The 144,179-nt window shown below is 40.1% G+C and overlaps 4 protein-coding genes and 1 non-coding gene across 8 annotated transcripts in view; 2 read left to right on the forward strand and 3 right to left on the reverse strand.

Moving 5' to 3' along the window:
• Positions 1-18,287: 18,287 nt before the first annotated feature.
• On the reverse strand, positions 18,288-28,676 carry ptgs2b (prostaglandin-endoperoxide synthase 2b). Its single transcript, XM_088350262.1, has 10 exons — positions 28,537-28,676; positions 27,721-27,837; positions 25,735-25,878; positions 25,510-25,653; positions 25,096-25,277; positions 24,942-25,025; positions 23,572-23,818; positions 21,262-21,548; positions 21,039-21,186; positions 18,288-19,667 (listed from the first exon to the last, which is right to left on the reverse strand). The coding sequence occupies exons 1-10, from the start codon at positions 28,610-28,612 to the stop codon at positions 19,255-19,257; spliced, it is 1,842 nt and encodes a 613-aa protein (XP_088206388.1). The 5' UTR covers positions 28,613-28,676; the 3' UTR covers positions 18,288-19,254.
• Positions 28,677-30,308: 1,632 nt separating this feature from the next.
• pla2g4ab (phospholipase A2, group IVAb (cytosolic, calcium-dependent)) lies at positions 30,309-82,819 on the forward strand. 2 transcript variants are annotated; one of them, XM_088350260.1, is made up of 19 exons: positions 30,309-30,603; positions 36,821-36,922; positions 37,792-37,873; positions 38,655-38,803; positions 39,679-39,792; positions 39,874-39,911; positions 40,032-40,176; positions 51,130-51,266; positions 52,164-52,386; positions 52,474-52,588; positions 55,358-55,495; positions 56,007-56,096; positions 60,308-60,373; positions 60,917-61,047; positions 61,127-61,238; positions 62,028-62,212; positions 63,407-63,596; positions 68,313-68,470; positions 80,207-82,819. In XM_088350260.1, exons 2-19 carry the CDS (start codon positions 36,905-36,907, stop codon positions 80,366-80,368), a joined length of 2,253 nt encoding a protein of 750 aa, XP_088206386.1. In that variant the 5' UTR covers positions 30,309-30,603; positions 36,821-36,904; the 3' UTR covers positions 80,369-82,819. The 2 variants fall into 2 exon arrangements, with proteins under 2 accessions (XP_088206386.1, XP_088206387.1); XM_088350261.1 differs by lacking the exon at positions 30,309-30,603 and adding an exon at positions 33,678-33,696.
• On the reverse strand, positions 77,917-77,989 carry trnam-cau (transfer RNA methionine (anticodon CAU)). Its single transcript has one exon. It is a non-coding gene; the product is annotated as a tRNA-Met (tRNA).
• Positions 82,820-93,074: 10,255 nt separating the features above from the next.
• arpc5b (actin related protein 2/3 complex, subunit 5B) lies at positions 93,075-97,782 on the forward strand. The gene is made up of 4 exons (XM_088350263.1): positions 93,075-93,340; positions 94,901-94,973; positions 95,043-95,219; positions 96,735-97,782. The coding sequence occupies exons 1-4, from the start codon at positions 93,201-93,203 to the stop codon at positions 96,795-96,797; spliced, it is 453 nt and encodes a 150-aa protein (XP_088206389.1). The 5' UTR covers positions 93,075-93,200; the 3' UTR covers positions 96,798-97,782.
• A 4,469-nt stretch (positions 97,783-102,251) lies between these two features.
• Positions 102,252-144,179, reverse strand: part of hmcn1 (hemicentin 1) — a 151,337-nt gene continuing 109,409 nt past the window's right edge. For 2 of the 3 annotated variants that reach the window (XM_088349494.1, XM_088349493.1), the window contains exons 73-107: positions 143,944-144,088; positions 143,729-143,856; positions 143,505-143,661; positions 142,400-142,521; positions 142,138-142,302; positions 141,917-142,024; positions 141,681-141,818; positions 141,472-141,606; positions 141,059-141,328; positions 139,618-139,808; positions 137,631-137,844; positions 136,317-136,451; positions 136,046-136,236; positions 135,873-135,954; positions 135,533-135,802; positions 133,233-133,403; positions 132,986-133,156; positions 130,682-130,852; positions 130,443-130,613; positions 128,789-128,959; positions 128,536-128,706; positions 127,727-127,873; positions 127,514-127,651; positions 126,501-126,622; positions 124,684-124,921; positions 123,549-123,611; positions 122,503-122,622; positions 120,194-120,328; positions 118,131-118,244; positions 117,010-117,135; positions 116,809-116,937; positions 111,319-111,654; positions 109,970-110,089; positions 105,006-105,132; positions 102,252-104,925 (exon numbers count right to left, since the gene is read on the reverse strand). In XM_088349494.1, coding sequence (XP_088205620.1) covers positions 104,559-104,925; positions 105,006-105,132; positions 109,970-110,089; positions 111,319-111,654; positions 116,809-116,937; positions 117,010-117,135; positions 118,131-118,244; positions 120,194-120,328; positions 122,503-122,622; positions 123,549-123,611; positions 124,684-124,921; positions 126,501-126,622; positions 127,514-127,651; positions 127,727-127,873; positions 128,536-128,706; positions 128,789-128,959; positions 130,443-130,613; positions 130,682-130,852; positions 132,986-133,156; positions 133,233-133,403; positions 135,533-135,802; positions 135,873-135,954; positions 136,046-136,236; positions 136,317-136,451; positions 137,631-137,844; positions 139,618-139,808; positions 141,059-141,328; positions 141,472-141,606; positions 141,681-141,818; positions 141,917-142,024; positions 142,138-142,302; positions 142,400-142,521; positions 143,505-143,661; positions 143,729-143,856; positions 143,944-144,088 — 5,759 coding nt within the window. In that variant the 3' untranslated portion in view covers positions 102,252-104,558. The remainder of the gene's footprint in view (positions 104,926-105,005; positions 105,133-109,969; positions 110,090-111,318; positions 111,655-116,808; positions 116,938-117,009; positions 117,136-118,130; positions 118,245-120,193; positions 120,329-122,502; positions 122,623-123,548; positions 123,612-124,683; positions 124,922-126,500; positions 126,623-127,513; positions 127,652-127,726; positions 127,874-128,535; positions 128,707-128,788; positions 128,960-130,442; positions 130,614-130,681; positions 130,853-132,985; positions 133,157-133,232; positions 133,404-135,532; positions 135,803-135,872; positions 135,955-136,045; positions 136,237-136,316; positions 136,452-137,630; positions 137,845-139,617; positions 139,809-141,058; positions 141,329-141,471; positions 141,607-141,680; positions 141,819-141,916; positions 142,025-142,137; positions 142,303-142,399; positions 142,522-143,504; positions 143,662-143,728; positions 143,857-143,943; positions 144,089-144,179) is intronic. The other variant, XM_088349495.1, reaches the window with a different exon arrangement.

Raw genomic sequence — 144,179 nt, forward strand, 5'->3', positions numbered from 1 at the left:
AAAGATGTACACTTCTTTTATTTATTTCTTGTCCCTTGACATGTTGTGGCAACACGAGAGAGAATGTCATGGAAAAATTACTTAGGTAAGCATTGGTAAAGGTCCCGGGTGATGTCACGATCTGACGTTATTAAAAAAAAAAAAAAAGTATATGTGGAATTAGCACCGTAGCTCTATTGGAATCAATGGCAGAGAAACAATTTCACTTAAGAATACATTGATAGTATATGAATAACTCATATAAAAACAGCAGGAAAATATTTTTCAAGTAAAATGAGTTTAAACATACTGATGCACATGCTAATAATAAAGTAATGTCTTACCTATACTGTACTATGCCATACTACAGGGGTGGGCGATACTGGGAATTTCGGTATCGATCCGGTACAAAGAAACACAGGGTAGTATCGAACGATGCGAAACTTTTGCTAGGAAATGTCATGATGATTGAATAATTGAACCGCCTTGAGTTAGTTTTTGTTTAGGATAAACACAGCACAAATATTTTAGGCACTAAATATATCTTTTTAATGAATTAGATATATTCCTATTACAACTGTTTTAGAACAAAAGTCAGGAGAATAAAAAAAAAAAAAAGATGTCTCTCTCTCTCTCTCTCTCTCTCTCTCTCTCTCTCTCTCTCTCTCTCTCTCTCTCTCTCTCTCTCTCTCTCTCTCTCTCTCTCTTTCTATTTCTTTTGTTCTCTTTCTCTTTGTGTCTTTGTTTTCCTTTTCTCTTTCCCTCTTGTTGTCTCACTTTTTCACTTTTTTTTCTCTCTCTCCCTATTTTATCTTTCTCTCTCTGTCTCTCTTTCTCTCCTTGATTCCTGCTGTTTCCTGCTGTTTTCTTTTATTCTCTCTCACTGTTTCACTGTCTCACTTTCTCTCTTTCACTCTCTCTCACTGTCTCCCTCTCCCCCTCTCTCTTATCTTTCTTCATTTGTCACCTTTTTTCTTTTTTCAGTTTAATTCTTTTACTCTTTCTTTCTCTTTCCTCTTTTTCATTCTCTTTGTCTCTCATTCTCATCCTTTCTCTTTCTCTATGCCTCTCATTTTCTTATCTAATTCTTTCTTTTCCTTTCTTTGTCTTTCTTTGTCTCTCTTTGTCTCTCTTTGTCTCTCTTTGTCTTTCTCTCTCTTTTTCTTTGTGTTTCTATTTTTCTTCTCTCTCCCTCTCTCTCTCTTTCTCTCCTCTCTCTCTCTCTCTCTCTCTCTCTCTCTCTCTCTCTCTCTCTCTCTCCGTCTCTGTCTCTCCCTCTCTTTGTCTCTCTTCTCTTCTCTCTTTCTCTCTCTTTTCTAATATCCTCTCTTTCTTGCTTTGTCCCTCTTTCTTTTTATCCTTCCCTTTCTTTGTCTGTCTCTCTATCTGTCTCCGTCTCTGTGCCCCCCCTCTCTCACTCTCTCTCCTTCTATATCCTCATTTCTTCCTTTCCCCCACTTTCTCTTTCTTTTGTACTCTTTAATACACCAGTCTTGCCCCCGTGTGTTTTTTTCCTACCATGAGGCCCTCGAGCTCAAATGAGTTTCATACCCCTGAGTTAAGAATTTCCTGACTGGACGACTGCCGGTTTCAATATCTCGGCTGACTCATAGACTGTCTTATCATTTACAAACATGCTGCTACAACTTTGTTTTGAAGGTTTGCTAAAAATACAGTTGTGAGTTGAGCAATCTCACGATGACATCAGTTACAAAAGAGATTTTGTGTGTTGGAACAGGCATAACGGTAGATATACCGTGAAGCTTGTCACTGTTGTGTCTTTGGTGAGTAAAACAGTTTTGCAAGCAATGTGTGCATACATTCAAAAGGAATGCAAACGGGCAATAATGGCAAAAGTAAGCAAACAGATATGAAAGATATTCAAGGTGTGTCAAGGTGGGAACCCCGAGTCACCGGATATTACAACCACGGGGAAACCAGGGAGACACAGCGTTAAATACAAAACAAAACCAATCTCATGCCATATGTGTCAGTTAGAAATGGGCGAGTTCTGATACCAGGTATCATAATCAGCACTGATACCAGCCTTTTTAAAAGTAATGGTAAATCTGACGTCCAGCCAGTGCAGGGGTCTCCAACCCTTTTCAAGCTACTTTTTGTTACCAGTTAGCCCAAAGGGCACACAGTATGTAATTCATTTCTAAAATAAAATGTCATGTTATTACTATGTTGTGACTATGTAATTACCAAAGGAATTATGGCTTTTCCCCAGTATCAGTATTGCGACATGCTGCTGCATGTCCATGCTTAGGTCCGGCAAAGCTCTGAAGAGTGAGATAATGCTTTACATCGGAAAACAACGGTGACCAGTTGAAAGGGCTGTATCTGAGTCAGATCAGGAGGTTATTCATTCTCCTGTTTACCATGGGAACTAGTACTATCCGTTTCATGTTTTAGAAGTAATAAAGATGCCCAGATGACCCTAATGGTTAAAGGATCTGTGAACCATGAAATTATTGGAAGTAGTGTAAAATAACCTCAATCAATCATTAAAAATAATTTTACTACAAAACACAATGACCCAGTACTGATGAGTTATTTTCAGAACAGTTCCAGGGGACCTCAGCTGTCCTTAGGGGGCACCCTGGTACCTGCGGCCACCACGTCAGAGACCCCTGCTCATGTGACTGCTTCACATTCAGCAAATTCAAATTAAAAAGAATTAAACAGAATAGAATCAGAACTGTCTTTATTATCATTGATAGCATTGTCTGCAACAAGATTACACATGACACTCCATGATAAACATGATAAACATGTAATAAAGACATAAAAAAGAAAACTGTTTACTTCTATGTTTACTATAAATTGTGGCATTGTTTGAGGAAAGCACAAAAAACAACAGTCAAGTCAAGTCAAGTCATTTTTATTTGTATAGTCCTTAATCACAAAGAGTCTCAAAGGGCTTCACAGGTTATTACACATAAGCAGTTTAGGTTATTCATATGCTATAGAGAAGAAGTGTGTTTTAAGCTTAGATTTAAACATTTCCACTGAGGTTGCAGATCGGATATCAGGGGGAAGAGCATTCCTCAACACCGGTGCCTGGATGGAGAACGCTCTCGAACCTGCGGAACACTTCTTGGCTCTTGGGATCACCAGAAGACCGGCGCTCTCAGAACAAAGGCCTCGGGCCGGGACATAGGGGGAAATCAGATCTGAAAGATATGAGGGGGAAAGTCCATGTATGATTTTGTATAATAATAAGAGAACCTTGAAATCACATCTTAGGCTAACAGGGAGCCAATGCAGGTTAGCCAAAATTGGGGTGATGTGATCGGACTTTTTTTTGGTCCTAGTTAAAAGCCTCGCTGCGGCATTTTGTACCAGCTGAAGACTCTTCAGTCTGGTCATCGGAAGACCGGAGAGTAATGCATTACAGTAATCGAGATGGGAGGTAACAAACGCGTGAATTTTAATGTCCGCATCCGACTGAGACAGTATAGGACGAATTTTAGCAATGTTACGAAGATGGAAGAAAGCGGTTCTAGTAATTTTCTTCACATGTGTTTTAAAGGACAGATCGGGATCAAATGTGACACCTAAATTTTTAAGTGAGTCACTGTGTGATTTGACATTTGTCAATGTTCACAGCAGTTTTAGAGAATAAGTCGCGGCATTTAGATGGACCAATAACTAACATTTCGGTCTTTTCAGAGTTAAGACGCAAGAAACCGAGTGACATCCACTCTTTTATCTCAGTAAGGCAAGCCTCCAAATTTGCACAGTTTAGTGTGGCAGATTCCTCCATCGGGAGATATAGTTGAGTGTCATCTGCGTAACAATGGAAACTGATGGTACTTGCGAATAATATCACCTAATGGAAGCATGTAAATGCTGAAAAGAAGGGGGCCAAGCACTGAACCCTGCGGAACACCACAGGTAACACTAAAGGGCTCAGATGTCATTTCGCCATATTTAACACAGTGCGTCCTATCTGAGAGATAGGATCTGAACCATAAGAGGACAGTTCCTGAGAGACCAATCCATTTTTCCAACCGTTCTAGTAAGATATTATGCTCCACTGTGTTAAAAGCAGCACTAAGGTCCAGCAGCAGCAGCAAAAGTGATGAAGCGCCAGAGTCCATTGCCCGTAAGAGATCATTGGTTACCTTAATCAGAGCTGTCTCAGTAGAGTGGTTAGCCCTGAATCCTGATTGCATTGATTCAAAAAGATTGTTCTTGGATATGAAATCATTCAGCTGCTGTGCCACTACTTTTCCAAGTACTTTAGAAAGAACGGTAGGTTTGACACAGGTCTATAATTACATAAGCTTTCTGGATCAAGGTTGGGTCGTTTCAGTGTCATTATTTTTATTATCAAGTATTGATGTACACAATACAATTGACATGATTGAGATTTTTTTTTACACCTGCAGAGAAGGCCTTGCAGGCCCTTGCGGCCCACCACTGCCGTAAGTCACCCTAAATATTATGAGCATATGACAACTCACTGGAAGTGAAATTCAACAAAACTTGGGAGCAAGGTCAACAGAGGTCTTATCCCCAATATATAATTCTTGTATAGAGACATATTATTGCAGAATGTGTAGTTTTTTGCCCTAGCATTTCAGTTTGTGTTTACATTAACGTTTCAAATGATAGATCTTCTCCATCATTCAGTTTTTGCACATTTAAAATCAATGAATTATGAGTGCTTTTTCTCAAACAGATGAAACAATACTAAAAATCGCAATCATATTATATTTTGCCTGAGTCACCATATGACACGTTTGCCCAGAAAATAACCCAACAAGTTACTAGTGTGCACGTGAAGAAGCAAGCTCAAGTGAAACAGCGTTAAATTTTCAAGCAGTTACATCATATATGACATATTCTCTTGGCAGATGATGACTGCAGTCTACCCTCATTTTCTCATACTGTCATATATGTTTGTTATTCTGCTGTTTTTGTAATGTAATGCTTGTCATTTTCCCATGATACAGTCTGTGGAAGTAAAATATCCCTAAAGGGACAAATAAATTAAATCCAAATCTAACCTGCATAGAAACCTTAAAAACCTGCATGTATACACACGCACAGATGGTAGTCACATATGATTTGTCATTTGTTTCTCCAGACTTATGAATTGAGTTAAATTATCACATTTACTAAAGAATACTTGTGAGTAGAGTGAAAGATTAAAGGGTACGGTATGAAGTCATGTTCTCAGAGAAAACATATTTAACTCCATATAGAGCGAAAACATGTAAATTAACAACTTAAACCTAAACTTTAGACCTTTTCTGAACGACTTTATTTTCCAGACACATAACGGAATGACCACTACCAATTATCACTTCCCCCCTTACATAATATAAGACAGATTGTTTTAAATTAAAAATATATTTATCCCTAAATCAATGTCAACTTTGTCTTTCCAATTTGTAATTTCCTCATCTCATCTCATCTCATCTCATCAGCTGCACCGCTTATCCTCAGTTGGGTCGCGGGGGTGCTGGAGCCCATCCCAGGAATCATCGGGCAGTGGGCAGGGGACATCCTGAACGGGTTGCCAGCCAATCGCAGGGCACAGAGGGATGGACAACTCGCTCGCTCATTCACACCTAGGGACAATTTGGACCGGCCAATTCACCTGAAATGCATGTCTTTGGAATGTGGGAGGAAACCGGAGTGCCCGGAGGAAACCCATGCAAGAACGGGGTGAACATACAAACTCCGCACAGGAAGTCCGGTAACTGGATTTGAACCCACACAGGAGGTTCCCAAGACCTTAGAACTATGCCGCACACGCGCTATCCACTGCGCCGCCGTGCTGCCCTTGTAATTTCCTATTTGTGCAATATATAGAAGCCAAGAAGAGGACAGCGAATACTGGTGGTCTCGTAGTACCAACGGCACACAATAAGTGCCTGATCATCCATCCCTAGAAGTAATTTGGAAATGTCAGTTTACACAAATTGGGCACAAAAATGTCTAATTGTGTATATTCTGAAAATTGTAAATTTTAAATAAATAAATAAAAAGACAGTGCACACACAGGTCGGACTACTACATTAGAGTGAAAGAAATAAGACAAAGAGAGGGAGAGAAAAGGAGAGAGGATGGGACAAAGAAAGAGGGAAAGGGGGGAAACACAAAGAGAGAGAGAGAGAATGTGAGAAAAAAAAGAGAAATAATGAGAAAGGGGGGAAAGAAAGAGAAAGAAAAAAATCCGAAGAGAAATAGAAAGAGAAAGCGATAAGGAGAGAAAAGAGAAAGAAAGACAGAGAGAAGGGGGAGAAAGAGAGAAGGGGAAAGGAAGAGAGAGAGAGAAAGAGAAAAAAAGGAAGAGAGAGCAAAATAAGGTAAAAAGACACAGATAGAGAGGAAAACAAAGAAGAACAAAGAAAGAGAAAAAGAGAGACAGAGAGAGTCAAAAAGCGAGAGATAGGGAGAGAGAGAAAAGGAAAGGAGGAGCTAAAGAGAGAGAGAAAAAAATACAAGTATAGCGTTTGTGAGAGGCACCTGGCTTTGGTAACATTAAGTGGACATATTTCAACCTGCAGCTCGTTTTTCTCTTGCGCTTCCCTCAGCGTTGTCTCGCGGGCCGGATTCAATACTTTAGCGGGCCTGATCCGGTCCGTGGATGGGGAGAGAGTGGCTGTGAGGAAGGATGGCAGAGCAGGGAGTGAGTTCAGCATCCTGAGACATCAGCTGTGAAAAAGAAATTGACAACCGGAAGTGAGTGACCAATAGGGGCAAGGTCAAGATAGAGAGAGCGGGAAAGAAAACAAGAAATTTCCGAAAAGCAAAACTCAGAAGTTAGAATTTTGTCAGAAATGTCATCTACTGCACCTGAAAACTAATATGATGACCAAGAACAAATGTACTTTTTCTTGATGAACACAGCTATAGGACAACAGTTGTTCCCGTCAAAAGGAGACATAATCAGGTGATTCAACTTTTTGGAGCCCCCGCTGTTTTAAAATGGCAATTCCTCACTAGAAAACCAATGAGGTGGTTCGCTCCAGTCCCTTGCCTGTGAGACGTGCAGCACAATCTCCAACCAACTCTTCCTCCTGGCTTATGAAAAAGCTTGGTATGCAGAACTGTTGGAGCCCTCCATAGCTAGTTTGTTTTTGCAGCAAAATTTGATGTATAAGTCAAACAATTTGTCAAGAACCCACTCGAGGTGTTGCGGAAGCTCAGTGTAGAAACACTGATAGATGGATAGATAGGTAGATAGATGGATAGATAGATAGATAGATAGATAGATAGATAGATAGATAGATACTTTACTCATCCCCTGTTCAATGTTCATGAAAGGTTATATGGTCGCATTTTCAGTTTACCAAATCTGGCCCGCTTTCTGAAAAGTTTGGACACCCCTGCACTAAGGGGAATTTCCGTTGATGTTTTTCGAAAGTCCAAGGAAGCTATTACCTTTTCGTGACCTTGTTGGTTTGATTTGACATGACTTGTACATGAAACAGTTGGGAGAGAACTTATGGGTTCCTGCAATGACTTCAAAAGTGCACAGCAAATGGCATGAGCTCACTGCTGACTCGAGCCCGTACCTGCAATGTGTCACGTAACTACGTTTTTTTGGGGCTCCTTCCCTCCATGCCTGATCTGAGTTCGCTGTTCCAAAGAAAGAAAACTGAAGTACCCCGATAGCTTCCCACACGGAACTCACGTCCGTCCTATTCCGATTAGACCGACACAAAGCGAATGTGTTTCTCTAGCTCGCTCTTCCGAACCAGAACTTTAGCATGCCACACATTGCTGCGTAATGGAAAGATAACACTCCTTGGGCAAGTGACAGTTTGGAAACTGAACAATGAGAATACACAATTAGGTCATTTTCATGCCGTGATAGAGCAAGTATTTGTGAAAGAGAATCCTACGCAGACAAAGCCCGGAGGAGGCAGGGCAGTTCAAATGACAAGTGATGCACATGACTTGATTAATGCAATTTGTTAGCTTTCTTGTTTTTTCTCCAAGGCAAAAATCCAAAATAAAAGGGAAAATATATCTAAGTGTTGTTTGTGTTAATCAGAGAAATGTAGCGGTTATTATTTATGTTTAATGATAAGGCGATTATTGTCCGTGGCCTGACTCACAATTGCTGACAGTCACGTCATGATTGTTTCAACACACATTATTCTATTATAACTGTGACCGGAGAAAACTTAATTGCCGGCTCATTTTCTGACTAAGCGTTGCTGAATCAGTGTCAAATTTGGATTGATTGCCATTTCCTAATACTGTTCATCAAAAAAAGAATTGATCAGCTTTCTGTCACAAACCAAGACAGGAAACAGGAATGAGAACCCAATCGTGTAACGTACTCACAATTTATTAGGGAGAGGAGGATTGCGCGCACACTCGATCGATAGTCACGGAAGTGGATTGAAATCAAACAGACCGGGACAAAAATAAAACAGGATCAAACACAGGTAAATTCACAGGACCTGGCATATCACACATAGTTTAGCAGGAGTTTCGCAGACGCTCTGACACCAGGCAACTCGCAAGACCGCGTTTAAGTAGTCCGGCAGCAATCTGTCAACGCGTTTCAGCTGGTGTCAGTGGGTGGGGCCAATTGGGCGCCGTGGCAACCGTGACAGAACCTGGCGCCACACGGCGGGGACCAATTGGGCGCCGCGGCAACCGCGACACTTTCCCGGTCAACGGCTCACAGATCCCATGACCGCATGGGTCGTCTGGGCACCACTGAGGACGGAACTCTGGACACCTGTCTCCACTGTTGACGGTCACTGGCCTGTTTTTGGATTATAGTTTATTTGGCACCAGTCGATTTTTTCATGTTTTCGGCCCAATTATTTTTGGGTTTTCCTCTCCTCCCACAACCTTGGACTGTGTCCTGGATAATTATCTTGGTCAGCCCTGATGATCTTGTGAAATGACCATACCACTAAAGTTTCCGTCTGCGCACAGTTGACAACAGTTCTTCGTAGGGTCCAAAGGGCCCTCTGATGGTGTTGCGCACTGTTTTGTTTGTCACATTGGCTATGTATCTGATACCTAGAAGAAGAGATAGAGAGAGAAAGAATGAAATCCAAAGAGAAATAGAAAGAGAGAAGGGGAGAAAAGGAGATGGCGAAAGCAAGAGAAAGAGAGAAAAGAGAGAGAAAAGGAAAAAAGGAAGAGAGAGCAAAAAAAGGTAAAAGACACAGAGAGAAATAGAAAAATAGGAACAAAGAAGAGAAAAAGAGAAACAGAGAGAGTGAAAGTGCGATTGATAACGAAAAGGGCGAGAGATCGAGAGTGGGAGAAAAAGGGAGGAAGAGAGAAAGAAGGAGAGGGAGTGAGCGGGAGAGCGAGCGAGAGATAGAGAGAGAGAAAGAGAGAGAGAGAGAAAGGACAGCATTTGTAAGAGGCACCTGTCTTTGGCAAGATCAAGTGGATATATTTCAACCTGCAGCTCGATTTTCTCTTACACTTCTCTGAGTGTTGTCTCGTGGGCGGGAGTCAATCCCTTAGCGGGCTTGATCCGGCCCGCGGGCTGCCTGTTTTACACCCCTGCTTTACACTCTAACACTTATGAAGTTGCTTCACTTGACACATTTTAAGTAGGCTCCTTAAAAATCCCCATAAGCAAAGCACTGGTCTCTGCAACTTTGTTAATGACAATTGAATCGTCTATAGACATGAGAATTTCCTTTACAGTCTCTATCAGCATAAAAACAGTGATTTAGGCTAGTTTAGGGCTAGTTTTCACTTGTTTGTAAGCAAAGAAGCTCAGCTCACCTGCAACCTGAGTACAGAAAAGGCTAATCAGGAACTTATAAGCCCAATGAAAATAAGTGTCTGTGAGGACCTATGTTTTCTTTTTGCTTTTCTTTTGTTTGTTTTTCCCCTAGCTTTTTCTTCCTTTTTTTTGGCATTTTTTCTTTTTCTTAGGTTTTCCTGCTTCCCTTCCTTTTTCTCATTTTCCTTGTATTCTTTTGATTCTTCTAGCCTTTTACTTCTGATTCCTTCCTTTATTGTTGTTATTCTTTTTTTCTCTCTTTTTGCCCTCATGGTATCTTTTTCTTCTGTTGTTTCCTTTTTCATTGTTGTCTTTTTTTTCTCAAAATAACTGTTTGCTTAATGTTTCTCATGATAACTGATGTGAAGCATCAGCTCGTTTGGCGTCAACTGCCAGGGACTCTGATAGGCTCCCTGTCAATATTTAAATCCACGTTTATTTGTCACTTGTTGTCTGTCCGTCTGCGAACTTCAGTTTACTCTAGGCAGGCTTTTCGACGCTGACTCACTCCTGTTTTGGCTCCCGTCTGTTTCCCAGCTTCGACCCGTTTTTTGCTCTTGACCTGTTTTTTTCCGCTCCCGACACCGCCAGCGCTCGCATCAGAGCGACCTGCTCCCCGCAGCCAGCGGTCACCGGATCGTGTGTGCAATCCTTTTCCTTCTTCCCTATAAAACTGAGAGATACGTACGCAAGTGGGTCCTGTCTCTGTTCTGGTCCTGACAATGTTACATCATATTTTTTAATATATAGATAAAAGCAACAAAAACAACCTGAAGAAGCTTTTTGGAACCGAAAGAGCTGCTCTTTTTCGTGAGCCAAGCCAAAAGAGCTGATCCACGAAAAAGACGGAATTTCCATCGCTTCGAGCTTATTTCAGTTAGAGGAGCTACCAGGTAAGGGCAGTTACATACCTGTCAACCTGTACGTTTTTGCCGTACAAAGTACGTTTATTATGCATTTTAAGACGTGTACGACCTACAAGAAAATCTGTACGGAAAAACGCAAATTTGTCAATTATGGGTACAATCCGGTAAACACCGACTATCACGAAACGGCAAATCAATCAAGTCAAACGAGTTCGCCGCGGAAGACTCTATCTCGGTATAGTTTTTTTCCCGTTACTTACGAAGCGAGCGGTTTGATGCTACTGTGCGCAGGCGTCTGCAGCCTCGGATTGCTTTGGTAGTTATGTAATGAAAGGAAGTCCTTCTCTTTTTAGAGAACCAGCTTTTTCGGCTCATTAAAGAGAGCCGGCTCTCAAACGCTCACTTGCTTTGTTGCATTGTATTACGAATTATTATGTTGTATAAAGAAGTTAAGAAAAAAAGGAAGTATAAAAGGAGAAAATGAAAAAAGACAGGTTTTTGGTTATCCCTTTAATCAGTATATTACCAACAATTTAATGCAGAAAATGAATGAATAATTTGAATAAGAAAATGTATTATTCTACTTAATTTTATTTGCATGTATTTTTTCCTTCCACGGTGAACGTCCAAGCTACTTCATTTTTGAACCTTTTTTTATAATAAACCTCATTCATGTCGAGCAACTCAGTATCTCGCAACAAAATGTTTATTAACAATATATATGATATATCAAAACACGTGTACAATACAACATGTTAAACTACATAAATAAACACGTTTGAAAAAAAATTTGCTGTAAGAATGTTTTGTATTTTGTAAGGGGAAATACGACATTTTGTAAGGGCATGGAGCCGTGAAGGTTGACAGGTAAGGACAGTTAATTGCTAAATTTCGCAAACACGCACAATTGGGGAAAAGCCGGACAGATGACCAGCAAAAAGTGAAAGATGATTGGAATGAATTATAACAGTTCTTCTTTTAACACCTTTATTTTTCTTTTCCTTTTCATTTCTTTTCTGCCCTCTATCGAACCATTTTATGGCTCCAGAAAAGAAGGCGTGTTGGTGGGTTAATCCAATTTAAAATTTAGGAGGGGGGAATTCCCCCAGATGGTAAAACTCACCTTATCGGCTCCGATGTTGGGGCAAGTGTTCCCTGTTCCCTGTAATCTTCACAAAGTCTGTGAGCTTGGCTTAAAACCAAACATCAATCCCAAGTGTGGCAATTAAATCATTAGCAAACATGTTAAATGCTTAATTATTTTTGACTTTTGAATGAATTGACAAATGTACTATTAGAAAGGTGGTACGGCCCACAAACGTCAGGTGTTTTCACAACTTTGACATGAGATTTCCATTTTTTCAAAGTATCTTTTGTTACATAATACCAACATTTTGTGGCTTTCTTTAGCTGGTTGCACAATACAGAAGTGTATTTAATCACACTTTTTAGTGAAAGCACAATGTTGGCCACGAGATTGACTTGATGTATTTGGAAATAATTTGAATGCATCACGAGACCAATTAAAGAGAGACCCCCCCACCCCAAACATCTTCTTTCTCTCCATTTGAAGACCTTTGCCTGCCTTTTCCCCGGCTTTTAAAGAATAAAAAAAAAATAAAATAAAAAAAAAAATATATATATATATATATATATATATATATATATATATATATATATATATATATATATATATATATATATATATATATATATATATATATATATATATATTCTTTTTTCATTTTGCTTATTTTTTTCCCTAGCTTTTGACTTATTTTTCTCACTTTTTACTTCTTGTGTTCTCTATTTTCTTCTTTCCATCTATCAGTCTTTCTGCACTGAGCTTCCGCAACACCTCGAGTGTGTTCTTTTTGTTCTTTTCTTGCTTTTTGTCTTTTTCTGATTTTTTTCCACTGCTTTCTTTTCATTTTCTCTATTTCTTTTTTCCATTTTGAGGGTGTTTTTTGAGGGAGTCTATACCCCCAACCCCTATTCAAATTTAAATCATTTTGTGCATAATCTTACATAATCATTGTTATCATATGCAACAAAAGCAATCTAAAGAGCCGTTAGGGAGCTGAAAGAGCAAGCTCTTATTAGTGTCCCGAGCCGAAAAAGCCCATTCTTGAAAAACTTTACTGACTTTACTCAACTTCGTGCAACTTCGACATTGACTTCAAAGTACCGCATTTAAAACACACCACCAAGTGAACCCGTGTTGTTTTTACCTGCATACTGCAATTTTAGATACATTTGCTGCTGATTAAGCCATTTGAGGCCTGACTTTTATGCCCTGTATAGATTATTTTTTTGTGCGTAGGCATCGGCAGAGGGCAATTGCGCACGCTTGCAGTTTAGAGGGAACATTGGTTGGGGTTGGGCTGAATGTGGCCAAATAGCTGATTAGAGAATGAATGCACGAGTAAAATGTTAGATAATGCAAGTAACAGTCAAGACATTTTTTTATTTGTATAGCCCTTAATCACAAAGACTCTCAAAGGACTGCACAGATTATTGCAAACCACAGACTATTATTACACCATCCCCTGGTCTAAAACCTACACGAGGGCAAGGAAAACCTCAAAAACCTCAATATGAGGAAAATGAAAAAATCTTGAGAAAAGACCGCACATGTGGTAATCCCCCTTCCAGGATGACCAGGCTGCAATGGATGTTGCAATAACAAATAATACACATATATTGTCATAAAAAAATATAGGTTATTCATATGCTATAGAGTAGAAGTGTTTTAAGCCTAGATTTAAACATTTCCACTGAGGTTGCAGATCAGATCTCAGGACTTCCTCCTGAGCATTCTACAGCATGTGGGCCCGGATGGAGAACGCTCTCGAACATGCGGAAATCTTCTTGGCTCTTGGAATCACCACTAGACCAGCGCTTTCAGAAGGAAGGCCCCGGACCGGAACATAGGGGGAAATCAAATCTTAAAGATATGAGGGAGCAAGTCCATGCATGCTTTTGTATAATACCATGAGAACCTTAGAATCGCATCCTAAGCTAACAGGGAGCCAATGTAGGCTAGCTAAAAAGTTTAATGAGGTCAAACTTTCTTGTCTTAATTAAAAGCCTCGCTGCAGCATTTTGTACCATCTGCAGACTCTTGATTTTAGACTTCGGGAGACCGGAGAGTAGTACATTACAGTAATCGAGACGGGAAGTAACAAAAGCGTGAATTATAATCTCCGCATCTGACTGAGACAGCATAGGACGAATTTTGGCAATGTTGCGAAGATGGAAGAAAGCTGTTCTAGTAATATTCTTCACGTGTGTTTGAAAGGACAGATCGGGGTCAAATATGACACCTACATTTTTAACTGAGTCACTCTGGGTTATCTTACATTTGTCAATGTTTGGAGCAGTTTTTGAGAACAAGTCACAGCATTTAGATGGACCAATAACTAACATCTCGGTCTTTTCAGAATTAAGGTGCAAAAAGTTGAGTGACACCCACTCTTTTATCTCAGTGAGTAACAGATACATGTTCAAAACTTGCCCAAACCCGACTTTGACATATGCTGGTGTTGTGCCTAAATTTGACTCCCCTGCAAAGTCTGACTCCCCTTTGCGTGAATTATGTTTTTCACGCTTCGTTTCTGACAGACGTTTGCATACGTGTCAACCTGTACTGTTTTGCCGTCCAAAGTACATTTTTTATGCATTTTAAGACGAGTACGACGTACGAGGAATTCTGTACGGAAAAACGCCAATTTGTCAATTATGGGTACCATCCGGTATACACCGACTATCACAAAACGGCAAATCAATCAAGTCTATCGAGTTTGCCACGGTTGCCTCTATCTCGGTATCGTTTTTTTCGTTGCAAACGAAGCAAGCGGTTTGATGCTAATGTGCGCATGCGTCTGCCGCCTGGGGATTTCCCTTCATGCATCATTCTGAAAAAAAAAATTTGGTGTACGATTATTTTGTATTTTGTACCGGAAAATACGACAGTTTGTACGAGCATGGAGCCGTGGAGGTTGACAGGTATGCATTTTTCACGATCGTAGTCCCTCTAATGTGTTTATTCGGGAACATTAATTGGCGTGATTAAAACAAATAAATCAATCTTAGTCGATAAAATATGTTCGTTAAGATATATGCAAATGTCACCACCACCGAAGGCGACACGTTAGCTAAACACTATAATATTCACGAACACCAATACTTGTAGATAAGTAGGCTTAATTTGGTGTACTCTAGTAGGCTTATTGTAGAATATGTCACCACAGAGACTTAAGTCACATCAAGTCACTTTTATTTGAGGTGTCTCAAAGGACTGCACAGGATTACAATTACGTCTAAATCTATTCGACTCTGGTCATCCTGGAAGGAGGATTACCACTTGTGAGGCCCCTTCTCAGGGTTTCTTTTTTCCTCACGCTGAGGTTTTGAGTTTTTCCTTGCTCGCATGTTGGTTTAAGATCAGGCGATGGTGTAATTGTAAATGCTTTTAACTAAGACAAGAGAGTTTGATCACAGTACCCCGATTTTAGCTAAACTGCATTGGCTCCCTGTTAGCTTAAGATGAGTTTTTAAGGTTCTTCTGGTGTTATAAATAGTCATGCATGGACTTGCTCCCTCATATCTGTCAGATTTAATCCCCCCCCCCTATGCTCCAGTCCGGAGCCTTCGCTCTGAAAATGCTGGTCTACTAGTGATCCCAAGAACCAAGAAGAGATCCGCAGGTTCGAGAGCGATTTCCATTCGGGCCCGGGTGCTGCGGAATGCTCTTCCCCCTGAGATTCGATCTGCAACCTCCTTTGAACTGTTTAAATCTAGGCTTAAAACACATTTCTATTCTATAACATATATATAACCTATATTTTGTGTTGACAATATCTGTGTATTATTTGTTACTGCAACATTCATTGCAGCCTGGTCATCCAGGGAGGGGGATTACCTCATGTGCGGTCCCTTCTCAAGGTTTCTTCATTTTCTTCATGTTGAGGTTTTGAGTTTTTCCTTGCCCTCATGTGATTTTTAGATCAGGGGATGGTATAATAATAGTCTGTATTTTGCAATAGTGTGTGGTCTGTGCAGCCCTTTGAGATTCATTGTAATTAAGGGCTATACAAATAAACATTGGGTTCAAATCCAGCTCCAGACTTCCTGTGCGGAGTTTGTATGTTCTCCCCATGCTTGCGTGGGTTTCCTCCGGGCACTCCGGTTTCCTCCCACGTTCCAAAAACATGCATTTCAGGTGAATTGGCCGGTCCAAATTGTCCCTAGGTGTGAATGAGCGAGTGAGTTGTCTGTCCCCGTGTGCCCTGCAATTGGCTGGCAATCAGTTCAGGGTGTCCCCTGCCCACTGCCTGATGATTGCTGGTTTGGGCTCCAGCACCCCCGGGACCCTACTGAGGATAAGCGGTGCAACTAATGAGATGAGAGATGAGACAAATAAACATGACTTGACTTGCAGCATGTTCCAAAACAGAGAGCACGGCAGCACAGTGATTAGCGGGTGTGCGGCACAGTTCCAAGGTCATGAGATCGAACCTTCCTGTGTGGAGTTTGAATGTTCTCCCTGTGCTTGCGCTAAGCGGTGCAGATAATGAATGAATGAATGAATGAATGTTCCAAAACAACTTGCCTCAGAGTGGCATAACCTTTTCTTTCAACAACTCTCAGTAATTGTTAGTGAAGTAATGACAGAACTTTTTGAATTCTTCTCATTCTTTCTCCATGTACAACTTGAATTACTCAACAGTCTGGGGTTTCCAGATATTTTCAATAAGCCAGAACCGTTGTCACACTAGGCCACTTCCACAAAGCCACGCTGTTGAAACTCTGGCAGAATATGACCTGACTTTGTTTCAAAAAGACGGTCCTGAAAAAGACGTTGCTGTTTGCCGCCACCGACCATTCTTTAGTACCCCCTGGAATATATCTGTTACTGAAAAAAGAGCTTTTTACCCTGAATATCCTTTTGAAATTATATTGGGCCGGGTCGAAAGAATATCGTCAGACATTAAACTGGTCCATGGTACAGCAAATGTTGGGGACCACTGAAATACAGTACTGTATTGTATCACCGAATTGCAATGTATGTACGAAGCGCATGAGATTCTGAACTAAATGAAGAGAGAGGTAATAATTCAGTCATTCTGTACTGAATGAAGGGAAAATCATTGTGGGAAGTATTTTAGTCATTCCAAACTGGATAAAGAGAAAAGCATTATGGGAAATAATTCAGTGGTCCTGAAATATATAAAAAACCTCATGGCCTCATGTATTAAAAACGTTCTTCACTTACAATGCTTAGTTAGAGCTGAGAACAAGTGAAACAACATTTTCACTTGGCTTTGTTTGCTATTTCTCTAATATATCCGGTAAACATAGTGTGATAGTGAGATAAGACGTAATGCCTTTTCATGTATTGTCTGAATCTTTAGTGGTCGAGTGTATAGGATTCCGTGCCTTCCCCAGTGCTATCCTGTTCTCCTTGCCTGTAAAAAAAATATTGATGTCTTCTCTATTTTCAGTGTTGCTATATAGTTAAACACGTTTACAGACCAATCTGCATTGTAAATTGAAGCAATAGAAGAGGATTAACCCCCCTTTAAGATATTTAGTATACCAGACTCACCAACACCACCACTTTACGCGTGAGACTAGTTGTTCCCCCCTTAGTAATGCCTACCGATTAAAAGAAAAAAAGAATACCGCTTTTTAAAATTATTTGTGTGTGAATAAACGATCGCTTTAGATTTCTATTTTGGTTAAGTCTCCCACTTCAAACAAATCTTCGTTTTTTTGATATTCTGGAGATAGATTGTGATAAAATAGATGTCAAAGGGTCAGCATTCATAGTCCACTGTATTCTATCTATCTATCTATCTATCTATCTATCTATCTATCTATCTATCTATCTATCTATCTATCTATCTATCTATCTATCTATCTATCTATCTATCTATCTATCTATCTATCTATCTATCTATCTATCTATCTATCTATCTATCTATCTATCTATCTATCTATCTATCTATCTATCTATCTATCTATCTATCTATCTATCTATCTATCTATCTATCTATCTACCCTGGTCATAACCCTCAAGAGGGGTGACCGACAGCAAGACAAAGACATAAAAAAACAAAGAAACAAACAAAGAATTTTTTTTTAAAAGTAGCAAAAAACACATACAAAAAAAAATGGACCATGGCCAACCCAAATGCCTAAACACGCAAACAAGTTAAGCACCTCTGCATCCAAGATGGTCATGCTTTCGTCCCTCCAGATGAAATGGGACACAAGAAAGCGGCCATGTCACTCGGGTCAGAGTGACAGAACACACTCTTCTGTTCAACAGCAGGGCCCGACAGCTTTCACTGGTTTACCCCTGCCGCATCATACAGGTGCCCTGCCCATCCCTTAGAACGCGTCCAAACATCCCACTATCATTTTACAACACCTCTCCACTCATTCACATCACCAACAAGAGTTCTAGCTTCCACTACATTTAGACCTCTTTGCTGCAGTGCACTCAAAACACCATCCATCCACGTCAATCGCGGCCTTCCTCTTGGTCTCTTTCCATTTACTTCTGCACTGTAGATCCTATTCAACATTCGCCCCTCATCCATCCTCTCCATGTGTCCAAACCAGCCTAAGGCCTACTGCAGTTTTAAGTAATTACTGCCACTGTTGAAAGTGATTTAAAACACCAGACATTAAAATTCAAACCAATTCAAATTTTATTTCACTGCACTTTTTATACATTATAAACAAAAGAAAGTGCTTTCCAGAAGTAAAAACTGCTAACACAAAAAAAAACCCCGACAGAATCCCTCCTGTCTGATTCCCACATGTAAGCTCATACACTCCCATAAAGTACACCAACCCACATGTACATTGACACACACACACAGACAAAAATAAGTGACAGTGTAAAACATATTTTCACGTATATCTCTGAAATATAGTTTGATGATGAGAAATACTTGCCACTTATCACAATCATGTGAGCCCCTATAAATGTTGTCAATAAAATAACCCTCTTTTCCTGTGTACAGTAGTGGTTCAGGTCTTTAGAAGTCATGAGCAACGTGCGTGCACAGAACTAACACAATAATGGAATCGTAAACTAACTTTCAAGTATCAGGTTGCGGTCACTGAGGTCTTTCATTTGTACAAAATATGTTCCATAAATAAATAAACATATGAATATTGAAACTTCCATACAAAAAGTCTGCTTATTTAAAATTTCTATTATAAATAACATAAATAGATACAAAATAAATAAATAAATATTAAAAATGTATTATTCAAACCCTTTAGAGCAGGCATGTCAAACAGACGACGCGCGGGCCCGATCCAAATGCTCTTTCCGTCTCCTCGAGGGAAGTGTTAAGTTTGTTTAGCGTGGTGAGTTTGTTCAGGTGTAAAACTGCATTCACTCTACTGTTAAACCAGTTAAAGGTTTCAATACCAACCATAAATAAACTTCTTCCCATTGTTTGTGAACAACTGTGTTGTGTTGAGGAAAGAAATATAATATGTAGGGTAGGCTACTAAAATAGGCCGAATGATAAACTATAATCCTGAAAAACAAGGCTAAGAATTTGGAGTTGACATCATTTTACTGCCTGAGAACAGAAATTCTGGATCCGGCCCCAGAGGCAAACTGAGTTTGACATTCGTGCTTTAGAGTTCAGTAGTGCTTTTTTTCAATATAACGGTCGGGTTGATATCGGCAGGGCGCGAGGGCGACGTGCTGGAATTGATGACGATGGAGCCCGTGTCCTTGATGTCAGGCACTTGAAATGATGCCACCGGGCAAGGGCCCCGCACATTATTGCACACAAGTTTCTGCAGGGACGCCGTGTTGACAATGTTGAATCCTACGCTACCCCCGAAGGTGCTGGGCTTCCAGTATTCTGGAGAGCAGATGGGGTTCCCCATCAAGCCTTTGAGTGAGAACGGAGCCCCCATCTCCACCATGGTTTCCCCGAAAATCGCGTTCGCTCGCGGTTTTTCCACCAGCAGGCCGGGGTAGAGCTCTACAGCGTCCACGTCACCGTACATCTCCTCTAGCAAAGCTGCCATTTCTTTTTCCCCTGAAGGAGGCGAGAGGAGAAAATTCATTAATTTATCTATTTCATACTACTGTGTTTCCTGCAATACAAGGCGCTTACAAAAAAAGTGTTCTTTTGTCATATACCTTTCATAGATAAGACACACTGGACTGTAAGGCACATGAAATCGGGACTACAGTAACAGCTTCCATGCGTACGAGTACATATTACTTCCTTACAAATTACAATGCATTAGTATGTGCTGCTAAGTCACAAAGCATTGTATGCAATGGAACTCGGACAAAAGTAGTGATAATGAGAGCACTGACACTGTACGGGCCGAACACAAGTAGTATAGTCAACCTAAGAATCAGTGGTCATCCCATTATCACGCTATTTTTACTCACATTTCCAGCAACACTAATTTGCATAGTGCATTCTGATAGGTTAAAAAGTCCCTCCACTTCTTCACCTGTGCGTCAATAACTTCTGGGTTTAATATGTATGGATCCGTAAAAGGGCTTGTATGGTATTTTTTCTTCATTTTCTATTATTTGTTAGTGAAAAAATAGAGAGACTGCTTAATCTATTGGAATGCACTATCCAAATCAGTGAACTGGCGCGATGAGTAAAAATAGTGTGATAATGAGATAAGGTTTAATGCCTTGTTCTATGTCATCATGCCACTTGTAGTCTAGTGGTAACAATGTTGCTACTTGGGCTTGAATCCTGTTACAAGCATTTCTGGCCAAATTAGGGTTTTTAGGTTTCTTCCCAGGGCAATCACCCCCTTAAACAAATGCACAAGACTGTGAAAATTATATATTTAGGATTTTTTTTTTTGCTTCTAAATGTTATTGCACTACTTTCTATTGCACTATTGTCAAGAGGCACTATTTTTCCATTATTGCAACTTAGGCCAGTCTCCAAATACATCCTTGTAATATATTTTTGCCTATTCAACCTAACATTCTTTGGTCTTCATTCTGTTTAACATGTTTATCCAGGAGTGCCATATCTAATCTTGCAGCAGACAGTGTTCATTACGTTGTTATTAATAGCAATAAAAACAGTTCAATTCAATTGTATCTTATTTGTCAACTTGTATTGAAAGGTTCGTGCTGCAAAATGTTACTGTACTATTTTTCATTGCATTATTGTTACGATGCACTTTGGCCAGTCCCAAAGCACTACCATGTAAATCATTTTCCCTATTTATTCTGAAATTCTTTTAACTTTTTAAAGTGTTTATCTTGAAGTGCCATGTTTAATCTCACCGTGAACAATGTTCACTGCGTTGTTATCAATGACAATGGGTTGAACACAACTTGGATTAAAATGTCTATTAAATGGAGCGGACCAGATTGGACCAAAATCGTCCGAAAGATATCTGGAACTGGGTCCAAATCTCACCTGTCAAATCTTCAAAAGACTTATACGGAGCCATCGAGAATCTTTTCCTGTAGGCGTTTAAAGACTGGTAACGCATTTTTCGGCTGTCCTGTATGGATTTAACGGTCACATATAGAATTGGTGCTGGCACATTGCGACCACCCGCAACCTGGAGAAGTCGTGACAGAAAAGAGGTTGAGCATAAAGCATTGTATAGTTTTCACTCCAAATTTCAAAGGCTTACCCGTCCGGCGATCTGGTTGGTGAAGGACTCCACTAACTTGGCAATGCCGTGCTCAGTCACTACAGTAGTGTTGAAAACAAAGTCTTTGTAGTGATAGTTTTTCTCTTCAATATTGAAGGAGTCAGGCATCAGCGGGTGCCAGTGGTACAGCGTGTTAAACTCGGACGCGATGCGGTTCTGGTACTGGAACCGCTGAGTAAAAAGCAGCTCAGGATCAAATTTCAGCTTAAAGTTGTAGCCACTCAGGTGCTGCACGTAGTCCTCAATCACAATCTTGATGGTTTCTCCTGTTGGCAAAACAGACACTCAGTAAAGTATTGCAAAATTATACGAGTGAACACGTGATTACGATGGGACTCTTAACAGTAAAGATTTCCTCTTTGTAGGGTGAATCCGGTTTCATAACATGGAGTAAGTCAAACATCTGAGCAAGATACTAAGCTAAGTGATTGTGGAAATCACATGTAATGTATAACTTCCCCTTTTGGAAATTCACTATACTAACCACACTTGCGTTAACAGTTTACTGTCTTCTCTATCACAGCCAGAGGTGGGTAGAGTAGCCAAAAAATGAACTGATGTAAAAGTACTGTTACTTCAGAATAATATTACTCAAGTAGAAGTAAAAGTAGTCATTCAAAGACTTACTTGAGTAAAAGTAAAAAAGTACTTGGTGAAAAAAGTACTCAAGTACTGAGTAACTGTAGGAACATCATATTTATTGATTCTTTTTAAAACCACCAATCAGATCAAATGATCAAAGTCCATCCAATCAACTGGTAAATGGTAAATGGTCTGCATTTATATAGCGCTTTTCAAGTCAATGAAGACCTCCCAAAGTGCTTTACAATGTGCTTCACATTCACCCATTCACACACTCACTCACACACCAATAGCGGCCATGCAGCCATGCAAGGCGCCGTCCTGCTTATTTGGGGGCATTAGGGATTCAGTGTCTTGCCCAAGGACAATTCGACATATAACATGGAGGAGCCGGGAATCAACAAAAAAAATGATTTGATTTAAAAGTAGATTAAAATAATCGACAGAAATTTAAGTGTTTTAAAAATGAATGAAATAAAAATAGTATAAATCAAATAAATAAATAAAGAATATGTAGCACAGAGTAGCACATTTTAAGCCCAGATACTTATCTTAACAGGCTCTGCAAGCAGTAAAACAAGCTAGCCCATGAACTTGAATAAAGGAGACATTGCATATTGTAGCGGGTGTTTTGCAACCTTTCTAAGGGGAACATGCGTTGATGTGAGGCCAGGGGTGCTCTTCCTTTTCTGTGTTTTCATAGTTGATATTGCTAAGCGACATTTTCGATTTGGTTCATCTGTGAACACCTTTTTCCCCGCCGAAGTCGAATATCGTCACGTGACGAAGCTGCTACATTTGATTGGTTAAACGCGGTAGAGCCTGGCAGAGTTCTGCGTCCGAATAAATGCGCCTTAGCGGAGACAAAGAGACGCGTTCTTACGTGGAGGGGATTTATTAAGTAACGAAATAATGATTTCAATATTGCCTGATGTTGCTGGGTAAAAGTACCGTTTTTTTCTTTACAAATTTACTCAAGTAAAAGTAAAAGTATGGAGATTCAAAAATACTCGTAGAAGTACAAAATTTCCCAAAACGTACTCAAGTAAATGTAACGGAGTAAATGGACTCCATTACTACCCACCTCTAATCACAGCCCTCTATGTTTTCCATTTAGAAGCCAGGGCAACCAAAACATCAGAGTTTTTTGATAGCCCCACTTGTCTAAACAAGGTATTAACAACAATATTGAATTTGTGGAGTTTATATCAAGGTCTAAAATCCAGCTTCTTATCCATTTTGAGCTCGGCAAAAAAAAAAAAAAAGAACATCTTAGTGGAACACATTTCTGTTCATTTTAAGTTCGTTTTAACAAGTTAAAACAAACTAACAAAACAAGTATCATCAGTCGGTTTGTTTCTCAGTGTTCATAGAATGAGCTATCACGGCCCCCCCAAAATGTTTTTTTTAAAGTTTGAATCCATACTTTAAAACAGAATATTGACCCGAGTGTCATGTTTAGACGACTTTGACAAGAGAAAATTGTAAATTATAAATAATACAAGATTTTGAGTTGTAAAACTTTAAATTACTCATACATTGAATTCAACCAACAAGTATTTTAAAAAAGCATGTTTATGTGATAGTTAGTGTTACGGCTTGTTACTTAAATCAACATTGTTATTTTTATGAATGAAGTTTAGTATTGTCGATAATACACAGTGTCCTTTTAAATTGGCACTAAGACATACTTTCTCCTAAACTCACCTATGAGAATGAGCCGCGTGGTCTGAAAGAGCCTTTCGTCATCCCAATAAGGATGGACTTGCTTCAAAACGTTGCACACACGGTTGTGTTCCCGGAGCCAAATGGTGGCATACATCATGAGACCAGGGACGAGGCCGAAAGCCTCGTGGCCAACGGCAAAACGGTGAGAGTCAGGAACGTTAGGAGGGTAGTGCATATCAGCCCCCACATCCTTCACCGTTGGGGGGTACATCTCCCCATCCAGCATCTGCGGTCACACGAAGGAAAATTTGAGACATTTTGTCCAAAATGTTCACAATCCTGCACTCAGGTTCCTGGTTTTTCTGTACGTTCCATCTTTATTTATCTCTCTCTTCTCCCTCTCTCCTTTCTCTCTCGAGCTTGCCTTATTTGGTCCCTTACTACCAGGTTAAACTTTCCTCCTCACTCCGATCACGACGTTCTCTCATCACTTTTTGTGGACTGTGAAGCCCTCTGAGACTCTCTGTGATTAAGGGTTATATAAATAAATGTGACTTGACTATTTAAACACCCAGTCTCATTGGCTCTGTGCTAGTCCATTGTCCTCCATGTCACATCCCAAGCACTACTGTCTGAGCCTCTTGTTATTATAGTGTACTGAAGCCTTGCCTGACCATCCAGATCCCGAGTACCGCCTGACAAATCCACGGATGTTCGCCTTCGCTGATTGGGTTTAGAGTAATCCCTCGCTACTTGTGGATTTTTATCGAGCGATGTGTTTTGCATTCTGATAGGCTAAACAGTAACCCTACCCCTTTTGTCCGTGAGTCAGCCTGTGCGTCAAAGATATTGTTGTCTACGTTTTAAACAAACAGCTTGACAAACCTATTTTACACATTTGCAAATCTTTTTCAGTTTTGAGTTTCGCTAAAAGCCATCATGTCAACAAAATGCTCTGAATCCACAAAAGCACCAAAAGGCAGAGGCATTTTTTAGCACTGCAGCGGCCGCAGCAGAGGGAACCCCATTGTGCTGTCCGCCCAGTGTAGTGTTCAATACAGAAATGGAACCAGCTACGGAGACTGCGCCTTTTCCCACGGCACGCCCTACTGTCATGAAAATATGGTATTATAGATTATTTGATGATCAGATAATTAAATCAGGGGTTTTGACTACCACGGGTTATTTTTGGTACGCAACCGCCGTGAAAAACGAGGGATTACTTTACTGGAATACAGACCCCTTGCTTGCATTCCTGATTATGATTCTTGCCTTGTTATCTATGTACCGACTCTTCCCAAATAAAAGACCAAGGTTTACTGTACTAATTAGTTTTTCTGCATTTGCTACCACCTCGAGTGGGTTCGTGACAGAAATTGAAAGACATAAACAACTGTCTTCACATTTACCTGGTATCTGAGTTTTCCGTCTTTGAAGAGCCTCAGTTTGTGTTGCCTCTCCAAGTTGTCTCCGTAAATGTGACTGAGGTCCACCTGAAAAATCCGCAGTTAGTTTGCTGATACAGAACTTCATCAAGACGACAAAAAGCGTTGTCTTACTTACCCCGTGACCTTTCGCCCGTGTGAAGGCTGGTCCCATCTTCATGTCTGTTTTAAAGAACTGATGTGTGAAGTGCTGAGCAAAGAACGCGAACATGAGGCTAGAGCCCTGCGGGTCCGGGATAAATCGTCTCCTCATCAGGAGAGCCTCTACCAGAAGATTCACATCAGGGAGCTCCTTTTTACCTGAACGCACAATGCAACAATGGACCAAGTCAGTCATTTACTGCCAATAACAGCCATGGGCATCAAATACTTATTTGAAAAGTAGAGACAAGACGAGACAAGAACCCAACAGTTTCTTTCCACCCAACCCTACCATAAGCTAAAAACTCATTTTACAGCACTGCTTCCTTGCCATTGCAGAGTATTCAGGAATCTCAGAAAACTGGTTTCAAGGCAGAGAGACGACACTCACCAACTACTCCCATAGGGGTTGGGCAATCCCGTGGTACAGGTGGGAGGGCTCTGGTATAGTAAGAGAGGTTGGAATAGGATTCCCAGTTTTTGTAATCGTAATCCGCATTGTAGGTCGGGGGGCTGTCGATCATATGAGAGCGAGCTACAAGAAAACATCGGACGTTAGTTTCAGGTTTTTTTGTACGGTGCAGTATTCACCTTGCCAACTCCTACAATAACTTACATGTCAACACATATTTCATGATGGCGTTTCTGAGAAATGAGATGTTGTTGATGATGTTCCAGAAGCCCTTAAAGTGGGTGAGAAGATAGTGGACTGTGTTGGGGGTGGGTTTCAGGAGAACTTTTAATCGAGTGAGGAATTCAGCTGTAAAGACACAATCAACGTTACTCAGTCACTTGGGTTTTAAAATATGGTAATGACTCCGTAAATCACATATGTCAAATTAAAAGCCCGTGGGGCTGATCCGGTCCCTGAGATGATCTTGATTCCTTGGTATGTTATATACCAGGAATCGTTGTCTATTTTGTTAACTGTAGGTTACTCCTTGATTGAAGTGTGGTTTACGGCTGATGATTTCCGCACTTTATTTTATTGTATTTCAATCCAATTATATTCAAAAAAGTATTTCCGCTTCGTCAAGAAATTTTATATAATTTTTTTATTTGTTTTTGTAAATTTAGCCTCTATGCTATAATAGAAACTCATACGTTTTCCCCTTATTTTAAATATATTTTGATCATTACAAATTGTGTACACTGCACAAACATTTTTTACGAAAATTTAAAAACAATTTATTTTTGTTAAAAAAATCTCATCTAGCCTATTTTGGCTCAAAATCAGATCGTCTTGGTAACTGGTAGCAGACGACAACGTCAATGTAGATTATTCATTTATATGCGATATTGTACATAGTCTGTTGCTGTGAGTAAAGAGGTGCCCCGTTGTGTTTGTCAGGTTTTGTCAGTGCGTAAGAAGGGGAACTTCAATCATTAATAAGGAGAGCAATTTGGCAGAGGGTGATAGGCTGAGGTTGGAAACTATACGCTCCTGACGGTTCCTTAATAACAACGGATCCTTGTTAGTTTTATGGATTTTCTTTATATCAAGAACATTTGTCTTTCAAGGTTGCTGACAAAGCTACAAGAAAATATTACTTTATTTATCTGATCAGGCTTTGACAGAAATAACTAAATAAATGGGGCAAACGTGAGTACAGTACAGCAAAAGAGTGCTGAAATTTAAATTTATTTTTGCAATACACCATGCCTGAAAAAAAATTAAATGTCTTGGTCATTTCCTTGAAAGGGAGAAGGACATTTTTGACAGGTTTGAAAACAAAAGACAAATTAGATATGGAGTGTTTCGGCTAAGAACTTGTCTGCAAGCTTTGCTGCTTCCACGGGTTTGTGGACAGTACTTTCTTCTGTTTTTTTTTATCATTTGGTTATTTTGAGCGGTTTTAGGGTGTAAGCTTCAATGTGAGTATATGGTGATTTGTAACTAGATAATGGCATGAAAATGGGTCAGGGCTTAAAAAGGTAAGGAGGGTGTGGAGGAATACCGTATTTATTTGTGTATGTATCGGTATCAAATTTAGTTTGATTTTTTTCTAAGGCTCTAGCCAAGCATTTAAAGTGACAAACGCTGTTGAATACACGTGGCCAAGATAACATTTACAATATATTCATTTAATGTCCCTTAAGGTCCGATTCATCATCAGATGCACCAAAGTCGTCTTTTTAGTTGTGCTTTTTAGCGTTTATTAATTTCTTTAAGAACGACTGTCTGTTTTCTCAATTCTCTAATATTTGTCTCTGGTACCGTGAATAAAAATAGTGGGATAATGAGATCAAATTGAATGCGTGTTACACAAATAAATACAGTACTCCTGTTTGCGCAAATAACACTGACTTTAACTCAAACGCACCACCTTGAAAGCCCAGTTCACTAAGAGAACTCACACAATACCCACCTCCCCACCCCATAACATTTTCTCCTCGGATCTATACAATTCACGTAGACCACCCATATTACCTTCAAAACTGTTAATTTCTCCGAAGGTGAGAGATTTTCATGCCTGTAGATAGTTACTTTCAGAGTGACGCGTGTGTCACTAATCTGAGGGGTGACGTAATCACTTTTCAAATAAAGTAACCGGTCACTATGACCATTTTGGATTTTGTAGTAACTGCCATATATACTCACGCGTTGTGCAGTTTGGACCGTAATAACCGGTACGTGTGCAGTCACATTCATAAGCTTCAAAGCCCAAGGCTGTGCAAACACCTCTGTTCTGGCATGGCTCTGAGCAGCACGGGTTACCTGAGAAACATCACAAGCAACAAAAACTCCTTCAGAGAAATCCACAGCAACACAAAAGACGCATTGGGGTAAGTCAGGCATGTCAAAAACCGTCCCGTCGAACATTTCTGAGTAAGAAAAAAATCAAGTCTCCAGGTAATTTCTATCAAGAGTTATGTTTTTTTTTTAGAACTACATTCCAAATGCTCCATCCCACTGCTACAGGGCAGTAAAGGTGGGAAAGAGCTGACATCCAGTCTGTTTTTTATGTTAAAGACAATATTGTCCATTATTTTCTCAGCATCAGTCGGCCCAGCCTAGTCGTCTGATCAAAAGTTATTGATTGTTCACGCTAAAACTTTTTTTGTCTATCATTCTTATTTATTTCAAAACAGTATGACAATTGAGGCAAACAAATCTTTATTCATAGCTCACTTGAGTTTGTTCATGTTTGTGGTGATTTGGTTCCGATGTAAAACTGGATTTGCTCAGCTGTTAGAATAAAATAATCATTGACACATCCGATACCAAGGATGAAAATCACGTTTTTCATTGTTTGTGAATAAATGTGTTGTGTTTAGAAAACATCCCTTTTCATTCGAGATTATAATGTGTAGGATGAATGATAATGCACAGTCCTGAAAAAAAAAACTATACAGAAAGTCTGGATCCGCACCTTGAGCCAAAGCAAATTTGACGTGAAGTAAATGACTGACTTACCTCCTTCACACACAAGAAAGCCGAGGAACAAGAGGACAAGTGTGAAAGTGGATTTCATACTCCAAAGACTCGGCATGGACTCTCTCTCTCTTGCTCTCTCTCTCCTCTTCTGCGCTGTTCTATCTCTGAGATTTGAACGTCGGAACTTCCCATCCGGCGCACAGGAACACCTTTATATCGCTGGTGAGTGACGTCACCTGCGGAACAACTATTCTTTTTTTTTTCTCACGAGCAGACAAAGCGCTCTCTCTCTCTCTCAGTCTCTCTCTCTCTCTCTTTCTCCCTCTCTCCTACTCTCTCCTACACTCAAACACAGACATAGTTTTTCCTTACACAAACTATTGATTTGTAATTGTTTGGGGTTGAGTCATGAGCGCCTCCATCCCTCCTACTTCCGAAAGGAATTGAACTGTTGAAATACGCGTTTTTCTTGTTCCTAAAATGAGAGGTTTTCTTTATATTTTGCTGGTGTTCTTTATCAATAGATAGATTAATTGTGATTTTAATGAATTTCTGTTTGACACAATGAAACTTCCAGGTGGTTGGCGTGAATGTTTTAACCCACTGGCAGTCGCGCGAGTAGTGATGGGAATTCCGTCTCGTCTTAGAGATGCGGCTTTTTAGGCTTGTCTCAATGAGCCTCCTGTGTCGGCTCACAAAAGACAATGACATAATTCATCAGTTTTATATATATATATATATATATATATATATATATATATATATAAAAATATACATTTAAAACTTTGACATTTTTATAATAAGCAGAAAACGCGTGGATGACATCACTCATTTTGACCAGTCACTAGTGCCTTCAAGAGAGAGAGAAAGAGAAAGAGAGAGAGAGAGAGAGAGAGGACAAGAGTGAAAGAGAGGGAACAAGAATGTGTGAGAGAATTAGAGAGAAACAAAGAGGGGGATTAAGAGAATATTAGAAAAGTGAAAAAAAAGTTAAAAAAAAAAGAGAGAGAGAGAGAGAGAGAGAGAAGGAGAACAATAGGAGAGAAAGAGAGAGAGATAAAGCGAGAAGCAAAAACGAAAAAGAGAAAAAAGATAAAGATAGAGACCGAGGGAAAGAGAATAAACGTGAGAAGTAAAGTGAGAAAGAAAAAGTGAAAGAGCAATAAGGACAGGGAAATATACACATAGAGAAAAACACAGCTAAATAGAGTGAAAGAGAAAGCGAGAACAAGAAAAATACAGATAGAGAGGAAGAAACTGGGAGAGATAAAATTAAAGAATAAGGCAGGAAGAAATACAGAGAGACAAAGAAGGAAAAAAACATGTCCACGACGTCTGTGTTTGTGTTTAGGAGAGAGAGGGGGGGGGGGGGAGAAAGAGATCAAGACAGAAAGACAGAAAACAAGAGACAAAAGAAGGAGGGAAGGTGAAAGTGAGATGGAAAAAAAGAGAAGAGAAAAAAGGAGAGAAAAAGGAGAGGGACAAAGAAAACGAGGGAGAAAGAGAATGTGAGAAAGAGAAACAAAAAGATAAAGGAAGAAAGAGCGAAAGAAAGTTGGAGAAATACAGAGTGAGAATCAGAGAAAGAAAAGGAGGAAAGAGGAGAAAGGAGGACGAAAGAGAGAGTGCGCGGGAGAGAGAGAGACAGAGAGAGAGAGAGAGAGAGAGAGAGAGAGAGAGAGAGAGAGAGAGAGAGAGAGAGAGAGAGAGAGAGAGAGCGCTTCCAAGGGAGCCGTGGCCCTGTGGATAAATCGCCCCTCTCTCCAAAGAGCCTGCTCATAAAACCGTTTCGTTCGCAAACGATCCATCTCCACGGGATGACAAAACTCCGGTGCAATTTGCAACACTTGGAGCTTTTTCTGCTAAACTTTATGTATTTGTCTGAGTTCAAGAATTAATAACTCTTCCAGATTTAAAACTCTCAATGTTGTGCGTGAGATTTTACGCGTCGCCCCATTGAGCTTGCTTCTTTTCTCTCTCTCGAACGAAAAAGTGAAGTGAGACGCCGCCTCCCTCCATGACTGCGCTTTTGGAATCGTCTTTCGAACTGCATGACAATTTCCTTTTTTTCTCTTTTTTTTCAAGATTTCTGACATCTTCTTTGAGGTATGTCTTCTTTCTCTTCTCCCACAAGTTGTTTTCCCCGCACGCTTCTGAAACGTTCTTTTCGTGACTTAAACGACCGCAATTTTGGAAAACGAGCAAAAGGAAAATGTCAATGGTTGTTACCCTTAAAATGAAATCAGTGTGATTGACTTAACTTTCGTTGCGGTTATCTTTTTGAAGAACGCATATAAACGGAAGTATGAACGTCAAAAACGCGCACACTGTTTTTATTTTTCACGATATTAGCTATCCGGGGGGAAACAATCAGGAAATACCTGCTGGAGTAGCCTTAAACAGCGTTTTAATAAGCATATTATGTGTTGCGTTGGTTATTGAGAAAAGTCCAGTGGTTGTGGAATGGAACTTTTACTCTACGGCAGTGTTTTTCAACCAGTGTGCCGTGAGAACTTGTCTAGTGTGCCGCTGGAATTTGCCCAATTTTATCTTTCCCAAAAAATCAGGCCATTATTCAGTATTTTTGCTATCTTCGGACGAGTAACAGAAATAGTCATCCATATCAGTAGGTGGCAGTAGATTTTTACTTATAATAATCTGCTCATGACGTACCACAGTACATTGAATAACTTAATTTGTTTAACAGAGCGGTTTAAGATTGCACTGTAAAAAATTAAAACATAAATAAAACAAATCATTCTTTTTTATTTTAAGTATTATTTTCTTCTTTTTATCTACTAATTACCTACTTATGAGGTAGTACAGTGAAATATTTGACATAACTTAATTTCCAAACATTTTCGACGGACGGTGTGCCTCGGAACTGTTTTATAAATAAAAGTGTAGCTTGGTTCAACAAAAGTTGAAAAACACTGCCTTACGGGGCCGATCCTGCCATAAGTAGGCACAAGTGTATGAATAAATAAATACCTACAAATTGTATTTTGTCGTGAACACATTTATTTGTCGTCTTATTATTTCCTCATTGTATTTTGTGTTAATTGTATTTTGTATGTTGTTGTTGTATTTGTCATTCTTTTATTGTGTTGTCATTGATTTTTGTTTTTGTTGTATTTTGTTGTCGTTTTGTCATCGTTGCATTTTGACCTTGTTGTGTTTTGTTGGGGCGACACGGCCGGCGAGTGGTAAGCGCGTCCAGCTACCAGCCTTTCTGTGCTGAGTTTGCATGTTCTCCCCTTGATTGAGTGGGTTTCCTCCAGGCATTCCGGTTTCCTCCCACATTACCAAAAACAAGGCTAATTGGCCGGTCTAAATTGTCTCTAGGTGTGAATGACATACCTGTCAACCTCCACGGCTCCATGCCCACACAAACTGTCGTATTTTCCCTTACAAAATACAAAATAATCTTACACCAATTTTTTTTTTTCGGATTGATGCATGATGGGAAATCATCAGGCGGCAGACGCATGCGCACAGTAGCATCAAACCGCTCGCTTCATTTGCAACAAAAAAAAACGATACCAAGATAGAGACTACCGCGGCGAACTCGTTGATTGATCTGCCGTTTCGTGATAGTCGGTGTATACCGGATGGTACCCATAATTGATACATTTGCGTTTTTCCGTACAGATTTTCTTGTGCGTCGTACATGTCTTAAAATGCATAATAAACGTACTTTGTACGGCATAAACGTACAAGTTGAGAGGTATGGAATGAGCGAGTGAGTTGTCTGTCCCTGTGTGCCCTGCGACTGGCTGGCAACCAGTTCAGGGTATCCCCTGCCCGGAGACAGCTGGGAGGGGCTCTAACAGCCCCGCAACCCTACTGAGGATAAACGGGGAAGATAATGGATGGATGGATTTTGTCGTTGTCGTAGTTTGTCGTCATTGTATTTTGTTGCTGTATTCTGTCACAGAAAAATATTATTTAAATAAGGGAGCGGATAAAACTGGCAGCGCTTTTCACGTATTGATTGATCGACGAGTGCACAGATCAACTGCATTGCCTTTTCTTGGTTTGTTCATTTGCTTGGCTGCCCTTGGTGGGTGCATACTAGCATACAACGACAACAAAATACATCGACAGACAAAGTACGACAACTAAAAAATACGCAGACGACAGAATTCAGCGGCGACAAAATCCAAAAGCGAGAAAAAAAATTGGCGACAAAATACAACGGTGACAAAATACAACAAAGACAAAATACAGCGATGACAACAAAATACAACAACAAAATACATCCATCTATCCATTTTCCTTGCCGCTTATCTTCTCAGTAGGGTCGCGGGGGTGCTGGAACCCATCCCAGCTATCTTCGGGCAGTTGGCAGGGGACACCCTGAACTGGATGCCAGCCAGTCAAAGGGCACACAGAGACGGACAACTCACTCACGTATTCACACCAAGTGACAATTTGAACCGGCCAATAAACCTGACATGCACGTTTTTGGAATGTGAGAGGAGACTAGAGAGCCCGGAAGACTACAAAATACAACAACGACAACAAAATACGACAAATTACAATGACAAAATACAACAATGGCGGAAATCTCGTTAAGTGCGTACTCAATTTATACTCACACCTACATAATTAAAAACAAGCTACTTTGCTACATTCAGATAATTATACCAACAATAATAAGAACAAAAGCAAAAACACAATATAAATAATAATATAAATAACACTGTCAACGATAACCATGTCAATGGTGATAATTATGACAATTATCATTAATATCTTAATGACTCATTTTTCGTAGCTCACCATTTTCAATATCACTTAATAACAGCCAATACCATTTTCACGGTTCATGGTTCAAGGATCCCTTATCCACCTGTGTTGTCGCTTTTCTCTTTCACACGAAACAGTTAGCATTGATTACCGTGGATACCACTAGCAGGAGAAGCCTTCTGAGCTGACTCCGATACAGCCCTTTCATCATTCGGTCGGCGTTATTGTCGCTTTAAAGCGTTTGTCTGGCCATCTTCATGTGTACTGATACTTTGAAAAAAATAGTGTTGACTTTACCTGTGCCTTGAAACTCCCCACGCTTACTTAGAATAATATTGTACGGGAATATTTTGTGTTTCCCCATGCAGGACGCCATTGGTATGTTGTTGCACATTTCACTAAACCGGCACAATCCTGGCTTTCTATCAAAAATGTGTTCTAAACAAGGTTGTCTGGAGCACCTTTGAAATGTCTTTAACTTGTTTGCTTGTGTAACTGCTGGCACTGTACACACTTATTATGAGGTTAAATGTCACAGATACTTTGTTATGAAATCAATTGGATAGTACTGTAATTATTCATCCTCAGGTACTTGTAAATGGATGATGTGTATTATTTATTGCCTCCTAGTTGTACAAAAACTTTATTCATAAAAACAAACAAAAAAAAATTGATTTAAAAATAAGCAAAATATACACGAACTATCAGATGATCGTGTATTTTTCTACATTTTCAGGGGTTGAGAAATGTGTATTTTTTACCTAACATGAGGCTCACCTTGAGTGCTTGTAAATGCTTGAAATTGTTGCTATGTTTCTCAACAACTCTGTTTAAAAATGATGCAGACACTACTCACTGGTGGCTTCGCTTTGCTATTGCATCTCGCCTTCCCTTGTGTTTAACTGCAGCTGGCATTAGTTTTTATGGCATTGTCCCATGAAGCGCCATCGCCCCCTACAGGTCACGCCCAAGAGGACAGGTGCATGCTACACTTAAAGAGAGGGGACTTTGTATAAATTATGGCCACTTTTTATGGGCCATGCAAAAAAAAGTAGTGTTTTATAGCTGTAAATTGTTGTGAGAAGAACATTCTGCAACTGAAGAGTTAAGCCACATTTTGCCCAACACCTATCCAGGGAGAGATTTATCTCAAAAATATATACAGACGTAATTTTCCGATCCACAAATATATTTACTCAAGATCTAAAAATCATGCATCTTAATAAATGTGCAATCAAAATTAAAGATCACATATTTAAATTGCATATATAATTGTGGATCTACAAAATACATAATTCACACTGTATTTTTTCTTTTAATGGTACTGGAGAAATTTTAAAAATGGCTTTAAACATCCTTAAAAGTGCTTGAATTTTAAGCTTGAAAATCACATCTTAACTAGCTAACAGTAATTTTCTAATTCATGAAAAGTGTCTATTGTGCGGTATCAATGCTAGTTTTCTCTCTCGCATTACGATTCGGACTTATATTGGTGCACACATACACGGATCCCAGCGTGCGCCCATTGTATGCCTCAGAACAAGGTCATTATGAGCTGGCGCTTGTAGAATTTGGACTAGTGAGGCAAACTACGTGACGGGTTGGACGGCCACAGAATTTCCCTACGTGCTCCCAAACTCGTCACCCACGGAAGGCAAACACTCGAAGAGTCCAACGACTTCCCTAACGCTGACACACATCACATTACGTACCTTAAATTAAAGCTAAACATGTGAGACTAAATCGTGAAGTGCAACCAAATTATTTCAACATTCTATATTATATTTACATTAAAAAAAAAGAAAAGTGTGTGTTGCAAAAATACTGGCCCCCTGTTCACTCAGCTCAGCCAACTGACTCAGGAACTTCCCTGATGACATCTGAATGATCCAATGTCGACCTAAACTAACAATGACCGAGTGCACCTGTGTGTCATTAAGTCTTAAATGCACCTGAATAGACAGCATTATGACAGCATTATAAAGACCAAAGTACATACCAGGCAGGTCCAGGATAATGTTGTGGAAAAGTTCAAAGCATAAATCGGATTCAAGAAGATTTCGCAACATTTACACATCTCTCAGAGCACTGTGCCAACAATATCAAAATGGAGAAAGCATAAAACAACTGCAAACCTGCCAAGACCTGGCCCTCCCTCTAAACCTTTGGCCCAAACAAGGAGAAAACTAATCAGAGAATTAACCAAGAGTACAATGTTCACATTGGATGACCTTCAGGCATACACAGCTGAGTTGGAGTACGGTAATCTCTGTTTAAGATGACTTTTTAATTTTTAATTAATTTTTGTGCACAATTAATCCAAAAAGGGGCGGCAGTAGCTCAGGAGTTAGAGCGCTCGTCTTGGAAACAAGAGATCGCAGTTCGAATCCCGGCTCCTCCATGTTACATGTCGAAGTGTCCTTGGGGAAGACACTGAACCCTTAATACCCCCAATAAGCAGGTTAGTGCCTTGCATGGCTGCACGGCCGCTATTGGGAAATCTGAAGCACATTGTAAAGCGCTTTGGGAAGTCTTCATTGACTTGAAAAGCGCTATGTAAATGCAGATCATTTCATTTCATTTCATTTACTCTGCATAAATATGCCCTTTATAGAAGAGTGGCAGGAAGAAAGCCCTTTTTGAAAGAACATCCTAAAAGGGCCCCTTTGATGTTTGCCAGAAGCCCAGTGGGAGGCACAAATAACATGTGGAACAGGGTGCTTTGGGCAGAATAGACCAAATATGATTGTTTTGGATAAATGTAAAGTGTTACGTTTGGCATAAAAGTAACACTCCTCATCAGCCTGAAAACATCTTCTCCACTGTCAAACATGGTGTTGACAACATCATGCTCTGGGGTTTCTTTTCTTTAGCAGGGACTGGGAAGATAGTAAGAATTATTGTGAAGATGGATGGGGCCAAATAAAGGATGATTCTTTCCAAGAGACCAGAGAATGGGGACAGGTTCGACTTCCAACAGGACAATGACCCTTAACATAAAAACAAAATCTACTAGCAAATGGTTTAAAGCTCACAATATAGGTTTTTAGAATCACTACACCAAAGTCCAGACCTTTGTCCTATAGGGCATATTTAGAAAGATATGAAAAATGCTGTGCTCAAACAATTACAGTACCATCAAACCTTGGAAATTGAGTTGTTTTGTAAGGAAGAATGTGCAAATATTTCAGTTTCAAGATGAGCAAAACTTATAGAGACATACCCAAGAAGACTTGTGGCTGTCATATCAGCAAATGGAGGTTGTACAAAGTTTCAACTCAAATTTTTACAATGCCTCCTTTTCATTTTGTATTTGATAGCACAATATAAAATTGAATACATTTGTATTTGTTTCAGGATTGCGTCTAACATGTTGATTCTTAGAGAATATTTTGAGTTTTTTAGGTTTGAAGCCTGACATACGACAATATGTGAAAAGGTATAGGGGGAGTGAATACTTTTCCAAGGCATTGTATAAGTCACAGTGTGCAGACCAATATATCTGATTTTCACTTACATTATCTGTTCTAAAACGCCCTGAAAAATTGCATCTATGTGTTGTAATTTACAGGCTCTGACCCTGTGAACTGAGGACTAAGATGTTCTTCTCCTGAACCGCCCTCTTGATAAAGGCCTCCACCACTGTTACAAAACCATGGCATCTAATATTATTGTGCGTAATCATGTTTTTTTTGTGCCTCAGACAATGCATTCCTAGCATTTAGACCTGATGTTCGTGCCAAGATGAAAGGCAATTGTGCACAATTAATCCAAATTCTTGTCCCTAGCGTACATTCAAATAGCTGACTATTATTTTATCTAGTGAGACATTTAATAAATATAATGAAAAAAGATCCACTTCTGAGCTCGCCATATTATTTTTCGAGTTTTTCAGTTTATTAGATGTAGTGCTTAAAGAGTAATTATGTGTTACCTTGTTTTAATTCAGAGACTTTCAAAAACCAATTTGATTATATTGTTTTTTTAATAGATTTAAAAAAAAAAACATTTAATATGTACATATATTCATGTTTATCACTGCTATTTTAAAGAGACATGTCTCCATTTATTTTTTACAAAAAAAAAGCCAAAAAAGAAATTCGTCTTTTTGAAATAGCAGCGACAATTTGAGAAAATTGGATACGCTTTTTTTCCCTCATGATTTGCAGAGGTATTGGATAGCTGACTGTTTTGGAAGATCCCCAAAAATTAAATCATTATATATTTCTTTCCTCCTTCTGAAATTTTTTTAGCCCAAATCAAACCCAAATTCCCCTACCTAGAGACTCTAAATATGCTTGCTTTTAAGTTGTTGTTTTTTAATAGTTGTTTTTTTATAGCCTGTGTAGTTATTTATTTATATTTGACATTCCCCATTTAAGTTATGAGCTAAATTTAAACCTTTTTGGGTGTTAAGTGTGATATTTTTATCTGAATGCTCCATGGAACTATGATAATTTATTTTTTTGTAAATACTTTTTTCCTCTTATCTGATTTGGAAGAAGCCGGCGGCATTAAACTGACATCGATGCTGATTTTTAGGTGGAACAACAATTTTCCCACAAGTTCACAGTGACAGTCATTCAAGCTGAGAGCGTCACTAAGGGACCACTTGGTGACTTGCGTGAGTCTTGCACTTTATGTGAAATAACACTTATTATGAATGTGGACACTCTAGTATACTTTCAAGATTTTTTTATAACCCAGAAATGTAATTGAATAATTATTATTTAACATGTAAACCAAGAAATCATGTTGCGCATCACTATGGTATTTGACAAGTATAAAATTTAGTAGACAGTGGTCAGCAGGTTCGCCTAAAACGCTGGCGGAAACATTTGTTGTTTTGGAAATGGATGGGCGCCACTGTCTTTGCACAGGACACATCACAAAAAATGGTGACCCTATGACCCTAGTGGTTAAGGGAGCCATCCACCGACCCACCCAGACACTCAAAATAAGAAGAGACGACATGAATGTAATTTGAACTTACAAGGAGGACACGGAGGGAGCCCAAAGCTTTAGATAAGATATTCTAACCTGTTCTAAATGCCCTCATCTGAGGCCTTTATTAAATGTCCTAGGTTACAAAAGCAGCTTCGCCTTAAAGGGTGTGGATACTGTTTCATTTTTGCAGTTTTGCACACTGGTTTAGGGTGGTGATGCCCCTAGGGAAAAACTGTCCCTGAGCATGTACGGTTTTAGATCAGGGGATGGTGTAATAATAGTCTGTAGTTTGCAATAGCCTGTGGTCTGTGCAGCCCTTTGACACTACTTGTGATTAAGTGCTATACAAATAAACACGACTTGTTTTGAGGGACCTGTAGCACCAAGTCAAAGATGTGGTGGCTGAGATGAGAGAGTCCTTTAAAATGTTGATGTAAAGTGTGTGTTTGTATGTGCAGTGGACACACCAGATCCATATGTTGAACTGTTCATCAAGACCGCCCCAGAAAGCAGAAAGAAGACCAAACACATAGACAATGACATCAATCCAAAATGGGACGAGACATTTCATTTCATTTTAGACCCCAACCTGCAGAACGTCCTTGAGGTTTGTCTCATCTTGCTTAATCTTGCTTTTGATTCAATTGTCTGATGTCACAGGTACTTTTACCTATTTAGATTTCTTTGTTCAATTCTTGCTAACTTATACTTGATAATCTATACTAAAAATTAGCAAAACTTACTTCCCTCTACCATAACTGATAATTCTGCTGATTGTGAGAATGATTTGCTTTTAGTAGTCAGAAATCAAGTCTAGAAAAATATTGTAAAGTCAAAGTAATAAAATCAAATCCCCCATTGGCATTTAATTAGGTCCATTTTAAGTACATTTCGAAGTGAAAGGAAACAATTAAAACAAATGTTTTATCCACATTGTACAACATCAAAGAGCATCACTGTAACACCTGTTTTGGTAGATATTCATCTTAATGTCATAAATCCACTCAAGATGGTGAGAAAGTTCAATGCATAGTATCAAATGTATAATAAAATAGTAGTCCTTTATTAGGGCAAGTTTCGGTACACGGAATGGCAGGAAGTGAGGCAACAGTATCCAGTACACCAGATGCCCCAAACAGAATCCAATAAACAGGCGAAAGATTTGGTAATCTAATAAGTCCAAGCAGCTAAGTTGACAGCTCATAAGGCAGCTCACTAAATAAACAAGAGCGCTGTGGCTGGGGTGCTTGGAACGTGACGAGAAAGACAACAAACTAGCAAGGAACCAAGGGGACAGAATACCAAAAAAGGAAAGTGGAAGAGTCATGATAAGAAAAAAAAATTAAGGGCAATTGAGAGAGAAGCGATAGAGTGAACAAACAGGAACGAGTAGTGGATTGTGACACAGGAAACTAAGTTAACGGGGTTACATCAATAAAAAAAGAGTGAGGAAAACTGAGGCAGACTGTTGATTTTACTCAGATTACATTAATGGATGCCAATTATGTGATGGACGAGACCCTTGGGACAACTTCCTTTAATATCTCCAACCTCAAAGTGGGCCGCAAACAGAAGGAGACCTTCCTCATCGGCAAAGTGAGAACATCGTAATTTTCCGCAAGCAGATCCTGAAACAAAAAGCCATATCTTAAATGTCTTTTGTCATTATTCTGATAGGCAACCAAAGTTTACTTGGAGATGTTCCTGGAGATATGGTAAGTTATGTAGCCAAATATAATTTATATTCATTCATTAATCCGCCAAACTGTGCAGTTTTACTTTTCGCTACACAACCCTCTCTTGTTTGAGTAAAATGCTCATCTTTGTGCCCTCAGCACAAAATTGGATTTACGGTTCAGCTTGGCATTGTGCGACAACGAGAAGCAGTTCCGACACACTCGCAGAGAAAGGGTGATGCTGGGCATCAAGAAGCTTCTTAACATGGAAAAACCCCGATTCCTTCCAAGTTCACCAGAAGAGGTGAGCGTTAGAGATATTTAGTGTTTCTCATAGAATTTTTCGAGAGTCTAGGGTAGGAGTCAGAACCTATGGCTTTCGAGCCGTACATGGCTCTTTTCATAAGTACATATGGCTCTGAGATAAAATAGAGCTTGATTTACTTTTTTCAACATACAATTACTTGAAGGGCTGATTGTCGCACGTGCAAAGCCGAGGAACTACTGAATAGCTGGAAGGTTCAGTCCAGTTTATATAGGACACAATTTCGACTATAATTTACAGTCAATTTATCATACCAACAGACCCCATTTTGGCTCTACATCACAAAATAGTCCTGTATATGGAAGCTCACTAAGCATTCTATGTTCATTGTTTAGACATTTTATAATGAAAAGCCACACAACAAACTTTGAATACCCAGATGCTCTAACAAAGCACCTACAGCTATTGATAGATCCGAAAGTGCTTGTTTTCAGCGGAATGCGAGGCAGACGGCTTTTCTAGGACAAATGAGCCTCGACACTCCTTATTGTGGGAGGGAGACGGATTTTAAGTGGTATATTTATATTGATATTGGACACAGGCTCTGGCATTATTATTACTTCTTAGATTTTATCAAATCATCACACAGTAAAATGAAATTTGGGTTTGGCAATTTTGTTGAATTTTCATCTTAAAATATTTAGTGTGGCTCTCTCCAAAATAAAGTCTAATTATTATTGCTTTTATGGCTCTCTGGGTCAAAAAGGTCTCGGACCCCTGGTGTAGGGGTCAATGGGATTTTCCCTCTTGTATGATTTTTTTTTACATTTTAAATTCATGTGCATTTTTTGAGCAAATTCATAAAGCTGGATCTATGATAAATGTGTTTCTTGGTAAACTATTGAATCATAGATACTGTAGGTATAAAAGGCTATGACAGAGCAAAGTGTCACAGACTAATCATGGTAAACAAGACAGGAGATTAATGCAAAAAATAGGTGCCCTTTTTACTCACAGCAAGATGGACAAGGAAGAATAAAAAATCATCTGTGTAAACAATAAATGCTTGATCGAGGATAACATTTGCTAGTATATCTCGGCAATTTTTATCAATCGACTACCAGTGATCGAGACATTGGCATTTTTGTTCTTTTATATAACGGAATACCTTAAATTTATTTTGATTAACTTTGCATTAAAGTTAAAAAATAGTAAGTTAATGAGAATCTGGCAGCAACAATTAAATGCATGCGGCCCGCTAGAGACAGTATGTCATGATTTGCCCATTGCTCTCACCTGTGCCCACTCCAGCTGCTGCTCGTTTCCTAAATGGTTCCCCTCCTATTTCTCATTCACTCCTGATAAGTCTGTCAGCGAACGTCCGCACATGCAAGGCAAGCACCTTTTGACTCTGGCTCCTGTCCGTCCCGTCCTAACCTGTATCATACTCGTCTACCACTGGCTTCCCGTCTCCGTCTGTCCGTCTTGTTTCCGCCCCCTGACCACGCTCCGATCTCCTGTCCGGCTGCCCGACTTGTTTCTGTCTTCCGACGACGCTCCGATCTCGAGGGATTCCTGCTTTTCCTGCCCAGTGAGCACGAGATTGCTGGTGTTTGTTTTCCCACGCCTGACTTCTCCGCTTCCTCAATAAAGCTTGGTGTGAAACATTCAGCGTTTGGGACTACTGTCTGTTCTGGCTCTGACACAGTATGGGAAACGCTGAACTAGCTTGCTTTTGGCCCCCTAACGAGCAGCGCTTATACTTGCGTCCATGATACTAGCGTCTAATGCTAGCATCCAAGATGCTAACCGTTAATGCTAGTGGCTATGCAGGCAACACTAGTCCCTTTTTTCAGCGGCCGTGCCTGAAATCAGGCCTTGTTAGAAGTGCAAATTTAAATAGATCAGGCACAAAGTATTAGGCAAGGCCTTGTACTTTACTCCACGTGTTTTTTTAATTTCTAACAATATGCTACTTGAAAATGTGCTGTATAAAGATTAACTACTGCTTTGAGGTTATTCGGATAAATATCAGGACATTTATTTTCTAGTGTGTATGTCACCTTGGCTGTTGTGTATGGATGGAGTGTTGCGTTAGGTGCGTTTAAGAGTATACGGTTTAAGCTATAGTGTGTGAGGATGGGTTGCATGTTATTTGCAGATGACACTGCTTTGGTGGCTGATTCTGCAGCAGGACTGAGTGCTTTGATAGTTGAGTTTGTGTGTGTAAGAGAAGGAATGTTGAAGTGAATGCAGAGAAGAATAATGTAATGAGGTGTTCGAGAGGTGGAGAGGTAGGTGGATCACAGATTTTAATAAATGGCATAAAGTTGCAGGAGGTAGATGGTTTTAAGTACTTGCGTTCATATGTGACAGAAGTTGGTGGCTTGGAGGAGGATTTGAAGAAGAGGGTGGGTCATTGTTGCAAGGCAATGGGTGTGCTGAACAGATTGTTCAAATGTAGACATCTGCGAATGGATGCAAAGCAAGAATTATATGAAGGTGTGGTATTACCAACAGTGATGTATAGCTCAGAGGTGTAAGGTTTAAGATTAAATGAGCGCAATAGGTTGAATGTTATTAAAATTATATGTTTGCGTAGTATCTGTGTAGTGACAGGACTGGTAGGTCAAGGAATGATCAAGTAAGGAGAAGAACTGGTTGGGTAAGAGAGCTTGCTAACATTGTTGATAAAAATGTTCTGACATGGTTTGGACATTTAGAAAGAATGTATGCAGGTCGTTTGACTAAGAGAGTATTTAGTGCAGAAGTTGTGGATAATAGAATGAGAGGAAGGCCTAAATATGGTTGGATGGATGGGGTGAAACGAGCTCTGGATGTGAGGTTGGTTTATTTGATGGAATCAAAAGTCAAGTCAAGTCAAGTCATTTTTATTTGTATAGCCCTTAATCACAATTAGTCTCTAAGGGCTTCACAAGTTATTACATATAAGATTAGGTTACTCGTATGCTATAGAGTAGAAGTGAGTTTTAAGCCTAGATTTAAACATTTCCACCGAGGTTGCAGATCGGATCTCAGGGGGAAGAGCATTCCACAACACCGGTGCCCGGATGGAGAACGCTCTCGAACCAGCGGAACACTTCTTGGCTCTTGGGATCACCAGGAGACCGGCGCTCTCGGAACGAAGGCTTCGGGCCGGGACATAGGGGGAGATCAGATCTGAAAGATATGAGGGGGAAAGTCCATGTATGATTTTGTATAGTAGTAGGAGAACCTTAAAATCGCATCTTAGGCTAACAGGGAGCCAATGCAGGTTAGCCAAAATTGGGGTGATGTGATCGTACTTTTTTGTCCTTGTTAAAAGCCTCGCTGCAGCATTTTGTACCAGCTGAAGACTCTTGAGACCGGAAAGTAGTGCATTACAGTAGTCGAGACGGGAGGTAACAAACGCATGAATTATGATTTCCGCATCCGACTGAGAAAGTATAGGACGAATTTTAGCAATGTTACGGAGATGGAAGAAAGCGGTTCTAGTAATTTTCTTCACATGTGTTTGAAAGGACAGATCAGGGTCGAAAATGACACCTAAATTTTTAAGTGAGTCACTCTGTGTGATGTGGCAATTGTCCAAGTTCACTGCGGTTTTAGAGAATAAGTCACGGGACTTAGAAGGACCAATAACTAACATTTCAGTCTTTTCAGGGTTAAGACGCAGGAAATTGAGTGACATCCACTCTTTTATCTCAGTGAGGCAGGCCTCCAAAGTTCCACAGTTTAGTGTGGCAGATTCCTCCATCGGGAGATAGAGTTGAGTGTCATCTGCGTAGCAATGGAAACTGATATTATACTTACGAATAATATCACCTAGTGGAAGCATATAAATGCTGAAGAGAAGGGGGCCAAGCACTGAACCCTGCGGAACACCACAAGTAACACTAAATGGCTCAGATGTCAATTCGCCATATTTAACGCAGTGTGTCCTATGTGAGAGGTAGGATATGAACCATAATAGGACGCTTCCTGAGAGACCAATCCATTTTTCCAACCGTTCTAGCAAGATAATATGGTCCACTGTGTCAAATGCAGCACTAAGGTCCAGCAGCAGCAAAAGTGATGATGTGCCCGAGTCCATTGCCCGTAGGAGATCATTGGTTACCTTAATCAGAGCTGTCTCAGTAGAGTGGTTAGCCCTGAATCCTGATTGCATTGATTCAAAGAGATTGTTCTCGGACAAGAAATCATTCAGCTGCTGTGCCACTACTTTTTCAAGTATTTTAGAAAGAAACGGTAGGTTTGACACAGGTCTATAATTACATAGGTTTTCTGGATCTAGGTTGGGTCGTTTCAGTGTGGGTTTAATGACAGCGGACTTAAAAGCAGCTGGAACTACACCTGAGGCGAGTGATATGTTTAAAATATTTAGAACTGAAGGTGCAAGAACGCCAAAGAGACCTTTGATAAGTGAACCTGGAAGTGGGTCGAACTGGCAAGTCGTCGGTTTGGCCGTATTCACCATCTGTTTAAGATTTTCGAGTGACAGTTCACTAAAACGGGACAAAATACCTAGACAGCCACCATGTCGTGCATCTAGAGATTTGAGTGCTTTAGTATGTGTTGAATTAATACTGTCTTTAGCAATTTCTTCCTGTATGCTTTGGATCTTCTTAGTAAAGAAGACCATTATGTCGTGGGCAGAATGGGTGGAGCTATCTGGGATAGTCTGTTGCCTTTTTAGCGATGCTACAGTGTCGAAAAGGACCTTGGGATTGTTCTTTTGTGACGCAATCACTTTCGAAAGGTAGGCTGATTTTGCAGAGGCCAGGGCCGCTTTATACCTTAACAAACTATCACACCAGATCTGATGGAAAACTTCAAGCTTGGTAGCGCGCCATTTTCTTTCAGATTTCCTGCATTCTCGTTTAAGGGATCTAGTTTCATCATTAAACCAAGGTGTGCGTCTTTTAGGTCGTGATTTATGCCGGATGGGCGCAACTGAATCCAGGGCATTGGCCAGGGTAGCGTTAAATTCATTTAGGAGTGGTTCGATGGAGCCTATGTAGGAAGGAAAGGACGCAACTGCTCCTGGAAGAATATCGGAGAGCTCAGAAACTGTGCCAGTGCTTATATTGCGTCCGCTAAATCCTTCAGCTTTTTTAACACTACTTTTAGCTAGCACCTCAAATGTAACTAAATAATGATCCGAGATAACTGTAGTACACGATAGCACCGCCATGTTTGAGGTTGAAACTCCTCGAGTCAGAACCAAGTCGAGCGTGTCAAAAGTGTGTGCTAGGAATAGATTTGAATGGCAAAGAATAGTTAAGAACGGCTGATATGCATTGTGCATTGTGCAGCTCGAACTGGCTAAACTGGGGTCCCGGGTGGCCTGCTCGGGCCAGCTGGTGGGGTGAGCAGGGATCGAACCATATGGCGGCGGAGAGGATAAACCAGTGTAGGCTATTGGGCCTCTCTGCTGATGAAAAGTTGCATGAAACAGCAACTCACCCCTTGTGCTGTGGGCTTAATGTTCGGTGTCAGTTTGGGAAGAGCAAAGTGGAATGAATGTTTGGTGAATGTGAGTGTCTTTGTATATGTATATGTATATGTATGTATATGTATATGTATATGTATATATATATATATATATATATATACATATATATATATATATATATATATATGTATATATATATATATATATATATATGTATATATATATATATATATATGTATATATACTTATGTATATGTATATATATATATATATATATATGTATAAGTATATATATATATATATATATATATATATATATATATATATATATCTCCTCTCATTAGCTGTACCGCGTATCCTTATTAGGGTCGCGGGGGGGCTGGAGCCCATCCCAGCCATATCCGGGCAGTGGGCAGGGGACACCCTGAACTGGTTGCCAGCCAATCGCAGGGCACACGGGGAGAGACAACTCGCTCGCCCATTCACACCTAGGGACAATTTGGACCGGCCAATTCACCTGAAATGCATGTCTTTGGAATGTGGGAGGAAACCGGAGTGCCCGGAGGAAACCCACGCGGGGAGAACATACAAACTCCGCACAGGAAGTCCGGTTGCTAGATTTGAACCCACGCAGGAGGTTCCCACGACCTCAGAACTGTGCCGCACACGTGCTAACCACTGCGCCGCCGTGCTGCCCATATATATATATATTTATGTAACGGGTGTAATATCAACGAGCTGCCAAAGAGATCAAAGCCAGCAGAGAAGCTTACCACATGTTGTGTTGTGACTCATTCATTTGGAGCAACTATAATAAAAACCTCATCAACTAGTCCAGCGTGAATGTAGATCTTTGGTGGGACGGGTACACCGCGGTTACATATATATATATATATATATATATATATATATATATATATATATATATATATATATATATATATATATATATATATATATATATAAAATAGCTCAGACTGGTAAGTATAATTGTATTGATTGTCTGTAGCTTTTTGGAAAGACACACCCAGATGAAGTATCAAACACCTGGGCGGAAAAAAAGATATATAAAACAGCTCAGACTGGTCATGAGAAGCAATTTTATCAAAGTACTATTGTGCCAAAAGCTGACTCCAGTAATTCAAGCAAGGCGTTTATAGCTAAGAATGCTGAAGGAGGCTGGAATACGTCAATTCACTTCCTGGTGCAGCCTTTCTCTCATTGAATCTCACTTTTTACATATCATGGAAACAACATGGAAACATGGAAAGGTGTTGTGTGGAGATCTCAAGCATGGTTATGATTCAGATTCAGATTCAGATCTACTTTATTGTCATTCTAGTACACGTGTATACAGAACGAAATGTCGATGCATCTGACCCCCACAGTTTCCTTGAATGTACAGATATAAATAAAGTTGTATTGTAATTGGCTACAGATATAAATAAAGTTGTATTGTAATTGGCTACGTATAGTATTTTACCATAGTGCCGATAGTGCAAGAAGAGTAGCTAACCAGATGTGCAAAATGGGCAGTCAGGTTAACAAGTCAGGTACACAGTAACATTAACAATAACGCTGTAATTACCATAGTGCAGAGAGCAATGTGCAATGAGTGGCAAGCTATAAAAAACTGCCAGTAGTGCAAAAAGTCAGATTAGCAGCCGTTTAGATTTAAGTTAACTATATGTTAGATTGACCATTTAACAGTCTAATGGCCAGGGGGACTAGACTATTGCGGAGCCTGGTGGTCCTGCACCGCACACTGCAGAACCTCTTCCCAGAGGCTAGCAGAGTGAACAGTCCATGATAGGGGTGAGAGGGGTCCCCGGTAATGTTCTTAGCATGGGATAGGCAGCGCTTCTGGCCAATGTCCTGAATGGAGGGAAGTGTAGTCCCGATTATTTTCTCTGCTGTCCTCGTTACCCTCCTCACACTACCCCAGTCGGTAGCGCTGCAGCCTCCACACCACACAGAGATACAGCTGGTCAGGATACTCTCTATGGTGCCCCTGTAGAATGTGATGAGGGAGGGTGGGGGCAGGTGGGCTCTCCTCATCCTCCGCAGGAAGTACAGGCGCTGCTGTGCCCTCTTAACCAGTGATGCAGTGTTCACGGACCAGGTGAGTTTGTTTGTAATGTGCACCCCTAGGAACTTGATACTGCTGACAACCTCCACAGCCTTGTTGTTGATGCAAAGTGGGGCATGGTTGGGCTGGTTTTTCCTAAAGTCGACAATGATCTCTTTAGTTTTGTCAACATTCAGGACCAGGCTGTTGTCCCTGCACCAGCCCACCAACTGCTCCACCTCCTCTCTGTAGGCTAGGTCGTTGTCATCCCTGATGAGGCCCACCACTGTTGTGTCGTCAGCATACTTCACGATGTGGTTTGTGGCGGACCTAGGGACGCAGTCGTGTGTCATCAAGGTGAACAGCAAGGGGCTTAGGACGCAGCCTTGGGGGGAGCCCGTGCTGAGGTAGATGAAATTTACCTGACGCGGTTGAAGACAGTGATGTCCGTACAGTAAACTGGGTGATACAGGCAGGTGAAGAGCAAGTTCATCCAGAGGTGGAGGATAACTCACTAGACAGCAGATCTGATGCCCAGTCTGACTCTCTCACAGTCGATACATCCAGTCGAGGAAGTCAGCACATCCCTGAACAGGATGTTGACCATACTTCAAGTGACAATACGGAAAGCCCATCACAATGCTCTGAAAACATGATCCCTTTGGGTATGGGCCCACCACACACTGTCCTCCCAGACGAGACCCCATTGAACACTGATCATTCGGACACAGACTCCCCTGATACTGACTGTTTAGACTTGACTGTCCCAGACCCTCAAGCTCAGGTTATTTGTGCTCAACCCAACCGTTATGGTCTTAGGGTCCGCCAGTCCATCAGGCCTCCTAGTCGTCTTATTTGTCAGATGAATGACCAGTTGGTAGGTGACAATTCTCTGTCTGCAATATCTGCTAGTTCCTAGTTTAAGTTCATTAGAGATGCACTTTCAGTTTGAGTAACAAAGCTTGAGTAAGAAACAAGAATTGTGCCTATGTGAGCACTTACAACTACAGGAACAATGTTTGATATTTCAGAGATGTAACAGGCATCTTTGAGTCTGTGCTTAGTTAGGAGTTTGATCGCCTCCTTTCTTTTCACACTCCTTTTTGGGAGAGTTTTAGAACTGACATGCACTTCAGTTTGTTCCTTGTAATACTGTACCAGTTTTCGTGTCCTCTTTTTCATTGCAGCGCTAGTTCTCAACTGGTCTGACTTCAGGACGCACCATTTGACCCTAATGACAAGCTGCGACACAAACAAGAAATCATTTCCATTTCTCAAATGTATCCAATTAAAGGATTGTGGTGCAGAGATAGTACAATATATTGACCTAGGCCTGGGCTATAAAATCGATAACGATAATCATTACCATATATTATTTTCCACAATAGATAATAAAAACATTTGATATTAGTCCATAATTTAAACTGTAATTACCACCCGCGAAAGAAAATGTGGATGCTAACGCAATGAAAACACAACTTCCAGACCAAAATTCAGGAAACAAAGAAGGTGACGAGTTCCAGCCAATTATTTCGCAGAAAAAGCAACTCACACAGTAGAAGCGAGAGGATTACTATACAGTCAAAATGAGCGATAAGGAAAAAGTATAACATCCAGCATACCCACTCAAAGAATGCTAAGTCATAGGCAGGAAATGCCCCCATTGTCAGGTGCTTGGAGGTATTTTGGCTACTTGAAGATTTTTTCCCTCTAAAAAGATATCAAAGTCCCTTTGTCATTTTCACGGCAGAGAGGGATGACATTTCGTGTACGTCCGCAGGAACGCAATTGTCATGGTGACTGAATTCATGTGATCACATCATGGCAAAGTACATGCGTCGATCACTTATAAGTTCGGTGTTCATGCAATAAAATATTATTATGCAAGCAAATTACCCTTGTGTTTATGGAAAGAATTGTTAAGATATTGAAGGTATGACAAACGCACAAAAAAAGCACCAAAGGGAAAGTTCTGCTGTAAATGCATCATTTTACGAAAAGCTGTTTTCCTCAACTTTTCTTGGAAACGAGTATTTTCATGAAACTGTAATTTACTAAACAATGGTAAAAGCCAGAAACATTTTTTTTAATGAAAGATGAGGGTTGAAGCTTTCTTTTGATACACTATGTCTTATTCCTATATAGTTACAGAGCTGTAGCCCTTCAAAAATTTGTCAAAATGGCAAAAATTCCCTGGCCGGTGTCTGGCATTTCCCATTTGAGGAAAACGTTTGGCATTGAATGTGTGTGAATCTGAACAAAATTATTATTATGGTAAATGGTTTAGATTTATATAGCGCTTTTAAAGTCACTGAAGACCTCACGAAGCGCTTTACAATGTGCTTCACACTAGTGAAGAAATAAAAACAGCCAAGACCAGAGAATAGTAAAGCTCAAGAATAACCAATAAACTATAGATTACATAAATCCTTAAAGCTACAAGTCCAAAACCTAGGAGTGGGCGAGACTGGGAATTTCGATATGGTAAATGCTCTGCATTTAGATAGCGGTTTTCAAGACACTGAAGACTCGGAATATATTTGAAATTTGCCGCCTACTATAATCACACAACAACGTACACAATGGGGATCGCTTCCGAATAGTTGCGGTGAGAATGCCCATACTTCACCTCTAGATCACTAGTGGTACAAATGACATCCAACCAGACTTTAGAACTTATCTCATTATCATCTCAACTCAATTTGTCATTCTGACAAACAGTTTCTCCGCTTCTTCACCAACGAATGTTAGTGAATGGAGAAAACACAAAGTCTTACAACAAAATACTATACAAGGTCTTTTACGCACACACACTGGATCCCACTACTGTCGGGGCACAGATACAGAACAATAACATTTAGGAGGGGCCCGCCACGGGAAAAGCCTGATTCCCTCTGCCATTACCTTTTGATGGGGTGCGTCTTATTGTGCCGAAAATATGGTACATTCAATTATATTTTGGGCGATAATCACTTAGTATTTGTTCTACTTTAAAGTTATGATGGAAGTGTGTCACTGTTTTGTAAATCAAATCAACTCTACTATTCCTCAAACATTAATGCTCAGCACGCCTTTTCTCGTAATAAAATTAGACCAACTCAAAATGGAGTACTAAGTTCCTATTCTCTACACTAAATTCCATCTTCTTCGCTCATGTGGATTTTGTGTGACGCCCTTGAGGCTGCTTGTAATCTGCAACCAGGCCTTGTCATGTTCATATTGCACAGGAAGTTCTTATGGAATGAGATAATCGGTTGCTGTCGTCTTTTCTAACATATCACAATGTCACATATTTCTTCTGTTCATTTCCCAGAACAAGGTCTGACTCTCTAATGTCATTTTAAGCATCTGTTAATGACTTCAACACACGACGCACCAAAGGAATTCATCAGAAGGAAATTCACTTGGTTATCAAGGAAATAATGGAAATCTGAATGCACTGATGACACTTCTTTTGTGTTTGAGACAGGTACCGGTTATCGCTATCTCAGGTTCAGGAGGTGGCTTTCGTGCTATGGTTGGCTATTCGGGTGTGATGAAGGCCTTGTTTGAGTCTGGAGTTCTAGACTGTACAACCTATGTTGCCGGTCTCTCAGGATCCACTTGGTATGTTGCTCCAAAAATAAAAATTCACAGATAGCTTCTTCTTGAGATTGTGATTTTTTTTAATTTGGAGTGGCTTGAAAGTAAGTGCCACATGTTTTTATTAACCTCTTTCGTGTTAAAAATGATTGTGTACATTGTTTGTAGTTTAGTAGACACTTAAAAGAAGTAGAGAAGCCATGAATTGGTATTGAAATTGCAAGGAGAAAAGGAAAAAGCCAAAAGCTCATAATCAATTCCTAACTATTCTAAGAGCCCTTTTTATGGAATCTTACAAAAACAGATCTGCCCGAAAGGGTGTGGAAATCTGAGAACAGCAACATGATTGGCCGATGGTGACAATGATGTAAATAGGACAAAATATTTAAACAGACGAACAACAGTAACGTATAATAGTCAAAATAACAAACTGGCATCTTATGCAATCTCCTTTATTGGAGTTCAATAGTAAAAACTAAACAAACTTATTAGATAAATAAATCTTTCTTTTCCTGTGATTTTTGGCTGTGGTTAGCCTGAAGTGAGTCCATATTTAGCTTTAGCGCTTAGCCGTTATCTTAAGTATTGTTGTAGGCTACCAGCATTAGCATCTTCTTTCATTTGCGTGTCCTCAAATTTTTTATATCGTCCTCCGTCCATTTGACATTGACACCCCTGGTTTAGACTAATGGGGCGGATACAGCATTTTTTTGGGACAAAAATCTTTGTTTACTTAGCATTTGAAATCCAGAACTACCAAATAAAGGACAATGTTTGGACTATAAAAGAGCAATTCAATTTTTTAAAATTCAGAGTTGTGCAATTTTGGAAACCTTTTAATGATTTGTCAACTTGTGTCATATGATTTCTTACATTTGAAATAACAGCCCCTTACTCATCCTCCTTTGTTTGGGTCTTTAGGTACATGTCCACACTCTATTCGCACCCTGAGTTTCCAAACAAGGGCCCAAAAGAAATAAACAAAGAACTCATGGACAGAGTTAGCAGTAATCCGTTGCGGCTTTTGTTGCCTCAACATGTAACCAATTACATCCAAGCTCTGTGGACCAAGAAGGCCTCTGGACAGCCTGTTACCTTCACCGATATCTTTGGTATGCTCATAGGAGAAACCCTCATACCTGCGGTAAGAATTGCATGAAAGTTTTTTTATTTTATTTCATTATGTGTTACTGTACAATACACGCGAGTTAACGTTTTCATTCTTCACTAGAGGATGGACATCAAGTTAAGTGACATTCAGGATAAAATAAACCAGGCACAATGTCCTCTTCCTCTCTTCACCTGCCTGCATGTCAAGCCAGATGTTTCGGAGCTCATGTTTGCAGGTAGTTATGAGTTTGATCAGAACATTTACACTTGGCATTTAAGTCCATAAAGGAAACATGGAAATGTATTTGTCTGTCGGTCTATCTGTCTGTCTGTCTAATGATCTTTGCTATTTAGTTGATGGGGGCCCATTGTCAGTGAGCCACATCCACACGGGGAAGCATTTGACTTCTCAGGCTCACAATGGGAGCCTCTTAGCCGCTATTGTGACAGTCCTCATTCATTTTTAAGATAAGCAAGAGCCATCTATCCATCTATCTATCCATCTATCTATCTATCTATCTATCTATCTATCTATCTATCTATCTATCTATCTATCTATCTATCTATCTATCTATCTATCTATCTATCTATCTATCTATCTATCTATCTATCTATCTATCTATCTATCTATCTATCTATCTATCTATCTATCTATCTATCTATCTATCTATCTATCTATCTATCTATGTATCTATCTATCTATCTATTGATAGATATATACTGTCAAAACACTAAGGTCAAAGATATAAGAAAAAAAATGTCAATACAGCAAGAATTTTTCTTTGCACTCACACTATCTGCAAAAGTTGAAAGGTGGAATCTGCTGTTATTTTTCATTCTTAATTTTTGTTGGCAGAGGTGATAGCATTTGTTTTCTTGTGAATGTACCCTCCAAATTTTGTGTGCTTACACATCCTAATTATGATCTTCAGACATTTTTGTTTGAAGCGTGACAAGCACGCATTGAAGAGTTTGTCTCGATTCTTCTTCCAAAGCAAAATCTCGACCTGGGAAAATACCTCACTGCAATTTTAGGTAGCAATAATTAGTACAATAGTGGTGTCGGCGTATGTTTGCGTGCAGTTAGGTGTCTATTTTTAGTCTAATGCCTTGGAGTGCTTGTTGCTGTTCCCATTAAGTTTAAGTCATGCAAGTCTGAACAAATATGTCATAATAATAAGCAGCCTCAGTTGACTTTCATGTTACCTGAATGGTATAATCCTCTTCTTAGCCCTGAGGTGCAAATGGACCTCCTGTTTGCTTTACATCAGACATCCCTGTAATAATCACCATTATGGGGAATACTTAAGACAGGGGTCTTATACCCAATTTTCTTGGGGACCACTGGAGCTATGGTCTGGTTTAGCTGTGGCATATCGGTTTTTCCAAAACAAAACCTTTAATAAAAACATTCCGCTGTTCTCAAGTACATAGTAAATAAACGCAACAATAATCCAGCAAATAAGTAATGATGTTAATTTTCGATACAAAATAAGATCTTAATTTGAAAAACGATAAGGATTAATATAAGAGCAAAAAAAATAGTAAAATGGGTAGCACTTACTTTAAAAAGGCGGAGGCCTCAAACTATTATCCTAGGGGGTGCACGTTTGAGAACCCTAACTTACAAGCTAATAAAGGGTCTCAAACACAAACAGATGGAAGGGCCCAATACAAAATTAATTTTCAAGCTGAAGTCCGAACGATCGAATGGTGAAACATTATTAAAATGAGAAAATACTGTCTGGGGAAGTTAATTGAACCTACTTAAAAACTAACAAATATATTCCAAAATGATCAGATAAATAAAGCAATATTTTCTTTTTGTCATGATGACTGATTCGGGGCACCTGTGGCTGCCCCGTTGGCGCCAACAGCCCTGGTCGCTGATTGGCTCCCTGCCACTTTTGAAACCCCCCGGCTCCCTGTAACCGGCGTCGGACTGTTTCGCGAACCTATGCTTTTAGCTAGGCAAGCTCTGCACTATCCGACATTCTCCTGCCCTGTTTTCTCCTGCCTGATACCTGTTGCCGACCTGTTTTTGGACCCGTTTCTGCCTTGCTCCTCCGTCCCGGCCATCGACCTGTTTTGCCCAGTTTCTTGCCTGATACCTGTTGCCGACCTTTTTTCTGGACTAGTTACTACCCTTGCTCCTCTGTCCCGGCCATCGACCTGTTTTCCCGCTGCCTACGATTACCCTCGTTCGACACGGAAGTGCCACTTCCGCGTTCCGGCCTTCAGCTACCCGTGTCTGACGATCATCGGATCGTGGAAGCAAGCACTGCTCTCTCTTTATCAATAAAACTGAGTACAAATGAACGCTATTGGATCCTGTCTCCGTTTCTGGCTTGTGACACTTATGGCTCTGTCAGTTATTTATTTTTAACAGGCACACAGCAAACATTTCCTTGACATAAAAATCGTTCGTCTCGGTCAATAAATGTAAGAAGGTATTATTCAGGGAACATCAGTAGCCTGTATTTTATATTTTAGCAAAACTAGGGTTAAAATCACTTCAAAGAAAAAAAATATACGGGCAAATTTCCATCATTTACTAAACTACAATCATGTAAAGTTCAAGGAGAAGAAATGTACAGTGAATAAACTACCCAACAATTCCTGGTGTATGATACTATATTGAAAAAAGATCCTCTCTGGGGTTGAAGAAACTGTTCCGGGAGCCAGATGAGGCCCGATCGCCTTGACTTTGACATATGTGATTTAAGAAGATTGGACAAAACGCAAGCTCAACTTTGACCAGTCACTTCTTTAATTCAAACCTTTGTACAATTCAAATTCTTCAGAAGGACATGGTTTTGGAATGCAGGAGGAACAAGACCTTTCTTATACTGATACTTCTTTAGCTTCCTCCCATTCCTTACATTCCAGAACCATGCACAATATGTTAATTGAAACTATTTCGTTATGTACTCCCTGCTCTTTGACTACCCGATACACTGTACAAAACTAGAGCCCGTGGTCTTACACAGTGATCTCCCTCGCAGATTGGGTGGAGTTCAGCCCTTATGAAATTGGAATGGCGAAATACGGAACCTTCATGACGCCTGACCTGTTCGGAAGCAAATTCTTCATGGGAACTGTTGTGAAGAAATGTGAAGAAAACCCTCTCCACTTTCTCATGGGTGAGAAATTTTTTTTTGTTTTTGGTCCACTCAAAATGGTGCGGAAACACAGTGCGGAAACAACGATTTGTGTAATTAGGGAGGTATTTTATATAGACAGGGTTTGGTGCATAGGTAGTCAGTTTGAGGATGGAGGCAAAGGGTAGTGTTCTAGGAGGGTAGGCAAGGTGAAATAAAAAAACAAGGTTTAGATTAGATTGCTTGGGACATGACAAGGAAGGCAACGAACTAGCTCAGAGCTAAGGGGACAGAGAGTTCAAATAGTGATGAGGGAGAGTTTTATAACAGGAGGCAAATCAGGACAAACGACCGCAGTCATAAGGAGGAAAATTGAACCCAGACGTGAGTGAACAGTTAAGGTAAGGTTGAGAGCGATAGGGGAGCTACAGAAGGAACCTACAGAGAAACAGAACCTCAGTGCAGGAACAGGACATTTTTACATTCTTATGCCTGCGTCAATAGCATATACAAAGAAATGTGAAATAAAAGTCTGTCTTTTGGTCTTTGGCAGGTGTGTGGGGCAGCGCCTTTTCCATTCTTTTTAACAGAGTGCTAGGAGTCAAAGACACAGTCGGAGGCTCCACCATGGAGGAGGAGTTAGGTAAGCGCCAAGACAACAGTGCCATCAAGACATTTTAGATTAGCTGAGAAAGCAATCCTTCACTATGTCAAGAACGCTCAGCAGTAAATGTATGAATTCAAACATAGTGAATCGGAGTTGAGTGCTGATTAATTGTGTGCTGGTAAATATGTCTTGGCCATTAAATACCATGTACAGTTTGGTGTTAATGTGGATGTAAAAGGTTTTTCAGGAGTTGTAACTAATCCAGTCAACTGGTAGAGGAGCCAGGTAACCACCACTCTATGCGGCTCTTGGACTATGTTGCACTATGATGCATTTATCCAAATGTGTATTTTTCACATTGGTCAATTATTTTTTTAAGGAAGTGTTTCATAGTGTCTGAGAAGGTGGGGTGCACTGTTTGAGGTGCCTGTTAAAAATGTAAGGTACATTTTTTTCCTTCATTCAATGCCATGACGTATGGATAAGATGGCAAAAGCATTGTCATTTAATGCCAAAACCTATAAATTAGGTTTTATTGTTTTATTTTTAAAAAGTTATACAGGGTTTGATGCTGCTCATCGGTAAGTATTAGGCCTCTGGGAATAGTTTCAGTATGATAAATAACCATTTGAAGGCAGGAGTAGCTTTGATCAGATCTTTGTCCACACATTGTGGAAGCCACTTCCTATATTTGTCAATTGAGTGTGTGTAAGCGGCCCCATATGGCGAAAAGGCATAGTGAAGCAATGTGGTGAGAGTCACAAGACATGCAGACCATGTACAAATACTGGCAGTTAACTATTCAACAGAGCTTTTTGCTTTAAAACAAAGATGACAAAAGTCCCATCATTATCGTCTGGTCACAGATGGATGACGCTCTGTGCTCGTCCGCAGGAATGTGGTCCCCCGAGGGAACGCAATCGCCCGAGGGAGCGTGATTGCCATGGTGACCGAAATCGAGTGATAAATTCACCGGAAATGTTCAGCGCAGAAAAGCTCTTGCAAAGTTCATGCATCGTTCATACATAGTTCATGCATAGTTTATGCAACAGTTCAGTGTTTTTGCAATAAATTGTTAATTGCAGGAAAAGTAGCCATGTGTTTATGGAGAGCATAGTTTAGATATTAGCGTTACAACAAATGGGAAAACTAAGCACTCTTTCACAAAAGCCGTTTTCCCCAGAAGTTATTTTGGGAGAAATGAGCATTTTTAAGAAACGTAGCAATGTTAGAGTGTTGTTTACTAAACAATGTTAAAAACTAGACATTTTCTTTTTACATGAAAGATGAGGATTCAAGATTTCTTTTGGTATATCCTCTGCCTAAATAACTACTGAACTATGTTTTCTGTAGGCCTTCAAAAATAAGTTAAAATGGCAAACATTAGCTGGCACCAGCTCTCCCAATTTGAGAAAAACCTTGGGCATTGAATGAGTTAAGCAAGTGGTAACAATGCCAAACTGGATTCAAGGAAGCCATTGTTCTTGTTAGCCAACTGCGACTATCTGCTTCTATCTTACTATTAGCAAACATGTTTAGTGCAGAACACATTAGGTAGGAGAGAATGGGGGAAAGGAGCAACAAGGGGTTAGTAGAGTGATGTCATTCTTGTCCTCAACCTTTTGTTGTTCTGATTTGTTAGTGTTGCATAAAAATGGTGAAAGTAAGAATAGGCCTGCTTCAAGTACAGTCCATACACCAAACCAAACCCCAGGAAAGATAAAAAAGCTGAATTTATTCATGCATGTTTGAGAATTGCACGTAATTGCACGTGCATCATAAACGAGCTTGACAGAGGCTGCAATCATGAAACAAGCCAGAGAGGGCGGGAACGGATAAAAAAGTTGCAAATTCTGTACAGCAGCTTGATGTTTTCCTCTTGCCGCCACAAAAAAAATAAAATAATTGCACTATATTTAAAGTGAAGTGTTCAAAATGTAGCAAAAAAGTAGCAGCTAGTCTTCCGGAATTTTTGGAATAATTATTTTTTACCAATACCTACTCTCTTAAGGACGGCTCAACCAAACATTTTGCACGACACAATATATGATGAAAATCAGTTTAGCAGCGACACCGTGAAGGGTGAATTGCGTTGTAGCGAGGGATTACAGTACACAAGTAAAATTTATTAATGTTCCTTTAAAGAATTTTTTTTTTTTATGAGAATCCTTTGTAAAATTATCAACATTATCTGCCATATCATATAATTTCTGTCATTTTAAGTATTCATTTATTACTTAAAATACATATAAAATATACAGGTTTCGTATAATTGCTTGAAATCTTAGAAAATGCTTAAAATTTAATGTTGTGTTTTCAAGGATTGAAAAGTCCTTGAATTTTGGGTAGAGTGGCTGTAAATGCTAGTTATTGTTCTCGTGTTTCTCAACAAGTTTGCTTAAAAATGTTGCTGACATTGCTCTATAGTGGCTTCGCTTTGCCATTGCATTTCTTCTTCCGTCTTGATGAACTGCAGCTGGCATTAGTTTGTATGGAATTGTCCTATAAAGCATCTCTTACGGGTTAGCCCAAAAAGACAGGTGCATGCTTCACCCAAACAGGACACTATTAAATGTGTGTTAGTGCCAGGTAATTGTATTGATTATGGACATTTATTATATTATGGACCATGGAACAGATATCTGTAGTGTTTCCAAGTGGTATATTTTAATGGAAAGAACTTCCTATAACTGAAAATGTAAGCTAAATCCGTCACTTTTATCCAATACATATACGGGGAGAGATTTGTCTCAATAACAAATATATTTGGGATTCATTCAAGATCTAAAAATCATATATCTTGATAAATGCACACTCAAGTGTGTGGTACTGGAGAAATTGGAAAGTAGGCTCTGAAAAATGCTTGAATTTGGCCATGAAAAAGGTATACAAGTATGGTATGAAAAAGAGAAAAATAATAGTCTACTAACAGAGCAAAAACATTTCTTTCCGTAGTGCACCAGTCCATTGACTATTTCTGAGGGCATTTCAGGGAAATATTTAGATGTTCTTATTTGTCAGTGGTGGGATTTGCCTTGAAACTCTTCCATGTTTGTCCATTTCCCATGTCCTTGAGTCACCGCTGACCTCAACTTAAACTGGTGAGGTCTGTGGTTCTTCAGTGACCGCTGTGTTACTTTTACCCCTGGATTGTCTTCTGATCATGGTTTGCTGTCACCCAAAAGCCTTGGAAATGGTACACTAAAAATCCTTGGCCATTCTTGCTTATTTGTTTTTGTCTTTTAAATAACTTTCGGATACATTGCAGCCCGCTTCCAGTTTTCCTACATGTGCTGTGTGGCATCCGTGGTGAGGGTGTTTTGTCTGTTGTTCCAACAACAGTTAGAAGGTGTCATCTTCCGGGGAATTTGCTAATGTTTGTCACGGTCAAATGCATTTGTTTCAGATAACCTTTACATGAACGGATACAAAACATTGATTGTGTCAATCCTGGGAAAACTCCTTTGTCGCTTGTATCACATTTTGGCCTTTGTCTGTTTTGGGCTTGATGAAGAATTGTTATGGCAATGCTAAATCCTTAAAGCACATCGTTTTGTACTCAACATTTTAGCAATATTGTTGTTCTAAATAAATGATCTAAGGTAGCGGTTCTCAAATGAGGACACTTCAAAACGATTGGAAGGGGATTCAATATATCATCTTAAAAATTAGCATTAGTCGAAGATCACAGCACTTGTATAACTTCTGTTCTCTTTTCCCTGCAGATGATTTAGCTCATTCTTAGTAAATATACGTTGTAACTTGTTTTTTCTCTCTAAATTATTTATTAGGTTTTTATCCTGGAATGCCATGTCTAATCTTGTTGCATACAATGGTTCACGACGTTGATATAAATGACAATAAGGACAATTCAAATTCAAAAACACAGATCTAAAGTCTTATTCAGAGGCAATCATATAGAGGCCCCATAACTTCTCATGACTGCATTTCTGTCTCGTTGACTTTCACACAAGTCGAAATTTGGTTCTGACCTCTCCCAGTTGAGTTTTTCAGGTTTGCTGACACAAGTGTGAAAGGTTATGTTACTCAGGATGGGCAGACACTGTACAGTGGATTGCCAAACTAAACATTGTTTTTATGAGGTAATTCCTTTCCCAACATTATCACATTAGTTTATTGATTTTACTGAAAACCAAAAACGTTTCAACCCTTTTTCCAATGACACTTTCATTTCTTTGCATTTGTATCATTTTAATCTTCTAAATGTTTTGTATCTCATTTTACAGAGCAGATTAAACCACAGCACATTGTTGGAGAAGACAGCATGGATAACGAAGACGAGCCCCGCAAAGGTTAGCTGCAACTCGTTACTTGTTGCGGGCATTAAAATTTCTCACCGTTAGGAGAAATTCACAGTTTTGAAGTCAAAAAGGGTGATCTACGTGAATTTTATTTGAGGAGAAAATTTTTTGAAGTGGGGAGGGGGGTATTGTGAGACATGCCAGAACCGTTGTTTAAGGAAGTGCATTTGAAAATCAGTGTTGGAAAGGAGTAGTGTATGTATTTGTGTCTAACACGCATTCGATTCTAGCTCATCATCACAGTTCAGGGTGTCCCCTACCCACTGCCCGAAGATGGGTGGGATGGGCCCCAGCACCTGCGACCCTACTGAGGATAAGTGGTGCAGATAATGAACGGATGGATTACACAACAGATTACATCACTTGTGGCTTTCATATTTTTGTTGAAAAACAAACTTTGTGGCGTTATGTCAAATGCTTTTGTGACAAATCAAAGGTTCAAAGGATTTACCGGATAAATACATGAAATGATGAATGCAAGACCCCTCGGATCTGCTTGCTTAATCTACTTTTTTCTAACATAACAATGTCAAGGTGGCACAGATAACCAGGAGTCAGAGGAGGAGTATCACCGCACTGCTCAGGCTAGCTGGGTTCAAAGGATGTTCACGTCGCTCTTTAGTGACTCCGCCTTGTTCAACACCAGAGAGGGCCGCGCCGGAAAGGTGACTTGGATGAAAACACGAACGTCATTTGGCCCACATGTGAATAGAAATGTCACCTTGTCGCTCCTCCCCTGACCAGGTGCATAATTTCATGCTCGGTCTGAACTTGAACACCAGCATCCCTTTCTCTCCTGTGAGTGGGCTCATCACCTCGGCACGCACACCGGAGGAGGAGGTGGATGCGGTCACAGGTAAAAACAACAAGCAATGATTGTTCTGTTAGAGTTTATGTGCATACGACTGGCATTTCTATCTACATGAATTCTAGGTAGCAGTGGTGTTCCGTGCATTTAACACCCGGGCCTTCATCTCCGGTATGAATTAGTGATTATTGGTAGTGAAATTTTGTATTTTATTTGTAAGAAGTCGCATGGAGGAGAAGTGATTTGGGCAGACCCCGGTCCTGCCTTGCACCCGGTTGTCTGGCTCCAACAGAACCGGACGCTGCCCAGCACAGTCTGCTCGAGGAGCCGGCAACGCAGACTGCGTGAGAATGGGAGGGTGGGTCACAAAGAGTGGGGCGCAAATGGTCCCGGAATGCTAAGGGCCTCGGGATGCAAAGGGTGCCTCGCTGCAGCGACGCGCGACAAACATATATACACGGTTGGAAAGTGCGACGTAACGCCTGGCTTTTTTAATCAAATTCCTAATTAATCAAGACTGCATAATCAGAGGCCAAGAAGAACAAGGACAGATGGATCTCATTATCACACTATTTTTATATACGATACCAGAGACAAATGTTAGACAATGGAGATAAAAGAAAGTAGTCCAGAAAGATTTACATACAGTGGCCCCCTCGCTACTTTACGCTTTATTTAACTGGTTCAGTCCTTCGTGTGGAAAAAATAAAAGTAAAAAGTTTAGGGTGAATAAATAATTTAAAAAAAAAGGTCAGACAAAAAAACAAAAGATGCTTCCTGCACCGTTGAGGCACTTATCCTCGTATATAACCGTTCACTTGAACATTACCTTTATAGATCCAGATGAGTTTGACCGAATCTACGAGCCTCTTGATGTGAAGAGTAAGAAGATCCACGTGGTGGACAGCGGTTTGACCTACAACCTTCCCTACCCTCTCCTCTTGCGACCCCAACGCGGTGTCGACCTCATCATCTCCTTTGATTTTTCTGCACGACCAAGTGACTCCAGCCCCCCGTTTAAGGTCTGAAATTTAAACGGGACATAATCACTCTAGGGAATTCACAGTACCTTCAGACATCTGAGTTGCAATGCGGAACTGAGAAAGATAAGGGGACATCCAGACACCAAATACAGTACAAGAAAGCTCAACGGGTAGTGAGCAGACATTGTAGCTACTGCTATGCCTTTGGTAATCCATTACTCTACTTTTTCCGTAAATATGTGGTTGGTAGTGCAACAGTGTATGCTGAACAGTTAATTAATAGCCACATGCTGTATTACCTTCAGAAATACACTTCCAGCGACATGTATATTATTTATAGTTGTAATGTTACCAGCTTGTTATGTTTACAGAGTAGTATGAGACTGTTATCCATTAATGTTGCGTTATCAGACAGGGAAGCTGAAAAAAAATCTATAATTATACTTTAATATATATTGAGTGATTGCTATTGCTTGTTTACTCTTTTGACAGAACATTTTCTTCTTTTATTAGATTATTTCCTGAAATTTAGTGTTGGTCTCTGATTGTTTATTGTCAGGAGTTCTATAGGGATGATGCGGAAACACAAGGCAGAAGCACAGATTAGTACAATCACTTTACAAGGGCAGAGTCCATAACAATGAAAGGAAGGCAGCAGGCAACCGTGTCTAGAACACCAGAGGCAAACAAGCGTTACCAAATAGGCGAATAGGTGAAAGGTTCAGGGTTCCGGTGAGTCCAAGCAGCAAAGTCAACAGTCCAAAGGTTCATCAGCCAGTATTCAAAGTGTGGGAGGTCAAGCAAAGGTTTGATACACTAGGTACACAAGAGTGCTGTGACAAGTGTGCTTGGAAAGTGACAAGAAAGACAACAAGCTAGCAAGAAACCAAAGGGGTGGAGTACTAGGAAAGGAAAGAGGATGAGTTGTGATAGGAGGAAAAACAGGGCGATGAAGACAAGTGACAGCAGCTGTAAACAGGAAAACAGAACCCGAAAATATTGACCAAATAAAGTATAGTCGAGTAAGGGAGAAGAAAGGTAGAGAGGAATAGAATAGAACAGTACTTATTGTCATTAATAACAACATAGTGAAGATTGTTTGCAACAAGAATATACATGGCTCTCCAGAATAATATAATGTAGGTGAACCTGTGATTTAAACTGATTTTAACAGATATTTTTTTTCAGCATAGCATTGCACCCCTTACTGAGTTTTTAAAATGTTTACACCAGGAACTTCTCCTGGCCGAAAAGTGGGCTCGGATGAACAAGCTCCCGTTCCCGAAAATCGATCCAAAAGTATTTGACCGAGAGGGCCTTAAGGAGTGCTATGTCTTCAAGCCCAAAAAAGGCGAAAAGAACTGCCCGACTGTCATCCACTTTGTCCTGGTCAACATCAACTTCAGGACTTTCAAAGTGCCCGGTAAGACCCGACAAATGGCTTGCTTTCCACCCGAAAACATTTCCAATGCTCTCCATTGATGCTATTTAACCGCAACGGCGCATGAGGCACAGCTTCCTTGAAGTGACGCCATAATTTGAGAAGACAGATAATTATTTTTCTCCACTTGTGCTCGTATTTAGGTGTGCGCTCAGGGTCGCTGCGGTTATCTGTGGAAACCATGTGTCGTTATGCGCGCATGCATTTGGTTGTCCGGAATTGCCTGCTCGCAGACAGGAACAAATGCGTTCTTTATGAGCTGTTTGTGAGCATGATGGTTCCTCGAGGAGCCAGGTGCCGCTAGGGGATCCGTCATTGGAGTGGGAGAGTTATGTGTAAACACGCCGTTTGTCTTTGCACATCCTCACTATGACATCCCAACACCTCATCTCCCCTCGAGTGCCTCTTTATGTTCGGTCAGCCATGTGCCCACATACTCCCGCAGTCTGTTTATGGAAGTTATGCAATTATTTTTTTTCTTTAGCCAACATCATATTCCATAAAAGGACTTCCAGTTTGCAGGACGCAATCCAGACCGAGCGCTGATTCAGTTTCCGATTGGTTACTTCAATTTTCCTGACTGCCTCACTTTTTTTTCATGCATATTTGCTTTTTGTCTGAGAATTTTCTCGAAAAAGTAGTGGATGCGTCATGCGTACATTTGTTTTACACATGGATGCATTTTAGGCATTTTGCTGTGCCATGGCTACATCAGTTATATACTGGGCCATTGTTGAAGTTGACATTGTTAACTTTTGCTAAGTGGTCTAGGGTCAATTCCCAATTACCGGTGTCCTAAATAGACTCTTAATTCAGGGGTCAACAACCTTTTTGAGCTGATGGCTGTTTAATGTGAAGGCTTAAAATTTGAAATGCAATTCTGAAAAAAACAAAAAAAACAACTATTAACATGTTATTACTATGCTACTACTATGCCTTATGATGTTATTAATACGTTTTAATTACAGTATGACCACGGTTATTGCTGTTAATGGGAGCAGAACCTCCAGTGATGCGTGAAAATCTGGCGAAGTGGCAAGGCCACTTCATAAAAGGGTCAAGCTTGACTCGTGATGACATCCTTACCGACTGAGAGTATACAACTGTAACAAAATAACAAATGAAAACCCAGAACACAGAATTGCAGTTTAATGAATGAACAAAATGTAACGAGCCATTGAAATACTAGCTGTAGCTGTAGCCGTGCTTCGCAGTTTGTTTTGGGTGGACACATTGACTTGTCAAATCATGTTTATTTGCATAACCCATAATCACGAGAAGTCTCAAAGGGCTATACAGACTATTATTACACCATCTTGTGATCTAAAACCTACACGAGGGCAATGAAAAACACAAAAACCTCAGCATAAGGAAATAGATGGTAGTGTGTCCGCTTTGAGACTGGGAGGTCGCTGGTTCGCGCCTCGGCCGAGACATACCTAATTGGTATAATGGCGGCGCCCTCTGTTGGCTGCGGCTGCATCGACTCGCTACAACGGGTCAGGTGTATCGACATTTCGTTCTGTGTACATTGTTACAAAGATTGACAATACAAAGGAAATTATTATTATTATTATTATTATTATTATTATCAAGAAACCTGCACGGTCACCAATGGTGCATGAACTAGCTGTAATGGATGTTGGAAGAGCATCAACAAACAATCCACATTCATCATCAACATGAAAAATAGGTCTTTCATAATCTTTAGAATATAAGTGTGTTTTAAGCCAAGATTTAAACAGTTCCACTGAGGTTGCAGATCGAATCTCAAACGGCAGAATATTCCACTACATCATGGCCCGAATGCATAACTCTCTCAAACGTTCGGGTTTCTTCTTGGCTCTTGTGATCACTAATAGACCAGCAATTGCTGAGCAAAGACTGTCTGACTGAAAGCATAAGCCAGACTATCATAATTGCCCACAGAGTCGGGCACACAGTCACACCCACCCAACACACACACACGCACGCACGCACACACACACACACGCACAATTGCAACCTTGCCCAGATGATAGCATTTGTTGTGTGCTGTCTGCTGCGGAATACAATGCATAATTCGTTGATATCAATGACAATAAATACAATTCAATTAAACTCAAAAACTCTAAAGTATCGAAACAGCAAGAAGTAGACCGCGACACAGTGAGGGATTACTGTATTAGTACTGAGTTTAGAATAGGATCACTCAACCACAAAATAATCTTCATTAATGCAGTATAGTTTACATATATACTGTCATCCCCTCATTTATTGTGGCGGTTACATTCGAAAAAGAACCTGTGATAGGCAAGTAGAAAGGTTTTTTACATTTATTATGAAATTAAAATTTTACTATACATTGAAATAAAAAACTAACCCTTTTTACATGCCCAAGGATTTGGAACATTCATTTAGTTATTTTTTTACCGATAGGGACCCTTAGGGACCCAAACTGAATAACTCAATGCGTGATGAAAAACACTGAAGAAGAGAGACCGTGAAAGGTGAACTGTGTTAAAGTGAGGGATTACTGTTATTGACAAGCGAAATCAATAAGATGTATCCAAAGTTATTAAGAATTGATAATGTATGTAAAGAGGCTAATTGTCGCAGACCAGAATGGACACAGGACTCAATTGCATATGTTTCTCAATTTCTATTGAAAAGAGAGTGAGAGTAAGGCTTGCTTGCTTGATCCGAGGACTGACGGAAAACGGGAGCGAGTGAGGCGGGAGTAACACTTCAGTGTCGGACGAAGACAGGCGGGAATAGTAAGTCGTTTGGCCGGGGCTGGAGATCAGAGGCGATGTCAAGTTCGTAATCGGGGTCGTAGGCAGGAGGGAGGCAGGTACCGAAGCAAAACGGGTCAGGTAACAGGGGCAGGCAGAACAGGCGTAGTCAGGTCCAGAAACGGGTCAAAAACGGAGATCAGGCAGGAGAAAGGTTTTAACGGGAACAGAGTCGGACGGGAAAGCTCACTGAGTGGAACACAACAGTTCGCAACGATCTGACAAAGTCTGAACTGAAGCCGGGGGTTTGAGAAGGGTGTGGCCACCAATCAGCTTGTCCGGGCTGTTGGCGCCAATCAAGCCACCGCAAGTGTTCCAAATTGGCAATTATGACTCTAATCATGTTAATGATTTCTTATACCATTTAGAAAACACACTATGATAAGTTTATAGTTCAGTAGACATTCAAAATAAGAGGAAAAGACATCATTGGAGAGGATCCTACCTTTTAGATAAGAACTTTTAACCTGTCTAAAAGCCCTCCCCTCAGCCTTCTTCTTTTTATTAAATCCCCTAGGTTGCAAAAAGCAGATACACCTTAAAGAGTGTGGAAATCAGAGAACAGCTACATTATGGGCCAATAGTGTGAATAATGTAAACAATTCAGAAGAGTTAAATTAACAAACTGGCACTATATGCAAGCTCTTTTGCAGGTTTCCAATATTAAAAACAAATAAACTTATGACACTATCTATATGAAATATCTAGCCGTCCATTTTCTGCGCCGCGTATCCTCAATATAGGGTCACGGGGTGCTGGAGTCTATCACAGCGATCTTCAGGCAGAGGGCAGAGGACACCCTAAACTGGTAGCCAGCCAGTCGCGGGGCACACAGGGACAGACAACTCACTAGCACATTTGATCCAATTAAACATTTTGGATTGTTGGAGGAAGCAAGAGTGCCCAGAGGAAACCCATGCAGGCACGGGGAGAACATGCAAACAACACACGGGGAAATGACAATGAGCCGTCATTGGTAAGCTATTTTAAGAACTGGTGCGGAGCTACTCAGTTGTTGTCTTGGGACGCCCACGGAAACCAATTTGGTGACTCCTTCTCCAACTCATCCACATCTTAAAAATGTATTAAAATACATATTGTGATATGTTATTTCATTAAGTACACATACAACATAGATACAGTATAGTTTACAGAATAACTCTGCATCTTTACCTTAAGCCAATGCTTCTCAATTAAGATGGATAGATCTTTTTCTAAGTGATGGTTGGGACAAAACAAAGATTGCTCGATTTTGATGGTAACGCATCACCTCTGTCCATGCCAAATCTATGCCTTTTGGCACATTTTCGCTGAAGAAAAACTCAAGGGTCTTATCAGCGTGATTGGGTTGTAATGTCTTTAAGTGACGGCTTAATTTATTTATCTTCGCTGCAAACATTTTTTGAATAGCAAGCACACCGGTCTCAGATCCTATCCTTCAAAGGTCACAGTAAAGTGCTATGGGAAGAGACATTTGTTTGTCTCTTTACCTCGTCTTTATTTGCCTGTCTCCGCATCTGGATTAATATTTTTTTTTCGTGGGAACACTTGAGGGCCTGTCTACGCTTCATAATCAATGCTTATACTGTGTGCTTAATGCACTGTGTGGAGGCCAAATGTAAACAGAACACTCTGCCACTGAGAACACCACTGCCCCCTTGTGTAGTGGAGGTGCAGTTGCACTTTCTTCTAGGAAAGTTAAAATAAAAGTTCCCTCAAGTCAAACGCACCTGTGCCCTCCTTGACAGAGCCTCGTGACCCACCGACCCCCTCCCCCGCCCCACTATTTGAGGACCACTGCCTTAACCTGATTATGCTTAATTGCAAACAACAACAAAACCAAGCTCACTTTCAGTTCTAATGTAAAGTATTATTGTGATTCATTATATAATATTGATTTTATTTGTGTTTGCATGTACGGCAGGTGTACCGAGAGAAACGGAGAAAGAGAAGGAGTTTGCCGACTTTGACATTTTCGACGACCCCGAGTCGCCCTTCTCAACGTTCAACTTCCAGTACTCCAACGAGGCTTACACTCGACTGCACGACCTCATGGAGTTTAACACCCTAAACAACTTGGAGGTCAGTTGGCCTTGGTATATATGTACCTATATTAGAGGTGGGCCGTTATTGGTTTTATCATGCCGCATTATCGCAAGACTTGTTGCAAAGCAAAGAAAATATCAATTCTGGTCTATAATTGATTGTGGAAGGCAAGCAGAATTCATTAGATGTAGCACGCTTGTTTAGCGGGATGTCAATTTCTAGGATGTATTGGGCATCAGACGTGAGACACACCTTGAATGTTAGATAGATAGATAGCGATAGATATTGAGGGAGCAGGAGAGTGAGCCGGGGGTTTCATTTTACTTTACCCGCTAAATTCGGACTATAGGGCGCACCGATTTTAAGCTGCACCTAGTACATTTTTAAGGGGGAAAAAACATTTGTTCACACATAAGTCGCACCTGACTATAAGCCGCATGTGCCCACATTGAAACATGAGATATTTACAAAGAAAGTCGGTACACAGAAAGACTTTCAATAGTACACGGTACCTTAACCCATTAACGTTCCGAAGGCCCGCCGGTGGGCCACCGGACTTAAGGTAAACAAATACCGGTCTGTACGATGTCACCAGTCCATTAAATTCGTCGTGACACGTATCATTGGAAAGCTTAAACTCTTGGGATTTGAGATATGAGCATTTCAAAATATACTCATCAGAGAAACATCACGATCAATTTGAAACAAGATACCCGAAAACTATAAAGCCGGCGTAACTCACCTCTATGTGCCCTGGCCGTCTTTAACTTCTTTAAAGGTCTGCAAAAATGGCTTTGTTACATCATGGACAATCCATAGTATTCGAACGTGTAAAATATTCACTCCAAAACCGACAATAATGCTGACACATAAACATTTCTGCTTCTTTGGATGTTGCTTCTTGTAATCCGTTTGTTTTGCAACATTATTTCTGTTTACAAATGAACAGATTCGATAAATTATTCATTCCAAATATGGTAGTTAGTCCTTCCCTTTTAAATGACAGCTTTTCCATGATGAGGGTCTGTTCATGCTAGTTTTATTCATGCAAAAAGTGCAAAGTTACATTAAACTTGCGACTCAAAGTATATTCTACTTACCTATACTGCCCCTAGAGGCTGTTAGAAAAAATGCATGAATTGGCCGCATCATTGAATAAGCCGGGGCAACACGGCAGCGCAGTGTTTAGCGTGTGTGCGGCACAATTCTGAGGTCATGGGATCGAACCTTCCTGTGTAGAGTTTGCATGTTCTCCCCATGCTTGCGTAGGTTTCCTCCGGGAACTTCGGTTTCCTCCCACATTCCCAAAAACATGCATGTCAGGTGAATTGGCCAGTCCAAATTTTCTCTAGGTTTGAATGAGCGAGTGAGTTGTCTATTTCTGTGTGCCCTGCGAATGGCTGGCAACCGAAAGATGGCTGGGATGGGCACCACCACCTCTGTGAGCTTACTGAGAATAAGCGGTGCAGATAATGGGTGAATGGATTGCATAAGCCGCAAGGTTGAAAGCTTGCGGAAAAAAGCTTATACTCCAAATTTTACGGTAATTTCATAGTTGCTGGAAAGGCGTGGGCCGAGGGGAGCTGGATAATATGCAAATATACCAGGATTAATATAACAGGATTGGCGGCCGTTTGGGTGCGTTGGGAGTGGCCCCAACAAAATTATGCAAAAACCATTGTCTGTATTTCATGCGCTTTGTAAGGGTGTGCATAATCAACTAATGTGTAGGCTCAAAGGTTATTTCTATAAAGCGTGCAAAAACTCTTTGCCTTACTGTTCTATTACATTCCCCCAAAATTAGATACAAAGCCGTTTTAATGACGTCTGTGTGTGCGCTCAAGCTTGGGAAAACATTTTATTTTTGTTCACTAAAAGATAGCCGTCCCTGTGCATTTGTGCGCCCGGCCCGCTGTTTGACTGACAGCATACTCCAGCACATCACAGTCCCGCACACAGACAAACACGCCCACCCAACACACACACATACAACCTGCCCCTTGTGATACTATTTTCTGTGTGCTGTCTGCTCAGAACACAACGCACAAAATGTTGATATCAATGACAATAAATACAATGCAATTCACTATCCGCAAAACAGTGAACCAGCAATAACTGAAGCGTGAAGTAGCGAGGGGTTACTTTAAGCATCCTTTAGTGGTGAAAGAAAAATAAGAAGCTTTGGGAAAAATAAACTGCTTTGGTGTCATTTTTTAATGTATTCATAAGCATTTACTGAGGAAATTATTTCTTTAAATGGCGTACATATCAAGTATTCATGTATCACCTTTTTCTGACTGGATCCTCAATCAAACGCGGTCATTGTGAAATGTTTGTCAAATCTGCACGGTCACCAATGGTGCAACTTTAAAACTTTCTCCGGTGACTGCACGTTTATTAAGCGCAAGTGTATCACTCTGATTGGGCAGCCTGACTTTCACTGAGACTAATTGAGTCATTTCCGTGCCAAGTGACGAGTCAAATGTGATGCAACGGCCAGTGTTTCCAAATCCCCCTACGCCTCTACATTGAAAAAAAAAACATTTGACTTTCATTGTTTTATATTCCCGCAATCCCCTGACAGTCGGATGTGAGCTTGACGTTGATGCCCCTGTGAGAAGCACACATTTTGATAACATTCTCTTATGCAGTGATAAAACTTCCTTTTGTCAACAAAAATTTTAGATGGCGACTTGGAAGTTGACTGGACTTTTGCTGCCAGACGGATGTGTGGTCAAGATAAGGCCATCTATGACCAGCAAATTAAATTTTAACAAATGGGAAGGCACTTAATACCCCTGTACTAATCTACTGAGGTGAAATAGTATAAAGTGGAATTATGCAACTCGCGGAGGAGCATCACAAAGGTTTTAACGGTTCTGTTTAGGGTTTGGGAACCTATGGCTCACGAGCCAAATGTGGCTCTTTTCATGAGTACATCTGTATCAGAGATAAAATGGACCTTTGATATTTTCCCGAACCTTCCAATGGAACTGTGCAAAACCATAAAAACCTTACTATTGCAAAGGGTTCGGTCCAGTATATATAGGGCACTGTTTCAACTACAGTTTACAATCACGCGTCACACCAACATACTCCGTTTTTACTGTACATTGCTAAGGAATCCTTTTCATGGAAGCTCATTAAACGTTATGTGTTTACTGTTGAGACATTTTGATGAAAACCCACAGAACAAACTGTTGACACACATACCAAAAGACACTAGCAAAGCATTCAGAGCAATTTGATTGGGTGAGTGGTAAAGATGGGCAGAGTTATGCATCACACTCACTTCTTTCTAAATATGTCGATATCTTTCTTGTTTATAGTATTTTGTGACATTTTTACCAAACTTTACTCCCACCTTGTTTTGAAGCCATTATTTAGGTCAGAAATGGTGGTCAAAATGCGCCTTACACTCTTAAGTTACTGCAGTTAGACACATTTTTTGTGGTGTTTTTATAATGATATGGGACAAAGGCTCTGGCATTATTGTCATTTCATAGATTCGTGCATAAATTCGCACAGTGAAATAAAATGCGTTTTAGAATTAGCTTCTGTCTGGAGAGCAGGCTTGGCAGTTTTGTTGAATTTTGTCTGAAAATATATGATGTGGCTCTCAAAAATGGATTCGCGTGTAAGGAAAACTATAAGAACTTTAGATTTCATAGACATATTCCGTCTTTGAGTGTAATGTCGGTTATTTCACCATCGTCTATGGTGACTTTATCAACTGCCTTTTACATTAAATTATTAGGCAGGAATGCTTTTGGTTTCCTTTTTTTCACTTTGTGAAAGTGTTTGATACAGACAGTTATTCTGACTCATTTTTTAACAATATTAGGTTACTGTATGGGCTCCTACCAGTCTATGAACACTACATTTTATATTTAGATCTAAATTAACTCTTTGAATGCAACTGATTTACTCAGAAGACGATTTAATAGTTCCAAACGATTTTGAAGACCTTGACTGATCTTTCAAGGTCTAAAGCAGGGGTAGGTAAACTACGGTCTGTGGGCCACATTCGGCCCTTTACACTTATTATTCCGGAACAAAAATGGGGAAAAAATATGATGACAACGTATGAATAAAGTACTATTAATAACCACTTTTGTTCCCTATATCCTATCGTTTTTTTATAATGTGTTGATGACGTATCAGATCGTATTGGTAAATCTTTCATTTAGTTATTTTTTCCCTCTTGGCCCAGCCCATCTGTCAATTACTTCAACATATTGTGAAGTCTAACCATGTTTATTTGTATAACCCTTATTCCCATAAAGTCTCAAGGGGGGCCCAAGCCCTGATCTTATATAAACACAGAGACGACAACATAAAAAATGAAATATGCATTTTTCTCAAAAAAAAAAAAGTGTTTCTAATGGTTCTGTTTTTCAGAAATCTGCTTTAGAAAATCCAAAGTTAAAATTAGGAAAAATAATCTTTTTGGGTAAAAACTGTACTTTTAGCAAGCAAGGACTTACCTTCATCAATATCTAAGGGGTTTCATGATGTCAGAATGCAAGCCAAATCCCAGCATTCGAGATCAGATTGAGTCAACACGATTAAGAAGGACTTCTCCTCATCAGGAGTCAATAATAGGGGGCTATGGAAAATGTTCTGTCACCTGAACGATTGTTTGGCAATTAGTCTCACAAATGTCCATGTGGGTCTGATTGCAAGTTAATTCTGACTCGACCCAATATGTACAAGTCTTCGAGACTTTTTAGGTGTATGCTGTTTTGTTGTTGCAGACTACCGTATTTTCCGCACTATAAGGCGCACCTAAAAGTCTTAATTTTTTTCAAAAGTTGACCATGCGCCTTATAACACAGTGCGCCTTATATATGGCTCAATATTAAATTCGCAAGGTCTCGCAACTTACTCAACAGCCGCCGACTCGATTTTACCCCGAACGTGGAGTAGTCCGCGGTGTATGCTGGGATTTATATACCGGCGTTTCATTGGCTAACCAATGTGTCAATCATCATTTGAATCGATCACTATTGGCTGAAGTCATTCGGAGCCTCGGATTGGCTAGATGGCCAAAACAAACCCTGCAATCGGCCGAGTTTAGCAATGGCGTAGCAAGTCCGCGGTGCATGCTGGGATTTATATACCGGCGTTTCATTGGCTAACCAATGTGTCAATCATCCGTTAAATCGATCGCTATTGGCTGAAGTTATTCGGAGCCTCGGATTGGCTAGAGGGCCAAAACAAACCCTGCAATTGGCCGAAAAAGATGTGTCAATCATCCGTTAAATCGATCGCTATTGGCTGAAGTTATTCGGAGCCTCGGATTGGCTAGATGGCCAAAACAAACCCTGCAATCGGCCGAGTTTAGCAATGGCGTAGCAAGCTTGCTAAAGTACGCCATAAAGAAACATGTTTCATTAGTCTGTATTTGTAAATATTCTACTCTCCTGGATTGACTTCACTCACGGCTGTAAGAAGACCATGATTGCGTATCATTATTGAACGTGAGAACTTAGGTGAGTTATGCGGCTTTATATTTTCCCGGTATCTTGTTTTAGAACGATCTTGATGTTGCTGTGATGAGTTGAGTGAATTAAACTCAATTCCAAGTGTTTATTGTCATATGCACAGTAAAGTTGCGAGCGAAAAAGAAAATAGAAACATAGAAATGTTTGGCATTTCTTGAATCCCAAGACTTCAACCTTCCGAATGATATTTGAAATGACGCATTTAAGTGACATCGTACAGACACCGCATCCGCACGTGTCTACGACACGTATTTGCTTCTTTGCAAGCTTTGGGAATGTTAAGGGGGTAATCAGTTTGACTGAATTATCTGACTGTTTTGTCGACGTTCCCATTGTAGCGCCTTATAATCCGGTGCGCCTTATCTATGGAAGATATAGGACCAAAAACTATTTTTTGGGGGTGCACCCTATAACCCGGTGCGCCCTATAGTGCGGAAAATACGGTACTTACAAATGTTCTGGACGATCGTTGGTAAGTTGAATTTGTTCGTAAATTGCTGCAGTGCTATATTTTGTATGTTTAAGGTTTATATAAGTATGTTTAAGGGTTGTATAAGTAACCTGTATTGTTTTGTACTAAAAAATAAACAGTTCATAAAATAATATGCTCTATAAAAATAAATAAAGTTGAGTTCAACTTATTTTTGGAAGATGCGGTTCAAGAGTCAGGCGACTTCCTCCTTAGTGGTAAAAAGTGGCCGAAAAAAAGCGATCCAACCATTTTCTCAACCGCATGAAGCTTTCTTATTTCACTTTCATTTCAAAAGAAATGGGTCGCCTTTTCTTCACACCTTACTCCAACCATATTGAACGGATGCACAACATATTAAACAGTAAAAATGTCTTAGCGTGCTGGAGATACAGTATACAGTAGTATGTTTACACACAAACTAGGAAGAGGAAGCGGATTTCTTCTTCGGGGTTGATGCTGGGTGTAAGAAACATTACAGTAATGTCCTGTACTCTGAAAAACGGTGCACACAATACAAAATCTAACTTACAGCAATGTCCAGATATTTTTCGACATCCTGAAAAAAATGTTCGGATCTATCGTTTATCATAAGTCGAATGGTCGTAAGCAGGGGAGCGTCTGTACTTTATCTTTTGCAACAACAGCTCCCACTTCTGAATACTCTAGTACCAGGGTCGGCAACCCATGGCTCAGGAGCCGCATGTGGTTCTTTAGCGCTGCAAAGTGGGAGTTAAAAAAAAGGAGGAGGGAAATATATTATCCTTTTAATATGGTTTCTGTAAGACAAACATGACATGAACTCACATTCTCCAATGCTGTAATAACGTTTAGAATAAATATTACACTTCCACTCCAGGTGCTAATACGCAAATATGAGACGAGAGGGAAATCAGCTCCTTACCGAGTGGGAGTGCAAGCTCTGCCCTCTGTAAAGCAACAAGGTCGCAATTTAACACTGCACTCCTAATTCCGACACAGAAGTCACATTAAACGGGTAATAGCACAATGCTGTCTTAAGTACTTTTTAGTAACAAAGTTGCTGTTTTTATCAAGTGAATTTGGAATTTTGTCAGTATACATTTTTGAATGACACTCGGGGATATTATTTATGATTTGTTGCCCAAGCCCAAGGATGACTAATTTTAGTATCTAAAGAGAGAGAAGAGGATCCTGTTGCGTTTTACCCATGCACTGACTTGTTTTACATTTTCACAAAAATGAAATGAAATGAAGTGGCTCAGGAGGTAGAGCGCTTGTCTGGGATCAAGAGATCGCAGTTCGAATCCCGGCTCCTACGTGTTACATGTCGAAGTGTCCTTGGGTAAGACACTGAACCCCTAATACCCCCAATAAGCAGGTTATCGCCTTACATGGCTGCATGTCCGCTATTGGGAAATTTGAAGCACACTGTAAAAGCGCTTTGGGAAGTCTTGACTTGAAAAGTGCTATATAAATGCAGATCATTTCATTTCATTTCACATAAATCAAACTTAAACTGAATTAATGCGATTTTTTTTCCCCATTTAGCTTATCAAAAGACTGGCATTTTATTTTTATAAATGCATGTTACATTTTATTGCACTCTTCTTGTTGCCCAGATAAGGGTAACGTTAGGCATGTTCCATTTTGTCGTTTATTTTTATTCTTCAAAATGAAAATGACATCAAATATTGGATTTCATTATTGCATGAGTTTAATTTAATTAAAGAAACGAAACATACTGTAATTCATGAATATTGTAGTGACGTTAAACTTGAGGAGGTTTCCGACAATAGAGTAGTCACGTCGTGCATCATTCTCCACAGGATGCACTGCATTAAACTTAGTTGTTTTGATAGTAGTCTAATATAGATTTTAATGTATTGATATAGATATTGCCTTCATTAAAAGGCTTGTATAAACCTCTTAATTCTTTGCTCCTCTGGACAAATTTGTTTTTTGTTGTTTTTGTCCTGTATGGCTCTTTCAACATTTTGGGTTGCTGACCCCTGCTCGAGTAGATTTAGTCCTGTTACAGTCATTTTCAAGTTTGCTGTCTCTGCTAACTTGTGGTCAGAGTCAGTAATGTAATGGACCAGCTTTATTTTCACAGCAGAGAAATACAAATATTGTCTTTTTTTTTATTTTTTTACCCCAAACTCTCATAGTGCTTATGTATGTCAAGTCCTGTTAATTTGTATAGCCCTTAATCACAAGGAGTCTCAAAGGGCTGCACAATTATTGCAAACCACAGACTATTATTGCACAATCATCTGATCTAAAGCCTACATGAGGGCAAGGAAAAACTCAAAAACCTCAACAGGAAAATGAAGAAACCTTGAGAAGGGACGGCACATGAGGTCATCCCCCTTCCAGGATGACCAGGCCGCAATAACAAATAATACACAGATATTTTCAACGTGAAATATAGGTCATTTATAAGCTATAGAATAGAAGTGTATTTTAAGGCTAGATTTAAACACTTCCACTGAGGATGCAAAACGAATGGAGAAAACTCTCAAACCTTTGGTTCTCTTATTGGCTCTTGGGATCACTAGTACACCAGCATTTTCAGAGCGAAGGCTTGGGACCGGAACATAGGGGAAATTAAATCTGAAAGATATGAGGGAGCAAGTCCATGCATGATTTTGTATACTACCAACAGAACCTTAAAATCACATCTTAAGCTAACAGGGAGCCATTGCAGGTTAGCTAAAATCAGGGTAATGTGGTCAAACTTTCTTGTCTTAGTTAAAAGCCTCGCTGCAGCATTTCGTACCATTTGCTGGCTCTTGATTTTGGACTTCGGGAGACCATAGAGTAGTCCGACAGCATAGGGCGAATTTAAGCAATGTTGCGAGGATGGAAAAAAGCTGTTCTAGTAATATTCTTCACTTGTGTTTGAAAGAACAGATTGGGGTCAAATGTGACACCCAAATTTCTGACTGGGTCACTCTGGGTGATATTACATTTTTCAATGTTCAGAGCAGTTTTTGAGAACAACTCTTTGCATTTAGATGGACCAATAACTAACATTTCGGTCTTTTCAGAGTTAAGGCGTAAGAAGCTGAGTAAGATCCATTCTTCTATCTCAGTAAGGCAAGCCTCCAAATTTCCAGTTTAGTGTGGCAGATTCCTCCATCGGAAGATGTAGTTGAGTTTCATCTGCATAGCAATGGAAACTGATATATGTATGTAGGGTTCATGGTTTATATGTATATGAACATGTACATGTATATGTAGACGCCATCTGTCTGGCTAGCAACCCAATAGTGTTCTCTAGCTTTACACAGCTGTGGTAAGGTTCCTCAGAGGAGGAAGAGAAGCCCTCCTTAAATGTTATGTATTAATACTACATCGACCAGATGTTATAGCTTAAACAGAACAGTTCCTGTTTTAAACATGTCCCATGGGAGCTCACCGACCCTAATATGTCAAGTCAAGTCAAATTTATTTATACAGCCCTTAATCACAAAAATGTCTCAAAGGACTGCACTAGATTACAATGACACAATTAAAACACTTGCCCCGAGTGAGGATCGAACTCACGACCTTCAGATTATGAGACTGACGCGCTGCCTACTGCGCTATCGAGGCGTTAATATACAGGTGCAAATGTATGCGGTTTCCTAATTTGTCGTTTGGGGGTTTCAATATGATTGGATTCAGAAGCTAATACAATTTACATTTGACATACTGTGCAGATTCCCTTGCTCTTGAACATGCTGTGCCTTTAAGAAACAAATTGATTTTGTCACTGCTGTCCGCTTAGACATGCGACACGAGAACCTCTGCAGTCTCAGATTCTCTTCTTTACTCTTTTGTTGTGCATAAGTGACTCTGTAAGTCCACTTTTTTTCTCATAGTTCTGTTTATATATGTATTTTTTTAATAAAAAGTAATTTAGCCTTTACTAAGTTACTACGTTACCTTGAATTTTTTAGTATTTAGCTAGCGTTTGTGGACATCTGTGTAAAAAGGCCTTGCCAATATTATTGGGCCTATTTTATTAAAACATTTTCTATTTAAAAAAAGGACGCCCTTGATAAAAATCTTATCTCGGCAAATATTTAATTTAGCTTGTGCATTTTAGTCACTCAGGGTTGTAAGGTATGTTTTTTAATGTTTTTCTTTGGTTTGTTTGTTTTTTAGTCTGACCAGCAAGCCAATTGACTGGACCATGTGTCCATCACACAATTTACAAAGTGATTCGACCTATTAAAGTGGCATAGAACTGGGTAGTCATTTTGGATTGTGAAAATGGGAAATGTGCAATGACACTTGATTGGAACGTCTTAGTGTAGAAAAACAAAGTTTCTTTCTTTTTAATTGATTGATGTATAGACATTTTGTTTTCATTTCTGTTCATATTAAAAATCAACAACTTTGAGAAACAATTGAGAAAAAAAAAGAGGGGGGGGGGCTGACAGGAAAAAGCTGGAGATTATCTTGGTCCCATTTCCTTTATTTGCCACTTAAAACACAACCTCAAATTCTGACAACTGGATACATTTTTGCAACAATGTAATCAAGTAACTCTATCATGTTTTAATTAGCAGTGGCTCTTACTTGAGTCAGTCGACACACATCATTGCAGCTAACCCTCGTAATGTGCTCCTTGGTTTAAATCCCTGAAGCGTGTGCTGAGCATTTTAAATCAGTGGTTCACGAACGCGACTCGAAGTGTGCGTTGATGACGTAAGCAGTAATGGTTGAAGCCCCACGGAGCAGGTGTACAACGTGCCTGATTCATAAAATGACTCGCTATGTTTAACTGTAAACATTGTTGCAGCTAACCCTATTTATGTCCTCCTCGGTTTAAATCCCTAAAGAGTATGCCGAGTATTTTAAATCAGTGGTCTATGAACGCGACTCGAAGTGTGTGTTGATGACGTAAGCAGTAATGTTTGAAGCCCCACGGAGCAGGTGTACATTGTGACTGATTCAGAAAATGATTCGCTAGTTTTGACTGTAAACATCGTTCCAGATAACCCTAGTGATGTGCTCCTTGGTTCGAGTCCCTGAAGCGTGTGCTAAGTATTTTAGATCAGTGGTTTTTGAACCGTAAGTCGTGGTGTGCGATGATGACGTAAGCAGTAACGTTTGAAGCCCCACAGAGCAGGTGTACAACGTGACTGATTCAGAAAATGATTCGCTAGGTTTGACTGTAAACATCATTGCAGCTAACCCTTAATGTGCTCCTCGGTTTAAATCCCTGAAGCATGTGCCGAGTATTTTAGGGATGTGGTTCATAAACCGCGAGTCAATGTGTGTGTTGATGACATAATTAGGAACATTTGAAGCCCCACAGAGAAGGTGTACAACGTGACTGATTCAGAAAATGATTCGCTAGGTTTGACTGTAAACAACGTTGCAGCTAACCTTAGTGATGTGCTCCCCGGTTTAAAACCCTGAAGCGTGCCCCGAGTATTTTAAATCCATGGTTCATGAACCGCGAGTTGAGGTGGGCGTTAATGACGTAAGCAGTAACGTTTGAAGTAGGTGTACAACGTGACCGATTCAGAGAATGCTAGCTTTGACTGAAATTCTAAATAAAAGGGGGTAAAATAACACCGTGGATATACTGTGTATATATATATATATATATATATATATATATATATATATATATATGGTATTCAAAAAATGATTTACACCCCATTATCTTATTACACACATCAGCATTATTCTGTCCTCCTGATGCTGTAATTGAGGAAATGATTCACCTGAATGTGTGTGAAGCATTTCCCTGCAGAGCCTTAAAGGGGCTTCATTTTCCCATCACTATCTAACCCCTCCACTTCTTTCCTGTAGGTGATCAAAGACGCCATCAAAGACCGCATCTTGTCAAGGAAGGAAAGTCCTTCCAACCTGGCGTTGCCTTTCTCTCTCAGTGAAATCCCCAAGAAGAGGCTCCTGAAAAGAAACCTTCAGGCCAACCCCTGGAATCACCTCGGCAACAACAATGACCACTAGCTGACCCCTGCAAAAAGCTTCGGGTAGACTTTGTGAGCCATTTTGGGTGACGATGAGGATGCCTTTGTGTGATATGAGACATAAACTGGTCATAAAGACGTTGACATTCATCACACAGCTTCATTTGCACATTTTAGGACACTCGTTCGTAGATCAGAACCGGCTGCTGTTTGGTTCCCACGTGACCTGGCTGAGACTGGATTGCAACCTTCGGGTTAGTCTTGTGTGCTAAGAAACAACTTTCAGTAGTCAAATACTGATGCTTTTTTCCACTACAAACATTTATTTTTGGAAACAACTTATTTTATGTTATATTCTTCTTAGGTATGTATGATATCACTTTTTTCAGATCAATATCGATGTGCGACTCTTATGTCGTCATTGATACTGATACTATATATACGAATACCAGTGACACATACAATTTCCTTCCTCCACTTAAAAAAAAAAAGCAGCATATACAAAAGTTTGGGGTTTCCCGGACAAATTTAGGTTTTCATGAGGAGTCACACATTTTTTAAATAATCAAGCAAGTTGCAAAATAAATAGAAATACAATTCAATACGGGCAGCACGGCGGCACAGTGGTTAGCGCGTGTGCGGCACAGTTCTAATGTCTCGGGAACCTCCTGTGTGGGTTCAAATCCGGCTACCGGAATAACTGTGCGGAGTTTGTATGTTCTCCCCGTGCTTGCGTGGGTTTCCTCCGGGCACTCCGGTTTCCTCCCACATCCCAAAGACATGCATTTCAGGTGGATTGGCCGGTCCAAAATTGTCCCTAGGTGTGAATGAGCGAGCGAGTTGTCTGTCCCTGTGTGCCCTGCGATTGGCTGGCAACCAGTTCAGGGTGTCCCCTGCCCACTGCCCGATAAAAAATGAAATGAAATGATCTGCATTTATATAGCGCTTTTCAAGTCAATGACTTCCCAAAGCGCTTTACAATGTGCTCCACATTTCCCAATAGCGGCCTTGCAGCCATGTAAGGCGCTAACCTGCTTATTGGGGGTATTAGGGGTTCAGTGTCTTACCCAAGGACACTTCGACATGTAACACAGACGAGCCGGGATTCGAACTGGGATCCCTTGATCCCAAGACGAGCGCTCTACCACCTGAGCTACTGCCGCCCCGATGATTGCTGGGATGGGCTCCAGCACCCCCGCAACCCTACTGAGGATAAGCGTTGCAGCTGATGAGATGAGACAATACAATACACTTTTAAAGCAAAAAACATTTCGTACATACATAAGCCGCACCTGACCACAAGCTGCATGTGCCCATGTTGAAACATGAGATATCTAGAAAGAAAATAACTAGTTTTCAAGGTTTTAATAACAAACACACGCTGGGAAAGGGGGCAATAAGACACAGCAACATAAGCACACAGGGAAAAACACAGCTTTTACACAAGTAACACAGCGCAAACAAGGCTAGTTGATAAAAACACATACTGGCAAAAAAATATTCCGACACAGCAGCACAAGTACAGCAGCACAGCAAAAAAACAGCAGTAACTCAAGTAACAGAGTTTTAAAAAAATGCATACTGTATTTATTCGTGTGTAGCGCTCAATTATTTTTACCAAGAAAAAAAAAAATCAAAGTTTGGGTGCGTGTTACACACAAGGTTCTACAAGATATTTGTGCAATAATTGATCAGTTGAAAAATATCGCTGACAACAATCGCAAAACATTAGATGCGACAGGAATCAAACCCTAATTGTGGTTGTGAGAGCGCCAAATCCTAACTCCTGGACCACCAGTGATATAGATGATACAAGCATAAGGCCCAGCATTGGCGGGTTTTCTACTTGAGTAAAGTTGTTGGGGCTGTGGTTTGTCGAAAAAAAAAACCCGCCAGGGAGCCACTAGGCAGAGCCAAAGAGTCGCATAGCCGGATGAAGCTCTAGAGCAACTTTTACACAAAAACAGATGATTTTCGATTTTGTTGGTATTTGTGTGGGGGTAAACATTGGTAAAAACACTCCTAGAAGTCTAAAGTACAACTGTGTCGATTTTCACAAAAATCATTTTAGCCGATTCGGAGCCTATAATCCACATACAAACAGGATTTATAGACAACTTTAGATTAGAAATGAGAAGACTAGGTTAGATTTTATCTCATTATCAGACTATTTTTACTCACGGTATCTGTGGCATATGTTAGAGAATGGATAAACCTCAAAGTACGACAAGGGGAACAATGCTTTGGTGTATCTGATGATGAATCGGACTTTGAAGGACTTTGAATTACTACATTGTAGATGTTATGTTGGTATTGTGTTCATAGTTTACATTGTCAATATCGGATTTTAATCATAGCCGCACATTTTGTCACTTAGAATAGAAAAGAAGAATACAATATAATTGATTGTCATTGTAACATGTGTAACACACAACAAAATGACCATTCCTCTCTTATACCGTGAATAAAAATAATGTGAGGATTAGATGAATCAATGCCTTTTCATACGTCATTTATATCGCGGGTGATCAAGTGGTTAGGATTTGACGCCCTCACTGCCGTGGCCCGGGTTCCATTCTTGTTGCATCTCACCACCAAGGTTGACCTGAGAAAAAGACACTAAAGCCTTAATGTCCCGGATAAGCAGGCATGGCTAACTCCGCTCTCGATGTAAGTGTGAAGTAAATTGTAAAGTGCTTTGGAAGGCCTCAGTGACTGGTTAAAGTGCTATGGAAATGCAGTCCGTTTACAATCTTAAGCAAAAATTAGGGGTATGCGTTATACACTAACAAATACGGTACATTAGCTGCATAAAACCGTCGAGTTGAAATTGTGTGAACAAAAGTTGCGGCTTATAGTACGGAAATTACGGTACTCTACGTGTTTCTTGGCCGAAGTTCCTAACAGTATACAAGGCTGACTTGTCCAAACATGTCATCCTGACTGAAATCCTGCAAACGAAGCCTGTTACCGTTTGTTTGATGTTAACTCCTAAACACGCGAGCGCTGCCCCTCAAACATTTAATACTGTTTACTCACCCGTGGAGAGAGAGGAGCGGGGAGCGCCTCATATTAAAGGACCAGCGTGTAGCAACCACACCTGTTACTATAGAAACGCCCTCACCGCTTCCCCCCGCATGCCGACTAAAGGTGTGTTTATGATCTGCGTTGTTTCAGACTACCGTTTCAGATAAAACGTCCGTTTGTCTTCCGGCGGCCTTCGAGTAGAGCAGGGGTCAGATGAAGGCGAGGCGAGACGTTGTAAATCCAGAGTGGAATTTTACACACTACGCTTCCAGCAGTGGAAGACCGGAATATGACACTACACACTTCCACGTGCACATGCAGGAGCTCCAACGCTGCACATGCACGCCAGTGGAATTTTACACTGAAAGGCTTCTGACCGGTTAATCCCTCTGCTTTGGCGAGGGTCCAGAATGCAAAACAACGACAAACATTCTCCCGTGATGGAAATTCTTTCACTTTTTATCGATGCCTCAGTTGCATATAAGTCTACGGGGGATGGAAACTAGTGTGTAAGAAGCCACTTCTTTACCTTTAGGATGAAGTCTTACCATGTACACATTTGCATTTTGAAGTATGTCAACTTGTTCAACAAAAAATATACTTCCATGATATTGAAACATCTTGGCTGGGATTTTATTTCAACACATAGGCATACCTGTCAACCTCCACGGCTCCGTGCCCTTACAAACTGTCGTATTTTCCCTTACAAAATAATCTTACACCATATTTTTTTTCAAACGTGTTTATTTATGTAGTTTAACATGTTATATCGTACATGTGTTTCGTAATATCATTCTGTACATATTCTTAATAATAAAATAAAGAATACATTTAAAAAATCAGGAACAATTGTTATCAGCATAACTAAAATATCCATTAAATAACACTTTAAATTTAAATTTGTAATTAAAGATATTTTGGGGAGGAAAAAATGAGTTGGCATTTCTATTTTGTAAACCAAACCACAATATCAACCATTGATGCTTGTATTTTAAATTTCAAACAGACTATTTAACGGCGACAGAAAATACAAACCTTTGCAGCCTTGTGACTGTGAAACTACGCCAAAAGGAGTCTTTTGTCATAGTGCCTAATTTCGACTCCCCTGCAAAATCCTCCCCCCCTCGTGTGAACGCGCATTCTGCTGCGCTTCCGACAATAGCTTTATTGATTTAATAAGCTTATTATATAGAATACGATTGCGATTGTCGGAAGCGCAGCAGAATGCGCGATGATGCGAGGGGGGGAGGATTTTGCAGGGGAGTCGATATTAGGCACTACAGCGGCACACGCATGCGCACAGTAGCATCAAACGCTCGCCTCGTTTGCAATGAAAAAAATGATACAGATAGAGGCTACCACGGCGAACTCGTTTGACTTGATTGATTTGCTGTTTCGTGATAGTCGGTGTATACCGGATGGTACCCATAATTAACAAATTTGCCTTTTTGCGTACAGATTTTCTACACATCTTAAAATGCATAATAAACATACTTTGTATGGCAAAAACGTACAGGTTGACAGGTATGCATAGGTATAAAACACTGACAGATAAATGCTCGTTTCAAGTAATTATTTTTCTTAATTTAAGATATTTATTACTTCGAACTAGCCATTAAAGTATTTTTATCAATTTACTATGTTTCTAGCTTGTTTTACAAGTGGAATAATCACGTTAAAATAGTGAGTTTTGGCCTCTGTTGTTTCTATTCTTCAGATTACTTTCTAGCATTCACTTTTGGTTGGACTACACCAGGGGGTGGAAACCGTTTTGACCCAAAGATCCATGATAGCGAAGTTGTTTTTTTTTTTAGAGAGAGAGCAACACCATGAATTTTAGGACGAAAGTCAGCAAAACTGCCAAACCTGCTCTCCAGTTAAAAACTAATTATTTAGCGCACTGTGTGATGCTTGATGATATGTTCAAATGTAAGAAATGGTCATAATGCCAGAGCCTTTGTCTCATATCAATATAAATATACCTCCAAAAATATGTTTCCCTCCCACAGTAACTAAGAGTGTTGCTGCTTTTTTTAATCCAAAATAATGGTTTCAAAACACGTGCGGTCAAAGTTTTTTGGGGGGTAAAAATGTAGTAAAATACTGCTAACGAAAAGGATATCGACATATTTAGAGAGAAGCGAATATTTGGGTGCTCATATCACCGCCCATCTCTACCTCACACCCAATCAAATTGCTTTGGGTGCTTTACTGGCATTTATGGACATGGGTGTTTACAGTTTGTTCTGTGGGTTTTCATTATAAAATTTCTCAACAGTGAACATATATTATTTAATGAGCTTCCATATAAAGGACTCCAGAGCGATGTTCAACCAAAACGGAGTATATTGGTGTAACACCGTGATGTAGTTGAGACTGTGCCTTTTATATACTGGACCGAACACCTGGAACTTTTATTTTTACCTTGGCTTTGCACGGTTTGGAACGATTCAGGAATAAAGCAAAGGTCTCATTTTATCCCCCTACTCTTGAAAAGAGCCATATCTAGGCTTGCAACCCTGGACTACACCATACCGCGACATTTAGTGGTCAAAAAATACACACTGTCCCTTTGTAAATCCGAAATTCTCATCATGGAGGATAACTAATGATGTTCTAAAACACTTTTCAAGTGCATCAAAGCGAAGAGCTTTCATCTGCCGTCCAACCTGGTATGCACTTTACACGGTAAGAAACGATGGGAAGGCTGCATTCCTTTCGGCCTTTCACATGAAGGTCATGTATGTACCTGTTTCTTCACCTTTTTAATTTGTTGACTCACTCGTCAACTATTTATGGGTTAGGGCGCTCCTAGGACACTCACTTCCCATGCACGCAAGCCTGTGTGTCTATGAATACATCAGTTACCGTGTCGAAAGTTATTTGAAGTTAAATACATAGAAACAAATTCCTACACAAGGCTAGGAGTCTAGACAGAGCAGATAAGGAAATGAATAACTCCTTCCTGAACGAGACATAAGTGAAAAGAAAATCGAGCCGTCTTCCGTGCTTGTTGCCATGGACACATAACAACAACCTTGGTAAATATGTAAGTTTTTGGGTATCATGTTTGTAGATTTTGAGTTGGGTCCATCAAAGTTCGCCGGGTGGAGATTCAGGATGGAAAGTTTTCCTCCGCTGACAAACATAACACGGCTTCACTCAGAGCAGGAAAACCCTCAAATTGGCTGTGACGCGCAGTTTTCAGGAATCACCAGTGACCACCCACCCACCTGCTGCCAGAAAAACAAATATTCCTGCGCCATGAATCAGCACATATGCAAACACACAGACACACACAGGCACTCCGTTTTTAACGTTGACATTTACCCTCACTAAGAGGATGTATAGACCAGTAGTGGGCCGCCAGGGCCTGTAGGGGATCCGCTGCTGGCTCCAAAATATCTGAATCGTGTAATGTTAAATATAGTTTGTCTGTTATACATTATAACTCATTCAGTGCCAGACATTCCTCTAAAATCGAAAGTGTTCGTGCCAGCTAATTTTGCCATTTTGACTCATTTTGAACTCCTACGGATAATTTAGTTCTAGCTATAGAGGCATAGGACATTTCAAAAGAAAGATGAAAACCCTTATCTTTCATTTAAAAAGTATGTTTTAAGCTTTCACCATTGTTTAGTAAACAACAGTGAGTTTTCAAGTTTCTTGAAAATACTCGTTTTCCGAGAAAACCTTTTTATAAAAGGATGCCACAGTAGGAAATCTACCCTGAGGCCTTCACAATCACTTTTGCAGGCCTTATAGACTAAATAAGTGTTGATAAAGCTGTTGTTTTAGCCAATCAGAGTTTGTGTTGGTATTGTCCGGGTCCTCTAGAAGACATCAGCGTTTTCACAAACTATGATTGGCTAGGGAGCGGTAATGCACCAAAGTGATTGCCCCATTCACGGTTAAACTTGAAGAAGACGCGTTTGCACAAGCAAAATATATTGTTGTGTTGATTTGATAGCATTTTTGTCAACCCACAATGGCTGAAAATCGAAAATAAATGGGTTTGGTCACAGACTTACTTTCAAAGCCATTTTCAAGACTGTTTTTTGGAGAAAAGCTGGACATCAATAACAAAGGTCTCACAACTCTTGAGCTAGCAAATCTTTCCCAACAGGGAGAAGGCTTTGTCAGCTATATACAGCCCCTGATGCTTTTTATATGTGTCGCAGCTTTGACTGCAGTAAAGGTTTTATAGCCATAAAATTGTTATATAGGTTTGGATTGATTTAGACGTAGCAACACTGAAGGCCTAGGTGTGAAATACACGGCCTGGCACTAGTTTAGAGTTTAGATCAGGGGTGTCAACGTCAAATTGACAGAATGCCAAATGTACAACTTGGCTTCAGACTAAGGGCCGAACTGATCGTAACATTGAATTTTTTTAAAGACGCATATGGAATAGTAAACTGCATGAAAAACAAATATATTCCAAAATGATCAAAGTTTATTATGTTTCTAATATTGGACACCTGCAAATGAGATTGCATTATATGCAAGTTTCTTATTTGAACTATTATTCCTCACCAGTGTTCTTATTTTGACTATTACGCACTGTTTACATAAGTCACTATCAGACAATCATGTTGCCTTTCTTTGAATTCCACACCCATTAGGGCTGATCAGGTTTTGTAACCGAGAAGTTTCAATAAAAAGAAAGGGCTCAGGGGGAGAGGCTTTAGAACAGGTTGGAATTTCTTGTCTGAAGTTTGAGCTCTCTCCGGTTCTCCTTGCAAGTTCAAAATCAATCGATGTCTTCTATTAAACTCAGTCATAAGATAAATAAAGCAATTTATTTCGGCTCTGTACTCTTTAATTTTCAACAGGCACAAAAGACATATTTCCGTTACATGAAAATCCCTATAACATGAACATAAATGAAAGATGCCGATATTATTCCTACACTATCAGAGACTCGTTTTAGCATACGTGGGCTAAATATTTTTCAAAGAAAAAGATAATAACAATGTTAATTCCCTTCATCCATTATCTGCACCACTTATCCTCAGTAGGGTCGCGGGGGTGCTGGAGCCCAGCTCAGTCTTCTTCTGGCAGTGGGCAGGGGACACCCTGAACTGGTTGCCAGCCAGTCGCAGGGCAAACAAAGACAGACAACTCACTCGCTCTCTCACACCTAGGGACGATTTGGACCGTCCGATTAACCTGACATGCATGTTTTTGGAATGTGGTAGGAAACCGGACTGCCCGGAGGGAACCCAAGCAGGCACAGGGAGAACATGCAAACTCCACCAGTAGGTCTGATCTCATGACTTCAGAACTGTACCGCGGACGCGCTAACCACTCACCCGCCATGCTGCCCCGAACTACACCAGTTTTACTATATTTACATCTTGTTCTTTTTCTTGAAAGATAACAAAGATAATATTTAAAACAAAAATAACCTTTTTACATCCAATTTTATTATTTTTTTCAAGTAAAATAAGAATTTGTGTAGTGCAGTGGTGAGCAAGTTCGCCTAACAACCGCAATGTTGCTGGTTTGAGACCAGGTTGAAACATTTGTTGGTCTGGAGAGGGATGGGCCCCGACCAGGCTGTACTTGCCCAAGACACACCACAAGAAGTGGTGGCCCTACCACCCTAGTGGTCAAGGGCTCAAAAAGACAAAAAAACAAGATAATAATAATCACAATTAGAAAAATGATATGCAACATGTTAACTCAATTAGATTTTTTTGATAATTTCTTTTGCAGTGCAATCCTTAACAGCTTCATCAGAAGACACAATGAGGTATTAAATATATTTCTGTGTACTACTTCATGGGATGATAATTAGTATATAAAAAGTAAAAATATAGTTATCTCCTCCCACTGACTGGTTAGTGAGTTACTTGACTGACGACTGGAAGTAAATATAAGCAAATATACCGAACAGCGGCGTGCTTTTCTGCAAAAGATAAAATCGGAAATTCCGTACTGGACAAGGTCTCATGGCAAAATAGTGTCTCCGGTACACAGGTTGCGTAACGTTGGCAAGGCGCATAGAAACCATGTAAGGAAAAAGAACCCAAGCGAGGCAGATACACACAGAGGTGACAGGAAGAAGATCCAGAGGCCCCCTAGCGCAGATCGGCCACGCTAAGTTGTTGTTCCGGCAATTTGCAACTTTCCCTTCCACATTTTTCCACCAATAAAAAAATAATTCCGACTCATAGAGCAGGTGTTTTCCAATTCCCGGTGTTTCCCAGAAATTTACGTTTCTCCTCACACTCAAAAGCAACTATTCCGATAAATGAGACAACAGAGAAAAACCTCATTCCATTGGTTTGAAACGCTCAAGCAAATTCCTCAACATCTGCAGTCAAAATACCAAAGTTTCACAATAAACCTTCCAAAGCTCAAAAACATTTAAGCGTTCATGGACATTCACATTTTTTGACCATTTTGAAATGAATTCTCTTGTTTGTTAATGCAACATCCGTTGCAGCCTGGTCATCCTGGAAGGGGGATTACCTCATGTGCTGTCCTTTTTTTTATGTCACGACCAGAACAGAAGTAGGACCCAGATGCGTAACATTAATCACAAGTTCATTGAAATATAGAGGAAAGGCAGTGCCCGCGATCTGGTGCTTGCTGGATGCGGGAAGAAAGCCACTCACAGGATCAGAATGTGTTGCGGAAGTGGATCGTAGCGTAGTTGGACGGAAAAACAGGTCGTTAGCCGGGACGGGAGATCAGAACGTGGTCGGGGTCAAAAAACGGGTCATTAGCCAGGACGGGAGATCAGAACGTGGTCGGGGTCAAAAAAACGGGTCATAGCAGGAGACATACGCGGAAATCAGGAACGGATGAGTGGAAAACGGGTGACAAAACGGGACCGACGGGAGTCAAAAATGCTTGCCATGTGAAAACAGAAGTTCGCTGCCGGACTGACAACAGGTGAGTGAAAGGACTGAGCTTAAAAAGGATGGGGAACCAATCACGCAACCAGTAGCAGCTGGCGCCAAACGAGCGGGGACAGGTGAATGTAATGAGTCATCATGACACTTTAAGGTTTCTTCATTTTCCTTAAGATGAGGTTTTGAGTTTTTCCTTGCCCTTATGTAGGTTTTAGATCAGGGTATGGTGTCATAATAGTCAGCAGTTTGCAATAGTCTGAGGTCTGTGCAGCCCCTTCAGACTCCTTGTGGTTAAGGGCATCAAAAATAAACATGACTTGCCTTAAATCAGGCAGCTCACTCAAAAATTCTTGTGAACTACTTTTAATTGTCCCGATATTAACAGACAAAAATTCTCAGGGTTTGTACGAGTGCTTGCAATCCTTGAAAATGCTTGATTTTTTCAAGAATTTCAAAACTACTTGCATTTTGAGTAAAATGACCGTAAATGCTCGAACAATTATGTTTATAAATGATGCCGACAGTGCTCTCTGGTGGCTTCATTTTGCTATTGCAATTCTTCCCTTAAAACTGCAGCTGCCATTAGTTTCTACGGCTTTGTTATTTCTACCCAAAACCTATTGACCCTTTGCACGTGACGTCACGTTGCATTCTCTGGTAGAATGTGAGCCAAGACGGACGGGGAGAGGCCCTTGAATGCATGGCAGTTGAATTGGGAGTTGAGTTGAAACAATATACCAATAACCATGACAGAATAAATGGTAAATGTTCTGCATTTATATAAGTCTTTTCAAGTCACCTAAGACCTCCCAAAGCGCTTTACAATGTGCTTCACACTATTACCAATAACAGTGTCAGCCAAACAAGGAAACTACCTGCTTATTGGGGGCATCAAGGATGCAGTGTCTTGCCCAAGGACACTTTGGCAAATAACACGAAGGAGCCGAGAATCGAACCTGCGAACTCTTGATCCCAAGAAAAATATATATAACCACCGTTTTTTATGAAGGTGGTTAATTCCTGTGTGGTAGGCAAGGTTCTACGCCCGATTTGGAATTGTATCCTTTCTGATGAAGACAGAACACAGCAATTTTTATCTACAGTCAAACGAAGGGACAGGTGTTGTGCCGAGGCATTTTTACAAGGTACGTGTGATCTATTTCCGGGCAATTTTATGTTAGTAGGAATAATGTAATAAGTTAGCTATAGCTAGGGCAGCATGGCAGCGCAATGGTTAGCGCGTGTGCGGCACAGTTCTGAGGTCATGAGATCGAACCTCCTGTGTGGAGTTTGCATGTTCTCTCCTTGTGGCTTACTCCGGGTATCCGGTTTCCTCCCACATTCTAAAAACATGCATGTCAGGTTAACTGGCCGGTCCAATATGTCCCTAGGTGTGAATAAGGGAGCGAATTGTCTGTCCCTATGTGTGCCCTGCGACGGGCTGGCAACCAGTTCAGGGTGTCCCCTGCCCATTTCCCGAAGATAGCTGGGATTGGCTCCAGCACCCCCGCGACCCTACTGAGGATAAGCGGTGCAGATAATTGATGGATAGCTATAGCTAACTAACAACGTTAGTGTCTTCCCGTTGCCATTTCTTTCTATGTAAACGAGTTGCTTTTATTGTAATGAACCACCGATTCAAAACCGCAATCTTCAGAATATCAAACGTATTAAAACTGTTATGTGCTCGACTATAAGGCTTATTACGCCAAAACGAACTGTCAAATTATCAACGGGAAATCAACATTCAGAAGATAAAACGTCATTTCGCCAAAGTAAATATTTTCAACGTGCTCAAAAGTGATTTCTTTACAAGGTATCAATACCCCGTGCTATACTGTTCTATTAATCAAATGGAAGTACAATGTTGGCAACAAGATTCACTTGATATAATTGGAAATTATTTGAATGCAATTTTCTTCTCTTTCCTTTTTTCTACTTTTTTTAATTCCTTTAAAAAAATCTCATTGTGTTACCTTTTTCTTTTTGTTTTCTATTTACTTTTTTCCTACATTTCTTTTTTTCCTTTTTCTGGCTTTTTTTCTCTTTTTCCTTCTTTTTTTCTCTTCCTTTTGTTTCTTTTTTTCTCAGCTTTACACTACTTTTTCATTTTGGTATTTTTTTCTTTTTTGTTCTATTCCCCCTTCCTTCAAGTCATTTTGTGCACAATTTTACATCATATTTGGTCATTTTGGGATTAAAGAAGCAAAAACAACCTGAAGAGCCGCTTAGGACCCGAAAGAGCCGGTTCCTTTTAGTGACCCGAGCCGAAGAAGCCGGTTCTCGACAAACTCTACTAACTTTACTCAACTTCGTTCTACTTCGACTCGACTTCAAAATACCGCATTTAGGACACAACGTCAGGGGAACCCGTGTATTTTTACCTTCATGAACTGTAACTTTGACTTAAATCGCTCCTTAATTAGTAATTTTGAGCCCTCATTTTTGTGCGCTGGCTAGATTTTCTTGTGCGCTGAGAATGTGCGAGCAGTGCGCAATTGCGCACGCGCGCAGTTGAGAGGAAACACTGGTCTCTCGGCACTACTTTGTAAATATGTTTGCCTATTTATCCTATGTCATATATTAAGTTTCTCTTTTGAGTCTTTCTTACATGTTTACCCTGGAGTGCCATGTCTATTCTTGTTGCATACAATGTTTCTCAACAATGATATAAATGACAATAAAATGTAGTTCGATTTAAAAAATAGACCTCACGAAGGAAACAGGATAGTTGACGTTGTCTGGCTCTTTTTTTAATATGAGTTTGCCCTCTAGCGGCTTTAGGCCAAACTGCTTGCAGTTACACACTTTGGTCGCAAGGTGGCAAAAGCGTTACAACACGGAACGAAAAAAATCACACAAGGAAGGCGAGGACATCAAAAGGCTTCCTGCTCGTCGGTTGACTGCGAAAAGGCCGGAAATTCAGCTTCATCGTTAGCACTTTCTTTTAGTTTCCTCGTTTGAACATTTTATTCCAAAATGTCGAAGAACGTCATGTCCGCCCGCTTCAGGCGAGTGGACGTGGATGAGTACGACGAGAATAAATTTGTAGACGAAGAGGACGGAGCCGAAAACCAGCTGGGTCCCGACGAGGCAGAGGTGGACTCCCTTATCAGACAATATCCTTCACGTTATAATGCGTCTTTATTTGTAGTCGTTGTGTAAAATGATATTATCTAAAGACATCGCGAATGTTCTATTTTAACGTGCGGGCGGTTGTTTTCATCTTTTATCTAATTGGGCGTCTTCAAATGGAGCCAGTCACTGCCCAGACTTGCCTGACAGTCACATTCCTCGGATTTCTTTACGTTTGACAAGGTTGCTATGGCTAGCAGGATGGAGGTGGGTCCTCCCTTTTTTCGGAAATTTCTTGCGTTTTACACTCATTCTTCTTATACTGTGAAATACTTTTCGTATTTAGCAAGTAGGAACTGTGTGCTTTTGTCCTAGTAAGCCGGCGTCCATAAATGTTGAGATGGAAGGCCTTATAAGGTAGAAGAGCAGCACTTCCTCATTTTGATAGTCTTGCCCCGCCCAGTTTCCCTTTCCAACCTATCAGAAGGGAAAACGTTTGTATGAAGTTTCCCCAGCTTTTATACAATATTACACTAACCAAGTCAAGTCATTTTTATTTGTATAGCCCTAAATCACGAAGATTCTCAAAGGGCTTCACAGATTATTACACTATATTACATAGATTATTTTTCAGAATATTATTATACATTCCCCTACTCTGGAGCCGACGAGAAGAGTAGGTTATTCATATGCTATAGAGTAGAAGTGAGTTTTAAGCTTAGATTTAAACATTTCCACTGAGGTTGCAGATCGGATCTCAGGGGGAAGAGCATTCCACAGCACGGGTGCCCGGATACCAGCCTTTTAACATATACTGGAGATCAAAATTGGAGAACAATTTATAGAGAATTGAATTATTTTGAAATAAAACTATGTTTACTGTTCCACAGTTAAATGACAGTTTATTGTGTCTATATCAGTGATTTTCAACCACTGTGCCACGACACACTAATACGCCGTGAGAGATCGTCAGGTGTGCCATGAGGAATCATCCAATGTCACTTTTTAGAATTTAAAATTCTATAAAACATTAATGAATCATTTTCTGCAAATGTCATGTTATTGTCAAATGTCTGCTGTAAAAACTGGGGGTATTATTAATTTATATTGTTATTCAACATACTGTTCAGTGTCATTTTATAACATTTTTGGTTAGTGGTGTGCTGCAAAATTTTTCCAATGTAAAAAAACATGCCCTGGCTCACTAAATGACCTAAGGCAAAAAAATTTTATCAGAAAACGCACCGATCAAAATAAGAGGATAACTTTGGCAAGAAAAACAAATCTAAATGTTACAACAGTCAGCAATTAGTAAGACGTGAACAAGCCTCTGATGTGAATGACTTAAGCACATCTGCGGCCACAGGATAGAACATTCTCTCACACTGCTCTAGTGTGATTTTGGTCCATTCTTCTTCCAGCCTCCTCCACAATTTGGCGATCTTAGTGGGACCATAATTTTGTCACCAAAGTTTTTCAATAGGTTCTCTATTGGGTTGAGATCAGTACTCTGGGCAGGCCATCAGTTCAATGTTTTCACCTTCAAGAAAATTACCTGCCCGTCTTTCTTGTGCGTGTATTAAATCCTTAACCAGACCAATCACAGGAGACAATATGGCAGCACTACAGGCAGTTCTCAAGAATCCACCAATCAACACCAAGAACCAGAACGTCAAGGTGCGGTTTGCCTCACTTTACAATTTCAACCTTCCAGTTCTAGTGTTGATGTATTCCTAATGTACCCAGGACCGTGCAGAGGGTCTGGTGCTGAAGGTGCTTAGTGCCTTTAAAAGCAGCGACATCGAAAAAGGAGTCCAGTCCCTGGACAAGAATGGGGTGGACTTGCTGATGAAATACATCTACAAAGGCTTTGAGAGGCCGTCGGAAAACAGCAGCGCCGTCCTGCTGCTTTGGCATGAAAAGGTATACTCGCACCGTATATTTTAAGACAAAATTCAATAAAATCGCCAAACCCGCTCTGCAGACAAAAGCTTACAATTAACAATTTGATATTTATCTGTTTGTGTACCTTATCAATACAAATATACCACTTACAATGGCCTCCCTCCTGCAGTTACTTAAGAGTGTCACAGCTCATTTGGACCGTCATTTGTGTCATCAATAATGGTTTCAAAACAAGGTGCGGGCAAAGTTATGTTAAAATGTCACTAAGTACTGCAAATAAGTATACCAACGTATTTACCTTCAGTGCAGATGGAGCTGGGGGAGGGGTAGTAGGAGTGTGTTTGCTGTGTATATATCTCTGCTAATTCCTACTGCTCACCCAATCAAATTGCTCTTGCTGCTTTAAGTTTTTGGGTTTTTACAGTTTTTTTTTGTGGGTTTTCATCATAAAAGTCTCCCAACAGTGAACATTGTTTAATGAGCTTCCATATAAAGGATGTGCCCTGCGACTGGCTGGCAGCCAGTTGAGGGTGTCCCCTGCTCACTGCCCGAGGATAGCTGGGATGGGCTCCAGCATCCCTGGGACTGTACTGAGGATAAGAAGTGCAGATAATTGATGGATGGATAAAGGTTCTCTGTATATACTGGACCCAACCCTATTAGTAGTGATGTGTTGTCCCCGTTGTCGCGGTTCTGTTTTTTTTTAAAAAAAAATGAATTCATAAGAAGCTTAAATACCTCCAAACAACTGGAAATGGGGGCCTCCCCTGTCCATGACTCTTTAAGCATTCTTTAAGTGGGTATGCTCAACTTTCTCTTTATCACTCATTTTGACCATCTAATTAGTTCTTTTGCTTCCACTGTGTGAGTGGCTATATCTGCGAAATGATTGGCTGGATTTTGTCACTTTCTTAGTCTCCTTAATGTTAGTCTGGCACTTGTGTTTTTATTGCATTGGTGCCAACATTTTCTCGGTCGGGTGGTGATTACAGTTTAAATAATTTTATCATAAGGTTTTATTATTTATTGAGGCAAAAGTTATATGACGGTAATTATCGTCATCATTTTATTGCCCAGGCCTACCCTTTTTATGTCATCTATATCCCTAGTGGTCTAGTGATTACATAGTGGATTTGGGCTTATTATGACTAACAGGGTTTGTACAGGTGTTTGAAATATTTGAAAGTGCTTGGATTTTAATTTTGTGTTTTCAAAGTGCTTAAAAATGCTTGAAATTGTTGCAGAGATTTCTTCCATTGAAGGTACTGGAAAAATTGAAAAGTTGTGCTTGAATTTTGCCATGAAAAAGGTGCATGAACCCTGAACTAATGTTATTAATGGGTTGGGCCGCGAGAATATAGTCAGATATTTAAACCGGTCCATGGTACAGAAGTGGTTGGGGACCAATGATTTATATTTAATTGTACAGAAAGTCATCTTTGGGTACTCCACCACGAGATGTAGAACTCCGAACTGTCGCGATAACATCGTTCGAAATTTCTAATTCCGACCAATTGATTTTTGCCTTTGCAGGCGCTGGCCGCCGGTGGCGTAGGCAGCATCGTGCGGGTGCTGACGGCGAGGAAGACGGTCTGAATCCTCAGCACTTGCCTGACACACACACGGTAACAGATAACAAATGGACTTCAAGGAAAATTCAGACGAGTGAAGAGCAGAAGGGTTTTTTTGTCCGATGACATTGAAATTTTATGCGGGTCATATTAGGTTGTAAAAAAAACTCTGTGCGCAAAGTTCTTTATGCACACATGCACCGTTACCCATTTCTTCACATAGGACAAGAAGCGCTCGGATTATTTTTGTTCCCGGTTTTTAAACTGGAATTTATTGTTTTGTTTGTGGGTTTTCAATCGAGCGACCAAATCCCGACATCATTATCTTTTTTTCAAATGATTTTGAGCAAATGAGCGAGACCAATAAATGATGATGCATATTTGCTAGACTGTCAGCTTAAAAAATAATTTGGGGTTTTGCTGCCAGGATTTCTTTTTATATATTTTGTGTGTTCTGATTGCACATGGATTTGTCATTCTCATCCCAAACATTTTGTACGATTAAGGGAAAGCTGTTAATGGTTTTCTTCTGCCTTATGAGGTAGAGCTCATCTGTTGCCAAATAAAACTATTAGATATAACTTTGGATGCCCTTGTGTTGTAAAGACTAATATACTGTACCAGAAAAAAACCCTCTTAGACAATAACTCATTTCCTTAAACAAATTTTTCATTTCATGGCTTTTTTTAAATCTCTGTCGGAAGTTTCCTCATTGCTCCACCAAAACTTCACTACAGTTGACTTTTGTTCTCAGAAAAAAAGTCGGAATGGATCTTAATATCAGTAGTTATGCATCCCAAGTTGCTAGATGCATTTTGTAATGCAGTAACAAGCCGTTTTCGCATGAGCAGAAGAACGATCCTGTTCTCTTCAGCTCCGTGATTTCTAGTTGCAGGGTGAAGAATTAAGGAGACATACCAAACTGATGTACAAAAAAACTGCCTTATGGGAAATTCCTTTTTTATGTTTGTGCTTTTTTCTGACAAAATAAAGAAACGGTATGAATGCTGGTTGAAGTAGCCTCTTTTTTTGCAAAAACAAGCTACAAAACCTGTGTTGTCTACTTGCAAAGTGGAGCTATAGTGGCCTATGAAGACGGGTTGGGAGTGTGTTGCCCATAAAGCAATTGTTTTTTTTAAACAAACAATTTCATGTGTTTAGGCTAAAAGTGATTGGACTTTAATTAAGAAGTATTTTACATAAACATTTCATGTTTTATTGTGCTTCAAGTTTAAATAATCGCGAAAGATTGCTACTCTGTGCTACCCGTGCCACCTCCCGCTCTGGGACCATCATTGTAAACAAACAGAACTCGTGCCTTTAAAATATTTATATTTTTCATCCACCCATTATCTGCATGGCTTATCTCCAGTACAGACGCTCCCCTACTTACAACCATTCGACTTACGCAAAACGGTAAATACTAACATTTCTTTCGGGATGTCGAAAAATATCTGGACATTGCTGCGAGTTAGATTTTGTAAAGTAGAGGACACAACTTTGACGTTTTTATTGGTAAATATCTCGTGCATCCATTCAATATGGTTGGTGTAAGGTGGATAGAAGAAGCAAGCTGTTTCTTTTGAAACAATAATTGATGAGGTTGAGGAAATGGTCAGAACGCTTTTTTCAGCCACTTTTTACCACGGAGGAGGACCTCTTGAAGCGCATCTTCCATAAGTAAGTTAAATTCAACTTTATTTATCGCTCTAAAGCATATTATTTTATGAAATGTTTATTGTTTAGTACAAACAATCCAGGTTACTTATAAAGCCTTAAACATACAAAATATAGCACTGAAGCAACTTACGGACAAATTCAACTTACAAACGATCGTCTGAAACCTAACTCCTTTGTAGGTCGGGCAGCGTTAATATTGTCGCGGGGGTGCTGGATCTTTGGGCAGTGGACAAGGGAAATCTTGAACTGGTTGCCAGCCATGGAATAGCTGGTATCCAGAAGATCGTTTTAACTGTTGTTGTTTTAGGGTGAAGAAAAGACAAGTGTGGTGTCTTACTTGTGTGATGGGATCTTGTAATTGTCTCAAGAAATCATTACAGAGCATCACCTTTACGCACAAAAACAATAGACAAAAAAAGTGTCAAGTATTCTTGTTTAATCTTCAGGAAATGGCATAAACATAGACCAAAAACACATCAGCAGAACTTATATTAAACTTTAAGCTAAATTCGCTTATTCAAAAAAAATCAAAATAAATGCCCAGGACGCATACAAAATGTCACGAAATGGTCGCCAGACCGCCATTTTTTTTTTTTTTAAACATAAATACCATTGTTTTGCTCCATAAACGGTTCGCCTCGCCATTTTCCAAACAAAAACCTAATTTCACATTCCAAAAATGCCCCATAGTCGTTGTGACTAAATTGTAATGTGTAAAACGTTTTACGGACCTGTTTTTATTTTAGGGTTGAAGGATTTTATACATTTGACTATAAAGGATTTTGTATGATCAAATACAAATTACATTTAATGCAAAAGATATTCACTGGCTGGGCTGTGGTGTGAGGTCAGTGCAACCTAGTGGAGAATATTGTTTACAGGAATGGCGGGAACGGGACGCTGATAAGAAAATCAGCGCATCCAGACGCAGAGGGGCCCTGATGACGAAGGACGGCAGGCAATTTTTTGAGAAACGCTCTGCTGTTTTGAGTTTTCCAGACATCGAGGCGAGGTGGTGGAGCCCACGTGGGGCTTCCCTGGCCCGCCCATGGGAGGAGCCGGGACACCATCTTGCAGAAAGACGTGGGCCGAGAGAAGAAGCGAGAGGACTTGAAGAGAGGATTCCCCAGGGACTCCAACGACACTAATTCGGCCATATTCGATGGAGTTCACTTAGTTAAATCGCTAATAAAATTAAATCTGCCCCCGTTTGAAAATGTCGGCTTTTCTTGTTCATCTTTTCCATCAAGAAACGAGCGCGCATTGTTGGGTGAATGTAGGTTGTGTTTGGTTAATGGAGTCAGATAACTCATTCGAACAATTTGGCAAACGATACGTTTTGATATTTAATTCCTAACAGGGTGAATAAAAGACAATAGTCGTGTCTTGCTTTTGTGATGGCAACTTATAAATGTCTGAAGAAGTCGTTACACAGCATACTATTTAGAGGCGAAACGCTCAATCGAGTGGTCAGGTGTGCAACCTACGCTTTTCAAAATAAATATGGCTTCTCCCCCATATCATAAAAACAATATAGTACCTTCAAACATGTGACCATAAACATAATAATTTTAGGTGTCACACAGAGACAGTGAACTCACTTGCTCATTCATATTCAGGGACAATTTAGAACCGCCAATTAATCTTAAATCCATGACTTTGGGACGTGGGAGGAAACCAGAGTGCATGCATAGGGGGGAACATGCAAACTCCACACGGGAGACTACAGTAGCTGGATTTGAACTCTGGTCCTCTGATCCATTGGGATGCATGCTCATCACCCTGCTGCGGCCACTTTTTATACTCTCATGATTTATTTGTACAGTGGGACCTTGCTACTTCGCGCTTCGACATACGCGGATTCAGAGCTTCGCGGACCTAAAAAGTAATAAGAATAAAATAAAATAATTAAAAAAAAAAAAATTTTTTCTTTTTTAAGCATTTTTGAACGGGCGTCGCTACTTCGTGGTTCCATGTTCGCGGGTTCAGAGCTTCACAGGTCTAAAAAATAATAATTAAAAAAAAAAAAAAATCTGTATATATATATATATATATATATATATATTTTATTTTTTTTCAAGCATTTTTAAAGGGGCGTCACTACTTCGTGGTTACACGTTCGCGGGTTCAGAGCTTCGCAGGTTTAAAAAAATAAGAATAATAAAATAAAATAATTAAAAAAAAAGATATATATATATATATATATATATATTATTTTTTTTTTTTATAAGCATTTTTGAAGGGGCGTCGCTACTTTGCAGATTTTCTCTTTTCGCGGGTGGTTTTGGTCCCTATTAACCGGGTCTGAAAAATAATAATACTTTAAAAAAAAATTTTTTTCTTTTTTAAAGGTGCACCGCTACTTCGCGGATTTTTACTTATCGCGGGTGGTTTTAGTCCCCATTAACCGCGATAATCGAGGTCCCACTGTATTCCCTTGCAGTCATGGTTGCCAGCAAGCGGTAGTGGCGTTGTTGGTAAGTACATACAACCGTATTAAAACGATTGGTGTCATGTTACTGTAACAGGACCCAGGTGGATGGACTATCTCCAGCTAGTATTACACATTTGTTCTATATGTTTTTGTTTACCTCAACTGCAAAATAGAAGAAATATGTCAGTTTCACACGACACAATTAAATTGCTTGCACTAAGGTTCATTGAGTCTCACTAAATCGCGTGAGGTCTCGTGAGACTTAGCCCAAGCACCCTTCTCTGACCTGTGAGACTTTGCCATCTAGCGGTGATATACTGGTACTTCTATTACCCTTTAAGCTGCACAAAACTCATTACCCCGAAAAATAATAAACTTTCCCCAACAGTCAAATACAGATTACACAACATGACATTTGAACTAGTCAGCAACCATTGTTGTGCCACATTATTATCGTACTCTGATATTTCGATGAAACACGCAGCCTGCTAACCGAGCTCACGTTGACAAATTTGTGTGATGGTGGGACGTCATTGGTGTAGACAAGTGTCACTCAAATGTGTCTGACCAATGGGGAAGTACCCGCCCACTACTGAACATTGGCGTCAAAAGGATTTAATCGGGGGAAAAAAAACATTTCAATTTCTTTTCACTTCATTAAAAAAAGATCATTTGAAAAAGAAAACACTTTGAATGACTTTTTAAAAACTTATTGTATATCACTTGTATTTTCGTTGATTGAATATATTTTGATTGAAACAACCTTTTTTCGGATTAAATAATAAAGACAAACATGTCCAACCCAAAACATGATCCAAACACATAAAATATTCCGTCAATCAAAGAAAACAATTTCAATCCAAAAAAACGTGTTAGTATGCAGTTTTTTGAGTGTCAAATATTATTTTGCATTAAAACACTTTTTTTCTTTTAATTGAATAATAAATACACAAATCTAACTCCATAAAACTGGCCCATTGATTTCAATGAAACAAATCTTGTCCCTGCAAAAGGGGGGATTTGTAGATCCGCTCGCCCCGGTGCTGTGGAATGCTTTGCCTTCTGAGATCCGATTTGCAACCTCCGTGGAACTGTTTTAACTAGGATTAAAACACACTTATTCTCCATAGTTTATGAGTGACCAATGTTTTATGTTGATGATGTCTGTGTATTTCAACATCGATTGCAACCTGGTCATCCGGGGAGGGGGATTACCTCATGTGCTGTCCCTTCTCAAGGTTTCTTCATTTTCCTCATGTTGAGGTTTTTGGGTTTTTCCTTGCCCTCATGTAGGTTTTAGATCAGGGCATGCTGTCATAATAGTCTGTAGTTTGCAATAATCTGTGGTCTGTGCATCCCTTTGAGACTCCTTGTGATTAAGGGTGTCACAAATAAACATGACTTGAGTTGCTGCGGCTTAAAAGATTGGATAGATGAATCATTTACGATATATTACCTTAACCAAAGTGCAGTAGTTAAAGATATGTATCAGAGCTTTTAACATATCACAAAAGGACATAGTTTATTTTTCACAAAAAATATGAAAAACATAAATGAATAGTAATTGTACAACGTGATACTCAACATTTCGAAAAACATTCCCCCCCAGTGATTTAAGGATCGAGTATTGTCCTACAAATGCCACAGACCTTAATTGCTGAGGTCCAGCTCATCTCTGAAGAACGGGATGACTGTGTGCACCATTAACAAAAACGGCAACCAGATGATGAAGGTGCTATATCCGAGTCAGATTAGGAAGTTCTTTTGCTTCTGGTAATCATGGAAAGCAGTACCATCTATTTCATGTCAACCCCTAAAGAAAAGAAAAAACGCCTGGAGAGGGATAGTCGCTGCCAGGCTGTACTTGCCCAAGACACGCCACAGGAAATGGTCCCTCGTGAGCTGTGAGTGTGATGCAGTTTAGTTTTTATCTAGAAAAGATTGTGAACATGTTTGAATATACACATCATAATAAAACGTATTTACAGGTAAAAACAAAAGGTACATCTTGGCGTGACTGGGTTGCTCATCCTCTATGAGCTCATTTCTAGAGCGTCTTTGAGTTATGCAGTCCCATTTCTTCAGAAAAACAAGTTACCATTATGTCGTTGAAGGTTTTAGTTGAAATACAAATGTTAAAATTGGATTTGTATTTTCTCATTTCAACTTTTGACTGTTTTTTTCCTTCCCGTTCCTACGTGACTTGTCCCAGACTTGGACCACACTGAATATTTTGCCCAAGCTAGTAGATGGATCCAAATATCAATATTATCGATACTGAGCGGATATGTGCAATGGATTGATACCATGGTCTTAAGAGCGATACTGGCTTCTTATTTTAACCATCAGTATAATAGTGTTTTTAGCGTGTTGTATAATTGTACATAATGTACATTACACCTTCAAATTTCATTCTATTGTCATTACACTTAATTGCACTACTGATTTTATTTCCAAAATTTTGCACAATGAAAGGTACCGTATTTTCTGGAATGGGGTAACCGGATTATAACACGCACTTTTAAGAATACCCCCTTGTAAAATGTGTATTTTTTCATATACAAGGCGCATCGTACTATAAGGCACATGGGATTAAAACAAAGGATGAAAAACTTATTTCATAGAACATGAATATTGGAGAATCTGGTTTCTCAACTAAAATGAATCGGTTCATTCATAAATGGTTACCGTATTTAGAAACATTTTATCAAAATGATTTATTACTAAATACATTTACCCTATTTCCGGGTTTAGAAGGGCACACCAGATTCTAACGCCAATTTTCATAACTCTGGCAAATTTGGAGGGTTTCAGTGCGCCTTACAATCCAGAAAATACGGTATTTTAGCTGTCTTATTGACATTGTTATCTAGTATTTATTCAAGTTTTATATTTTTTGTAACATTACTGCTTTTCTGGTTTGACTCTCTTGACTTTTGGTCTAAAACAGTTGTTAAGGTATTTACAATTTTTCACTGTTAAAGAGTTTTACATTGTATTGTTTACACTAACTGGGGTTTGGGTTGGCGTTAAGGTTTTCTTTGAAACAGACCGTTTCTTACTTTTACTAATTTCATGCTTCACTAAAAAAACTGCAATGCTGAGCATGCAATCACTCGCTACCTGGAACAGCTTTGATAAAAGATAAAAGCAGAAAAGCGCTGTTGAAAAAAAAATATAAAGGCTCTTTAAACTCAGTTGGACATTGTTAACACATACTTAATTGAGAACATCCCCATTGAAGATTGCATTGTAGGTATTGAATAAAAAATAGAAACCTTTTGGCTGTTTTTATTGAAATGATAAACCAACTCAGGGGGTTAGGGCTTCTATCATTCAACGATCATGAGATTTACAAGCAAAATGGATCCGTATCGGATGGGTATCGATCGATACTCCCCTGTATTTACTTGGATCGGATTAATACCAAAAAATCCAAGTATTGCCCACCTCTATGAGCGAGAGCAGGTTTGGTTAGCCAGCAACTCATTCAGTGTCATAGCTGGGGATCCCAATACTTTTGCACATGGCCCAAATGTACCTTTCCAAATAATCCGAGAAGCATCATATGTGTTAAAAAGGGAAAACCAATAAATAACCAGGACTTTGTTATGTATTTCAAATGTCTTTCTCACAATCTCCTCACACAACCCGGTGACCTTTAAAGTGCTTTTAGTAAGGGTAGGCCGAAACAGCGATGTAGACGATGAAGGTGGTCTGGTACTCGATGCCTCCAATCTCGCTGTAGGATAGTGCCCGCACCTTCATGCTGTACGTGTGGGGCTCCCGTAAGGCCCGGGTGGTAAACAAAACCCCTTTGAGGTTTTCGTCCCGGATGGCGAAGGGTAATGTGACGTCCTGGTCCACCACCAGGAAGGAGGTGCGAGGGTGCATCACTCCGTCCTGCGTGTAGGCCACCAGCCGGATGAGGTCTTGGTTGGCCGCGATACCGAACGGGAGTGACAAGAGCTTGTACTCCAGAGCGTACGGGCTCAGGGCACATTCCAGGTCATTTGGAGGACAGTTTTTCAGACAGAACCTAGGACACAAGTTACAAATGCAATCTTGGTCTTCATTTATCAGAATCCTGTGGTATGTTTATAGTGTTGTTTTGTCTACCCGGTAGCAGGCTCTCTCTGGTAGTTTGGTGGGCAAGGTGTGTCAATGCATTGGTAGCTTCCCCTCATGTTGAAGCACATGCGGTTGGCTCCGCATTGAATGTTCTGCTCAAGGCACTCGTCTATATCTGCAAATAGGCAACAAGTGACAGGAACATGACGCTTCTTGATTTACTTTAGGGTTTACCGTATTTTCAGGACTATAAGACGCTACTTTTTTTCCTATTTTTAAAACACTACAGCTTTAAATACAGTGGAGCTTTTTTGTGGTAGCACTGAGGAAAACAGCTAGCTGCTCTTTTCCACAATGCATGCACTCTCAATACAAAACACCCCGGTGACGTCTGAAAATATTAGTCACCCCCTATTTAGATAGAAATTAGTCAAGGTTTATGCCAACATTGTTCATATAAAACATGTCAGGAGCAGAACAGGAGGTTTTAACACTACCGTTCTTTGTTCAATATTTAAGACGCACTCACGATATTTCAAAGATTTTACACACAAAAATCAAGTCCTCAATTTATATCTGATTTAGTCAGCAGTGGAAGTTACACATCTCTTTCCATATCAACGGCATCAATGTCAGATTGCTAAAGTTTCCTTGAATCCTCGAGGAGCGATAACAAGTAAATGTGATGTGGTGCAGTACAGCAAAGCCACTAACAACAATACAAAGACGGCATCCACATCTGTGTTGCAATTTGGCACTGTTCTTTACAATATGGTTGCCTGGGCGCTGTTATCTAGAAATATAGGGCTCACATTTTACGCAACGCAGAACTCATTCATGTTTTCTTACAGTGCAGTAGGAAATACGTGCTTGTCATGTGATCACATGATCCGAAAACATGCAACGTAAAAAACTCCCAGCAGAACTGAAAACGACACAGTCAGTCTTCAAGTGTGTGGGGGCACGGCACCGTTGGCGTTCTGCGGCCAGGGACGTCAATGCCAAATTCCTCAGGCGATTAGCGCCAAGTGTGCTGGCTAAAAATGTAAGAAATTGACGTGAATGAGTTGATCTTTATATTTGTTTAAGCCTGCGGCTTTAAATCCTGTGCGGCTCGTACAAAGACAAAGTTGAGTTTCATTCTTGAATTTAAGCATGCGGACTTTAATCAGGTGCGCTTCGTAGTCCTGAATTTACAGGTTGTACATTTTTTTACTTCTTTTGTTTAGTTCGTAGCAAAATTTTCAATTATGTATAATGACCCTGGTATTCTGTTTTCAGCCAATTCACCCCTTAAGCCTCACACATCTGTGGTACCATCAGCGCGAGGAGTTTGGCATTAATGTGATTGGCTGCAGAATGCCAACGGTGCTGTGTCCTGCACACTTGAAACCATTTTCACGTGCGCTGTTTATAGCTCTACTCTAAGATGTTTATGTCACATGTTTTTGGATCATGTGACCATTCAAATTTACCACTGCGCCGGAATAAAACATGAACGACGGCTGCATTTGGATGAAATGAGAGCCCTATATTTTTAGAGGACAGCGTCTGGGCAACCATACTGTGGTTAATGGAGCCAGATTGCAACACAGACAAGTCAGTGTTTTGTAGTTGTGTCATAGGTGGTTTCCGTGGTAATGGACCAAATGGCATTCACTTGTCAACGTTCCCCGAGCATTAAAGGAAACCTGACAATGACTCCCATGATATACGTAGAGAACTGTCGCATTTTTGTTAGATAACTTGCTCAGCTGTTCAATTTGGATGTATAAGTAGAATACATTGCTTGATTTGTAGGTGAAATAGTTGATTTGAATATTTTTACCTGAAAGAAAAGTCAAAGTTTGCCTGTGCGTTAATGCACAAAAGTAGGGGTGATATATCACCATAATTTCACAATGATTTATCAGTCAACTATACCGGCCACAATCCCAAAACATTGAATGCAACCACATCTCTCGACCCATAAGACACCTACAGTCTATTTTTAGTAACAGTATCCAAATCACTTTGACAGGCTGGCAGGAACGAGGGGAAGGAAAGTGTATTTCAATGAGGAAAAAATATATATAAAATGATGAAAAGTATTTATGGATGGGACAAGATTTATTGAATAACAGGCTGGTAGAAACAAGTCCAACCCTGTAAGACGAGCCCCGAGTTCTTATGGTCTAAACGCACCTACTGCTAAAATATCTTTTAAACCATAAATCTTTGAGTATGTCAAAAAAGAAGCGGGTTTCTAGCCCATTTCTATCAAAAGTTCTGATTTTTAAAATAAATCCAAACCAAATGCTCTGTTTGGCTGCTAGAGGGCTGTAAAGGATATACTCACAGCTTTAGTAGGACCAGCCTAGTAGTTTGATCTAATGTCTAATCTTATTTCCGATGCACTGCTAAAACTTTTATTCTGTATTTCTTTTTATTCATTTCAAACCAGTACGACAATTAAACAATAATCCCTTTTTTTGGCTCTCACTTTAGTTTGTATAGCATGGTGAGTTGGTGAAGGTCTAGAACTAGCTAAGCGAACGCACAGTCAAAAAATCCAGAAACGTTTCCTCAGTACAACCAACACCAGGGATATGTGGAAAGGCATTCAGGCCATCACCAAATACAAGCCAACCACCGCCCCAGTGCAGGACACTAGCATGGACTTTCTGAATGACCTCAACAAATTCTTTGGAAGGTTCGAGGCACAAAACGGCACCCCTGCAGCGGTTCCAAATCAGGACGAAAGAGCACTCCACCTGGACTCAACTGACGTGAGAAAGACCCTGAGAGGGGTCAACACAAGGAAGGCTCCAGGCCCGGACAACATTCCGGGGCGGATACTTAGGGAGTGCGCCGATCAGCTGGCTTGTGTACTAACAGACATTTTCAACACCTCGCTAGACCAAGCCAAAGTACCATCATGCTTCAAATTTGCCAACATCATCCCAGTGCCAAAGAAACCCCAGATCTTATCATTCAACGATTACCGGCCCGTTGCACTGACTCCTATCATAATGAAGTGCTTTGAGAGACTGGTTAAAGAGCACATCACCTCCAGTCTCCCCTCCTCATTCGACCCCTTTCAGTTTGCCTACCGGACAAACCGCTCCACCAGGGAGGCCATCTCCTCTGCGCTTCACCTGAGCCTGACACACCTAGATGAGAAGAACACCCATGTGCGGATGCTGTTCCTGGACTTCAGTTCAGCATTCAACACCATCATCCCACAACATCTGGTAGACAAAATGAGTCTCCTGGGTTTCAACACCCCCCTGCGGAACTGGCTGCTGGACTTCCTCAGTGACAGACCCCAATCAGTGCGGATAGGTCAGAACATCTCAGATGTCATCTACCTCAGCACGGGCTCCCCCCAAGGCTGTGTCCTGAGCCCCTTGCTGTTCACCTTGATGACACACGACTGCGTCCCTAGGTCCGCCACAAACCACATCGTGAAGTATGCTGACGACACAACAGTGGTGGGCCTCATCAGGGACGACAACGACCTGGCCTACAGAGAGGAGGTGTAGCAGTTGGTGGGCTGGTGCAGGGACAACAGCCTGGTCCTGAATGTTGACAAAACTAAAGAGATCATTGTCGACTTCAGGAAAAACCAGCCCAACCATGCCCCACTTTGCATCAACAACAAGGCTGTGGAGGTTGTCAGCAGTATCAAGTTCCTAGGGGTGCACATTACAAACAAACTCACCTGGTCCGTGAACACTGCATCACTGGTTAAGAGGGCACAGCAGCGCCTGTACTTCCTGCGGAGGATGAGGAGAGCCCACCTGCCCCGACCTTCCCTCATCGCATTCTACAGGGGCACCATAGAGAGTATCCTGACCAGCTGTATCTCTGTGTGGTGTGGAGGCTGCAGCGCTACCGACTGGGGTAGTGTGAGGAGGGTAACGAGGACAGCAGAGAAAATAATCGGGACTACACTTCCCTCCATTCAGGACATTGGCCAGAAGCGCTGCCTATCCCATGCTAAGAACATTATCGGGGACCCCTCTCACCCCCATCATGGACTGTTCACTCTGCTAGCCTCTGGGAAGAGGTACTGCAGTGTGCGGTGCAGGACCACCAGGTTCCGCAGTAGTCTAGTCCCCCTGGCCATTAGACTGTTAAATGGTCAATCTAACATATAGTTAACCTAAATCTAAACGGCTGCTAATCTGACTTTTTGCACTACTGGCAGTTCTTTATAGCTTGCCACTCCTTGCACATTTGCTCCCTGCACTATTGTACTTACAGCGTTATTGTTACAGTGTTAGTGTTACTGTTTACCTGACTTGTTAACCTGACTGCCCATTTTGCACATCTGGTTAGCTACTCCTCTTGCACTATCGGCACTATGGTAAAATACTATACGTAGCCATAATACAATACAACTTTTACTTATATCTGTACATTCAAGGAAACTGTGCGGGTCAGATGTATCGACATTTCGTTCTGTATACACGTGTACTAGAATGACAATAAAGTAGATCTGAATGATCTGAATGAAAACTCCATTCAATATAATCTGAAATAATTCAGTTAATGCATTCAATGCCAAACATAAAAATCATTTTTCCCCATTGTACGCATTCGAAAATATCCCCTGTCATTTATTGTACGGTAGGCCACTAAAGTAAATGATAAAGTATTATAGTGAAAAACTATTGTAAGCTAAACACTAACATTATTTACTGTTCCGGCCAACCAGAGAACAAAATGTGGCCCCATAGCCAAACTGGGTTTGTCATCCCTGTTTTAAACTGTCAACTATTGGAGTGCATTGAAGTACACCAAACCATTGTGTACTAGTACCCCAATTTGGGAACCAATGCTCTATATTTAAAGATCCTTGCAATATAATTCATAACATTTGCCACTATCTTTAAACTAAAAGTGTTATCTATTCTGAAGATCAGGAAATATCGGCATTGCTTAATGAATCCAATTTAAAGGCAACAATAAGTTGGTTCCAAAACAGATTATTAAAAGTCATGAGCGTCTAGATGTGAAGAACTAACCTTGACATGTCTTGCCGTTGGTCATGAGGTGGTAACCAGTTGGGCAAAGGCATCTGTGGCTACCTGGGGTGTTCATACACTCGTGCTGACAGGAATCTCTCACCTCACACTCGTTGATATCTGTCGCAAATCACAGAGTACAAGCGCTAAATCCTTAAACTCTGTGAGAATCAGGGAAGGATTACATAAAGAAAAAAACACAATATTATGGCAAAAAAGACCACACACTGCCTATATGACAAACATGTGACAAATATGTTCTTGTTGGGTCCTGTTCAGATTTTTCTTTAACATTTTTATCCATCCATCCAATGTCTTGCGTTTACTAGGGGTCAATTCGCGGGGGAAGCAACCTAAGAAGACAAGTCCAGACCTCCCTATCACCAGGCACTTCATCCAGCTCATCTGATGAGACCCCGACACATTTCCAGGCCAGCCTAGAGACATAGTCTCTGCAGCGGGGTTTTTGGTCGTCCTGGGGCCTCCTGCCGGTGGTACATTCCTAGAAATCCTACCTTATCATGGAGGAGGAGTTAGTGGGTCCTAATGATCCTAGGAGCTATATTCTCTGAGGGCTTAAAGCCCCTGGTAGGGTCATTCATGACAAACAAGTTCTAGGTGAGGGGTCAGATGAAGTGCACCTTGTAGACCCCTTATGATAAAAAAGAACATTGGTAAATGATTTCCTTTGACCGGACGCAGGTACCCGGGGCCCCCCCTCTGGAGCCTGACCTGGTGGTGGGGAGCGCCTGGTGGCCGAGTGGACACTCACGCGTCCAGCCGGGCACAGCCCGATGGGACGACGTGGCTCCGCTTCCCATGCGCTCACCACCTGTGGGAGGGGCCAAAGGGGTCTGGTGCGTAGAGAGCCGGTTAGCAGCCAAAGGAAGGCTCCTTAGTGCACGATCCCTAGCTACAGATATTTGGTCCAAAACGGCTCTTTCAATATTTAGTGTTGCCAACACTTGGTCTAGTCGTTACTCACGATTCAAGAAATATATTTAAGTGTTATTCAATGCAATTTTTTACCATTACAACAGACTGGTGTGCACAACTTAGATAGTGCAGGAAAATGTTTTGTCAACCATCTATGTGGTTCTATCTATGAAGCCAATAATAATCATACAGTTACATCTGTCCACTGGCAGTCTTACAACCATACCCGGTACTGGGTACGGTTGTAACACTGTATCTCTGTTTGAGAGACTGTCACATACTTTTGGAGCTTCTTAGAACTCTACCATGTATGTCTACCTGTAAATGACAAAATAAGGTCCCATGTATAAAATGAGAGGACTAAGCACCAACAATCATAAAAATGTGTAACAACTATACCCGGTCTCCCCTACCTAAACAGCGTCCACTCTTGAACACGAACCCCTCCTGACAACCTTTGGGGTCCCCACGATTTACAGGGGCTTCTCTCTTTTTCCGTTCTCGCATGTTGGGAGGGTAGGAGTGATAGATGCGTGATGCCAGGTTGTGGTAGACACGGTCCGGCGAGGATTGCCACGTTCGGAAGCCGTAAGAAAAACTCTCATACGTCGGTAGGCGCTCCAGGCCGGCGCATGACTTGCCGTCCCCCAAAAGGTGGCGCCCCGGCGGGCAGGTGCACCGAAAGCTGCCCGGGGTGTTGATACACCGGTGGGCGCAGGGCTGCAGATGCCGCTCGCATTCATTTACGTCTGCTCTCCGCCAAACAAATGAAAGGCCAGCACCAGGGACAAAGAGCAGGACAGAAGGAAAAAGTTGTGAATGGAAAAGAGAGATAAAGGTGGGGGGAGAAAGAGAATATATCCGTCATCTAAAGTGAAAATATTTATTTTAAAGCTAACAATTCCTTACAAAACAGGTCTTGATCAAATTCAACATAATTTAAGTAAAGTAAAATAAAAGAAATAAACGAGGATGCTGTATGAAGAAACAAGATGCAGGGCTGGACTGTTTATCTCACTGGTTTTAACAACTGTGCGCAGTAATTAATTGTTATACTGTGCCATGGCAAATTGTCCAATTCGTATGCCTGTGCTGTCTAGCGAAAACTATTTTTCATTTGGATTTACTTTTACCATGGATGCAACGGCACCATCTGGTGGTGTCCTCCGAGATTTTTTTTCAATGAAACAAATGAACCAGTTTATCTGGTCAGGACAGGCAGATTGATCCAAATATCAAAGTTATCGACACTGAGCGAGTACTAGGATCGATACTGTCTTCCCATTTTTACCTTCACTAAAATAATATTGATAGTGTACATACATCATAACTTTAACAACTTTAACGATAACAAATTCGATACAATTGTGTTTTCACTATGTACCTTTTTTCAATATATTTTGCTATGGAAGGTATTTTGATTTACATGTTGAAATTGTTAAAAAGCAGGGGTTTCCAATTTGGTGCCTGCAGGCATCAGGTCCCCCTAGGAGCACCTGAGTCGCCGCGGACTGATTCTGAAAAAAGCTCACCAGCTCATTATGATTTTCTAGGAAATTTGATTTCTGATTGGCAGGAGAAATCACTGGCATGACCAGTCTCTTGATAACTTGGTTTAAGTGGTTGACTGTGCTTATTTTAACTCTACACAAAAGAATTACAACCTAGTAATGACATAATAATAACATAAGTTGTTATTTTAGAAATGCACTTTAAACTAATCAGTAACAAAAAATTAGCTCTCACATTAAAAATAAAGGCTGGTATTTTATTTACATTGCTGCTTTTCTGATTTGTCACTCTTGAGTTTTGTCCTGAAATAGTTGTAGTATTTATATATTTACTGTTAAAATTTGCTTTGTAGTTATTTAATGAAAATAGAATCTTTTGAGTGCATGAAATCTTTGGTCTGTGTGTATCGTAGATAAGTTAACTCAAGAGAGTTTGGTTCAATTATTCAATGATCATCACATTTCCGAGCAAGGAGGGATCCGTATCAATCGATATTGCCATGTGTTTACTTGGAACAGATCAATACCAAAATTGACAGTATCACCCACTACCATTAATCTGACTAATTGGTACATATAAGGGTCAAATTAATGCCATTTATCCATGAGATCACCCCATTGTATCGCTCTCATTGACAGATAAAGCCAAACAAATCAAAATCAGTGGTAAAGCTACATGGCCGCAAACCAGTAGTGGCCGGAAATCAAAATGAGAGAAAAATTGTTGAGATGCTTGTCCAGCCCCGATAATAAGTATTAATGATATCACATGCAGGAAAGTGCTATGAGTGTCAACAGAAAGAGAGTGACAGCAAAGTGAAAAGAAAAGGTGCTGGTCTTTGATGTGTTTAAGCGTGAGCCGGACCATGAAGCATTTGAGATTTGAAACCTTTCTAGGTCAGTTCTCCCACAGAAGGGCTCAGGAACCTTTGTAACCCAAAGAGCCATAAAAGCAAAAAATATTTTGATTTTTTGGGGGGAGAGAGCGAGCCCCACCATATATTTTAAGAACAATTTCAACAAAACCACCTAACCTGCTCTCCAGACCAAAACTAATTCTTCAAAAAATTATATTTCACTGTGGGACGTTTCATGATTTGAAAAAAAAAATGAAATCATAACAATGCCAGAGCCTGTGTCCCATATCAATATAATATACCACTTAAAAGTTCTCTCCTTTCAGCAGTAACTTAAGAGTGTGAATGCTCATTCTGACTGTAATTTTTGTCCTTAATCAGGGTTTCGAAGTTCAGTTCTTTAGTAAAAATGTCAAAAAATACTGCAAACTAGTATACCAGCATATTTACCTTCGGTGCAGATGGCACTGGACTGGAGGGGAAGAAGCAATACGCTGTGTATAGCTCCGCCCATTTCTACCACTTACCAAAACTAATTGCCCTGAGTGGTTTGCTGGCGTTTCTTTGGGTGTTTACAGTTTGTTTAGTGGGATTTCACCATAATGTCTCAACATTGAACATAGATTGTTTAATTTACAACCAAAACGGGGTCTGTTTGTGTGACACCTTGACTGTAAACTGTAGCTGAGTCTACTCCTTACATATATACTGGACACACTCTTACATTTTTTTCAGTGTTATCCCGGCTTTGCACGTAATACAATCAACTTTATATGTAACAATGCAATCAATTATTGCACACATTTCATCTCCGAGTCAAGACAATTATAACAATAATAATATTAATAATAATAACAACACTAATAATAATAATTCGGTTAAATCCACTGTGTAATCATGCGGAACATTTTGGTGTCCTTCAACATTTCACCAAAATCGCATTCATTCATTATCCGAACCGCTTATCCTCATCTAGGGCCGTGGGGGGGCTGTAGCCCATTTAAGCCATGTTTTTGGAATTTCGTGAGGAATGGAATAGCCGGGGGCACGGGGAAACCATGCAAACTCCACACAGGAAGGCCGGGAGCTGGAATTTAACCCGGGACTGCTAAACTGTGAGGCGGACATGCTAACAAGAAAAGACTCTGGTCCCTATCGTAACGTTTAGACAAAAGGTCTCTTCGATTCGTGTGCCGAGTAATTAAAAATACAAACTCACCAAATGAACCGACCTCGGCTTTCGACTTTTTCGTGTCTTCGACCACGTCTACTCTCCTTTCCTGGCTTACGACTCGCTTACGACCCTGACCACGTTTTGCTCTCCTGTCCCGGCAACTGATCCGTTTTTCTGTTCACGACACCGCCATCGCTCGCCACGGAAGTCCCACTTCCGCGTTCAGAGCGACCTGCTTCCCGCGCCTAGCGTACTCCGGATCGTGGGCGCAGCCCTTCCTCTTTCCTTTAATAAAACTTGTGAGAAACGTTACGCAAGTGGGTTCTGTCTCCATTCAGGTCCTGACAGTTCAGTGTCATTTTATAACATTTTTGGTTAGTGGTGTGCCGCAAAATATTTCCAATGTAAAAAAACGTGCCCTGGCTCCAAAAAGGTTGAAAAACACTGCTCTAAATCATGTGGTGCCTGATTTACAAGTTTGCTGCGCTTGAGTTGTTTAAGCAAGAAGTAAGGTTTGAACAAAATGGCAGATAGCAAAAGAAATGTGCTTTGGCAGGATACAGGACTTTTTGCAGGCAAACATGAAAAGCGCAAAGGAAGCACATTTAAACGAAGAAAATCTTGTATAAGTCTACACACATTCATTGTAATGAAACCAGTGAGCACAGTGTTAAACATTTCTATTGATGAAAAAAAACGTTATAAGCAGAAAAAAGCCCTTAAATATGGGTTTTTATAGGATTTCATTCTTAACTCATGGAGAGGGCATTTTTGAAAGTTTTGGCATTGAGGTTACACTTTTTGCAAAACACCTCCAAACTAAAAACGTGTACTTTCCCCCCACAAATTTCAGAATTTACTTACATAGATACATAAACATAGGGGATCTGTGTGGATCCTATAACCACTAGAGTCATAGAGGCACTGATTCCTGGGCAAGTACAGCCTGGTGGCACCCATTCCTCCCAAGACCATCAAGTATTTCCACCCAGTCTATAACTGAGGACCTTTCGCATGTGAGGCGATTGTGCTAACCACTGGACTACCGAAGCACTTATCAAAATACAGTGAAAATTGTTCGTCTCAATACGAGCACTGAGTGTTATTCAGAAGGCTGGATATCTCGATCAAACGCATAAGCTGTTTTTGCAGTCTAAGTTTTTGAAATCTCCGGACTATGTCAAGTAGAGGAGAGCTATAATATTATTTCAAGCTTTTAACAAAATGTTGCCCATAAATTTACAGAAAATGTATCAAATTCAAGAAAGCGCTCATAATTTTGGTGTAATTACTTGACTTTCTCATATATCCATTTATTCCACTGTTATTCAGTCCCAACATTGTTTCAGGTGTTGGTTTTAGTTTGCTGTTAGGAGAGGGGCTTGCTTTTTTATCTGTATTTGCCGGATTAGGTCTAGACCACAGGTGTCAAACAGGCAGCCCGCGGGCCAGATCAGGCCCGCTAAGGGATTGAATCCGGCCAGCGAGACAACACTCAGAGAAGCGCAAGACAAAAACAAGTTGCAGGTTGAAATATATCAACCTTATGTTGCCAAAGCCAGGTGCCTCGAACAAAGACACTGTACTTGTATTTCTTTCTCTCTCTCTCACTCTCTCTCTCTTTTCCACCCTTTTTCTCCCACTCTCTGTCTCTTGCTCTTTCACTCTCTATGTCTCTCTTTTTCTCTTCCTTTGTTGCCCTTTGTCTCTTTCTCTCTCTGTGTCTTCTTAACTTCTTTTGCTCTAACTTCCTTTTCTCTCTTTTTCTTTCTCTCTTCCTACCCTTAGCACTTTCTTTTCTCTTTTCTCTCCTTCTGTCTTTCTATTTCTCTTTGGATTTCTTTCTTCCTCTCCCTTTCTTTCCCCCTCTCACGACTTCTCTTTTTATCTCTTTTGTTTCCCACCCTCTCTCCCTTTTTTTCTTTCTTTGCCCCACCCTCTCTCCTTTTCCCTCCCTCTTTCTCTTATTTCTTTATCTCTCTTTTTCTTTCTCTTTAATCTACAAGTACGGCCCCCGACAGAATGTTTTTTCTATCGTGTGGCCCCCGAGTTAAAATCAGTTTGACACCCCTGGTCTAGATAAAGGCCCACTACCCGTCAAATTTTGTTTTTGTCATAGCCAACCCTCCTGGTATAAAAGTACTTGTCAGACATTTTGTTTTGCATTTTTTGAAACCATCAAACTTTGTTCTGCATGTCATATTCCCCAGGAATAGTCTGCAGAACTGCTCAATTCCCGCCCTTGTTTTACCCGTCCCACAACCCTGATGTGAAACACAGAAAAATAAGTAATTCCTTTCACATTTAGGAACCACTGCTAAAGCAACCCAAAATGTGTAAATAATGATTTGAGGTACGCACCGACACAGGGCCTGCCCACCCCCTCAGATCGGTACCCGCGTGGGCATGTGCAGTGGTATCTCCCTCTGGTGTTTTCACAGATCTGGTTGTATCGGCACTGATGGGTGCCTTCCAGGCACTCGTCAATATCTGTGATGTAATAAGTAACGAATCAGAGAACTGGGATGTCTTACATGCGTGATGACAACAAACAATACTAACCCACGCATGTCCCGTTGGCACCTTTGGTCATACCACTGGGGCAGAGGTCAATGCAGCTGTAGCCACCCCGGGTATTTTTGCACTGCTGGTCTGATCTACAAACACGCTGTCTGCACTCATTTATATCTGGATATGTGGGAAAAAACTCAACTCAGCTTTATTTACAGTATATAACACTTCAAACAACTGTTAAAAGAGAAGTTACCAGTAACGAAAATCAGGTCAAACACATACATTTTTTTTTCTATGCAGCAGTATATACGTTGCTTTTAAGAATTAAGAACATGAAATCAAGGATTGGAAAACTTCCATTGAAAAGAGGCAATATTAGAGAAAATATTTTGTTGGGATTTAAAGATATATTTTGTTGAACGTCAGCCTTTTTTTGCAAAGGTAAGGGATTGGGAATTTTATCATTATGTGGTGGTAGTGTCAATGATTACTTAAGATTTGAGTATCAGTCTGGTAAAAATCTAGTCTCCAAATCGTGTTTATAAGCAGTCAAATGATTTATCAGCAATTTATTTTAAAGGGACAGTGTGTATCATTTAGTGCATTGTAGTGGTTAAAAAAAACGTACGGTAAATTAAAAAAACATTTTCTGTAGCAAAAATACTTGAAATATCATACATTTATGCATTCTTTTAATGCTTGTAGGTTGAGAAATTAGCATTTATATGACATAACATGGGCATCTTCTGAAGGGAACGAACATAATTGTCTACCATTTTGCTGCAACGGGTGCAAAAAAAAACTCATAAAGCCTGAGTAAAATAATAAGAAGTAAAATGGTGCGTTTTTGTCACTTGGAGTTTCCTTAGTTTGTAATCTTCCTTCTGCTTTAAGCACTCCTTTTCAGTTGCAGAACACCTTACAGCAACATATAGTGCTCAAATAATTCACCCTGTCCCTTTAAGGCCATCATAAGATGTAATGTTAAAAACGTCGTCATTTTGTCTCAATCAAGGATTTTTTTCGACCGATGTTTTGATTTTGATTCGCTCTTTCAAGTTTGCTTTTTACTGAATCTTAACTAAATAACTAATAAGTGGATAAACGAACAATACAGTAAAAGATGTTACCCCTGATACAACAACCTCACAATGTAAGAGCAAACTTACCAAGACAGCGCCGGTTCCTGAGCTGGAATCCAGGCTCACAGATGCAGCGATAACTGCCAATGGTGTTCACGCAGTGTTGATTACATGGATTGGACTCCAGGCACTCGTTTATATCTTAGCAAAGAAGATGAAGGATTTATAAAGACACACTTCAACATAGGGATTGACGGATATAGGAGTTTCTTTACCGATTATAAGGATTGAAAGTAGGCCGACAGCTGATATTTGGTGTAAGGAATATTTATTATGCAAAAAGAAAAAGGAATATTTGCTATAAACTCAAAGAAAAATTGAATTGCTCTATGAAACTTTTTACAGTGCATACATTTTAATTTCAAGACAACTAACATGTGTAATCTTTCACTTACCCCAAAAACTAATAGTGGACAAAATGATATAGGTTTAGCAACGACTCGTCTAAAAAGGTACACAAAAACTTAACTCTATGAAACTTTTTACAGTAAACAAATTAGAATTTCAACACAACCTAACACGAGTAATCTTTCAATTTGTCATGATTTGGCCATTGCCCTCACCTGTGCCCGGTTGTTTGGCCCCAGCTGCTGCTTGTTTCCTGATTGGTTCCCCCCCTATTCAAACTCAACACTCTCATTCACTCCTGGTCAGTCTGTCAGCGAACCTCCGCACATGCAAGGCAAGCACTTTTTTGACTCTGGCTCCCGTCTGTCCCGTCCAGTATCCTGCTCATCTACCCGTGTCTTCCGATTGTCTCCGGCTACATGACTTGAACTATTCCTCTGACCACGCTCCTATCTCCCGTTCCGGCTGCCCGACTTGTTTCCGTCCACGGACCTCGGTCCGATCTCCCACCCCGGCTGCCCGACTTGTCTCCGCCCTCTCACCACGCTCTGATCTCCCGTCCCGGCTGCTCGACTCATTTCCGTCCTTTGACTACGCTCCGATCTCGAGGGCTTCCTGCTTCACCGGACCGCTGTCGTTTGTTTCCCCGCACCTGGCTTCCCCGATACCTCAATAAAGGTTGGGATGAAATGTTACGCGTTTGGGTCTACTGCCTGTTTCGGTTCTGACACAATTACACCAAAAACTAGGAAAAGCATGGCAGGAACTCGTACAAAGGTACATAACTTAAACAGCACCCTGATTTTTATTTTACAATAAATTAATAATTAATGTCAATACAATCAACATGCCTTAAATTAAAACACACTTCTACTCTATAGCATATGAATAACCTATATATTTTTTTGACAATATCCGTGTATTATTTGTTATTACAACATCCATTGCAGCCTGGTCATCCTGGAAGGGGGATTACCTCATGTGCGGTCCCTTCTCAAAGTTTCTTCATTTTCCTCATGTTGAGGTTTTTGAGTTTTTCCTTGCCCTCATGTAGGTTTTAGATCAGGGGATGGTGTAATAATAGTCTGTAATAGTAGTCTGTGATTTGCAATAATCTGTGCATCCCTTTGAGACTCTTTGTGATTAAGGGCTATACAAATAAACATGACTTGACTTAAATAAACCTAAAACACAAGTTCAAAAACCAATGGACATTTCAACAGAGTTCGTGAATTGAAAAGTGTTGGCTTTTGGTAACAGCTAATTACCTCTGTTCATCCTTGTTTTCTCTCAATACACACACCCTTGATTGACGAACTAATGGCATGATAAGACCTAATATATCAGTCTCGTTCCCTGAAATAGGTTAACTACAGTTTTTACCCTATTTCCTAATCACACACACGCTTTTCTACCATGGCACGGACTTTTTAAAACCTCAATTTTATCAGCGGCTTGATTCCAGTCTGGTGTATTTGAGCCGGGAAAGCTTTTGCCTCAGTGGCTCCGCTCCGGTTGCTTATCCATTCAGAAGGCAATGCGAGGGGGGAGAGGCTGAACCTAGGGAGAGAGAGGCTTGGCTGCATCTCAGCTTAAATAATCGACGCGTCAAATACATAAAAATGCCAATAACGATAACTGTCAAATTCCCAAATATCGCTCGGCCCGCCTAATAATCGGTCGACCTGTACTTCAACAGTACTCCACTAGAAGGTGCAAGGTAAAATGATACAATATCAAACCTGAGCAGGTGTGGTCATCAGCTGTTCTCCGGAACCCCCGGCCGCAGCGCATCACACAGCGATAGGACCCGACAGTGTTTTCACAGTCCTGTCCGTCGTGACACACGTCGGCACCCATGAAGCATTCGTCGATGTCTGTCAGAGGCAAAGTTTCAGGTTGTGACTGACTCGGTCATAACGACAAGGTAGAAGTAAGATCGGGTCTAAACAATGCAGCCCGACCAGGGTATTAAAGTGCGACATAGCCCAAGGCCGACCGCTTAACTTGATTTGCAGGACTGAGCCGGAAGCAAAATTTCATATTTTATTTGTGAGGACTCGAGAGGTGGAGAGGTCATTTATGATTATCAAAGAAAGCCTGTCTTTAGTAACAAAATCTAAGTTCAACAAGTCTGTACAAATGTTTACATATTTTATATTTCTGTGTCTGCAGAGGTTACATCACCTGACAATTATCCATTATTGATGAAAAATTCTAAGGCTGTCCGTTATTTTCACAGGTTGAAAATTGAACCACAGCAGCAGTACTGTTGTGTTTTTTGATGGACCCAAACACAGGGAGCAGGAAACTCACAGTACTCAAAAATGATTGTATTTAATCATCAAAATGCTCAAAAAAATAACAAACAAATATTTCAAAACTATTGAAAATAGTGATATTTGCAGACGACACTAACAATTTCTATTCAAATGATCACTATATTGACTTGGTAACCTGTATTAATCGTGAACTAATGAACCTAAAAGTATGGATGGATTTAAATAAGTTATCTCATCTCATCTCATTAGCCGTACCGCTTATCCTCAGTAGGGTCGCGGGGGGCTGGAGCCCATCCAAGCAATCATCGGGCAGTGGGCAGGGGACACCCTGAACTGGTTGCCAGCCAATCGCAGGGCACACAGGGACAGACAACTCATTCGCTCGATCACACCTAGGGACAATTTGGACCGGCCAATTCACCTGAAATGCATGTCTTTGGAATGTGGGAGGAAACCGGAGTGCCCGGAGGAAACCCACGCAAGCACGGGGAGAACATACAAACTCCGCACAGAAAGTCTGGAGCTGGATTTGAACCCACGACAGGTTCCCATGACATGAACTGTGCCGCACAAGCGCTAACCACTGCGCCGCCGTGCTGCCTAAATAAGTTATCTTTACATTTAAATAAACCCAAAGTAATATTCTTTGGTAATCAAAAGGCAAATCAAGATTTAGAAGTAAAAATGGATGGTGCTGCAATAGACATTGTATCAGAAATTAAGTTTTTAGGGGTCATAATAGACAATAAATTAAGCTGGAAAACACACATCAGACACATACAAACTAAGGTATCTAAAAGCATTTCAATAATTAATAAAGCCAAATTCCTTTTAAACTATAATGCCTTGTATTTATTATATTGTTCTCTAGTTCTTCCATACTTAACACATTGTGCAGAAATCTGGGGCAATAATTACAAAAGTTCACTACAGCACCTTTTTATCCTCTAAAAACGTGGAATTAGAACCATACGCAGGGTAGGATATCGACATCATACTAATATTTTATTCCTGCAGTCCAAATTATTAAAATTAGATGATTTAGTAAAATTTTGACTGCACAACTGCTATTTAAGGACAGCAAAAACATAGTGTCAGAAAAAATCTGTAAATTATTCATTCGGAAAGAGGGGCGATATAACTTAAGGGGCGATAGTGAATTCAAAAATGTAGTGCGGCACTTTAAGAAATAGAAGCTGAGAGACAAAAAGTTCAGTATCTGCACATCGTTTAAGCATACATTTTCAAAAAATATATATCTATTCTAGGCTTGACAGAGAAGCCTGGCAGTTTTAAATTGATTTTTGTCTTTGAAAGCAGTGAATTCTTACAATTTTCATTTGTTATTTAGTCGTATTTGACTCTTTCAATGCTTCAAAACAATGTTTTTCTGGGGTAGCTTTCTCTCATGGTGTTTGTTGACTTAAGTAACCCTGCAGTGTATGTATACACCAAACCTCCGTTTTATCCATCCATCCATTATCTGCACCGCTTATCCACAGTAGGGTCGCAGGGCCTTCGATTTATATCATCTTTAATTTTTTTTTTTTGCAATAATCCTGAGTTTCAGTGGTGCTGCTTTTACTTGTTTATAAAGAAAGCAAAATTGCTGCTGTAAGCTCAGCCCAACGTAGGACATCTCAACAGGGTAGGACATGTTTTAGTAATGATTGACATTTTAGGCCCGACTTAAGTTGAAATTTGGGTCGGACTTGGGCTTATGTTTTAAACTCTTAGACAATGTAATGTTCAGTGTGAGCAATGCCTACCTTGACAGGTCCTGCCGTCGGCTGAGATGGTGAGGCCACGGGGGCAAGAGCAGTAGTAAGTGCCCATGGTGTTGTGACAAGCATGGGAACATGGGTTTCCCACTTCACACTCGTTCTCATCTGCGTAAATGATCAGATCATCTGATTTCTCGATGCAGCATGAAGCAAAAGTGCGCTTTTGTTGGAATGTGGTGGCCTCACATCAGTCAAAAGTGGTAGTGGCTTTAGCCGAAAGAGTCATCATTTTCCACGATACTCGGCATATCTAACCATCTAAAATCTCTGAGTCAATACTTGGGTAGAAATACAGTACATATATATTTTCTGTGGCTGTGTACAGTATGACTAGCAATGAGGTAATGAAAAGTTTTTTTTTAAATATAATAGAATATCCATCCATCCATCCGCTTTCTGCACTGCTGATCTTCAGTAAGGTTGTGAGCTGGAGCCCATTCCAGCTTTCTTCGGGCAAACCCACAGAGCCACAGGGAGAACTCAGCATAGTTCGATTTCAACCCGGGACTTCTGAACGAACCACTAAGCTGCTGTGCCGCCATGATAGAACTTAATAAATATTATAATAGAAGTAATAGATATTATAGAATAGCAAAGTATTAATAACACCTTATTGCAAAGTAATCACCACTAAATTAAAGGTATTACTGTTAATACTCAACAAAATAAATACAAAATACGGTTTTGTTTATTTAGAAATTTGAAAATAATTAGTTGTTTTGGATGTTACATTTGGTAGATCATTTTGACTTATCATTTAGTGAGTAGATGGCATACTGTAATAAGAGTCCAACCAAAAATTGCAAGAATCTAATCTAAGTTCCCTTCCTCTTTAGGTATAATTCTTTCATCGGTACTGTACTGTAATTATTCGTACTTCAGACAACTTTCGCTGTTTCTACCATTCACTTCAAGTTAAATTGTATACTTTTTGCCTATTATAAAAAAAGCACTTTAATTAGATGTCAAGAAGTTATTTTAACTGATTCTTCAAGTGAAATGTTAAAATGTTAACAGTCAAGAACACTCACCTGCACAATATGGCCCCGCAAAAAACAAAGTAAACCCGTGAGGACACTGGTTACTACGATCACCTGCGGGAAAAAAAAAACAATTTTTATGATAGAGAAAAACTCGAGAAAAAAGTGTGAGGTTCAAAACCATGTCATGATGAAATAGAAGACTTTTGAACACAACGGACAAGGTAAAAGCACACTTAGATTGGCATGCAGTGAATTCCACTGCTAAATACCATTTCATGAATTCTGATTGGAGGATAGAGCAAACCACGTGCACATAAAAGTATTCTGATTGGACGATTTATTTGGTTACATGGTATGATATACACTGCTGGCCACTAAATGGCACTCTAACCTAACAACAAACATGGAAATAAGTGAGTATGCTCTTCCACTAGGAGGCAAGCTAAAATAGCAAGACTGTATACTTGAAGGCCGTATCTTTTTCCTCTGAATGATTCATGTGATACATCACAGCAGATCATTGATTGAAAATAGATAAGAGTCTTGAGAAAATTGCTAGTGGCCTCCAAGTTGCATACCTGTCAACCTGTACGGTTTTGCTGTACAAAGTAGTTAACGACGTACAAGAAAATCCGTACGGAAAAACGCAAATTTGTCAATGATGGGTACCATCCGGTATACACGAAACGGCAAATCAATCAAGTCAAAGGAGTTCGCCGTGGAAGCCTCTATCTCGGTATCGTTTTTTTCGTTGCAAACGAAGCGAGCGGTTTGATGCTACTGTGCGCATGTGTCTGCTGCCTGGGGATTTCCCATCATGCAGCATTCCGAAAAAAAAATATGGTGTACGATTATTTTGTATTTTGTACGGGAAAATACGACAATTTGTCTGGGCATGGAGCCGTAGAGGTTGACAGGTATGAAATTGTAGCTTTTAATTAGAGACAAATTCTTTTGGAGACTAACTATTTTGGCTTGGGAAACATATTCTCTTGACCTTAAAAGGCACTCGCTCCTGAAAACAACTCGAAAACGTAACTGCACACTTATTGAGTATGGACATACTTAACGTATAAAGATATAAGAAGAGTGTAAAAGTATATTTTGGATGTAAGAGTATAATATAAAAGGCACATTTAGACCATAATTTCCCTGACAAAAAACAACACTGCATTTCTCGTACCCTTGCTGATATGAGCTCGAATACTGTATTCAAGCTCCTCCTCCGCGGCGTGATACTGAGCATTGATGTCACTGGCATGGAGCGTCTGCACTAAGTAGGGCATCATGCCCCTAGAAACGTCATAGGAGATGGTATGGTTCCAAGAGTAGGGCACGCTCTCCCTGTCGATGGTGAACATGCGTGTGGACAGAGCATAGAGCTGGCCTGCTCCCGTCTGGATGTAATCCTCTGTGTAGTCCTGATAGGAACACAAGATAATAATTAATGGTGAGTGTAGAGTAGTCAACCTTGCTACTCGGACATAAGCTGGCGAAGACGATCTTCTTCTTTCCGAGTTGGCCTCTGACATCAGAGGACGCTGCTTTAAAAGAGAAAACAAGCCCACCTTCATTCTCTTTCCTGTGCAAACATTAACATTGCTGCAACAAAAGGGCACAACGGACTTCGTCAAACCAAAACACCATGGGTAACCTACAAGTTACAAGACGCACTCCCTCCCTGGGAACCAGCTTAGCCAAGACAAACTTTCCACCTCTGAAAAAGGAAAGTACCTTGAACTCTGGAACCAAAAAATCTCGATAGAGTAAGCGACGTGCAGACCATGGAACAAAACCGAACAATCTTAAAAAATGCAATGGCCAGCAGACTGCTCAATGAATAGGTATTGAGCAAGAAAGGGGAATCATGAAATCATGAAATCATCAAATCATGTTGCTTCACTCGGGCTAGTTTAGTTGGGAACGACTGTAAGAATACATCCCAAATTGATTAATATCATTTTCTCTGTTTTGTTTTTCGTTTTTTCATTCCTCCCAATCACACCCACCACATTCCTATACCTCCATATAACTTTAGGAGAGTGTCATGGTTGTTAATATTACTTTGAATAAACTCAATTAATGTGTTACACCAATCGATGTGTCAATTCTTGACCGAATTGGTAATTCCATCATCAAAATTAACAAAGCATGAATTAACATTTCAGCAAATGGAGAAGCCTTTTAGAACAATGAGAGCTGATTGAATTTTATTGTGTGTCAATCAAGGAGAACTAAAGCAAAACCGATATTTTGGAAGCTGATGGATTTACAGTTATCCTATTATGAGGTGAAATAAATCACATACGCTACATGAGTAATAGTATTTTTCAACAAAGTGAAATTCTAACAGACAAAAGCTTGAAAAACGTTTTTTAAGTTAAAGGTGGTGTCTGTAACTTCAAAATGTTCTTCTTGCTGATGCCATCTTCTGGCTAAAATGATCATTGCAGATCCTTTTGCTGCGTGTGCAAGTATGTGAAATTCCTAGATGCTCAAATACACAATTCCGTCTTCATCTTTTTGGGGGTTTGGGTTGGTATTCAGAACTGTGCTTGAAACAGTCCTTTTCTTACTTTCATCATTTCAATCAAGGAATAGAAAAAAAAACACAACCAAGTGTGTGATATCACTCCGACCCCCCCAACCCCCTTGGCTCTTTCCTTCTGTATAAAGCACTTAGTGGCCGGAACACCAATGATAAAAGTAAGATAAAAGAAGATAGGCACGGTGAATAAAAAAATAAATAAAGGCTCTTTAAACTCAGATGGGCATTGTTAAACACCTCAAACTCCTCACCGCACCTTCGATGTCAAAACATCAAAAGCATGAAGTATATTTTAATAATGAGATTAAACATTTATATTCAGGCTTCCTAAAGTGTATTAATGGTTACTGTCCTAAAATAGTTCAAAAATATGAACACCTCAAAGCACTTTATTTCAACATAGACTCTTATCTTATAACTATGGTATATAGAATGAAAAAATGTACGAGTACCTTGATGCTGATATCAACATGTGAAGGCATCTGAAGGATTTGTCCGTTCACGACGATGTCCAGTAACAATGCTCCATCGGCGTCTAAGCCCCGGGCAATGTGAGTCATCCTTAGAATCTCACCTGAGTGGAAAAAATAGATTGGGAAGAAAAACTCAAGCAGAAAGATTAAATAAACATACCAAACAGCATCCATCCATTTTCTACTGTAAACAGAGGTACCTCTTTATACCAGCTTAATTCGTTACAGGGTCATGAAATGCTCAAATAACAAGCACGTTTTTCGTTACGAAATAATCCAAAACTGATTGGCCCCTTCCCGGTCTCCGCAAAGGATCAAATTGAAACCTAAATACTTATAAAACACATCTTTGTGACCACTGAAAATACATTCAAATACTAATTAAACATTACAAAACAGTAATAGGTTGAAAATCATATTAACTAAATAAAATGAGTCACCGCAACGAAGTGTGCTTGTGCTGCGGATGTTCGGGTCTAGGAGGGGGAGTTGATTATGTAAATTATGTTTTTGATGATGTGTAAACACTTCATGTACACATAAAATTAAAGTTACTGTAATATTAAATGAACATGGACACATAAAATATTTCCGCAGCAATTTTAAAATATGATTTCTTTGCCTGTTTCTTAGTCTAGTTAGAAATTCTCATTGACACATGCATCAAATAGAATCAACAGGCATCTGCTTCCGTTATTCTGCCTTAGATCCAATCGTCTGTACGATTCTAAAAAGATCATTTTCTGATAGATATTTTGTTCGTACTTCATTGAAATTACTAATTGCTTTGTGGCTTTTGTCAATCATTAAGTGGTGTGGTGTCAGACTCACTGCATTTTAATTGTATGTTTCAGTTATACTCGGTTTTGGATTACAGTGGAGCTTGGACGATAATCTGGACTCACTCAGTGATTTATTCTAAGAAGAGTTAAACTACTCCTAGATTGTGTACCATGCACACACAAAGAGAACAGAACATGATGCGTATTTACCAGTGGCAAATTCCACTTGTGTTTCTCGCTTAAAGTTCGCTCCCGTTAATGTATATCCGTTGACAGCCTCTCCTACTTCCTGTGCAGCAGTCCAGTAGATGGGATTTAGTATGGAAATGAGATTCCTCATTGCAGGACCTTAGATTGAAATTCGATGTTAAAATTGGCGTTCGCTAAGTGATAACAGTATAGATGAGCTCTTACACAACTGACCTAATGATCTTGGTACATTTGAAATAGATGCTTTTATGATTCTACCACCAGACGTGGTGTCGCTGACGGTGGCGTTCAGTATGGCTACGCCAAACTCGATATCATTGATATTCCCTATAATGCTCCCACGTGCTGTCTGTGGCCCACCTGAAAAAAAAAATCCAGGATTTACACTCCTTTTCCACAGTAAATTCAAGCACTTTTTAATGACTTACTCCAGTACCATTGAAAGAATAAATCCTGTGTGGATCATGTATTTTGCAGATCCACAAATTGATCTGGGATTCACATATTCCATTTTTAATCATGTGTGTGCATTTATCAAGACATATGATTTTCATATTAGTGAAATTAAACAATACGTGTGTAAATCTTTTTGAGACAAATTTTTCCCCATATAGATAAAAAGACAGGGATATGTAGCTTAACTTTTCAGTTGCAGGGAATGCTTTTTCGCACGACCCATAGTAAATGCCCATAACCGATATGTAATGCTTGCACTAATACACATTTCGTAGTGCCCTGTTTAGGTGTAGCATGCACCTGTCCAAACCAATGCCAGGAGCCTTTAAATCATAGGGAAGAAAAAATGCAATGGCAAAGGGGAAACCAACAGAGAGCAGTTTCAGAGTAATATATAAGAAACTTGTTGTGAAACATGGCAACAATTTTAAGCATTTTCTGGCGCTTCACCCAAAATTCAAGCAATTTCCAATCCTTGAAAACACAACATTAAAATTCAAGTGTTTTCAAGCACCCATACAAACCCTGAAAGAAGCAAGAAGATGTCGTTTGACTACATGCCCTACCTGGACAGGCTTCAACGTTACACCTGGACAATTGGGAAGAGTCTCCCGGGCACGGTCTGCCACCGTCACTGGGTGACGGGGTATTACAGACACGAACCCGTGTTCTTTCTCCACCACCACAGGAAGTAGAGCATTCAACCCAAGACTGCCAATGCCCCCAGTTACCATCAACTGCCATAACACAAAAAAATCACATGAGCTTACTTACAAAATGCTTTTTAGTACACATTCAACTGGGGAAGGAAGCACACACCAGGACACGAGGCCGTGTTGCATCTTTGCATTTGTGCATCGGCCCCTGTGCACGCTCTACCGCTATTGGCCGGCCTGGGATTGTCGCATGTCCTGTAACGTCTCATTTGCCCTCCGTTGCATGTCTTGCTGCAACTGCCCCAGGTGCCCCACGGACCCCAGTTGCCATTGACTGAAACAGAATATCAAACAGATGCAATGCACTGCAAAAACATATTTAGCAGAAAATGTTTAGTAAGATCATTTTTATTTTGAGATATTTGCAAAGCGTGCAGAGTCTCAGAGCCAGAACCAGCAGGCTCAAGGATAACTTCTATCAGACTGTCAGGTATCTTAACTCTCTTCCTGACCTACCCCCTCCAACCCCTCCAACCCCTCTGCCTTCTGCCGAATCAATAAAAAACTGCTCGATTTAGATTTTGGTTACACTTTGTACATCATTTCTTCTAATCCTAACATATTTTCTACATTTCATATGCATACTTTTTTCTTTTTTTGACCTTGCTGCTGATTTTTGTTTGTGTTGTGTCTTAGGTATTGGATTTTTGCATGCGGGGAAGAGGAAGTAATTTTCATCTGTGCTGTGCATTGTGCTTATAGCATATTTGACAATAAAGTGGAAGTGGATATTCTATCATTTCACAAATGAAATAATAAAAATCATCCTGAAAATGAGATAAAATTAGCTTATCGACTAGATGGTGGATCCTTTTGCTCATTGTAAGAATGTTTTTTACAACAAAAAGGAAAAATATGTCTAAATTGAGCAAGCTATAAATCTTTTTATGTAAGAAATACTTTGGTACTCAACCATAATCTATTCAGGATAGGAGTTTGACCACTGTTTGAGTACATAAACATTTGTATGCATTTGATGGGATGATATTTATTTTTATGCGTTCCTACGCATTCCATACACAGATTGTCTTACAGTATACACAGAATATTAATAGAATGCGTACCTAAAGGAGCATAAAAAAACTAAATATTAATAAACAACCATAAATATCAAAAGGTGCGGTCCGTAATTTGACAATTTTCTACATGCTGACGCCATCTTTGGGCTTAAGTCATCATTACAGCCTCCGTCAAGTCCCCAGTGTGGCACGTGCAAGTACGAGCATTTCTTAGAAGTGCTTAATCAATTCTTCTTTTTTTCATCTTTTTGGGGGGTTTGGGTTGGTGTTTGGACTGTGTGTGAACAGGCATTTTCTTACTTTCACCATTTTCATGCTACACGAACAAAAGCATGAAATCACTCTACACCCCCCTTCCATGGTTTGTAATGTGTAGCGTGTCCCAAGCAAGATAAAGGAAGATAAAAGCAGATAGGCGCGGTGGGAAAAAAGGAAAGGCTCATTGAATTCAGCTGGGTATTGTTAACACATATTTCATAGAGAAAATATTCGACTTTCAACTTTTTAAGGACGCCTCGAACGATGTACCTTATTTGTCCATAATAAAGAGAAAAATATGAAAACAACTTTAAACCATTTACGGTACCTCTGAGCAGCGGTTCCATGGCTTCTTTGCATATGTTCTTCATACAGCATATTTGCCAATGGTGTAAAATACGTACTATGTATGTCTTTGCAGTGTTATTGAGTACATACTCACAAAAGCATGCAGTTAAAGATGAGCTAATCCAAACTAACCTGGGCAGGGTTCACTATTACAAAAGTCAACATGTATGTCATTGCCTTCACACTGCCTGCCGCCATATTGTGGGCTAGGGCTGGCGCAGAGGCGTGTTCTTTGTCTGGTGCCGCCGCCGCAGGAAACGCTGCAGGCTCCCCAGCTCACCCACGATGACCACTTCCCATCCACTAATGAATAATATCCTTTGTTAAGTTTGGTAAATATGGCAGTTCTCAGTAAACTGGACAACGCTTACCAGGACACGGCCTCTCGTTGCACACTTGAGTTTGTGTATCTGTGCCCTCACAAGGTAGGCCATCGAAAGCAGGCGGCGGATTGTTGCACAGGCGGATTCTTGACTGTATCCCCTTTCCACAGGTCTCGCTGCACAGGCTCCAAGGAAGCCAAGGCCCCCAGTCACCTGCCACTGCGTCAGTACACAGAATCGGCACTTCACTTGCAGGCCTCTGGTGTTGAATGTTACTTCATAATTAGCCTTATATCAAAATGAATAGCAGGAGCAGTGTTTACAGGGTTTGTATGGCCAAATTCAAGAACTTTTCAAGCACTTTCAAGGCCATTTTTTCCAGTACCTTCAAAGAAGGAATTCTAACGGTGATTAAAACAACTTTTTTTTTTTTTGGTTGACTTTGATAACTGAAGTAATAAAAGTCTAGCACATAATTTCTGCTATTTTGAGAGGTTTCTATTAATGACCTATGATCTTTTTGTGTCAATGGAATGCAATAAACTTACATGAATTCTGCTTCAACAATGCACACGAAACTTGGTTATGTCACACTTAAGACACGGAAAAGGCTTTATAGGTGTTGGGTAAGGATTGACTTCAATACGGAAGACCTAAAAAACTAAAAAAGTACTGTATGTATAAACAGAGTAGTGAGCCAAATTTAGCCTCAATTTAAATGATACTGACTTTTTTTGTACATCTGTGAACATTTCAAGTTATATTTAATGTGTTTTTCAGGGATCTCCTGCAAGATATATTATTAATCACTAAATAATTTGGTATTTGGAAGCCGAAAGAGTCAGCTCTTCTTAGTGAGCCAAAAAAGCCGGTTTCCTTAACAGAGCTGTCCTTTTGGGTTCAACCAGTAGGGGTGGTAATGCTTAACAAGACAAGGCCATAATGACAAGCCCCTAGAGCAGGCAAGTCGGCATCATTTTCACCCACTTTTTGGTACATTTTTCTTCATTTATTGTGTGGTCTATAGAGTCGGACTGCAAAGAAAAATGGCAATGACACCAGTTTCAAGTATTCTTAAGCACTTTACCCAAAATTTAAACATTTTTTTTACCTTGATAACACATGAAATTCTAATTCAAATTCAAGCATTTTCAAGGATTTCAAGCACCCCTACGAACCCTGTACTTAATATTTGTATTACTAATAAAAAAGAAGGCCTGACTGGTAAAAAAATGTGAAAACTAGGCATTATTAAGTTTGCATAGGCAACAATTGTATCTTTAAGGAGACAATAATTTAATTCTATTAGGAGTATCAGTCCTACATGATTCAGATTGAATCGTTTCTTGTACATGATTCAATTGTTTGTTTGTTTGTACATGATTCAAATTGAATCGTTTCTCCGGCGCCGTCACGAATGGCAGCCACTCCAGCAGCTCCCGTGTTATTTTCGATTGTTCTCAGTTATTTTCGATTGTTCTCAGCTTAGGGATGCTGCTGGAAAAGTGAATTTCCCTTCGGGGATGAATAAAGTATCTATCTATCTATCTATCTATTAAATGTGCAACCAACTCTGGAGTGTTTTTCAAACTTTTATTTAAGCAAATTTTTAATTAAATACATTTCAAAGTACACAAGTCATAGAAAATGTTAAGAAAAATAGTCGAAAGTATTTAAATAAATGAAGCTATTAAATAAAGATTTATTTATTCAGTCTTTCATTTTCCAACTGCTATGTATTCGTCAGCCTGGAGTGGGGTGGGCGCCGCCAGGCTGTACTTGCCTAAAACACACCATAGGAAAGGGCACCATTTTCCTACGACCCTTGTTGTTAAGGGATACCACACCCATCCACCATACATATGTTTAAAAAAAGATAATTTCGGTTTGCATAGGGGAGAATTAAGAAGTGCTTATTTTTATTGATGATGAGTTTGCATTCATTCATCCTTTCATTGTCCATCCATCCATCCATCCATCCATCCATCCATCCATCCATCCATCCATCCATCCATCCATCCATCCATCCATACATACATACAGTATATGTGTATGTTTACATGGGGGCTGAATAAGAAGTGTATATTTTCATCGTTGATTAGTTTATTCTATTTTTAATATTGGACACAAGCAAAGGATATTGTCTCTTTGGGAATGCAAAATTTATTGATGTCTCTTCTCCTTATTTTGAGTGTTTAGTTAACTATAAACTTATTAATTTGGTATTCACTTTTAATTTGCTGTTGACACAATACTTAAATAGTGTGGCCCGGCAACATTGCTTGATTTTGGTATACCTACATTTGTAATGAGGTATCATGGAGTAAAAACACAGCACGCGTTTTATCGTACCTGGGCAAGGACGCGCACTGCACATGATGACCTCGACAGGCCTACCCTCACACGGCCTGCCTTCATGTTGAGCTGGGGGGTCACTGCATGTCCGCACCCTCGTTTTATTCCCATGACCACAAGTACGAGAGCACTCCTCCCACGCAGACCACTTTGACCAGCTACCATCAACTACGGATTGAAATGTTCAAATATTCAAGCTTCGCACAGAACATCGCCCATCACCTGCTGTTAAGAGCACCTGTACCTGGACAAGGCTTCCCATGGCAAGTGCGTGTCTCGGTGTCTGTTCCTGCACAGTGTTGTCCACCGTTTGCAGGAAGAGGATTGTTGCATTGTCTCTCCCTCTTTTGAGAACCAATCCCACATGTCAAACTGCAGGGTCCCCAATCAGCCCACTGAGAGAAGCCTCCATGAACTGGAAAAGAGAAAACAAAACAAAAACAGGTGGGGGACCTTCTAGATCACATGTGTCATGTGACACAACGTTGAGAGAATAACACGAGCAGTTTTAAATATGTCCACCCGATGTCGCCAGATGACACTCTTTGAGTTGTATTTGCTGGCTATTATTAATCATCCAGAGAACATTAAGAAAAACCATCCCAGTGTTATATCTCAGTGTTATAATATATATATGCAACCTAACAGCATTGTTTTTTCATATTCAGGTAAACATTTTAATAAAAAAAAAGCAGAAAGACCTTTAAGTCATTTAATCAAAAGTATAAATGAGTGTTTGTAAGGTTTTTTTCTTTAATTCCCTCCAGCTAAGACACACCTTTTATCCCATTAATTTACTAGACCTACTCCCATGTAGGTGTTTTTCCTACCATGTGCCCCCCAAGCTAAATGAGTATGAGACCCCTATTCTAGATTCTTGGATGCATCCCAATTTAAAACAAATCTGAAAGATGAATTATTCAAATAAGTAAGGCGGAACTAGAAAGCGCAATCCCATTTTCCGCCAGGGACACTTTGAAATTCACAAACTTAAGGAAACCTTGTCATGAAAAAATAAAAATAAAAAGCAGCAAAAAAATTATTGATGTTCAGTTACTAAAGTTGTCACAGTTTCCCATTGCCCTCACTTGGGCCCGCCCGTTTGGCGCCAGCTGCTGCTCGTTGCCTGATTGGCTTCCCTCCTATTTAAACTCACTGCTCTTATTCACTCCTTGTCAGTCCGTCAACGAACCTCTGCACTTGCAAGACTTGTATTTTAACTCTGTCGGGTATCCTGCTCGTGTATCCAGTATCGATCCCGCCTGTCTCGTCTTGTCCGGTATCTTGCTCCCGTCTCCAGTATCAGGTATTGATCCCGTCCGTCTGATCCTGTCTGGTAACTTGCTCCAGTCTCCAGTATCCGGTATCGACCCCGTCTGTCCTGCCCTTTCCTGTATCTTGCTCGTGTTTCCGGTATCGATCCCGTCTGTCCTATCCTGTCGGGTATCTGCTCATGTATCCTGTATCTGGTATCCATCCCGTCTTTCCTGTCCGGTTTTGATCTCTGCTGCCCAGCAATCACCGAATCGCTGGAGTTTGCGTTTCTACGCATGACTACCCCGTTCCCACAAAATAAAATTTGTGTGAAAACGTTACGCATCTGGGTCCACGGTCTGTTCGGGTTATGACAAAAGTAGTCAATTACATTTGTGTTTTTGTGGGTTTGAATTTATAATATATTATTAATACTGTAGTGGATTTACATTCTTGTTTTGCTTTTCTACTAATTTTACTAAAATTTACAAGTGATTAAAGCCGAGTACGGGAATAAATAGACAAAAAAAACCCACATCAATAATTATTTCATAATTAAATTGTAACCCCTGAATCGTAATTGTAATAAAACTCAGAGGTAAAAAAACAGAGTTTGTACACCTTTTTCATTGCCAAATTCAAGTACTTTTTAAGAGCTCTGAAAGCCGATTGCAGAATTATATCTGCGATTCACATATAGGATTTTTAATCTTGTGTGTGCATTTTTTAAGACACATTATTTTTAGATCTTGAGCAAATCCTAAATATATTTGTGGATCTAAACAAAACATCTGTAAATATTTTATTAACAAATTTCTCCCCATTTTGGTATAAATGACAGTAATAAGTAGCTTGTATTTTACCACAATTTACCACAGGGAAATGCTACCTTAATTTTTTGCATGGTCCATAAAGAATGTCTATAATTGATACATAATCCTTGCACTAATACACATTTTGTTTAGGTGTGCTTTGCACTTGTCCTCCTGGGCTTGACCTGATGCTTCATGGGAAAATGTCATACAAACTAATGCCAGCTGCTCTTAATAACAAAGGAATTATAAATGCAATGGCAAAGCGTCATTTCTTATCAGACATGTTGAGAAGCATCCATATAATTTCAACCACTCCAAGCACTTCACCCATTATTCAAGCTATTTTCCATGCTTGAAAACACAACATTAAAATTCAAGCATTTTCAAGTATTTCAAGCACCCGTACGAACCCTAACAATAATGCCCAGCCCTAATAGTCAGCATGTATGAACACAAGTGTTTCAGGCTGTCTTACCTCTAACAGTTAGTCCAGCACGCACCAGTACAGATCCAAGCAAATTTCTTGCCACGCATTCATATTCCGCTGTGTCCTCCTTCTGGGCACTATTTATCCTAAGTGATCCATTTGATAGAATGAAGAAGCGGTCACTTCCCAAAAGGGGTCGCCCTTGGCGAGACCATTCGATGACTGGTGTGGGTTCACCCACCACCTGACAGTTGAGCACCACAGTAGTGCCTGCATCCACCATGGTCGCCACAGGTTCGACTATAAAGTTGGGCGCACCTGGTAAATAATGCGATAACACCTTATTTGATGTTTAAGTTCTGGAAATGACTTTAAGATTGGAGCTTACTCTGCAAAGTCAGCGTGACGCTCCTTTCCACAACACCAGCATCGTTTGTTGCCACGCAAAAATAGTTGCCTGCATCTTCAACCTGTTCAATGAAAAAGCCACACAATTTGCACACTTCCCAAGGGAAATACTGCATTGCAGTAAGACATGCACGATCCAAAGTGCTTTCCTACCACTGTGCCGTAGATGGCTAGAGAACCGTTGTCCAGTTGTCGAACGCGCTTGTTGATGTGTACGTTTATTCCGCTTTTGCGCCAATGGATGGTAGGAAGTGGGTCTCCCCTAACGTCACAGTTCAGGATGGCGTTGCCGCCTAGTGGTTCGATGCGATTGGAGTGAAGGTCTCCGTCGATGATTGGAGGCTCTGAAACCGGAACGGGGTGAGGAAAAGTCGTGATCCAGTTTAAAGCTGAAAGGGTAAGAGGATGATGAATATCTCCTTACCTTTGACGTTGACAAAACCCAAAGATTTAATGCTTCCGACTGAGTTTTCAGCCACGCAGGTATAAGTACCGGCGTCTTCTTTACTAACTCTCTCTATCACCAACTCACTGTGGCCGATTAGTTGATCATAGAGAACTGCAGCAGCACAACACATCAGGGAGAATGGTGCAAAATAGCAAAACACAACAATGAAAACAATGTAAGAAGAGTAAATATGCAATAAATACAGTGGACAGTCAGTGGATGCTGAAAATGTATAATTAAAGGAATTCATAAGTGGAAGGGGGGACAATCGAATGAGTAATAAAAGAAAGATGTACATATGTCACAATTAAGCAAAATAAATAGATGAATAAATAAATTACTATGATATAATGTTGAAAAAAAAAGGATGGGACAGAAGTGTCTAAACAACGGCCTATGGGCCATTTGTGACCAGATGACCTTTTTTTCTGGGCCAAAATATTATTTTGTTCTAAAAAACGAAAAAACATAAAACAGAAAATAAATCATTCTTAGATATTGATTGATAGATCTTTTTTTATAGATATTGTTACTTGCAATGCCCTCTTGGGGTGGCTGTTTTTCGATCAGGAAACTAAAAAATAAGAAAACTAATATTAAAATAAAAAATGTATTTTGACGGTACAACAAAATGAATTTACTTGAAAAACATGACTACGTGGAAGGTTCTCGTTTTGAAATGTACTTGATAGTTATTTTTTTTAAAACTGCACATACATAATACATAATATTACAGTTAGGGGTACCACATATATATATCCATCCATCCATCCATTATCTGCACCGCTTATCCTCAGTAGGGTCGCGGGGGTGCTGGAGCCCATCCCAGCCATCCTCAGGCAGTGGGCAGGGGACACCCTGAACTGGTTGCCAGCCAGTCGCAAGGCACACAGAGACAGACAACTCACTCACCCAATAGCAGTGGTTAGTGCATGTGCGGCACAATTCTGAGGTCATAAAATCGAACCTCCTGCGTGGAGTTTGCACTTCGCCGCTGTGCTGCCCCCACATACATATATATATATATATATATATATATATATATATATATATATATATATATATATATATATATATATATATATATATATATATATATATATATATATATATATATATATATATATATATATATATATATATATATATATTGTTTAAATCATGTCAAAAAGTTGTAAACTTAGTCTTAAAGTCTTAAATTCGGAGGGTAGTTTAAATGTTTTTTGCATTTATTTGAAAAAAAAAATAGTGTTTCCCCGAGTGTATAATTGTGTTACTCAATGGCTGTACCTGGAATTATGTTGTTGTTGAAAGCCCAGGTGATCCTGGGCTGTGGGATACCGCTGACTCCGCAGTCTAAAAGGAGGCGCTCTCCTTTGTTGAGTGAGACGTCTCCAAGCAACTCGGTGAAGACAGGGTGGGTATAAACTGAAAGGATGGCTGTCTGACTGTCCTGACCCACTACGTTTGTGGCAAGACATGTGTAACTGCCTGCGTCCTCAGGCTAGGATGTTGAATGAGAACGAGTTCATAATTCAATCAGCAACACTCCTCATTTAAGTACAGTAGCATATTTTCTGCATTACAAGGCTCACTGAACTATAAGACACATGGAATTCAAATTACTGCAAGTGCTAAGTGGCACAAAAAAATTGCTGTATTGGCGCACTTAATAGAATAGCATTGGATGCAATTGAAATCAAACCCAGATCGAATGCAGATGTTACCATTACTGTATACTGACAACAAATGAAAAAGCATTACGTTTTATCTCATCATCATCATACTGTTTTTATTCCCAATACCAAATTCTTGAATTTTATTATTGGGCCGTGCCACTCAAATGTTGTCAGACATTAAACCAGTCAGCGATGCAGCCGACCCGTAAAGTGTTATCGAAGCGCACCAGATTTTGAACTGAAAGAAGAGAGGGGTATTGTGGGAAGTAATTCAGACGTTCTGAATTGAATGAAGAGAACGGAATTGTGGAACGTAATTCGGTCATACTGAAAGTTATAAATAAACCCATGGGTGCATGTACAGTGGAACCTCGGTTTTCAAACGCCTCTCAGTTCGGACAAATCGGTGTTCGACCAAAAATTTCGAGAAATTCTTGCTTCGCTGTTCGGTCAAAAAATCAGAGTTCGAACGCCGGTACTCTAGGGTGCGATGCTGAGCGGCGTACGGGTGTTTTAGCCCTTTATTATGCCTCCGAAGAAGGTCGGTGCAAGCAGGACAGGTGAAAAAAAAAAAAGTGGTTCGTCCAACTATTGCCTTTAAGAAAGACATAATAGCTAGATAGGAAAGAGGTGTGCGAATTTCTGATCTTGCTAGTGAATACAGCATGGCTAAATCTACTATCAGTACGATAGTAAAGAATAAGGAGGCTGTGAAATCGAGTGATGCGGCTAAAGAAGTTAGCGCTATAAGCAAGCAACTGCCGCAAGTTTTGGAAGAGGTTGAAAAACTTTTGATGATTTTTCTCTCCCCACCGTCCACCACAAAGGTAAGAAATCCTATTCATAATCCTTTTTTTTATTATTACACGTTCATGTTAGCGTAATCTTTCGTACGGAAGATTACGCGAACGTACGATTAGCCTGGGTTAGCTTCATTTTTACGTTCTTGGTAAACATTTAGGGTGTTGGAATGGATTATAACGATTTTACATTACTTTTAATGGGAAAAATGATTTTCCGTGATCGACCAAATCGGTTTTCGAACAGGGTTCTGGAACGGATTAAGGTCGAGAACCGAGGTTCCACTGTATTCAAAACGTTTGTCACTTACAATGCTTGGTTTTAGCAGAGAAAAAGTGAAACCATATTCTCTCTAATCTAACAATCTGGTATCGTGACTAAAAATAGTGTGATAATGAGATCAGACCCAATGCCTTTTCATGTGTTGTCTGTATCCCGAGTGGTCTAGTGAATAGGATGCAGCGCTCTCCCTGCAGCAATTCGGGTTTACATTCAATGTTATTCAATGGTGAGCAATCTCCATGTCCCTAGTGGCCTGGTGGCTAGGGTTACGTGCTCTTACAATTTCTATCTGGTTAGACCCCAATTGCCACCAATGATATGCAATTGTTGTTCTCAAAAATTGTTTTCAACCGATCCATAATTGCACAACTATGGTAAGACATTTCCAATTTAGTGCGCACATAGGGTACACAGGTAATAAGGCAACTGTTCAAATTTCTGGCCAATTTAGGGTTTTTGGATGTCCTTATAGTCCAGACATAACGGTACACAAAAATCTGAGCTCCTGACCTCACCTGAGCTATATCAATAACAAGTTCCCCAGAGGGCAAAATGGTGTGCTCTCCAGTTCCTACTCCTAAAAGAACACCGTCTTTCTCCCAGGACAGGATCGGTTGTGGGACGCCATCGGCCACACATGCAAGTTGGGCCTGATTACTTTCCACCACAACTACGTCCTGTTTGAAATCAATAATGGAAGGGGGGGCTGCAAAGGGATTATTTATTAATGGGCAGTAAGTGATATCATTTAAAATAATACAAAACCACATGTCAACATTAAAACCCCACGCACACTTAACGCCATCAGCATTGGGGGTTTTGCAAAAGCGCCTTTGCTGTTTTCAGCTTTACTCCAAGTTGTTGAAGTCACATTTTCGAATCATATGCTCTAAGTCAGATAGCAAAGTCAGAAAAAAGCGAAGTTGCAATAGAGAAGTGAGAAGTTGTCTTTTTGTCTTGTTTTAACACACTAAATTCCATTCACTTGTCATTGTCCTTGAGTATTAAAGGTAGCTCCAGGATCTTACAAAGACTCAAATGATACCAAAAGGGACCTGTAGGGTGTTTGATAGATAACTTCCCTTTTATTCAATTTGGAAATTGAAGGATTTTTTATTTTATTTATTTGACTATAAGGGATAATATAATACAAATTACAGTTATTGAATGCAATGAAGATTTTTCACAGAGGCTTAAGGTGGGTCGCGCCGTTCCGAATGCGAATGTTTTGTTTAGTTCTGTTGATAACAGAGTTGACGCAGGTGGTAAGCGTTGTTTGGAGAGAGCGCGCGGGAATGTTTTGACCGGTCCAGACAAGGTGGCGACTAGGTGTAGGCCACGTGAGGAGTCTGCCATGGGGGGAGTTCCTGGCGCGCCCATGGGGGGGTGGCCGATGCCCCGACGTGTCAAAAAGACAGAAGACGGAAGAAGAGAGACGGGAGCAGAGACGAGAGATGGTAGGCTCGACGAAGACTAATTAGATTAATTCGGCAAAATTTGATGGAATTCACTTAGCTAAATACTTTAATAAAATAAATCTGCCCCCATGTGAAAATGCCGGCTATCTTTATTCATTTTCCCATTAAGAAACGAGCATGCATTGTTCGGAGAATGAAGTTTGTGTTTGGTTAATGGAGTCAGATAACTAATTTGAACAATTTGGTAAACGCTACATTTGTAATAAAGTTGTTTTCCCTAACAAAGTATAATTTGAGGACTTTGCTTTATTTGTAGGAGAAACGTTTTAATATTGTGAGTATTTAGTAGAGTTTAAATAAAGTACTATAAATAACTCCCGTTTTGCTCCTGATATGTATGATATGAAATATGTTGGCAAAAACATCTCATTTCTCCTCCATAAGGGCATTATAAATGTTTTCCAGATGTTAACATGCTGTTTGGTATTTAACAGGTATGCGTGGGGCTTAACTTGTTTTCATTTATATAAAAACCCACTCTGCACGGTCAGACTCATCTCCAGGCTGTCGGTTCCCGCAGGATTGGCAGCGGTGCAAGTGTATCCTCCCGTATCGACCGGCTGGATTAAAGTGATCTGCAGAGAGCCTGAAGCAAGGACCCGCCAACGTACGGACTCTCCCAGTGGCTGCCCGTTTTTGTGCCATGTGACTGACGGGGCAGGTATGCCATCTGATTGACACTTCAGCATCACAGATGAGTCCACAGGGGCCAAATATTTGTGGGTTTCTGAGGTGATCTTCGGAGGAACTATGAAGGACAATGATATCAGATTTGTACATCATGCATATAATACGTAACATTCTTAGACGTATTAGGATCACAGTTTAAATAACAAATGTTTTAAGTTCATGTTTTACTTTTTTAAACCGTTGAATTCACAGTTTTGTTACCTATTACTCTGATTTTGGTCTTTCCCAGGGCTGTACCAGCTGGGTTCTGAGCGACACATATATAAGTTCCAGAGGTGGACAGAGACGCCTTTGTAATCTGAAGACTGCCGTTTGGCAATGCTTTGAAGCCTCCTCCTATCAGAATACGTTAGCTTTTTATTTTCCCGAAAATAATGACAAGCACACGCAACGACTAGCCATTAACTGACCTGTAGTGTGTATATTTATGCCCTCCTTTTGCCAGGTGACCATCGGCTTTGGTGAACCTGAGGCCCTGCACGGTAACACGATGGAATTATTGAGGATCACATCCAAGGTGGATGGTTGAGAATGGATCACGGGGAACTCTATAAAAGTAGATGAGGAAGATTACCTTTTTTAATGAAGGGAAATGACGGTGTTGTGGTAAGATACAACATGAAAGTTTTCTAAAAAGTACTCTTACCTTGTACAGTGAGTTCCACGTGGCGATGAGTAACACCTGCAGCATTCTTAGCTGTACATGTGTAGCGTCCTGCATGACTTAGCTCAGTAGAATCTATTTCAACTTGGCCTAAAAACAGTAACTCAGTCTCTTTAATAAGTGCAAACATGTTTCAATACTTCCATAAACTATAAGTCTATAGAGTCTGCAAATCCATACCAATACATTATTACAGCACTGACCTGTTTGCAAGATCCTGTATCCTTGTCCCTGCTCGAGCATCCTGATGCCATCTTTACTCCAATGAATTGTGGGATCTGGGACGCCCGAGGCAGTACAGGCAATGACCACTGGGGACAATCTCGTTATAACGATGTCTGTGGGTTCATCTGCTATTGAGGGAGGTACTAAGGATACAACATTTGGAAAAACCCATGAAAATAAGTCATTTGATTTCACAATAAAATATTGCATAAAGATGTAAGTATTAATGATTTAACTAACCTTGGACTGTGAGATTGATAGATCTGGAATCTTCCCCTGCCTCATTGGAGACAATACAATCATACTGAGCAGTGTCTTCCACAGTGGGTGCTATCACTACGAGAGAACCCGACGACAGCAACCTAGAAAATAAAAAACACAGAAAATCAAGTTTTAGTCAGGTCATGTAACCATCACTGCAAAGATATGGTGTTAATGTACAATGTACCTATGAATATTCACATTTTAGCATTTTTACATTTTACATAGTATTTCTAGAGTTTGATTTGAAAAAAGCATCAGATCCTCCCGGAATTTGCAATGTTGCAATCCTTTACTTCAATGCAACGTGAAATCAGTGGGGTGTTGCAATTTTAACCATTCATTTACCCATCCATTATCTGCACCGCTTATCCTCAGTAGGGTCGCGGGGGTGCTTGAGCCCATCCCAGCTGTCTTCGAGCAGTGGGCAGGGGACACCCTGAACTGGTTGTCAGCCAGTTGCATGGCACAATTTTAACCAATAATCTTATTTTACATAAAGAAAAAAATTGCAACTATTATTACCATTATTACATTTAATTTTCCCTGCAAGAAATTTTTAACAAAAAACTGAAACACATCAAAGCGCTACCATATACTACAAATCTTCTGTGGTTTACTACACCAGTTTATAGCTAGATATAAAATACACATTTATATGAAAACTACAGAAAAGTAAACATTGCTTGTTTTTGTCTCGATATTGATGATTGTTCCTTGGTTATTTATGGTACATTACTGCCATTTGCTGGACACAGGTGGTGTGTGGTTTCCACAGAACCACATTTGACTAAAAATAGCGTTCTTGGGAATTTTTTTTTTCTTATATTCTGAAATAAGATCTTTCTTAACACAATATGGTACAGCAGCGCTGACACCATAACTTAATTTCCCTAACTGCTAACTGTTTACTTTGACATCCCCCAGCCACAAATTTACAAGGAACACCTAACACACACTAGAACATCAGGTATTTGTGATCACAATCACAAACTAAAGCATGCAAAATATTCCGCTTTTAAAAATAGTGACCCAAGTTAGGAATGGTAATAGAATAGAGAAATAAGCAGAAATTCATATCCACCTGTACGTATTTTGGTTGTGGTCTGTATTGATCTTGCGGCTATTTTTCATCCATAGCACGGTTGGCTTTGGTATGCCGCTGGCCTCGCAAGCGAGAGTGGTCTGAACGTTAACCGTCACTGTCACGTTGGTGGGTCCATCAAGAATAGAGGGAGGTACTGAACAAAGAAATTGGGTTTTTATTCCCTTGATCTTGTAAACATCTCAAACATGCTTCTTTCACACCATATACTTCAAGGTCTACTCTCTTGCGTTGTGTCCCAGCCAGATTTGTTGCCATACACAAATATCGACCGGTGTCGATCACCTGAGCGGAGCGAATGTGCAACGAGCCATCTTCCATAAGCGAGTACCTGCACAAAAAATTTACAAAAGAGAGAATTTATTGGAATGACTTCAAGTCAATGGATAAAATTAAGTATAGCATGTATAATCTGTACCTAGAGTTATTTCCAGCCAATATGATTCCGTTTTTCCTCCAGGTGACCCGTGGTGCAGGGACACCACTTGCAATACATTCGAGGACAGCTGGTTCATTATTATGAACAGATACCGTCGGAGGGCCGTCTTTGATGATGGGCGCCACTGAGGGACAAATAGTATTTATTTCTGGTCTTTCCGTTATATTCTTTCTTCTACTAATTCATAATGACAAAGCACTTTGTTCCAAGGAACA

This window comes from Urocampus carinirostris, chromosome 12 (genome assembly GCF_059441175.1).
Source record: "Urocampus carinirostris isolate Australia breed hairy pipefish chromosome 12, RoL_Ucar_1.0, whole genome shotgun sequence".
Taxonomy (NCBI): Eukaryota; Metazoa; Chordata; class Actinopteri; order Syngnathiformes; family Syngnathidae; genus Urocampus; species Urocampus carinirostris.

Excerpts from the sequence above, each read along its gene's own strand:
- ptgs2b (XM_088350262.1), bottom strand. The coding sequence starts at position 28,612 with ATGCCGAGTCTTTGGAGTATGAAATCCACTTTCACACTTGTCCTCTTG. Across the intron at positions 21,549-23,571 it reads CACGCGGCTCATTCTCATAG|GAGAAACCATCAAGATTGTG; the intron begins GTGAGTTTAGGA and ends TTTTGCCAACAG. Across the intron at positions 19,668-21,038 it reads GTCTTTTGAAGATTTGACAG|GGGAAAAAGAAATGGCAGCT; the intron begins GTGAGATTTGGA and ends CGCCTCCTTCAG.
- pla2g4ab (XM_088350260.1), top strand. Across the intron at positions 55,496-56,006 it reads CCCTCTCCACTTTCTCATGG|GTGTGTGGGGCAGCGCCTTT; the intron begins GTGAGAAATTTT and ends GGTCTTTGGCAG. Across the intron at positions 61,239-62,027 it reads GGAGGTGGATGCGGTCACAG|ATCCAGATGAGTTTGACCGA; the intron begins GTAAAAACAACA and ends TTACCTTTATAG.
- arpc5b (XM_088350263.1), top strand. The coding sequence starts at position 93,201 with ATGTCGAAGAACGTCATGTCCGCCCGCTTCAGGCGAGTGGACGTGGAT. Across the intron at positions 93,341-94,900 it reads GTGGACTCCCTTATCAGACA|AGGAGACAATATGGCAGCAC; the intron begins ATATCCTTCACG and ends CAGACCAATCAC. Across the intron at positions 94,974-95,042 it reads CCAAGAACCAGAACGTCAAG|GACCGTGCAGAGGGTCTGGT; the intron begins GTGCGGTTTGCC and ends TAATGTACCCAG.